This window comes from Vigna angularis, chromosome 10 (assembly GCF_016808095.1).
Source record: "Vigna angularis cultivar LongXiaoDou No.4 chromosome 10, ASM1680809v1, whole genome shotgun sequence".
In the NCBI taxonomy this organism is placed as follows: Eukaryota; Viridiplantae; Streptophyta; class Magnoliopsida; order Fabales; family Fabaceae; genus Vigna; species Vigna angularis.
Window position 1 is genome coordinate 25,676,479 of NC_068979.1, and position 143,481 is coordinate 25,819,959.

At 31.5% G+C, this 143,481-nt stretch overlaps 10 protein-coding genes across 26 annotated transcripts; 4 read left to right on the forward strand and 6 right to left on the reverse strand.

Annotated features, from left to right (window-relative positions):
- The first annotated feature begins 5,975 nt into the window (after nucleotides 1-5,975).
- On the forward strand, nucleotides 5,976-7,645 carry LOC108335222 (uncharacterized). 5 transcript variants are annotated; one of them, XR_008245803.1, is made up of 4 exons: nucleotides 5,976-6,343; nucleotides 6,471-6,711; nucleotides 7,313-7,405; nucleotides 7,508-7,645. XR_008245803.1 is itself a non-coding variant. In XM_052869862.1 (3 exons), exons 1-2 carry the CDS (start codon nucleotides 6,037-6,039, stop codon nucleotides 6,677-6,679), a joined length of 516 nt encoding a protein of 171 aa, XP_052725822.1. In that variant the 5' UTR covers nucleotides 5,976-6,036; the 3' UTR covers nucleotides 6,680-6,711; nucleotides 7,313-7,645. The 5 variants fall into 5 exon arrangements, 4 of the variants coding, with proteins under 4 accessions (XP_052725822.1, XP_052725823.1, XP_052725825.1 ...); XM_052869862.1 differs by having other exon boundaries at nucleotides 7,313-7,645; XM_052869863.1 differs by lacking the exon at nucleotides 7,313-7,405.
- An 8,527-nt stretch (nucleotides 7,646-16,172) lies between these two features.
- LOC108335065 (folate synthesis bifunctional protein, mitochondrial) lies at nucleotides 16,173-19,794 on the reverse strand. Its single transcript, XM_017570991.2, has 3 exons — nucleotides 19,493-19,794; nucleotides 18,937-19,003; nucleotides 16,173-18,256 (listed from the first exon to the last, which is right to left on the reverse strand). Exons 2-3 carry the CDS (start codon nucleotides 19,001-19,003, stop codon nucleotides 16,779-16,781), a joined length of 1,545 nt encoding a protein of 514 aa, XP_017426480.1. The 5' UTR covers nucleotides 19,493-19,794; the 3' UTR covers nucleotides 16,173-16,778.
- Nucleotides 19,795-28,028: 8,234 nt separating this feature from the next.
- LOC108335085 (fructokinase-like 2, chloroplastic) lies at nucleotides 28,029-31,579 on the forward strand. The gene is made up of 5 exons (XM_017571023.2): nucleotides 28,029-28,187; nucleotides 28,479-28,819; nucleotides 28,920-29,572; nucleotides 30,107-30,578; nucleotides 31,171-31,579. The coding sequence occupies exons 1-5, from the start codon at nucleotides 28,147-28,149 to the stop codon at nucleotides 31,398-31,400; spliced, it is 1,737 nt and encodes a 578-aa protein (XP_017426512.1). The 5' UTR covers nucleotides 28,029-28,146; the 3' UTR covers nucleotides 31,401-31,579.
- A 2,881-nt stretch (nucleotides 31,580-34,460) lies between these two features.
- LOC108335735 (probable 6-phosphogluconolactonase 2) lies at nucleotides 34,461-40,828 on the reverse strand. 4 transcript variants are annotated; one of them, XM_017571859.2, is made up of 4 exons: nucleotides 40,697-40,828; nucleotides 39,840-40,034; nucleotides 39,625-39,760; nucleotides 34,461-35,350 (listed from the first exon to the last, which is right to left on the reverse strand). In XM_017571859.2, exons 2-4 carry the CDS (start codon nucleotides 40,010-40,012, stop codon nucleotides 34,859-34,861), a joined length of 801 nt encoding a protein of 266 aa, XP_017427348.1. In that variant the 5' UTR covers nucleotides 40,013-40,034; nucleotides 40,697-40,828; the 3' UTR covers nucleotides 34,461-34,858. The 4 variants fall into 4 exon arrangements, with proteins under 4 accessions (XP_017427348.1, XP_017427349.1, XP_052725826.1 ...); XM_017571860.2 differs by lacking the exon at nucleotides 40,697-40,828 and adding an exon at nucleotides 40,634-40,652; XM_052869866.1 differs by lacking the exons at nucleotides 39,625-39,760; nucleotides 40,697-40,828 and adding an exon at nucleotides 40,530-40,612 and having other exon boundaries at nucleotides 34,461-35,298; nucleotides 39,865-40,034.
- A 6,850-nt stretch (nucleotides 40,829-47,678) lies between these two features.
- On the reverse strand, nucleotides 47,679-49,490 carry LOC108334928 (protein IWS1 homolog 1-like). Its single transcript, XM_017570849.1, has 6 exons — nucleotides 49,458-49,490; nucleotides 49,140-49,360; nucleotides 48,384-48,507; nucleotides 48,238-48,294; nucleotides 48,051-48,128; nucleotides 47,679-47,852 (listed from the first exon to the last, which is right to left on the reverse strand). Exons 1-6 carry the CDS (start codon nucleotides 49,488-49,490, stop codon nucleotides 47,679-47,681), a joined length of 687 nt encoding a protein of 228 aa, XP_017426338.1.
- A 4,335-nt stretch (nucleotides 49,491-53,825) lies between these two features.
- Nucleotides 53,826-59,428, reverse strand: LOC108335137 (uncharacterized). 2 transcript variants are annotated; one of them, XM_052869867.1, is made up of 7 exons: nucleotides 59,147-59,428; nucleotides 57,393-57,457; nucleotides 56,742-56,917; nucleotides 55,105-55,213; nucleotides 54,718-54,996; nucleotides 54,288-54,338; nucleotides 53,826-54,187 (listed from the first exon to the last, which is right to left on the reverse strand). In XM_052869867.1, exons 1-7 carry the CDS (start codon nucleotides 59,331-59,333, stop codon nucleotides 54,119-54,121), a joined length of 936 nt encoding a protein of 311 aa, XP_052725827.1. In that variant the 5' UTR covers nucleotides 59,334-59,428; the 3' UTR covers nucleotides 53,826-54,118. The 2 variants fall into 2 exon arrangements, with proteins under 2 accessions (XP_052725827.1, XP_017426566.2); XM_017571077.2 differs by lacking the exon at nucleotides 54,288-54,338 and having other exon boundaries at nucleotides 53,829-54,187.
- Nucleotides 59,429-76,179: 16,751 nt separating this feature from the next.
- Nucleotides 76,180-99,914, reverse strand: LOC108335651 (serine/threonine-protein kinase 1). Of its 9 annotated transcripts, none has more exons than XM_017571718.2 (18): nucleotides 99,064-99,912; nucleotides 98,845-98,933; nucleotides 98,647-98,754; nucleotides 98,211-98,318; nucleotides 97,925-98,015; nucleotides 97,231-97,283; nucleotides 96,254-96,316; nucleotides 88,278-88,322; nucleotides 87,484-87,519; nucleotides 85,361-85,416; nucleotides 84,507-84,588; nucleotides 79,491-79,619; nucleotides 79,013-79,154; nucleotides 78,009-78,132; nucleotides 77,599-77,812; nucleotides 77,118-77,318; nucleotides 76,940-77,028; nucleotides 76,180-76,710 (listed from the first exon to the last, which is right to left on the reverse strand). In XM_017571718.2, exons 1-18 carry the CDS (start codon nucleotides 99,836-99,838, stop codon nucleotides 76,611-76,613), a joined length of 2,505 nt encoding a protein of 834 aa, XP_017427207.1. In that variant the 5' UTR covers nucleotides 99,839-99,912; the 3' UTR covers nucleotides 76,180-76,610. The 9 variants fall into 9 exon arrangements, 6 of the variants coding, with proteins under 6 accessions (XP_017427207.1, XP_017427206.1, XP_017427205.1 ...); XM_017571717.2 differs by having other exon boundaries at nucleotides 76,940-77,025; nucleotides 78,009-78,168; XM_017571716.2 differs by having other exon boundaries at nucleotides 78,009-78,168.
- A 4,543-nt stretch (nucleotides 99,915-104,457) lies between these two features.
- On the forward strand, nucleotides 104,458-105,344 carry LOC108334929 (uncharacterized). The gene is given in 2 exon segments (XM_017570850.2): nucleotides 104,458-104,634; nucleotides 105,198-105,344. Coding segments are annotated over 2 exon segments (282 nt in total). The 5' UTR covers nucleotides 104,458-104,499.
- A 19,565-nt stretch (nucleotides 105,345-124,909) lies between these two features.
- On the reverse strand, nucleotides 124,910-127,107 carry LOC108335052 (cytochrome P450 78A5). Its single transcript, XM_017570972.2, has 2 exons — nucleotides 126,058-127,107; nucleotides 124,910-125,727 (listed from the first exon to the last, which is right to left on the reverse strand). The coding sequence occupies exons 1-2, from the start codon at nucleotides 127,003-127,005 to the stop codon at nucleotides 125,119-125,121; spliced, it is 1,557 nt and encodes a 518-aa protein (XP_017426461.2). The 5' UTR covers nucleotides 127,006-127,107; the 3' UTR covers nucleotides 124,910-125,118.
- A 9,395-nt stretch (nucleotides 127,108-136,502) lies between these two features.
- On the forward strand, nucleotides 136,503-139,030 carry LOC108334930 (scarecrow-like protein 14). Its single transcript, XM_017570851.1, has 2 exons — nucleotides 136,503-136,630; nucleotides 138,700-139,030. The coding sequence occupies exons 1-2, from the start codon at nucleotides 136,503-136,505 to the stop codon at nucleotides 139,028-139,030; spliced, it is 459 nt and encodes a 152-aa protein (XP_017426340.1).
- Nucleotides 139,031-143,481: the final 4,451 nt, after the last annotated feature.

A 143,481-nucleotide genomic window follows, 5' to 3' on the forward strand; every position in this document is an offset into this window, starting at 1 on the left:
AAAAGAATCTTGAACTCTCGAGTGATGAAGATAAGTGAAAAATGACCTCATCTAATCTGCTATTTATAGGAAAAGGTTAGTAACCGTTGGGTGTATCCTGGCCGTCTAGATTTAGCACGACCAACGCTCCGGATTTGGCGACGCTTCACCTTCCGTCAATAAGAGCGCGCCACGTGTTTTCCCGCCTAAAATCCAAATTCGAAAAGCCCACTGGATAAAGCCCAATTGCGGGTTCCTGAACCAAAGCGTGCCGTATCCAAAATCCTACGTTCACTACGCGCACTAGGACTTGGGGGGCTTGTGTACCAGGGAGAGTCGGGCGCCGCACGAAGGACGCCCATGGGGCGACGGGCGCCGCCCAAAGGACGCCCATGTCACACCCGCCATAGACAAATGTTCGACCGCCCAAGTCTTGGCCGCCCAAGTAGGTACGGATTGAACCTAGATGTGTACCAGGGAGAGCCGGGCGCCGTACGAAGGACGCCCATGAGGCGACGGGCGCCGCCCAAAGGATGCCCATGTCACACCCGCCATAGACAAATGTTCGACCGCCCAAGTCTTGGCCGCCCAAGTAGGTACGGATTGAACCTAGACTCCGCATAAACTCTCCTACACCAGCAAGTACCCGGCGTCGCACGTATGGACGCCCACTAATGAGGTCGTCCGACCATCTCGGTGCCTACGCCGACCACCTGGGTAGAACCTCTGTCTTTAAGAGAAACTTTGAAGAACTCACAAGGAATTCCATCACCATGAGACAGCGCCGCACTCTCCATGCTCACAAAAACTGTTCAAGAAAATGCAAACGTCTGGTATCACGAAATGCCGGGCGACCGCATAGGGGATCAGCCGCCCAACGAAGTGCCGGGCGATCGCGTAGAGGATCATCCGCCCAACGAAGTGCCGGGCGATCGCGTAGAGGATCGTCCGCCCAATTTAACGCCCGAGTCGTCCATAGGAAAGACGAACGCCCGTATCACTTGGGCGGACGCCCATATCACACTGACCGGCCAAATCACTAATCATTGTGGTCCAAGTAAATTGACCTGGTTTAGAGGTAAGTAGAAATTAGGAGCTATTGGGCTGATTGGGCCGTGATTAACTTTTCACTAATCCCAAGCCCATAGCGAAAACTATAAATACAGGTTCACGGTGAGTGGTAGATAGGTTAGATTGAATGCATATTTATTGCTATCCCTTGAGAAAAGCCATTGCTCTGAAACTGACTTTGGCATCGGATAATCTTTTGTAGGTCTCCACCCCTCCGGATCAAGAGGAAAGATAAAGTTCGAGAAGAGGATCCTCCACTGAAGCAAGATCGCAGGAAGACTGGGAGACTTGGAACAACACAGCCCTACACATCCGAAACAGTTTTGAATTGAAAAGAATGTTAATCTTTTATAAATTGAACTAACACTTCATTAATAATATATCACTTCAATAATCTTTTATAGAAAGATCCGAAAACAATATTTATAGTAATCGAAATGTTAGAATAAACTAATAATTAGGTTGTCTCCCACTGGTAGCTTCTTTTATCAAATCTATTGCAATGGTCCTTCTTTTAACCGAAGAGAAAAGTTTTAGGTTTTGTAAGATCATACGAATATGGCTAATTTCTTTTTTTATATTAAAAACTTTAAAAATGTTATCTGAGATTGTATTATTGTTGGCACTATTCCATCGACCTTTTCATAAACATTAAATGTGCTCTGAAACGGTGGGTCATGGCAAGGACAACTCTTGTTCACTCAAAATATCCAAATTTGTATGTTCACGGGGAGTGATTGAGACCAGACAGTAACAAGGGACAATTATAATTTCTTGCAACATTGCACATCCTCATCTATCTCTGTCGTGTTATCGTGCTCCTTCTTTTATGCATAAACAATGCTCTACACAAAAAATGGTAACAATTTTGAATCATATATATTATATAATTAAATATGTTGGAATAATTTCCTACTAATCTAATTAATATAAAATTATCATTAAGGTTATATGTATAAAAAATATAAAAGATTAATTACCTAGATATTATAATTAGTGTTTTTAATTTGATAAAAGATCAACTTAAAAACTAAAAATATTAAAAATTATTAATATAATTGTAAAAGTGATGTAAAAGGGTTATAATTTTTATTTGTAGAGACAAAATATATTTTTGTTTTCATTTTTATCAAAAGAGAAAGACAAAAGAGAATTTAAAATGTTTTACATTTTAAAAATTATATATCCATTATTAATTTCATCATTCTCATTATTCTTAATGACAAATTTAAATCTGTTTTCATATGTTATTTATGAATTAAAGAATGTAATTTTGATTGTATATAAAAAAATATATTCTAATAATTGGTATAAGAGCATATATGAACTTATGATTATTTATGAACATTTTCTAAATTATAGAAAATTTTTGGGAAACTCTAATTATTAATTTTAGGAATTTTAATTTACTTAACACCATTCAGTTTTCCGCATCCAAAGAAATTGTATTGGAATAAGGATTGGGTTTATCACATTAGGTAAGCATGTGGTTAAAATTTGAATTGCATTCTCGATTTTTTTTTTCCCATAAATGCATGCTGATCCAAATTAGTGACTCACGTATTGTATATGGTGTCGTATTGTTCATTTTATCATATATATATATATATATATATATATATATATATATATATATATATATATATATATATATATATATATATATATATATATATATATATATATATATATATATATATATATATATATATATATATATATAAATTTTGATAGTTTAGTATATAGGTCAATTGAATTAAGAATTCCACCAAGTGACTTTTTTTTAGTATATTGTTATTGATAAATGTTTAATGTTTGTGTTTATATTTATTCATGGAGTATTTAATTGGTCTAAAGAAATATTAATATTTAGTCAAATTGCATACACACCTATGATAATAAACGTGTGATAATTGTGAGGTTTTGTTTGTCAATGATAAATCAATCAAATGATATGTTTATTGTTGAACATGTTTTATTATCAATGTTTCATCAATATAACAAAATATCCTTAACAATTAATATTGTTATCCAAAGACTTAATATTAATGCTACATTAGATATCTTAAGATGAGTAATACTATTATTTGAATATATTGATGATGATGATTATTATTATTTTAATGATGTGAGCTTAATTATATTACTTGTCTCGTTTTAAATTCATTTACTATTACTTCAGTATCTATTAATCTAAATTTGGTTTCAGTTCTTATTGGAACAAATTTTTAGGATTGAAAAGAGAACATGAAAATTGTTCTTGGTTGCATGAATCTTAACCTTGCATTAAGGATTGAGAAATCCATTTCTCTTACTGACTCTAGTACCTCTGAAGGGAGGAATGATTATGAGAAGTGAGATCACTTAAATCACATGAGTCTTATGTCATTAAGCACGACATTCTTGAGGTCTTTAGGGATGTTATATTTGAAGAGATAACAAGTGTCAAAGATTTTCTTGCTGAAATTGAAAAGTGTTCTGTAGAGAGCGATAAGGCAGAAACAAGTGCTCTTCTTTAGAGCTTGATTTTCATGAAGTATTAGGACAAAGGAAATGTTAGAGAATACATTATGACAATGTCAAATATTTCTTCAAAAATTAAGGCACTAAAGCTTGAGTTCTCGAAAGACTTACTTATACATGTAGTATAAATTTCTCATCCCTTCACAGTTTGGTCAATTTAAGGTATCTTACAACTGTCAAAAGGAGAAATGGTCTCTTAATGAACTCATTTTATACTGTGTGCAAGAAGAATAGAGACTAAAACAAAATAGACAGAAAGTGCTTATTTTGTAAGTACCTCTAAAGACAAAGGCAAAAGAAAGAAAAATAAAGATTACAGGAATGAAACTGCTAAGGATCCATAACAAAAGAAACAAAATCAAGGGGATAATTGTTTCTTTTGAAATAAGGTTGGACATGTAAAGAAAAAATGTACCAAATATCATGCTGGCATGCAAAGAAAAGTACGTTTCTTACTTTGCTATGTTCTAAGGTCAATTTAGCTTCAGTACCTACAAACACCTGGTTGTTAGACTTTGGTGTCACTACTAACATTAGTGTTTCAATGTAAGGTTGCCTAAGCTACCAAAAGCCAATTGATTATGAAAGATGCATATATATTGGAGATGAAAATTGGTGGAGGTGGAAGTTGTAGGGAATTTTAGATTATTATTATTATTAAATATTGATTTTATTTGGGTTTGAAAGACACTTTTGTTGTACCGTCATTTAGACAAAATTTGGTTTTAGTTTCTTATTTGGACAAAATGGGTTATTTGGATTCCTGTAGCAAGCTATAATAGATTATGGGGAAGTGTTTGTACCAATGGCTAGAATAGAGACAATCAGGTTAGTAGTTTCCTTAGCAACACATTTCCATTGGTCATTGCATCAGCTAGATGTAAGATCTACGTTCTTGAATGGCAAACTAGAAGAAGTATATGTGGTTCAACCACAAGGTTTTCATAATATAGAGCATAAGCACAAGGTGTATAGGCTGAGAAAGGCTCTTTATGGACTTAAACAAGCTTCAAGGGCCTGGAAAGAGAATAAATGGCTTCATGAGCAGTATTGGGTTTCAAAATGTGTTTTGAGCATGTATTGTATGTGCAGTGTTGTCTGAATACTAATAAACCAAAAAATTGATAGTATGTTTGTAGGTTGATAACCTTCTCATCATAGGAAGCAATGAGGAATTGATTTCAACTTTTAAAGCTAAATTGTTGAATGAATTCGAAATGAGTAATTTGGGAAGCCTAAGATATTTTTTGGGAATTGAGTTTATTGAGATTGAGTGTGGAATTGTGATGCATTAGTCAAGGTATGCTTTGGATATATTGAAAAGGTTTGATATGCACAAAAGCAATGTTGTCAACACACCAACAAAGATAGGTTTGAGGCTGGAAAAGGAACCTGAGGAAGATGTTGTAGATCCTACAAATTATAGGACGATAGTTGGGAGTTTGATATATCTTTAAAACACCAAACTAGACCTAAGTTATAGTTTTTTGAGTAATATGTAGATACATGCAAAGTCTAAGGGTGTCACGTGAATGCAGCCAAACGAATTATTAGATACTTATAAAAGACACATGCCTATTAGATATTATTATCAGAGGAAAGAATGGAAATGGATTAAAGATTACTGTATATTCGGATGCAAATTGGTGTAGGAACAAATGGGATAGAAGAAAAGTAATCAATTTAAACAATAATTTTTTTATGACCAAAACTTTGATAATTAATGATAATAACTAATTTAAAATCTAATTAGTCACTTATTAGAATTTTTTATTCCAAGGCTATTGTTTCATGCACTTTAATAATTACTAATTGCACTACCATAATGACTACAGCCAACTCTTTTTATGCTATCAACTAGAGAGGAAAAAGAAAAGTGAAGGGTAAGAAAAAAAGAAAAAATGCCAAAAAAGAAATATAAAGGAAAACTCTTTTCGAAATGTATTATATATATTTCGAAAAGTTCTTTTTCAAAATACATCATATAAAAATGTTTCGAAAAGTTTATTCTAAAAAAGATACATTTCAAAAAAATTGTTCAGAGAATCTCATTTTGGAAAATTTATTCCAAAATACATTCCATGCATTCCCCAAAATTATGTTTGGAAAATCTCATTAAAAAAATCTCCTTTTGAAAAGTATGTTATGAAACTGTTGTTTTGAAAATCTTATTTTAAAATTTTTGAAAAAATTGTTTCAAAAAACTTCCCAAATATATAAACAAAGTCACTTTTTCAAAGAGTAAAAGGGTTAATTTTTAAAGATGATTAGGTGTACAAAGAAATTGTGGGGGGCAAGAAGTAAAACTCTGGTTCCAAATAACTGAGTCTGTGGAGGCCCAAACTTTCCGACAGCAGAAGAAGCCCAATTCACAGAGAAAACAGAAAACACGGTTTTAGTTGTTAGTGGCGACGCTAGGTCGTGGCGGTGGTGGTTGTGGTTTTTGAAGTGAGTGTAGTAGGAATGGCGATGACGCAAGGGGTGCAGAAAAACACGCTGTACGTGGGAGGGTTAGCGGAGGAGGTCAACGAGTCAATCCTCCACGCCGCCTTCATCCCCTTCGGCGACATCAAGGACGTCAAGACGCCACTTGACCAGGCCACGCAGAAGCACCGCTCATTCGGCTTCGTCACCTTCCTCGAACGCGAAGATGCCACCGCCGCCATGGACAACATGGACGGTGCTGAGCTCTATGGCCGCGTCCTCACCGTCAACTACGCCCTCCCCGAACGCATCAAAGGCGGTGAACAGGGCTGGGCCGCCCAACCTAGTAAAAACCCTAATCCTATACTTATTTTCACTCATGCTTAAACCCTAATTTCTGAATGTTCTAATTATATTCTTTGCCTTGTGTTCTCTGTGGGAGGTTGACTGTGCATATCTGTTTTGTGTTTCAGTTTGGGCGGATGCCGATACCTGGTTTGAGCGCCAGCAGCAGGAGGAGGAGATGCGGCGGATTGAGGCGGAGAATCGCGCGGCAATGCAGGCGGCGGAGGATTTGCACCGAAAACAAGTGGCTGAACAGCGAGAGGGAGAGAAGGAAGAGGAAATTGACATCAAGGGTGATCCTATGGCCAAGGCTGAAGCTGAGGTTCTAGGACAATAGATTACGGTGATCTGTCAAATCGGAGCAACTTGGTGAGTGGATATCTAATGTGATTTTGTAAGGATACAATCTAGAATATCAATAGGCTGACCTTGGTGGGTCATTTGTAATGTGAGATAAATCTTGTGTATGATTACTTATTTCTATAGATTATGAAACAGGATAGCGAGTGAAATGAAACCACCATTCTTTGGAAAAGAAGTTAAATTCCGTTGGGTATGAGTTTAATCTACATTGAATTTTAGATTCGTCTTGTGTATATAATTTATTTTTAGCATAAAAGGGAAGAGTGATTCTTAAAAGCTTGAGAAGTGCCTAAAGTGGACTGTACTGAGATTGAGAGCGATATAAAGAAACATTTTGCAGGGTTACATGAAAACCTAAGCATGAATACTAGAACATACTCATAGACCATGTGCTCTAAATTCCTTATGTTATTGTGTCTGTACTAAACTGTCTAAGCATTTGAATTGCTCTCTGTCAGCAGCTCGTATAAGCTCTCCGATAATTTTGTTTCTTTAGTTTATCTTTTTATCTAACTCTTAACCAACGATATAAACTCCCCTGGCTGAAATGCTTTTAGTTATCAACATGCCTTGTTGAATTATCGTCTATTTGTTGAATTCTCTGCAGACATGATTAATATTTTGAAGATCTCGAGTGTCCTATTAAGCAAACTTTATAGATATACCAAAATCAAAGGAAATTTCACCCCAGTTCACCAATGTATAGAAATCCACCAACACCTGTTGTCTCAGCTGTAAACACAAATAGTTAATGTTGCAGTACCTACCCTTTTGTAATCATTAGATTCCTTGTTATTGTCAGCTCAAAGGAAACTCCACTCTAGTTATGGAGGATGCATTCAATGAAGCCGTTGACCAGAAGTATGTCATATCTGCTAAAGTTGTACTACTTTATGATGGTATACATTCACACTGAATGACTCAATAGCATATTACCAAAGTCCTGACTCAGTAACAATAGATATATGGATAGATGGTTTTTGCTTAATCCAGTTTGACATTTTTATGGATAGATGGTTTTATCAAGGGCTATTGATTAGTACTATACCACAAACCCCTTACTCGGACAAGTTTGAACTATTCTAGTTTCTCAATGTTCAGCCAGTCCTTAAACAGAAAAGAATCCACTTTGGATTGCTTCTCCATAAAAAATAGAATTTTGTTTCTGCCATGCTCTTATGAAAAGAAGATTGTGCTTCAAATATTTGGTGGATTATAATTGAACCATAATCTATTTTTGCTCCTATTTGACGCCAAAGCACCTTAACTGTCTGGAAGATGTAATGATAAAAAGTTGTACTTGAGATACATTATTATCAGTTTTATGTGTAACAAAGTAAAAGGGAAAGCATTCGTTCTAAAAGTCATCCCTATTTTCTTCCTTCTAACTCTTTGAAGAAAGTGCTAAATGAGTAGGAGGATAAGCAATGGTTAGGGATAACAAAGTGTATTAAAATGATAATAGTATAAATGCAGGTAGGGAAGTATATAATTCAATTGACCCCCCCCCCCCCCCCCCCCCCCCCCATATTATTTATGTGTGTATGATCATGCATTTTCATATTTGTAGTTGTGACTTATATTTGAATGACTTCAATTTATGTTTTTAATTAATATTATGTTTAAACAATTCAATTCTAAACTTTCAAATGATTTACTATTTAATTTTTAAATTATGACCAATAGATAATTGTAGATAAGTAATCTTTTTTTACTTTTTATATATTTATACTTAAATAATTTATATTACTTTTTACTATATAATATTTATAGTTTTTTTCTTAGATTTTAGATGTGTTACATAGGTTGTTTTTTAACTTTTATGAATTATAAAATTTGATATATTTGTTATTATCTTTAGATACTACTCATTAATATTTTATCTTATAATAAAGATATCGATGTAAAAATAATTTAAAATGAAATTTCTAAATATAAATAAATAAGTTGTAATTTAAAAATTAAATTTGAACATATGAAAAATATCTTTTGAACTTTAAAACTAATTATATATATATATATATATATATATATATATATATATATATATATATATATAATTATATGAGTAATTAAGTTTTAAATGATGTTTGATAATAACATGTCCTTAAAAAACTCAAAATTATGCTAAGCTGTTTTAATTTTATGTTTGGATATGTTTAATTTACCTTAGATTGTTTAAGAGTTAACTTTAATTTTTCTAAAGATAAAGAATATTTTATTAAAATAAGATATGATATATAGGTATAGCATGTGATTAAATTTGTTCTAAAACAATACTACGTAAACAAACATTGAACTAAAGATATAATAAATAAAACAATCATTTGTTGAGTTTTATTCCAATAATAACATAAAGTTGTGTGTTTTATGGTTTTTTTTTTCACAAACTTATAAAAATATACACGTGGTAATGATTATCTGTCGTAATTGCTATTATATTAGAATTTGGACTCAATTGTAAATGTGTACAACAGAAAAATAACTGCATCTTCAAACTTATTAATGGAATTTTGTAGTATTTTTTTATTGGTTTATTAACTCTGCATATAAATAAAGTGTGTAGCCAGGTAGTTTAGTACAATATCCATTGTGTAAGAGAAAATGTAATTTGATTGATTTTCTCAGTTTTCTTCGTTTGCTTTCAATACGATAATACAAGGATTTGATGTCATATTACTCATTAAATAGCTTAACATAAGTATGATTAAATGAATTTTATAAAAGATGGGGGGATCTTTTTATATTTGTGGCTGATTTTCTTCATATAAAAATTTCTAAAAGATATATATAAAAAATGAAATGGACCTTTTTCAAAGTTAAAATTAGTTTATATACAAGTTAAAATTAAACTTGAAAAAATTATTTAAAACAATTTTTACAAATTGACTTATATATAAACCAAGGCTTAAATACTCGTTTCACCCAAATCTTGGTTAAAATGTTATGAGTAGACTTTTATTTATAGTTTTATTTCAATCAAATTCTAATATTTGAAGTCCTTTTTTGTAAGTAACGTATAAACCATGTTGGAAACAAGTAATGCGTCCATTCGAAGTTTCTTTTCTTTTTAAAAAATTTTTAATTGTTTTTCAAAAAATTTGTTGACGACCCAAGTCTACTTTCCTTTTAAATTTTTTTTAATTGTTTTTCAAAAATTTGTTGATGAGTCAAATCTCCTATATGTTATCTGACATTGTCATTATAATTTTTATATTTTTTATTTATTTTAATTTAGTCTTATTTTATTTAAAAAAATGAAATAATATTATTTTTCTCCTAAACATTTGCATAAATCTGTACTTTAACAAAAAAAAATTGAGAGATGAAGAGAGAAAGAGCGTCTCACCCTGCATCTTCAAACTTTTTTCTTACACCTCCAAAATATCGAAAATATCATGTTCTTCTTTTTATATATTTTGTATCTCCAAAGCATTGTGGGTTGTGAGTTTGAGAGGTACTGATGTTGTTTACCCGTGGAGAGGTTCTCCAAGGAAGAGATGGCACTGATGGTGATTCTCCTTAGGTTGATCGTGGGAGCAAATGCATGAAAACATTGTTGTAAGATTCGCAAACTTTTATTGAATTTTGAAATTTATTATTGAAAACTTGAATTTTAAAATCTAATAAAGACTTAAACAGATTTTAAAATTTATATGCTCTTTCATCAGATTTTGAAATTTGATTGAGTTTTTATTGAGTTTCAAAATTTGATTAGGACTATATCAGATTTTAAAATTTTATTGAGTCTTCGTCGAATTTCAAAATTTAATTAAAACTCAGTTAGATTTCAAAATTCGATGAAAAGTCAAACAAATTTCAAAATTTAGATAAAAAAGTATTCAATAAATTTCAAAATTCAATTGAAACTTCATGAGATTTTAAAATTTGATTAGATCTTCATTAAATTTTAAAATTTGATAAAAATTTAGTCAATTTCGAAATCTGAGACTTAATTAAATTTCAAACCGTTGAGTGTTTTTACCACGTGCCATAATAATAACCATTTAAACAAAAATTGAAGTTGCCGAATGAAAACTCTTGAAGATGCTGGATGAAACACCCACGTAGAAACTACAAGGGTACATGCAGAGCATACATATATACAATTATTTTGGGCCATGTTTCTCCAACGTGAAATGCCCGTGTGAGTAGCCTAAATTCATTTGCTAGTTTCAAATGACATTTTTATACTAAATTAATTTATCTCGTAATTGAGATTGAGCCAATTCTAATTTTGAAAAATAAAAAACTGTGTACTTTAATGTAAGTATTTGCTATATTATTATTCAAAATACAAAAATCTAAGTGTAATAACATTGATGTAAAAGTGCAATATTAAAGGAGAAATTACAATTACATGATTTTCTTTTATAACAAAACAAACGAAGTATGAAGAAAAGAGAGAAAAGTATAAATTAAATTAATTAATGTAATTAAACATAGTTAAAAATGATATAATATTTAATTGTGTAAACATTAGGTCATTATTCTATGGACAATGATACTTTAACAACAACATTTGACAACATTTTGACATTAACCACGTGTCAAAATGTGAGTGGTTCACGTGAAAAACAATATTTAAAAATGAGAATGACGTGGAAAGAGAATTGAGGGAAGAGTTTGAAAGTGAGGAGGTTCATTTTCTCTTTTCAGAATTTGAATCTGAGGCAAGGTGTGAGAGAGAACCCAAGCTTAGAGAGAGAAAACGAACCCTAGAGTGAGTCTCGCTCCCTCCCACCCAGCCAACCTACGTCTTCCCAAAACTGTGTCGGTGCAAGCGTAGTCCGCCAGAGTTCCACGTGAGGAAGTGGTGTCTGTTCTGGTGATCGGCGGTGTTGGAAGCTTTGATTGGAATCGCCACCGACAAAGGCGCGTTTTGAGCTACCGTCGTTTACGTCTACTCACCCACTCAGTCATTGTGGTTCGTCTTCCTCGTAGCGTCGCGGTCATTTGTCCGTCGGAGTACCGCCGTCGACGTTTACCCACCCACCCATCTTGCTCCGTGCCACCCACCGAGAGGCGTTGGTGTCCATTAAAGTGTGGTCGGACTGTCTTTGTTCATTAAAAGTTGGTTTAGTTTGTTTAAATTTGTTAGGGCATTTATGTGTTGTTGTGTTTTTTGGGTATTTTTCAAGGTATGGTTTAGTGTGGGTTGACGTTGTGTAGAAGATTTAGTGGTTGATGGCATTTTTGGGTGGAAAATATGAAATTATTTTCTAATTTTTTTGACCATTTACTGGTTTAGTTCTTTTGACACAATTATTATGTCATTTATATACAATTCCATTTTCAAAGAACCATTCTTTGTAAAACTCATGGTGCATAAACTGCAGTGGTAGCAACGACAAAATAAGTGGGGACTTTAGGAAAATGTTTTGCACAACCAGGTCAACTACGTTGCAGGTACCACACTTGCACACTCCAAGCCAACCAAACTTGTAAGTCTTTTTAATGTTTATTTCTACAAATAAAAAAATTTATTGTTTCATTGATATGTTAAATAACATTATTTGTATGTTTGACTTTGTTTGATTTAGATATGATTGTGGAGTTATTGTTTTGAAATTTATGGAGTTGTGGGATGGCGTTGAGAAATACGAAGGCAACACAATGCCCACATACGTAACTGTAAATTATAAAAATTTTCATTTTTGAGAGCTTTGATAAAAGATGTTGCATTTTATTGATATTTTGTGCATTTATCTCTTTGCAGGAGGAATTGCAACAGGTTAGGGAGAACTATGTTTGTGATTGGATTTTGGATGTGGACAATATGCAGAAGGATGAAGTGTTGCAAGATTTAGGCCTTATGTAGATGTTGTTGAATATGGATTTTTGCAATGTGATTGATGTTTTGTTTACAACTTTTTGAATATGTATTGATGAGGTCTAAATGTACATATTTTTTGTTATAAATGTTCAAAAAAATGTATTGGTTACATTTATTGATAATCAAATTTGAAGATGAGCATGATCATTGTTTACGATGTATGTACTGCAGTTCCCACGAAATTTGGATGTCATTATTTAGGAAATCTTGTATGTACAGGGTTCTATGTAAAATAAATGATGAAAGTGCAACATATTTGGCTTAAGTCTCAATGAATGTGTCAACATGACTTGTAAGTCCATTAAGTATGAACAAAAGAATTGTGCACTTTAAAATGAATGTCATTTTCATAGTTGACCTGATTGTGCAAAACCTTTGTCTGAAATCCCCACTTATTTTGTTTTTGCTACCAAAGCAGTTTCTGCACCATGAGTTTTACCAATATTATTTCCTTGAACATGAAATTGTATATAAATTTCATAACAATTGTCTGGACATAACTTTTATGTTCAAATATTGTTAAGGAAGAAATTGAAAATTCAAAATGAATGTCATTTTCATAGTTGATATGACTTTGCAAACATTTGTCTGAAGTCCCCACTTATTTTGACTTTGCTACCAAAACTGTTTCTGCATCATGAGTTTTACACGCATTGTTTCCTTGGACATGGAATTATATATAAATGGCATAATAAAGGTCTCAACATCACTTTTATGCTAAAATATTATTAAGGAAGAAATTGAAACTTGAAAATGAATATCATTTTCATAGTTGACATCGCTGTGCACAAAACCTTTGCTTGAAGTCCCCACTTATTTTGCTTTTGCTACCAAAGTTGTTTCTACACATGAGTTTTACAAATATTGTTTCCTTGGACATAGAATTGTATATAAATGTCATAACAATGGTCTCAACAACACTTTTATGTTAAAATATTGTTAAGGAAAAAAATTGAAACTTGAAAATGAATGTCATTGTCATAGTTGACCTTGCTGTGCAAAACATTTGCCTGAAGTCCCCAGTTATTTTACCTTTGCTACCAAAGTTGTTTATGCACATGAGTATTACAAATATTGTTTCTTTGGACATTGAATTGTATATAAATGTCATAATAATGGTCTCAACAACACTTTTATGTTCAAATATTGTTAAGGAAGAAATTGAAACTTCAAAATGAATGTCATTGTCATAGTTGACCTCGTTGTGCAAAACCTTTGCCTGAAGTCCCCACTTATTTTGCTTTTGCTACCAAAGCTGTTTCTGCACCATGAGTTTATAAATATTGTTTCCTTTGCACAATTCTTTTGTTCATACTTAATGGACATACAAGTCATGTTGACGCATTCATTGAGACTTAAGCCACATATTTTGCACATTTCATCATTTATTCTTCATATAACCCTATACATACAAGATTTCTTAAATAATGACATCCAAATTTCGTGGGAATTACAGTACATACATCGTAAACAATGATCATTTTCATCTTTAAATTTGATTATCAATAAATGTAACCAATAAATTTATTTGAACATTTCTAACAAAAAAATATGTACATTCAGACCTCATCAATACATATTCAAAAAGTTGTAAATAAAACATAAATCACATTGCAAAAATCCCTATTCAACAACATCTACATAAGGCCTAAATCTTGCAACACTTCATCCCTCCGAACATTGTCCATATCCAATATCCAATCACAATCATACTTCTCCCTAACCTGTTGCAGTTCCTCCTACAAAGAGATAAATGCACAAAAATATCAATAAAATGCAACATCTTCTATCAAAGCTCACAAATAATGTTATTTAACATATCAATGAAACAATAAAATTTTTTATTTGCAGAAATAATCATTAAAAAAACTTACAAGTTTAGTTGGCTTGGAGTGTGCAAGTGTGGTACCTGCAACGTAGTTGACTTGGTTGTGCAAAACATTTGTCTGAAGTCCCCACTTATTTTGTCGTTGCTACCATTGCAGTTTCTGCACCATGAGTTTTACAAAGAATGGTTCTTTGGACGTGGAATTGTATATAAATGACATAATAATTGTGTTGAAAGAATTAAACCAGTAAATGGTCAAAAAAATTAGAAAAGAATTTCATACTTTCCACCCAAAAATGCCATCAACCACTAAATCTTCTACTCAACGTCAACCCACACTAAACCATATCTTGAAAAATACCCAAAAAACACAACAACACATAAATGCCCTAACAAATTTAAACAAACTAAACTAACTTTTAATGAACAAAGACAGTCCGACCACACTTTAATGAACACCAACGCCTCTCGGTGGGTGGCACAGAGCAAGATGGGTGGGTAGGTAAACGTCGACGACGAAACTCCGGCGGACAAAGGACCGCGACGCTCCGAGGAAGACAAACCACAATGACTGGGTGGGTGAGTAGATGTAAACGGTGATAGCTCAAAACGCGCCTTTGTCGGTGGCGGTTCCAATCAAAGCTTCCAACGCCGCCAATCACCAGAACGGACACCACTTCCTCACGCGAAATTTCGGCGAACCAGGCTTGTACCGACACGTTTCTGAGAAGAGGCAGGTTGGCTGGGTGGGAGGGAGCGAGACTCACTCTAGGGTTCGTTTTCTCTCTCTAAGCTTGAGTTCTCTCTCACACCTTGTCTCAGATTCAAATTTTGAAGAGAGAAAATAAACCTCCTCACTTTAAACACTTCCCCCAATTCTCTTTCCACGTCATTCTCATTTTTAAATATTATTTTACACGTAAACCACGCACATTTTGACACGTGTCAAAATGTTGTCAAATATTATTGTTAAAATATCATTGTCCAATTTATTGTATAATGAAGTTGAAACCATTTGTGTACTATATCAATAGCCTAAGAGGCCTGATCCAAATTCGTTCTTTATGAATTATGATTAATGTATTTCTTAACGGAAGCAAATAAACTAATTGAAACTTGCACACAAAATCGAAATGCGAAGTGCGAATACAAAATCTGAAGACTTTCATGATATATTAAATTACTTAGTTATTCTTAAAATGTCATTGAACAAATAATTTATGGTTTATACATTTGTTTATATATTTATCTAATACATAAACATCCAGATAAGATAAGAGTATTTTATATATTTACCCTTTTCATTCCTGGCCCTTTTACCTTTTACCCTGACAGACAGCTTTTTTTTTTCTTTTTATCTATTCCTTGTCCTTTACGTCCCCCAAAAGAAGGGTTAAGTTAATTGAAGTATCTCGCTTCTTTAAGATTATGCATAAGGGAGATATATTATTTTCAGCAGCAAAGATTATATTAGAAAACTTAACATCACTTTTTGAGTGTTTGAAATGTAAAAATAGTGAAAACAGGATCATTGGACTCTCCAACACACTCTCCTGCATATAGTAAATTTATTGAGTTTGAACTTTTATCCTCCTGCAAACTACTTCAAATCTTTATACTAAGCCGATTGTAATAGGTTTTTATACAACACTTTTCAATGCATTTTCTTATAGGCTAAAATTTATGTGGACCTCACTAGTTTGACAATGGGGCAACCAAATGGGATGTGATTCATATATTTAGTGGGACTAACATAAATTTCAAGCAATAGGAAAGTAATTGTGACAAAATGTGATACTAGTATTTCTTTGAAATAAAACTACTTTATGGAGGAATCATCAATTGTTGAATAAGACAAAATCTGAGAATCAACATGTTACAAATGAAGGGTTGAATAAAATCAGTGAATCAAATACATGTTAAGGAATGAGATAAACAATGTCTGAATGGGCTGGGATAGACTCTGTCTGCAGAACAAATTTTGTGAGAGTTGCCTAATGTCTCAGCCGCACATGTTGAAGATTTATGACATCAAAGGGTCAAGCATTTTTAGAGGTGTTGTGTCCTTAGCTACTGCTAGACTTAGTCTGTAACCTTTACGTAGTTTGGCTTTAAACTTATCATCTTTATTTGACTTTTACCTCTATTAGATGGTCATTTTGCAAAAAGGAATGGGATAAACACGAGACAAAATTTCGAATTGAACAATGGTCTGCTGATTATTAAATGCTACATTGTACTCGATACTTCTCTGTTCTGGCTTTGGCAGCATCATGGTGTTCTACGGAAAACCTTGCAGTAGGAGTGACATAGCAAAGAACAACACCCAGAGTTCTTGCTGCATAAATCCAAATAATCAGGTAGCTTGGCAATTAACACTGGCAGCAGATATGCTGTAGAAAGACAAACTCAAAGTCGAGAATTCATGTGAGAACTTTTCTGTCTTAGAATTGCATCACATAGCTTCACGGCATCTAGATTAGCTTTGACATTATGCACCCTAACAATATTAGCCCCTCCTAAAACACCAGCTGTGACAGCAGCGATTGTAGCAGGATCCCTCTCGGCCGCAGGACGAGGGCAAATTTCACCTAAAAATCTCTTTCTGGAGGGTCCAATTAGCATGGGAGCATGAGATATGGACAAACTTCTTGTGCCAATCTCTTTTCTGATATCAGGTAGTCCAAAGAGGATTTCCAAATTGTGTTCGGTTTTCTTTGAGAATCCAATGCCAGGGTCAATGATAATCCTCCACGCTGGTATTCCTGAAATCTCTGCCTCTCTGACCCGTGAGTATAATTCTGATGATATTTCTTTACAGACATTATCATACTTCAGGTTTTCACTATTTTGCATTGTAGATGGGTCCCCCCTCATGTGCATTGCAACATAAGGAACATCAAGATCTGCCATTACCTTAAACATGTTACTATCTAACTGCCCCGCAGATACATCATTTATAAGATGAGCCCCTTTACTCACTGCTTCTAAAGCAACTTCAGAGTAGAAAGTATCCACAGATATGAGCTTTCCTTCAGCCTCAGGCATTGACACTACAGCTTCTAGGATTGGTATTAATCTACCTAATTCTTCTTCAACAGAGATCCTACTAGCCATTGGCCGAGTAGACTGTGCCCCAATATCAATCATATCTGCTCCTTCTGAAATCATTAACCGAACCTGAGAAACAGCTGACTCCACAGACAGGAAATTTCCCCCATCACTGAAACTATCTGGAGTCACATTAAGGATCCCCATGACAGAAGTTCTCCGTGAGCAATCAAGTAACCCATTTGCAACAGGAATTACCCTATACATACCTTCCTTTCCAATAAGGGACTCACTGCCTAAATCTTCCCATAATCCAGAGAGTCCACCAGAATGGCCTGAAAATGAATGCCAGGCAGCAACTGCATCACTGTCAATAGCTGATCCCAATAAATCCATCAAGGGGGCCATAACAAATGGCCTTTCCCAAATTCTTTCATGAGGTATAGTGAGGATATCAGAACTGACTTTATATTTACCATAGAATAAAATGTCTAAGTCAATTGGCCTTGGACCATACCTTATGCCATCTGTTCGGCCCAAGTCCTTCTCAATTCTTTTTAGCGTGGACAATAATTCATGTGGACCAAGTTTAGTAACAGCTCTAACTGCTGAATTGATAAATCGAGGTTGATCAGTGACATATGCCGGGGCTGTCTCATACAGGCAAGCATGTCTTGTGATGTTAATGCCTGAGTTTCTCATCAACTTCAAGGCTTCCTTAAAGTTGTGCAGCCTGTCACCAACATTACTTCCCAAAGCAATCACTACTTCCTCTTCTTGTGAGTGAAGTTCCACAGAGGAATTTGGAGCTGTGTGGAAAGAGGAAAAACCGAGTACTGCAATGAAAAAAAAAACAATATGGTAACTAGGTTTAATTCACTATCCAAAAATAACGAATTACATTCCTTCCTTTCACACACAAACAATGATACGTTGATGCTTCAAAATTCTGTATAAAAGCTTGACTGCATAATGTATATTTTTTTCTTTAAAAAATAAAAGGATCACAATCAGAACTTAGAATGAATGTTCTTATTTAACTTTGATTACTGTTGTGCTTTTATAACAAATTTTTCAAGAGATTAAAGGCCTATCGCCAAGGAGAATGAGCGACGCAAATACGAACCCAATTGCCAAAATGGAATGACAAATCCATAACGGAATGACGAACTAGAACGAACAACAAACCCAAAATAGACGAGAAACCCAAACACGTGAGAAAAGGGCGAAGAAGAAACCCTTACCGTGAATCTGTTTGGGAGAACTGCTGAAATAATTTATTTCTGCATTACTAAAATGTATAATATTCTAGGGGGAAACCCATTAACATTCTACATTTCCATCCAAGTATCAATTGATGGTGATCTTTGGGTTTAACAATCTTCATCTAACGAAAAACCAATTCACTGAAATGGGCATATAATAGTTTACTACAACAACAGTTTCATCATGTGCTGCTTTCAGCATAAGATGATACGAAATTTAGTTTGTATGAGCTGAATTAGTTTAAATTTACCTTTAAGATACTTTCTTGCAGCAAAAACCTTATGCCTGGCCGTCTCCAGATACTTCAAAATACTCATCTGAGGATAGACAAAGTGTATATTATATGCAGTACCCGGCCATTAATCACAACGGGACAAAAATACCATAAAGAGTGCACATTCTGCTAGAAAATCAAACATCCAGAGAAATTTCATAAACAGCAGTTAATATAAAATATAAAAAAATACCATAAAGTGTGCACATTCTGCTAGAAAATCAAACATCCAGAGAAATTTCATAAACAGGAGTTAATATAAAATATAAAAAAATACCAACAAAAATACCGTGTGCACATTCTGCTAGAAAATCAAACATCCAGAGAAATTTCATAAACAGCAGTTAATATAAAATATAAAAAAATACCAACATAATGAATCACTAAATGCAACCAAGAAACATCTAAGTCATTAAAATTTCATGGCTTATTTCCCTTAAGATCTAACATCGGAAAACAAGATCCAAAAGTCTTTGAGACATATCATCAAACACCTTTCATAAAACAAGCAAAAAGTGATAACCATGCCTACCTTGTAAATACCCTAATGAAGCTCTAAGGTCTGTTGCTATGAAATATAACCGATGTGATCCCAGTCTCCAAAAAGCTTTAGATTAATGTTGCTGGGTGTGATTTAGAACCGTTAGCATACAAAAACTGTTTCTGTAAGATACTGATTAGATGGTTATTTTGTGACTCTTGTGTCTGTGAATTGAGTTGGAAGAGTTAGAACACACTCTAACACAAAGGCAGTAGCAGGAAGAGAAACAAGACTAACAACAACACTTATGAATTTGGATAGCTTTGAGACAGTGTGGGTTGTATCGTGGATTGGAGGAGAAAGGGTTTTTTTAAAAAACATAATAATATTAATAATAATTTATATACAGGGTACCAAATTCTTTTAAATAATTTTTAAAAAAAGTTACTGGTAATAACGAGCATTATAACATCCTTTTTCAATTAATAAAGAGTATTAATAAATTTGAACAATAAATAAGAAAACAATCATTTTAATTTCAAACATGATAAAATATTGAGTGATCTTTTATGAATTATGAGAATTGGTCAGAAGTCGTTGCTGTAGAAAACGACAGTAAAATCAACGTCATGCAATCCACACAGTAAATCGATTTTGTAATTTGGAGATGTAAAATAACTAAAAATAATTTAACAATTAAGTGAGTATATTTTTGTTTTTAATTTAAGTTTGAGATATTAGTACCAATTGGTTAAATAATGTAATTTCATCCTATTTTTTTAAGAAAATATTAAATAAGTTTTTTTATCTCAATTTAGTTTTTAATTTAAAAATTTAATGTAAGTAATTTTTGTTAATAATGTACTAACAACGATAAAAAAGGTGTTACATGTTTTTTTTTTAATTTTAATTTTTTAAAAATAAATAAAAAACTTGTTACATAATGTCATATTACATGATAATCACAGTATAACGTGATAGTAACATTATTTTATATGTTTTATCAGGGTGATTCTTTTAGTCCCAATTTAAATATTATATTTTTATTTTGTCTTAATTTAATTTTAATTTTTTTTTAAATTGATTAATTTCTTCATTTTTCAATTTTAAATCAATTTTAATTTTTATGTAATTGTTATATAAATGTTTTATTAAAATTGATATTTTATTACAAAAATTAACAAAGATTATGTTTATTTAAATTTATACATTATATTGAATTTTATTTAAAATTATTTTAAAGTTCTTAATGGAAAATAATAATAGAAAAAAATACAAAATAATTGCATTTTATAAAATAAAATTAATTTATCAACATTTTGAATTCTTTTAAAATTTATATTTCACATTAAATTTTATTTACATTTATATATTTGAATTTATATTTCAAATGATTTCATATATTTTAAATGTGTAAAATTCAATCATTTTTATATAAATAATTGAGTTGGTTTAAACAAAATTATAAATTCAAATGTAGAATTTTAGAATAATTTAAAAACATTCTGTAATAATTTAAAGTAAATAAATTAAAAATTTTAAAACAATTTTAAATAAAGTTTAATAAAAATTATTTAAATAATATTTATATAAAAATTAAATTTGGTTCAATTTATAAGGAAAAAATACAAAATTTTAAAAGAAATTTGAACTAAATTAAAACAAAATAAAATATAGAAATCAAATTTGTACTAAAACAATGATACATGCATGTGACAATATCACTCATCACACTGTCATTGTCATATGACACGACATCAGTTTGACATGTGAAAATTTTTTATTTTTTCAAAAAGAAATTTTAAAAATTTTAAAAAATCAAATAAACCAAGAATTGACATGTGACACTTCTTTAACATTGTTAGTACAATACTAACGGAAAAGGTTTGATTGAATCGAATTTCTCAAAATAAAGATAAAACTGAAACGTATAAAAAAAAGACCTATTCGAGATTTCTCTAAAAAAATTAGGACATGATTTAATTGTAACAATTTATATTAGGATGGGGGGACATGTACAACTTTGGTGTTTCTTATTCTTATTTTTGAAGTAAAAATTAATATTTATCATCATTTTGTAAAATGGTGACAAAAAACACAAACAAAATTTCTCGATGTGTATGGATCCATTTTTCTTAAGGATTTATCCGCGGTGTGTTGCGCAAGTCCTCCAAGATATAACAGAAACTTTTCATAAATTTCTAAGGATATTAGAACTAGCAAAGAACTCTAAAAGTAATAAAATGATAAACCAAGGATATTATAAGAAAGAAAGAAGAAAATAAGAGGAAAAGGAGAATGAGAGAAGTGTGTGTCTTTTGGAGGTGAGCATAAGCCTCTATTTATAGAGTTTGTGAACCATCTTACAACCCAAGATTAGAGGAAGAATCATGCATGAGGATTTGGTAAAAAACAGTTTCAACAAACAAAAAAAGAATGTTGGGAGCAAACTCCTTGACTTACGGAAGAACCTTGTAGTTTATGTCCACACCTTGTGGTTTTGTTCAAAACGTTCACACAAAGTCCATATATGATCCTTGTGGGCAAGGATTTGACTCAAGGTGGTATAATGTTCATAAAGCAATGTTCTTTCGTAATATTCGAAAGTAGCCTTTTGCAATATAAGGCATAGGTTTTACAACAATTCCCCACATATTGAAAAAGAGAAGAAAAAAGGATTGTATGAAAGAAAGAATAATCATGGGTTTTATAAAATATATTGCATCAAAATTAATATAGCAAGATATATGAACCAAGGATACTTAACATTTGTTAGAGGTCTTTCAATCACAATACACCCGCACAATCCTTGTTGTTATATGTTGCGCTTACTAGGCCATGTGTGTGCCTGATATTCATGAGTGCTCTAGAAATCATGCCAAGATATCATGCAAGTGGCCACGCTTGACACTCATATAGGTGATTTCATGAAGTATATGTTGCAAATCCTATACCACCCGTAAAGGATATGAAAATCATTAAAACCTTTGTTTAAATTAAAATTCTTTCACCATATAAAATTTTAATTAGAAAGTTTAACCTCTCAATAATACAATCTCTATCCATTTAGCACACACCATGGGAATAGACATAATTGATTAAATCAATTTAGTGTTATCAAGACTAATAAGTGACTTGTTTTTACTCATATAAACCTTATTCACGTGATCTTCAATCACAAAGGTTGGGTTACCATCACTTATTTGTTTGCAAATGGCTTAAGTCTCATTCTCCTCGATATTTCTAAGATCATATTTCTTCCTAAGGGTTTAGTTAGAGGATCTACTAGATTCTGTTCTGACTTCACATAATCAATGGAAATAGCTCTACTCTTTAGCAGCCGCTGTAATAAATTGTGTCTCAATTGTATATGTTTGTTCTTTTTTCATTGTAATTTTTGTTTTTAGCTATAACTATTATCGATTGGCAATCATAGTGTATTGACTTTGATGGGGTTAGTTTCATTCATAGTGAAATGTTCGCTAAGAAGTTTTTCAACTATTTAGCCCTATTATCATTCATCTCAAGAGCAACAAACTCAAATTTCATTGTTGATCTTGCAAAAATTGTTTGCCTAACGGATCTCCATGTAATCACACCACCCTCAAGTGTGAATACATAACCACTAGTGAATTTTGTCTCATTTGAATCAGATATCTAGTTAGCATCATTGCACCCTTCTAGTACAACGAGAAATCCACTATATTCAATGGCATAATCCATTGAACTTCTTAAGTATCTCATAAGCCTTGCAAGTGCATCCCAATGTTCCTGATTTGGACATTGAGTGTACCTACTCAGCCTACCTACTGCATATTCAATATCAGGTATGGAAAAGCTTATCAAATGTAGTAAACTTTAAATTATCTAGGCATACTGAGCTTGAGATATAGATTCTCCTCTATTTTTCATTAATTTAGAATTATCATCATAAGGGATACTCACGTGTTTGAAGTCAAAATACTCAAACTTCTTAAGAAGTTTTTTAATGTATTGTTCTTGGGATAATAATATATCATCTCCCTTCCTTATAATTCTAACACCTAAAATTACATTGGCTTCACCCATGTCTTTCATTTCAAAGTTAGATTCTAGAAACAATTTAGTTATAGTGACAATCTCATTACATGTACCAAAAATTAACATGTCATCCACATATAAGCATATAATGACACAATCACCATTTTCAGATTTAGAGTACATGCATTTACCAGCATCATTAGGTGAAAAGCTATCACATAACAATACATTATCAAGTTTTTCATGCCACTGTTTTGGTGTTTGTTTCAACCCATATAAAGATTTTAAAATTTTACATACTTTCTTCTCTTGACGAGGTACAACACACCCTTTAAGTTGAGTCATATAAATTTTCTCCTCCCAATCACCATTCAGAGAGGTAGTTTTAACATCTATTTGTTGTATCACTAGCTTATGGATAACTGTTAAGGCTAACAACACTGGAATAGAGAAAATCCTAGTCATAGGGACAAAGGTGTCAAAATAATCCATGTTGGGTTTTTAAGTAAAGCGCTTTGCTACTAATCTTGCCTTATATTTCTCTATAGATCCATTATGATGATACTTTTTCTTAAAGATCCACTTACAATTAATGGATTTTGCTTCTTTAGGCAAATCTACTAAGGTCCAAGAAATATTTTTTTGAATTGATTCAATTTTAGTCATAATGACCTTATCCCACTGTTTTGCATCTGGAGCATTAATAACTTCTACAAAGCTACTTGGATCATTATTAACTAGATAGGTATAGAAATCATTACCAAAAGAATTTTCCTTCCTTTGTCTTTTACTTTTTAAATCCTCACACAAGACATTACTATTATTATTATTATTATCAACATGTTAATATGTCTCACTAACCTTTAAGAGAAGTACAAGTTCAAAAAACTCAGCATTTTTCGTCTCCACTATAGAATTACTCTCAAGCATATCACTTTTAAGAACAAAAAATCTATAGACAACACTATATTCAGCATAGCCTAATAACATGCAATCAGAGGTTTTAGAGTCTATTTTCCTTTTCTTAGGATCGAGTAACATCACATTAGCTAGGCACCCCCACATTCTTAGATATTTAAGGTTAGGTTGATAACCTTTCCATAACTCATAGGGAGTTTTACCAGTTTTCTTATGAGGTATTCTATTTTATAAAAAAAAAAATGCAGTAAGTAGGGCTTCTCCCCAAAGGTTTTCAGGTTCACTAGAACTAATAAACATGTCATTCATCATTTCCTTAAGAGTTTTACTCTTTTTCTTGGTTACTCCATTAGACTCAGGTGAATATGGTGTGGTTACTTCATGGATAATACCTTCTCTAACATAAAATTCATTAAACAGTACATATTCACCACCTCTATATGATCTAATCTTCTTAGTTTTTTTATTTAGTTGATTTTCTATTTCTGCTTTATAGGTTAAAAACACAGCAAAGACTTCATCTTTATGTTTGATTAAGTATACTTTGGTGTATCTATAATAAGTTATAAAATAGTTTTTACCACCTTTAGATATTGTTTGTTTTAAATCAACTAGATCAATATGAATTAACCCTAACAACTCCATTTGACGATTTACAGCATAACAAGTTTTCTTGGTTATTTTAGATTCTACACATATATCATATTTAGTACTTTGTTTATTATGCATATTAATTAATCCTAGTCATTATAATTTCATAACATATGAGGGATTCACATGTCCTAATCTAGCATGCCACATATTATATGAATCAATAATATAAGCAAAAGAACAAGATTCATTCATATTTTCAAAATGTTGAGTACAAAGAGACCTTGATCACAATATCCCTTCCAAAAAAAACATTATTTTTTTTCATTACAATCTTGTTAGACTCAAATGACAATCTAACCCCCACTTTTTTCCAGTAATTCTATAAAGATTAAATTAACTCTGATTGATGACACATGTAGCACATCACTCAAGGCCAGAGTCTTTCCATATGTGAGCTTGAGCCTTTTTCTCAAAATAGGAGTTGCCTTCGAATCATTGAGGTAAACATGTTCTTCTTGATGGAGGACCATCTAGAGGACACATTAGACCTCTCACTAGAGTAATGGCAAAGAGGATGAAAGAGGAAGATGGATCTCAAAGAACTCTCCTTCTTTGGAGGATTACTTATTAGTCTTTTCCTTTCTCTTAAAACTCTTTATAAAACTTGTACATATATTTCTTTTAAGCCTTGTATTTGAGCCAAGAACGTTGTTTAGTATTGATTACATTAATAAATTATATTAGCGCAACATTAAGAGGATTAACGCTAGCTTTTGGGCTTGGAGCATCATTAACACCATCTTTAGGCTTGCTTTGGGCCTAGGAGAGTCATATGGACTTAGGAGAATGAAGGTACATCCCCCTTGGCTGGTCATCAAAGGGAGAGGCTCCCATGCATTCCCTTTGAACGGTGGGTGAAGGAAAAGGTTCTCATTCACTCCCCTTGGACAAAGTAAGCTTCTAGGACCTTTTGAAGTTCAAAGCATCTCTTGTAGATACATGTAGTTTTTTTCTTTTCTAGAGGGTTCTCCTTCTCCTATAAAAGGGTAGCTCCTCCTATTGTAAATTCATCTTTGAAATTAATGATAGTGAAACCTTGCCAAATTGCAATTTCACTTTCTCTAAGATCAAGTAGTTTGTCTTCTTCTAAGACTCTTCTTAGCAAGGTTGGTCGAATCTCCTTCAAGAACTCTTCCCAAACCATTCTTCATCAATCACTTCCTTCGTCAATTCAAGTCTTTCACAAACTACTCTAGGACTTCTCATCAAGCTCTTTGAAGAGGGTTACATCACTTCTCCATCCCCTACATTGGTGTAGGAGGTAAAGGTATATATACGTTCTTGCCAGTGCCATAAAGTCTGACCAAAGAAGACCACGATTTTTGATACATCTGGGGAAGGGTTTGTGAAGACCGTCTGAGTTCTGGAAATAATGTTCTGATTCTCCAGGATTGGGTTATTGATGTTAGTTATAAGTTCTTAAGATTGTTGTAAAATGCTAATAAAAAAACGCACAAAATTTCCCGAGGAATGTAGATCCACTGTCCTTAAGAACTTATCTGCGGTGTGTTGCACAAGCCCCCTATGATACAATAAGAACTTCCTAGAAATTTCTGAGGATATCATAATTAACAAGTGTTAAGACAAGATTGTTTATAAGACAAGACCGTCTAACACTTTCATATTTTGAAGTTTAACAAACAATGATAAACCCGAAATTGGTATTTGACAAAGTATAATCCTTGTAAAAATAATACCGTTGAATTAAAGATATCACATGAAACAAGTGTTACAACTTCTGAATGAACAAAGCATGTAGACGCACTATTAAACGATGTATTACTATGTGAAGGTCAATGCACGATAATTCAGTAAACACGCTATCAAATGATGTTTTAGTAAACGCGTTATCATGACAAGAGACGCATCATTAAACAATATCTTTGCTACACACACTCCTTTTGTATCTTGGCAAACAATACAACATGTACTACATAATGTTTTTGGTAAACACGCTAAAGTTGTAAACAACGCTCCAAAAACAATATGTTGAATAACGCTTTCCTAAATACGCTCTCGTACCAAACACAGATCACTAAACGAAACATTATTAAGTAAACGTCTGGTAAAGGCTAAACGATACCTTGATACAAAATGTCATTTTCATCCAACGATGAAATCCTTATGAATCAATATTCGGTATCTGGTCCAAAAATGCTTATGAATCAATACATTATCATGTTTTTCATGTCATTATTTCGGTACTTGTTTCAATCCATACAAAATTTTTAAAAATATACATACTTTATTTTCTTGACCAAATACAACATATCGAGTGAGCATGCAAGTCATATATTATAGTGACAAGTCAGTGTAACCAAAATCTACATCAAAATACTATTTTGAACCTTTAAATCGTACATTTAATGAATTTCACTTTGGTAAACCATTTTGTATAAGTGGATGAGACATTTTTATATGACAAATACAAAGTAACCTTATCACATTTGTTGTGGTTGAAGGTGAGATGATTGAAACTTGATTTTTCTCCGTAAAAACATAAGAAGGTGTGTCACACCTTAGGATGAATTGTGCCTAATTTCATACCACCATTAGTCTATCCATGCAATCTTTTTATTGCCATATTCTTTCTTCTTATATCAAACCTTCTTTGTTAATAAAGAAATAAGATATATGAATTTAGAAATAAATAAGAAACACTAAAGATAATAAGAAGATCTATTAAATTATCTTGAATCTTTTATTTTTTATTAAATTTAATATATAGATATATAATAAAATTACACCAACTTAATTATTTTTATCAAATATTATACTATTAAATATTTTTTTATTATATATAAAAATGAATAGATAAATAAGTATTTAAAGTGATTCCATATTTTAAGTTTTAACATTTAAACAAACTCTACTAAAAAACATTAATGATAAGATGAATGTAACAGAAAAATAGTTAAGGATTAAAATTACAAATTACTCATAAAAATGTTAAAACGACATGAGTTTGAAGTGTGACACGCACTACCAGTTTGAAAAGGTTGTAGTTCTTAAACCCTTCCATCCACAATCTCAGTGCTAACTGAACTAAACCTTACCTTAGCTACTAGCAGGGTGTCATGCCTGTCGGAAGAACTACGCACTGACTCTTTCCAATGGCGTGCCTTTCTTTTCCGCAGTTTCTCTCACTTCCTAGGTTCTCTCTCCACTGATACCCTCTGTTTGTTGTCTCATACACGGCCCCTTTATTTTCAATCCTCAATTTTCATATTTGTGTTATTATCAAAAAATGGGTTTCAAGGAAAACTTTGGAATTTAGCAAATTATTTGAAACAAATTGATTCCTCTACTTCTTTGCTCATGATTTGGATAAAGATATAATTTTTCCCAAAAAACGATAAACGCTTCTTCAATTTTGCTCTTTTGTGTGTGTTGGGTTGTGGTGGCTGAATCTGAGTTTGTAAATCTTGTCTCTGCAATGGTGCAGGTGCCACTTGACTTGGTCCTATTGTTGTACTTCTTTTAATACAGTGCAACTTGGGGAACTCAGGTCTGGGTGTAAATGGGGGCATGTGGCAACGGCTAGGAAAAAGGCTTCTCTAGACTCTGCCATAGAAGAACCCAGTGACAATGAATCTGTGGTTGAAAAGAAGACAACTAGGTCATCAAAAACTAAGAGCCCGGTCGGGAGGACAAGGAAGAAAGCAAAAGATGAGTCTCCTGAAGTAAATGATGGTTTGTTGGTAGATAGAGATGATGCCTCCATTGGAGAAAGTTCATCTGCCTCTATTGATACTTCCAAGAAAACTCGAAGGACTCGGAAAAAGGGTAATCTCTCGATCTTTGTCTCAAATCTCAATGCTGGGATTTTATGCATTGTATAGTGGTTTGGTTGTAAGTGCTGGCTAAGTCCTGCTATCGTTTACAGATGCATCTAGTTCTGCTGGCTTGGAAGAAAAGAAGGAAGTCAAGGAAGAGAAAAAGGTTAGAAGGCGAAGGAAAACTGAGGAGGTGAACTTAATTGTAGAGGATAAAGTTATTGAAGCTGGAATCAGTGACCAAGATGAGTCTTCATTTATTGAAAATGTGGAGGATGAGAGTGACATTGATTTGGCACTGATAAAAGATGTTGGAGATGACATTAGCTTTACTTATGGATGGCCTCCTCTTGTTTGTTGTTTTGGGGCTGCGCAGCATGCTTTTGTGCCTTCTGGGAGGCCAGCAAATAGGCTTATAAATCATGAAATTCATGAAAGCATGAAGGATGCCTTATGGAGCCCTGAAATATTTTTTAGGGCTCCAGGCTCCTCTGCTGGTAGTGTTGCTATTGCTCTTGCTACCTTGGGTGGCAAGGTGGCACTCATGGGAAAACTTGCAGATGATATTTATGGTGAAGCTATGCTGTACTATATGAATGCAAATAAAGTCCAGACCCGGTCAGTTCGAATTGATAATAAAAGGGCAACAGCTGTATCATTGATGAAGATTGGTAAAAGGAATCATCTTAAAATGAGTTGTGTGAAACCCTGTGCTGAAGATAGTTTGACGAAGACAGAGCTAAATATCGATGTGCTGAAAGAGGTATGAAACTTGAAAACTGTTAAAGAAATAGATCTAAAATAAGTAAATAGAATTCTCTGTAGCCTGTAGACTCCAGCCTGATCATTGTTGATATGGCAAGTATTTTGTTATCAGCTGAATTCAGTGTTAGTAGCAAATTGAAAGATATGATATTTAATGGAAATATTCATGCCAGTAGAATGTTGATGTGGATGTGCAGTAGTGTCATGTTAACATTTTTTTAAATATTGGATGTCAAATAGATAGACCAAAATTGCACAACTAATTTTAGGAGGCTAAATTTGTGGAAAGAAATGGGGGAGACCCAGTTTGCAAAATTGATAGTAAGAAGATCAAAATTGCATTAGGGCAATTAACCTAAATTATTTTATCACCTGTTTTGTTGGTAGACCATATTAGTTACAGCCATGTGCACATTTGAATAAAGCATGTGTTTGCTTTTTCCTTCTATTTTATTGGTTTTAGCTGCTTTGGAGGTTAGATTGCTACCAAATGCTATTCAGTACTTTAAGAGTTTAAATACATGTCATGCAGGCAAAAGTGTTCTACTTCAATACACATTCTCTGCTTGATCGTAATATGAGGTCAACTACATTGCAAGCCATTAAGATTTCAAAGCATTTTGGAGGGTTTGTTTTCTACGATCTAAACCTTCCTATGCCACTGTGGCACTCTAGGGAGGAAACTATTTTGTACATTCAGCAATTCTGGAATCTTGCAGACATTATTGAGGTCACTAAGCAAGAACTAGAGTTCTTATGTGGGATAACACCATCTGAAGAATTTGACACCAAAAACAATGATAGTTTGAAGTTTATCCATTATGAACCCGAAGTGGTTGCTCCACTTTGGCATGAAAATCTTAAGGTTTTATTTGTGACTAATGGAACTTCCAAGATACATTATTACACAAAAGAACACGATGGTGCTGTTCTTGGAATGGAGGATGCCCCAATTACCCCATTCACTTGTGACATGTCAGCAACTGGAGATGGCATCGTTGCAGGTACATTACAGTAAATTTACATTTCAATTGAATCCTTCATTTGTGTTTCCATAGGAAGGCATAGTCCATTTGAAAAATAAGAAAGGAAACCTCTTTTCAATGTCTGACACTATCAAGAAAATAATAATTTGGTGGGAGATGTAAAATTTCATAGACTTTGGACAATCCTTCTGTCTTATCGCACTGAAAATCCAGTAATGAATTTGTTCTTGAGGAATTAATTTTGATTAAACTCATTCATTTAAACAATATCGAGGTAACTAATTGCATATTGTATTCAGCACAGAGCAACGACATATGTAAAAGATAAAACTAAAGTTCCTTTGACCTTGATTTTAGGAGGTAAAAACCACATTTGACTTTACTCAATGAATTCTGTAACAAAAACATATGTAATCTGGCATTTTTAAAGATGAAACATTATCCAAGCATGCTTTTGGAAACATGTTTAGAACCCATTAGACCATGTCCACTTTATAAAATGTTGTGACCAATACCTTCTGGAAAGACTTGCATATGGCATAAGTAAAGATAGGAGCAGACATGCTGTGAAACTAAGTCTCACTTCTACTTTCTCTTAATGTTTTTGCAGCCCTATTGCGGAAGTTGTCAGTTCAACTTGATTTAATAACTGATAAAGGATATCTGGAACATTCCATCAAGTATGCAATCAATTGTGGGGTTATAGATCAATGGATACAAGGCCGAGTTAGGGGCTTTCCTCCTCGTGAAGATATGGACGACGTAATTCCTGATTCAAATGGAATCAAGTCAATTTCAGAAAGAGAATACAGGACAGTAGGAGGACCTTCTGATGAGTAATATCAGTTTTGTAGCCTATGTTTCTCACAGGGACCATTCACCCTTTGTATAGAAAACTGAGAATTATTTGTTTCTTTCTGTGTTTTCTACTTTTAAAATCATATTATCCAATGTTGTTGTATTTCCCATTCTTTTTTGTTCTATCAATGGCATTATGATCAAAGCTTCTCTTTGGCAAAGTTATGTATTTTGCTTTGTCTTTCTGACTTTTGATATTATACTCCTATCATTCGTCGGTTTGTAGTAGAATGTTCTGATGTTTGCAATTTTTCTTTAGCATCACTCTTTTCATTAACAAATTTGTCCAATTTTGTCCAATCATAAAGTGGTAATTCACTTAGTTGAATAGTGTGTGGATAGTTTTAAATATCTTCTTGTGTTCAATTAATTTCTATGAATATTCACTTAGTTGAATTGTGTGTGAATAGTTTTAAATATTTCAATTAATTTCTATGAATCAAAGAATCATAAAGGATTATAATAATAATATCGCAACCTCTGAAACTGTGATAATGCTTACAAACGGAGTCCCTAATTAGGAATTATTTGGCAGACATTCACATATTGGTGCATTCATAGATTGGAACTGTCGGATGATTCGGACTAGTTAATGCTGTGAGTGTGGTAGAGTTGAGTCCTGCAAAGAATTGGGTTTATCCACATTTACGAATTTATTATTAACATTTCATGAACATGAAAAAAAAAAGTGTATTTTTTTTTATTTTAATTCAACTTTATAACATACATATTTTATCCTTAGAGTCTTCGTTTGCTATCCAAGACTGTTTCGCATGTTATTTCAGTTGATTTTTTAACTTATTTTTTTTCAGGAGTTGAAAAACTCATGGCCCTATTGCTTAAAGTTAATAAGATTCTTTTTAACTAACTTGTAATGTTTTCTTGAAACTCTAGTTTCAAACTATTTTTTAATATTTATTAGTATTTTGTCCTTAAAATATTTATTAGGTTTTCTTTTTACTTATTTTATAGAAAAAAATTCACTTGAGAAAACATTGTTACAAAGCTTTGAAATTCCAACTAGCCGGTTAAGCTATTTTTCTACATAAGAAAATGATAGAAATTAAGTTTATGATTGTTGTTGTAATTTATTTTAACTATTATATCATTTATACTATTTATTTTATAATTTCATAATTATACCTCAATATATTAATTGAAGTTATTGGCATATTATACCAATTGTTAATAATTCGTATCTTTAATAAGAAAAATACAAGATTTTCATATTAATTGTTCTTTTATGGTCTAATAGACATATTAAAGATCACGACCAAATAAAGCTCTTCAAGTCTCTTTATATGAAGTAGTCCAAATCTATGTTTATTTGAACCGTATTCACATATTGTAATTAAATATCGACAGTTTGGTGTGATGATTATTATTTATCATTTTATTATTATTTAGTACATTGTTATTATATGTTTCAGGTAAGTATTATTCCAATATGAATATAGGCCCACAACCTACGTTGATCCTATAAATATAACTAAGGAATATACATTTCATAAACACTCATACTCATTCTATTCATAAAGATTGTCACTCCTTAACTGACTTGAGTATTAGAGAGTTTTTTCCAGGCGGATCTCTCCCATCTCCGCTAGGATCTTGTTATATGTTCGCAAATTTGCACTCAAGATCCCGATAAGATCATTTAGCATCCATCGTGGGCCGATAATGGAACATTCGGTCCTTTAAGCCTTTCACTAGGGAAGACCAGTCATTCCCCTTAGACCATGAATGGGGGCTTATGTTCCTACCACACCTAATAGTCCCACATTGCTTAAGAGTCGAGGTCAAGCACATTTTAAATACTCCTTCCTCCTTCTACCAAAGTGAACAATACCTCAGATGCATAGTGATTGACCCTAATATTTGATCAAGCACATTTTAAATACAACGTGGTTTAAGCTCCACAATACTAACACACATCTAGCATTCATGCACAATAATTACCAAGGTTTTAGGTAATCAAAATAAACTTCGTGCTTTTTTAAGTTTTTGAGGACTTAGACACACTTTTTTTTTAATACGTAGAGAAGATGACTAACATGCTTTTATTTCCTTAATAATCCCTTTTTTTTCTATTTCATATTTTTTCTAGATCCCTAAGTTAAAGACTGAACTCAGATGAAGTATTGTGATTGTCATTGATTCAACAAGTTTCACAAACTTCCTTTAATAAATGAAAACAAACTAAGTAGAATTCATAGTAATTATTAAGAAAAATAATTAAAATTATATCCAAATATCAATACTAATACCTATATTGAGGATAACAAAGATGCAAAATTTTGTCGATACCCAATTTTTATAATTCATTTTTTTCTCAAACTAGATAGCATATCGAGATTTTTGAAGATAAAGGCTGGCTTTCAGTGGAAACAAAGATGTCTTTAAAAAGTTATACAGCATTAGATTGATTTCAAAAACCAAACTTAAAAATAAGTCATTAGAAAACATCTTTTCCAGAATTTAAAAATAACTGCTTTTAAAAAGTTCCGACTGTAAAAGCATTTTCTTTATAAAGTTTAAGGAAGTGGGTCCTAAAACTGTTCAATAGAATTCCATTAACTTCTATTCATCCATTACCAATACAAATAAAAAAATATATGATATCAAGATTCTATTAAGAATATATATTCTATTGTTTTCCAAAGCTTGAATGCCCTAGCCCTGGATGTTTTCCAAACTGATAGAAAAATATAAGTAATCACCTTAGTTTTATTAAATTATTACATTCCTTAAAAAGTCATCTTTTCCATTTTCCAACTCTCCAAACTTAGTAAATATGAACATATGCCCAAAATGGATATATGTACTTAATGACAAATATATTCAACTGTCTTTTCCATCATCTCACAAGCACTAAATTTGGCCCCACATAATCATGTGAATCATTGATGGTGCAGGTTGCATCCATCAATAACCAGAAAAACTCCAAAAGAAGAATAAATAAATAGATATTTGATGCCATGTACCATCCTCTCTCAATAGCCAGAGAAATCCTCAAATATAATAACATTTAACACGGGGCACTCAAAGTAGAAACTATTATATATATTGAAATTGAATTGAAATAGATAAGTAAGAAACTGGGAGGGTGTGGGAAAGTGAACTCTTAGAATTACATGAACCCGATTTTTCTTTCTAAATTGCAAACAAGTGGCCATCATCATAGCCAATAACCCAAATGAGGAATCAGAAGGAAAGAAGGGTGTTGGAACATGGAATGATGCTCTCCACCACTTTTATTGGCCGCTTACAAAAACTATACCACACTTCCCTCAAAAACCTCCCAAGAGAAAGCAAGAAAAGGAGAAAAAAAAAGAAGCAAAGATTTCTATCCAAGAGAAGAGAGATAGGCAGAGACAGGATCTGATGATAATCAACAACTGCCAAATCCCTTAACACTACATACAAACTTACAACAATTCCTACTTGTTTAAATTGGATTCTTCAAGTTTTGAGGCAGCCAGTTTATCCAAAAACCACGCCAACTTCCCCATAGCTGGTTGGACCATTCTGGCTGGTATTAATGGGCAGTCAGGTCCAAGATCATCTATTGCCAAGTGCACAGATTCTGCTTTGCTGTCACCAGTGACAACTACTGCAACATTTGATGCAGAATTGATGACAGGCATGGTGAATGTGATTCTCTCAGGTGGGGGTTTGGGAGAGTCAGTAATGAAAGTTACCCATTCTTCCCTTTCATTCAGTGCTGAGTGGTTGGGAAACAATGAGGCAATGTGGCCGTCTGGACCCAATCCCAGCAGAATGAGATCAAACTTTGGACAGTCACTAATCTCTGAGACACTGACAACACGTGTTTTCACGAACTGTCGAATCACAAACTCATAATCTTCAGCAGCTTCTTCTGCTGACACAGAATCGTTAATAGAATGCACATGACTGGGGACAATAGGAACCTGCTAATGTAATAATTATATCAGCAGAGAAATATAAAGGGATGTCAAGTAATCTCATGGAATATTAAAGAGATAGAATACAGAGACAGAAAAGGAGATTTTTTTCACATTAAGCTAAAGATCTATATCGGATTCTCTACTGAGTTTTAGTGCTGTCTCTCTGCCGTGGCTTCAAAGTATTGATGTTTTAAAATATATTAAAACCTTTTATAATACATCGGTGTATTTTGAAAACTCAGCAGAGAAACAATACCAAAAAACCCGCAGAGAAACAATACCAAAAAACCCGCAGAGAATATGGACTCCTATATCATAGGTTCACATGCTGCATTTGTTGAACTCAATATTTAAATAGAAAGAAAGCAAGCAAATCCTGAATTATATATTTTCCTGTCAAGGAATTTATCAACAAGCTTGTCACGTGTTTCACAGAAGAAGAAAATGCAATTCAGGAACATTTATATTTTCTTAATTAACACCTTGGAATTATAGCAACTACAACACAGGAAAACATTTAAGAAATTAAATGCACGGAAGGACAATAGTGAAGACATAAACCTAACGCCTGAATATTCAATGTTGTAGATCCCAGAATATGGAAATATAGAAATATTCCAACTTCAAGAATTCATTCCTACATTCCTCATCATTCTTTAATATCCATGTAACTCCCAGAAAATACCCATGGATCATGGAAAATAGACATGTAGATCAAGATGCCCTTTTGCATGGCAATCCTGCAGATAGCACCATACACTTGCTGTACAGGATTTATTTCAAATTCACCCTTACATATTGCTGTCATTAAGAAATCATTACTAAAGCATAATAACTCATTCTAAGTATAATAATGCCATAACGTTCAAGAATAACTGTTGGTCCTCAGCATTTGAGACCTTTATCCTGAAAAACAAACCTGACAACTAACTTCCCATACATGGAAGGAAAATAGAAAAGTCGGAGGCACATGCAACCGACAGGCAATGTACTACCTCTTTGTAGAAAGAAAATAACAAACTTTCAGGTGCAATATTCTTCCAATTTGAAAGATTTCTTATGTGTTTCTTGTATTCCTCTTTCTTATAATGATATGATCAATCCTCTTAGGACTGTAAAAATCCCCACCATTGTCATTGGTATTTGGTAACGCGCATAGTTTAATAACCCAGTACATGAAACGTAAACGATCATCCAAGAAAGAGCTATTTGGTCTCCTCCACCTTGGAGGATAGGTTATAAAAAGCCCAATACTAAATGAGTGTTACTGTAAAATGTTTCGAAATCAAGTGATAACTCTTTAGAACTTTCTGCTTCTACTTCTCATATTGTCAATATATAAAAAAAAAAAAGTTCATTTGCATCCAAAAGCTCGTGCTGAAGAAATTGTGTTTACTGATGATATTGTCTGCTGGAGAATCAATAAATTCTGAAAGTATCACCAGTTATGGTTTCTGAGGTAGTATACGAGAGATTTCCTTTCACATATTTGGCATTAGCAAGTTTTATGAACTGCAACTCCACTTAAGCCAATGAACTTTTTTAACACATTGGCTACATGAATGTAAACTGACTCGATAAGAAAATGTGCCGAATTTGATTCAGAATCTTCTCCTGAGCCTCGCAACATATCCAGAGATTCACTTTGAGCACGTATTAGGGACCCAAAGCTCTCTCTTTCAAAATATGGATCCATCTTAAAATATTATCAAGGTCATTGGCTTCCATTTCCGGAAAATCATGAGTCCTTCAAAGCCATCAATGAAGTAATTTCAAAGCAAAATTGAGAATGAAACAGAATGGGGTACTTAATCTCTGCAGGATGCAGATGTCAGGAGGGGAAAGATTTTGCTTCACAGACTCGAATGAATCACATTACACAGCAGTTGCAATTAGAAAATTAGATGTTGGGAACACGCACAACATGCCATCAAGCAGTTAAAATGCTCAAACACGAAAGTATTATACCTTGAAGGTATGTAATGAAACTGAAGACACAAAAGTGGAAAATTAAACAATAGGTGCAATAATGAAGAGAAACTTTAATATTTCAGCTGATAGTTTAGATAAAGTTAATGAGAAAGCGTCCACCGTAGGACTACTAATTAACTGGAAGTATTATTTTCTAGTGATAATATGCATCTCTCAGTCAATACCTTCATAACTCATGTAGTTTCCACATGCAACCAGTAGCTCTTACTCAAATGCATGAAGATCCTTTGTGATATCTGATCATGATTTTCAGCAAACATTTTAGTCCTCTATCAACATAGATCCAATAAATCCATCAGGTATTGCTAAAACTCCTCATTTCCCTCACAAACAAGGATTCAACTTCTGGGGCTAAACATGTAAAAATTTCTGATTTCCAACCTATTATTTCAGACTAACATGTTTTCAGCAAGCACAGTCCCCGAGACAGACCAAGACAGATTTTAGTTTTTCAGTCAACAACAGGAATAGGACAACTCCCGTCACATCTATCTTGCTTCAACCCGAGGTTGTCCAAAAGAATTCTCCTGGAGCAATTGGCGAGTTTGGATTCTTGAGCATCTTCCATTAAGTTCAAAACAATTCAAAAAATTGAAGTAAAGTGCAGATCTGGTTTGCAATTGATAATTTAATAATGAATCCGAGGATATGCAAGAATGCCAGAGAATCAACAGGGAAAACCAATGACTGCCAAATCAAATTATCAAGTTGGGGTCTCACACCGTAAATTTTAAACCAGATCCCTCAAGATATGGGACTCAATTAATTTATATTTCTGAAACAGCTAACGCACGATGAACAAAGATTGGTGTAGCAAATGACCTACCTCTTTTCCATCAGGATTTTCCAAAGATCTAGTCTCACAACTAGCTGGAACCCTCAACATTTTGCTGATGTATCCACCAGGCATCCTGTTGTTGTAACAATGCCACAAATACTCCAAACCAGGTTAACTACAGTCAACCTAAATTCCATGAAATTTTGGAAACCTTTACAATGATATCAGTCCCTTGGACACACCAGACCATATCAACTACATTATATCTCAACTAAAATGATCTTTCAAGAGAACTAACTGGTGAATCTCAGTTCATCTTGGCAGTTTGCCCAACCCATAACATAACTCACCATTACTAAATACAGGGTAGTAGTGTAAGTGATCTCCTGGATCGATTTGGAGGCCCATTTGGGTTTGCCAGCTATCTTATGTTTATCAGCACCAGGTGCTACCATAATTAATCTTTTCAAGAAATAAGTCTCAGTCCTAACTTGTGCAAGAAGAGACTGAGTAAAACCAGGGCACTTCTTCCTGGCCTCTCCAGGTGTGGTCAGTAATAAGTAGTCCTACTCTGAGATATATTTTCCAGTCACTGACTTTGTTGCTGGAGTTTCTATGGCAGATCCAACCATGGACATGACTCAAGAAATCACTGGAGAATTCATCCCCTCAATTTGGACTATCTCAGTGGAACATACTAGTACAAACATTTAAACAAAAAGGTGCATGAGTAATCATATAAACTTCTGATCAAGGATTTAACATGTAAAAGAAATTTAAAAAACCATAACATTCATCTATATAGACAGAATATTCAGGAAAGACTCCTCTACGATTTGTAAAAGAATGACTTTATGCCCCTGTCAAACTGTCTTAGTGCATAAACTAGGAATATTCACCATCACAATCTTTCAGAACAAGCACAATCCATTCCTCAACTAAAGACCAATTTGGATAGTAGCCTTTTGAGAATTTAAACTTATGTGGATATATGTATATGCCTTCTGTTCCACCCTTCAAAAAAGAAAGAGAATGCAGAAGAAATTTGTAGTAAACTACAACGTATGCATGTTAATCCAGTCAATTATAAAGGGTAAACTACTACCTTACTAAGGTTCAACTTCCACGTCAGAACAAATGCTAAATCTCATAAATAGTAAAATAAAATCCAAACTACTAAAAGAGGCATCTCTCTATTGACTACACACATTCAAAAATAGGCACCTTGAAGCAAAAATATAATGCTTCATGTGACCAAGAGAATTTTACGAAGCTTTATCTGTGCACTCAAATTAAAACAGCTATTAAATTTTCTCAGTAAACTGTCAAGACCAGAAGACCAGAAGAAACCAAAGCTCTCCTTGTTAGATGATATCACTGCTTTACTTTGTTAGAGTTTCCTTTTTAAGAAGCAATCAGCAGGAGAAGGTACAGTTTAAACTGTTATGAGAGTAAACCATTTTGTTACTTAAAACTGGATAAAGCAGTGAGAAACATGGGGCACAACCTTGGACAAAAGGCCATCTTTAGCAAGCTTATAATTGCTATCAGCATGGTTTTTTGCCACAACACGCTCATCAGCCCAGAAAATATACCACTTGGACCAGTCCACGGTCTTGTTATACGGAGCTTCGCAGAGTTTTCTGTAACCAAACTTAAGTTTTAAATCAACAATAAATCATAAAAGCAAAGAAAGATATGAAAAAGATAAGATACAGATACCCCATTAAGCCAATGAGAGAACCACCAGATAAAGCAATGGCAAAGACTCCTCGCTCTTTAACTGATGCCTCTGATAACTCAGCAACATAGTCTGCCAAATCGGTCATTAGCTCGTCCAAACTCTCATGAATCCTCAATTCTCCTCTATTCTTCTGACCATCAGAAAGAGCCATGGTTCCGGAGGGTCCAATAGCTCTATTTTGTAACCACAAAAGACAAAAAAAGCATCAAAATCATCTCATGTAGAAATAATAAAGTTAGTGAAACTCAAAACACAAACAGCTTTAACATTTAGTTTTCCTAAACCTAAAACACAAAGGAAATTTCTAAGTAGTTCAAGATCCAGCTTCATATCTAGAAAACAAATTTCTGGACAAGCGATACAGAAAATAAGAATATAGACAAGCGATTACTTCAATTTTTACTTTTTGTTTGACTACAAGACTTATATGCCTATACATATTATAAAGCTAAAGTATTTTCTAAAAATAATCTATAAGCTACGACGGCTAACCCGCATGAATTCAATTTGCAAGTGGATTCTCTAATTGTCAAAAAAAGAAAACAATTGAACAAAAAGGTATCATCGCCACAACCTAAATTTCCAGAGATCTAGACCGAGAAATGAAAAAGGCTCAAAACAAGTGCACTCTAGCAGAAAAAGAAAACTACAAAAGAAGAAACACATGCCCCAGATCATAAAACATGTTAAATTGACACCCTCTACTGCTGCAGAAACTAATAAAAGAACAAAGCATGATGGTCAATCATAGTCTCATGCAGTTTAACATAACCTGAAACTGCATCACACACAAAATCCACACATTTCACACAAAATAATGAAAGAAAACACTTACAAAGAAAAATATAAAAATAGAGAGAAGATGGTTCGCAGAAGAAGCTGCCGAATGAAGATGGTATATATATATATATATATATATATATATATATATATATATTATTTTTATTTTTACTTGTGTGAAGATTTGGATTGTCTACCATTCCAAAGAATTCAATCATAAAAATTTCTATACTATTATTATTATTATTACAAAATTATAAAATACAATAGTAAAAAAAGCATATATCAAACCAATCAGAATTGATAGATGCATAATACAAGTCACCTAGTACAATTAATTTTTTGAACTGCACATGCACATGATCATAGACAAAATATATGCAAGTCTGGTATTTAATCACTGATTATGATGTACCTTTTTAAGAATACACATAACTAGGTTTATGAGTAAGATATATTTCTTAAAGAAAATCCTAATCCTATTATATTTCTTTTTTTCATTTTGCAAGGAACTGATATTTTCATTCTTGCATAAAGAATGACAGTAAATAAATTATTTAAAAAATAGATTTATATAGATGTGATGTCATTGCTATTGATGTAATCTTTTAATGTAAATGCATGCTCAGTTTTATGAAAGGATGGGATAAAAAAATTATGTTTTCCAAAAACATAATTTAACACTAACCAAGAAAAGGTTTACTCTTCAGAAAATTATTACTAAGACTAGTAATTATGTTAAGTTGGGTATAAATATTTAAAGAAGCCTTTATCAAGAATTTGGTAGGAAATGTTAAGAGGATAATGGTATTAATGAAGAATTTATACCTTGATGGATATTAGTGCATCAAATGATGTTGACAGAACACACAACACTGTGTTTCTGTCCACTGATAAGATAATCTATGTTAAATCTCAGTATGTTAAAACAATAATCTATGTTAAGAGCAGATAAGATAATAATGAGAAATCTCAGTATCCTAAATCTCCTCTCATAAACAGAAGCTAAAAGAGAAATAAAAACATAACTAAGAATTGCTCAAGTAAATTTCATTGGATGGTTTTAAGAAATAAGGTTTTTTTTTTTTAATTTTTGTTAACAAATAATTTTTCTTTTGAACTATTTCTCTTTATAAAAAAATATTTTTAGTGGATAAAATATATTTATAGCAATTAAAAATGGAATTAAATTGTTATAAATTCTTTAATTTTTTTTAATCATTAGAGTTTGTATGTTTTTTTAGTCTTATATTTAAAAATTAGTCATTTATGTCTATTATTATAAAAAGTGCACACATAGTGCACAAATGTTATGTATGTCTACTGGTCATTATAAAAATTGTCGTTTTAATTAGTTTATTTAAAGCTCAATAAATGCATAAAACTTTAATAACATAAACTAAAAGTGTATTAAATAAGATTTTTTATGAGATGTTATACTAAATTAAGTTTAAATTACTTATAATTATAAAATAACTTTTGTTCAGTTACAATTATTTAATAATCTTGATGGAAATACAACCAAGCTAGTGTTAAATTTAAATTCTTCACTTATAAAGTTGTATAACTCGAGCTCAACGCTTAATATAATGTTTAACTTTGTTACCTACTACTATAAAAAAACATCTAATGCTGTCAAACAATAGAAAATGTAATAAAAATAGAAATAATTATATGATATTTTTAATTCGTATTTTATCTATGTAAACACTTGTTTTAAAAAAATAAATCAATTCTTTTATTTGATATTTGTAAATTGGATATAAGGTTTTCGTTTTCATATTTGGAATTTTTGTCTTATAATCTTTATTTTGCAATTAGGGTCGAATTAGAATTTAAAGTTGAGTTCTGTTTTTGGGAATTTTTTGTGTTTTTTTTTTCTTTTTCGTTTTGAAGTTTTTTCTTTCTGCGTTTAAATTCGTGATTGGGGTACATTTTGTGAGTTCTTTCCTATTGATTGATGGCGCGATTTTTGGGGTCTGAGTTGTTTCGTAGAGAGATGTTCCTTTTCTTGTTGCGGTAAAAGTTCACAATGGTCACCAACGACGTGGTATGTGGACTTTGGGTTGGTGTAGTTTAGATCTATTTTGGCTTGTAGGTCCAGAGTTGGATTTTGGTTGGATATTGAATATGCAATGGGTGAGACAAAAAAATAATAAGAATAAGAATAAGACAAGAAAAATTCAAAATAAAACCTATATCGCTAAAATTAAAATAATTGGAAATAAAATTAATTAAAAATGAAATTAAAAATAAAAATTAGTTGGGTTTAAAAAGGAAAATAATGAGGTTATAATGATTAATTAGATTAATAAATGGTTTATTTTTTTTGGTTTGATATTGAATGATATTTATTTATTTGCTTTATAATCTATTGTTTGAGTGGAACCCATGAGGAGTCCATATTGAGCACATTGGATTTTGAACGAGACTTTAGATAATGATGAATGAATAATGTTAGACATGAAATAAGGATAGTTGTTGGGTTTAGGTATATGATGAACTTTGTTTGATGTTGGAATAAGTGAGTGTTAGAGTTGTACTAGAACGTGTGGTTGACTGATGAGCATGAGACATGGGGGAATGTGTCTACTTGTTAAACCTAGTAATCTTGAGACTATATGTCGTATGTTACAGGATAATGACCCTTTTTGGCCTTGTGTGCGAAAAGAGGGGATGTTCGCGTGCTGAACCTTCTTTGTATGGGGACGATGTTTCGCCTAGTCCTTGTGTGGCAGGGAAATATATCATTAGACATGATGCCGGGACGACTCAAGCAAGCATGTAGGGGACGCTACTGGTATGGTGAGGTAGGGTACAAGAGTGTGACTGATTCTTTTGTGATGAGGTTCATCGATTAGTAATGCTCATGATGAGGATGGGGATAGTCTTGATGGAAGTACATATATTGATGATTTATGATAACAATGTGTTTGGAGACACTATTGATAAGGATAACATTGATGGTATAATTATGGTATGAATGATGAGGATGTTGGCATTGATCATCATGTAGGAATGATTAAGTTAGTAAGGATAACATTGTAAATAACTATTCATTATTAAGTTGTGTTTGCTTGTTTATGTATATATTATATTGTTATTGATCGTGTTATGGCAACTTACTCATATTTGTTTGTGTTGTGATTATGTGTGTATTTTGCGATGATCGTATAACCCTTAATTTTACAAAAGCAGGGGATATGGTAGATGCTCCTAAGGCATGATAGAGACGAGAGAGTGGGAAGCAACTTTGGTGTATTTAATATTTTTTAGTTATTCATTTTAGAAATAATGTAAATGAACTAATTTTATTTCTTGGTTATTTTAGTAATTTCAGAAGTTTGTCATTGGATTATACTTTTTTGGTAATGTTAGGACTTTGTTTTAATTTCACACATTTAAAATGTCGAAATTTTAATTAATATCGTTTTTCACAATAAGAGAATTTTGAAATATTTTACTTTAAATATGATTCGAGACACCCTAAAACTGAGGCATTACATGAGGCAGTTTTGGTCGAGCCAGAATTATTAAAGCAGACTACCGATAAGATGAGGATGATACAAGAGAGGATGAAAGCATCTCAAAGTCAACAAAAGTCTTGTGCCGATTAGAGGAGGAAACCTTTGGAGTTTACAGTAAGGGAGCATGTATTTTTTAGAGTAACTCCGACCACTGATGTGGGAAGGGCTATTCATTCGAGGAAACTATCTCCTAAGTTCATTGGTTCATATATGATTTTGAGAAGGATTAGATTGGTAGCTTATGACATTGTTTTGCCTCCTCAAATAGCTAATCTTCATCCGGATTTCCATGTATCTTAGTTGAGAAAGTATATTCCTAGTTCATCTCACGTATTGGAAGTTGAGAATTTGCAAGTTGAGGAAGACCTTTCGTTGGAGGTGTTGCATGTTAGTGTTGTGGATTGCCAAATGAAACCGCTTAGAGGAAAATCAATCAGTTTAGTCACGGTAGTCTAGGATGGGAGAACAAGTGACTCTACTGGGGAGTTAAAGGAGGATATGACTTTCATATCCACACCTATTTCCTAGTAAGTTCAATTATTGAGGTTAAAAAATTTTGTTTTTGTGGAGAATGTAAGACCCTCAAAAATTGAGTATTAGATATGATAAAGTGTTTTAAATAATGATACTCCATTATTTTATTTCAAAAATATCAATAGTATAAATAGAATTTTGTAATATGGAGTTTCATTATCTAAGAAGTTTTATCTCTTTAAAACTTCCTTCTTTAAAATTTCATCTACCTTCTCTCTAGAAATTTTAACTCCCTACTCATCTATCAAAAGATCAAAGACCGCCTGAGGGTTCCTTGAGGTGAGATCTTCATTTCCAACCGATTGATTTCAGTTATAAAGAGCAAATAGAGATCTTGGAGCCGTAGGAGGATTTTTGGAGTTCTTAGAATCATCAGAGTGTCAATCCGGTAAGGAAAGCTAGTTTATTTGGTTTGGATTTTGTATGGATGTGATATTTAATGTTTGTAGGATGATGTGATGATTGATTTGTGAACTTTAATTAAATCATGAAATTTGGTATGTTAGGTGCTTGAAAAGGATGGTGTGTTGAATTGAAAACTTATGCATGCTGGTGTATAGTTGGTTTGCTGATGTCAAAAGTTGTTTACTAATGAATTTGTGAATGTACATTTAGTGAATCTAAGTTGATGTATTTTACAAAACTTTGGTTTGGAATAAATTAGAAGAATGGTGAGTTTTGGGAATAAAATTAGGGTTTTTACAGATAAAATTCTAAGATCATGGTTTTGGGAAAAGTCTATAGTTTTGGGACTTGTCTTGGGGCCATTTAGGATTTATTTGTCCTCTTAGTGTACTAAAAATCTGGTGATAATCATTTGGTCGATCATCTTGTAAGTAGTTGTCTGGTGGTAAGTGTCTGGTAGATCGTTTGGTAAGGAGTTGTCTGGTAGGAAGTGTCTGGTACATCATCTAGTAAGGAGTTGTCCGATGATAATTGTCTTGTAAGGAGTTGTCTAGTCGTAAGCGTCTAGTAAATAATCTAGTAAGGAGTTTTTTGTGGGAAGCATCTGGTACATCGTCTAGTAAGGAGTTGTATGGTGATAATCGTCTGGTAAGGAGTTGTCTGGTGGTAAGCATATAGTAGATCGTTAGGTAAGGAGTTGTTTGGTGAAAAAGCGTCTAGTAGATCGTTTGGTAAGGAGTTGTCCGATGATAATCATCTGACAGAGCATCTGATAAGGAGTTGTCTAGTAGTAAGCGTCTAGTAGAGCGTCTGGTAGATCGTCTAATGGTACGAGTTTTCTAGCAATAACAAAGTTGTGGGAACCTCGAATTTAGGGTTCTGGACATCAGTTTTGGATGTTCTTTAGGTCGCTTTGGGGATTTTTGGACCCTTTCCAAGCTGTTGTGAGGGTATCCAAGCTGTTTTTCCCTACCTAATGGGTGTGCTGAGTTGCTGTAAAGAAAGTTATGTTATTGTGTGGTTTGGTTTACGATGCATATGTTTTGATAATTATTGATGATTTTGAAATAGTATGAGTTTGTTGTGAGAATGAAAGATGGATGTTGTGAAAAGAAACTCAAGAAGAGATTCTATGTTCAAGTAAGTTGTGGTGAATGCTTGATAGTGAGACTTTGGAGAGAAGGTATCATAATATTCTATCAACCATTCAACTCATGTCGAGATGAATGAGGTGGTGGAGAGAATGACATGAGGTCTTTACCTTGGCCATTTGGGTCGTACAAGGGAAGATTAACCTCATGGGGAAGTAGGTCGAGTTACCCTTGTTTATGACTCTATAAAGTATAAATACTACCATGGGTACAAACTTTCAACGAAGTCTATGTAAGCATCGGATCTGAATAATTTAGTGGAAAGGTTAAATTATAATATGATCATGTGTTTGATGGGTTGTTGTGACTGTTGATATATGACTTGTTATATTAAATTATAATATGTTAATTTATTTGTATATTAGCTTATCCTTGCATTTGTGTTGTTTGTTTCTATGTGCTATAATCTTTTTGACAATCATCACCATTTGGTGTGAGCAAAATATGCTATAGTGATAGTTTGCCTTTGATGAAACCATAAAATTTCGTCGATATATATATATATATATATATATATATATATATATATATATATATATATATATATATATATATATATATATATATATATATATATATATATATATATATATGGATATATCCATGTATGTTTTGAATAACAATTTAACTCATTTGAAATATTCTCTGTTTAAAAAGCTTTGTAAATATGTTTTTATTGATATAGTTATTACTTTGGATAACTGTAAGAGTAAATTATATGTTTTCTTACCTATGATATTTTGTTTAATAGATTACTCGAATGTTAAAAAAATACGTTTAATAAAATACGTTTAATTACCCAGTATTTTTTTTAAATGTTATATTAATTTTATAGTTTTTTTAATATCAATTTGATTCTGATTTATAAAAACAAATGTAATTAGTTTAAAAACATTTTTAAAATTTAATATATACTTAAAAATATTTGTTGAATTAAAATACATATTTAAAATTACATTTAATTGTCCTCCTTCTTAATTTTACGTGTTTAAAATTAAATATAGAGATTAAATCGTAGTACACTAGATATATGTGTTTTTTGGGGACAACATTTTTCATATAAAAAGTTAGATTCAAGGTTTAATTAATATTATATTCTTTGAAGAATGTTTTTAAATTATATATTAGATATTAAAATTCAACTTCATTGTCTTCGTATATTTCTCTTCATTTCTGGTTTCGTTATCTATCATCTTTTCTATTATTATTTTTCTTCCACTATATATCACGATTCTTTTTTCAAGACCAATGTTTCAATTACAAAAATCTTAATATTGATGTGTAAACGTACTTTTAAAAAAATTAAAAATAAAAGAAATCAAAATAAATTATTTAAATATATTTTGTCATCATTCATGTATTTAAATTTTAAAACTAGTTACAAAAAGATCAATATAATTTTTTTAATATGATAACAATATTAAGTATTATTTATCCTGAGTCTTGCATGTTGAAACTGCTCCTTTCTAGATGTCTTTAACTTCTGCCATTTAGTATTTATGCGTTGCTGAATTGAGAGACCATTCTTCACTTGTGTTCTAATTTCTGATCTTTTAAACGAAGTTGTATTTTTGTTATGATATAAGGATCGACACTGCAAGTAAGAGAGAGGATTTACATAAACATAACTTTTCTTGTGAAGAAAGAAACAATTAAATAAAAGAAAGAGATTAATTATGAAAAAAAAGTTAGGGCTTCCAGAATTTGTCATTTTTAATAAAAGGATAAATAAATAAATAAACATATATATAAAGTGTACGATGAAGTAAAAATTCAATATTGTATTACTTACCCACTTGTAAATGAGTTCATTGGCTAGTTTTCTGTTTGCAATAATTTCTTCATCGGATTGTGATAAAAACATGACTGCCTGTGAACACCAAAAAATGTTCAAATTATGAATAGATTACAAATATTTTATCGTATATTTTAGGCTCTATAAAGAAAACAAATTAGTCATAAGATTAAAGAAATCATACATTTCCAATGCCACTATTCTTTAGATGTTTCCTTCTATCATGGTGCTCTAGGTCTATCTGCACAACCACAAAAATAAAATGAGATTCTAAATAATCCTGACAAAAATAATGACCTAAAATATTATACTGCTACAAATTCAATATACATCATTCAAAATCTTCAAAATTTTTGTGCGTAAAGTTAGATTTGGCAAGCTTCCATCGGGAAGTGGTTCAAGCCAATTCTTTAATACAGTTAGCAATCCATGATCTAAAAACTCTTGTTGTTTCCTGCAAAATAATGGGTGAAAAGTTATTAGAATTATTTCTACCAACTTCAATAAATATATGGGTTAAATATGTTTTTCATCCCTTAACTTTTTATGAAAATTGGAATTAGTCATTTTTCAAAACTTTGGACTAATTTAGTCTCCAAACTTTTAGAAATGTGTGAATTTAGTCCTTTTAACCAAATTTTGTTAACTTTATTTGATATTTTAAACGCATTTCTCAGTTAACATTGAAACAAAAATGTGTCAAATGGTATAAACAACTCAAATGCTATCATGAAACGCATTTCAAACATCAAATAAACCTAACAAAATTTAGTTAAAAGGACTAAATTCACACATTTTTAAAGTTTGAGAACTAAATTAGGCCAAAGTTTTAAAAAGACACTAATTTCAAATTTCACTAAAAATTAAGGAATAAAAAACATATTTAATCCTAAATATATTAAAAAGTATGGTTTAATGTGGAAAATTAAATTTCTTTATTATAGAACAACTCAAACCTACGTTTATAATTTTCATAGTCACTCTATTTATAAAAGTTATAAACTTTTTTTAATGAAGAGTCTTTTACATGCTCAAGGATCCCTAATAAATTAAATATTAAAAATTAAAAATTAATTAATCACATACTCTAAAAGGACGTTGGTAGAAAAATATAACTTCTTAAGCTTCTTAATGGCAGGTTTTCCCTGTCTATTAAGATCAGCATCTTCCTGAGCAGCAACTTTAAACTCAATCATGACGTTCATGACTGATAAAGGTATTTCAGCAGGGTTTTTCTCATTTTTTTTCCTTTTTTTTCCTATTTGGAAAAGATCCTTGATTTCTTTATCCTTTTCATCTTGTTTCCCCTAAAAATTTCATTTAACATACAAAAATGCATAAGAACAACTTTTAAAGAAACACTAATCCTAAAATCAATTCCAAATCAAATCAACGATAAAATACTTCATAATTGCTTCTAGTAATTATATCCGTCATCTCCATGCAAGAAGAAATGTATGAACAAAAATTGAAAGCAAAGCTTTTTATTGAAGTGAAAGAAATTTTTATTATAGTGAAACTTTTGTAAGCCAGATAGCTTATTATATAAGATTTTTAAAGCTAAAAGATTTAATAATATATCCTAATTATCTTTAAATAATGTAATCATAATAAATCAAAATAAAATGTACTTTTTAAGCTTAATATGGTATAATAATTTTGAGAAAATATTAAAATTTATCAATATAAAAATATTTAAATATTCATGTTTAAATAAATAAGATAATTTTAAAAAGATATTAATTTTTTCTTAATATTAAAATATTTGTGCGATAAGACAATTTTAAAAGATTTGAAAGATAAGGTAAGTTTGAAAATAAAAGATGATATTAAAAATATATCAATATCATGTTCTAATAGATAAATTAAAATATATTAGTTGTATACAAATGCAAAAAAATAAAATTGTATAGATATGTCATTCTCAGTTTTTCACTTATTGTTAATAGAAAAATCGATAAGAAAATATTATATATATATATATATATAAATAATATGGTTTATTAATAAAAAATTAAAATTATACTAAATTGTATATTATATTAAATATAAGATAATTTTAAAAAATAACATTATATTAAATCAATATTTTGTTTGAATAGTTAAATTAAAATTAAAAAGACGTTTAATTACTCAGTTTTTTTTTTTTAATGTTACGTTGATTTTCTAGTTTTTTTTTTAATATCAATTTGACTCTGATTTATAAAAATTAATGTAACTAGTTTAATTTGTTTTTAATTTAAATATATATTTAAATTATATATACTTAGATATATTTAAAAATATTTGCTGAATTCAAATACATATTTAAAATTACATTTTTTTGTCCTCCTTCTTAATCTTACGTGTTTAAAATTAAATATAGAGTTTAAATCGTAGTATCCAGCCAAAATATGTGTTTTTTGGGAGAACATCTTTCATATAAAAAGTTAGATTCAAGGTTTAATAATATTATATTCTTTGAAGAATGTTTTAAAATTATATATTAGATATTAAAATTCAACCTCATTTTCTTCTTATATTTCTCTTCATGTCAGATCTCATTATCTATCAGCTTTTCTAATACTTTTTTCTTCCACTATTATATTTATATATATATATATATATATATAATATATATATATATATATATATATATATATATATATATATGGATTTGCTAATATATATATATAAGCTCTTTTTTTCAGTTGGTACAGTATATCGAGTTTTAGTAGACAAAAATATCCTTATATATTATGGATTCTAAGTTTTAAGATCAGAAATATTTAAATAATTTTCATTCTCAAAATCAAATAAAAGCAAGAAACCCTGAACTTTTATTCATCCCTCGTTCCTCTCAATCTTTTCTGTTTTATTTCTTTTACTCTAATATTCTCTTTATTAGTAGGGAAAAGATATAACACAACCCTCCAATAAAAAATCAATATCAACATTACTAATTATTTTTTTATTAAAATAGAAAACAAAAATGAACGAACAAAATTTATATATATATATATATATATATATATATATATATATATATGTTAGATCAAATTGATTTTGAATTTAGAATTTAAAAACTTCTTAAATTAATATAATTATGATACTTAATACATAACTATCATATTTTTTGTTATTTATTTGAAAATTTTAAAATCATGTATAGATTATACCTTATACAGACGGTAAATATATTTTTAATATTTAAACTTGTATCCAAAAATTAGAATTTGTTTCTGACTCAAACTTTGTCATGTTTTGGTTTCAAACTTTAAATTGAGTGAATATTTTTCTTTTTAATCCAACTATCTTATATTTTTTTAATATGTCGAACACATTTTAAAGTAAAGTTTGAGGCCAACTTATAATATTGTTTAACAAATAAAAAAAAAGTAATGTTATTATGTTAAAGGAACTATTCATTATTTTTATTTAATTTTTCAAAATAAAATTCAATAACTATTCTTCTGTCGGAAATTTTTTTCCTCTAATCATATCCTTATTATAATATATAGAATTTTTTTTAGTTAATAAATATTATATATAAGATAACATATCTAATTATACATATATCTAAATAGTTTTAATATATAAAAATACGAATTTTTTAAATAAACTTTAATTACGATTTATATATATATATATATCAATTCATCATCTCTCACTTTTCCTATCTCAAATTACTGAGATTAATTGTTAATTTTTTAATGATATATAAAATCAAAGCTATTATACTTGTAAGTTGTTGAATATTTAATAAAATAAAAACATAAAAGACTACGCGATAAAGATAAAAGTTATGTTACAAGTAAATAAAAGAATAATGATAAATATATTAAAATACGAACAAAATATTGGTCTTATTTATACTTATATAAGAAAAAGTTTTTAAATCTATATTTACATTACAAACCCTAAAAATCCATATATATATATATATATATATATATATATATATATATATATATATATATATGTTTATTAATTTATTTATTTATTTAATGATATTAGATAAAAATTGATTAAGTTTAAAGATATTAAATAAAAATATTTATATTGAAAAAATAATTTTATTGGATAAAGGCATTTAGGAGGCTAGAGGTTAAAGGACAACTCCAAAATCTGAGCCTATTGACAAGAAATTGCAGCAATTAAAGTTATCAAAAAGAGAAATAAGCAAGTAACATTGTTTAATTAACATTAAAAATTAAATATATGACTGATGACAAAATATACTCAAAGAATTTATTTTGATTTATATTATTTTTAATTTTTAAAAAATACGTCTACACAAATTAATATTTTAAATTAAATATTAATTCTCAATTTTAGAACTTTATTCTATTACATGAAAAAAAAAAGAGTGTAAAGATTAAAAAATTTGATAGTTTAAAAGATAGAATTGTACGAGAGAAAACATATAACACCAACACAAATAAAACATATTAACCAAAAAGATATATAATTATATATATTTTTAGCATGATTGATTCCCATGGAGTAATATAATATTTTTCACGGCTACATTCCTTTGATATAACCCATTGATGCAAACCCTATTGTTCTTAATAAATGGTTGTCCCTCTCACATTTCCATCACATGCACCTTTTTTTTCTTGCTCTATAATTGGTATAAAGATGTCAGTTTAAACCAAACAGAAAATAAATCAACCATTGATGTGACATGCTATAAATCTAAGAAAAAGAAAACAAGTAGTAGTCAAGTACTAGGCATGAGAACAAACGTCATAATACAACTTTGCCTTCACAATCATGAAAAACTACACTCAAGTTTAACGTTGTCCTCTCATTTCAATGTTGTGGGGTGCATGAACTTCCATCTCAGGCCAATTATAGATATCCTGTTTTTCCTCACTGTTGACAAGTTTTTTACCGTGAAGGATGTACATGTTGATGCATTTGTGGTATCATAAAAATTTAGTGCTTGTTTGATAATGTTGTTCTTTTAATTGTTTATTTTTCAAAAGATAGTTAGAAAGTTATATAAAATATATAGACATGAATAATGAGAAAGAAATATGAAATAATTGGCCTTATGCATCTAGTGACTGATTGTGATAATATGATACCTAAATCATTACAATTCATTATAACAATGTTATGCCTTCCCATAAACAAGGTGATAAGCCGGTTCCCCAGCCTCCATACAAATTTGAAGAGTTGTAATATGAAATCAAACAATGTTCAGTTTTATCATGAAGTCCATAATCATCTGGATATTGATTTGTTTGAATAGTCAAATTTAGATGAAGGGTTTCATTTGAAACATTGAAATTATACAAGCACATCATGTCAAATGTCTAATATGGATCTTCTGAAAGTGTTTCTAAAGCTTTGATTTTTAATTTTCCTGAATGAAGGATTTCATCTAGTTGATGAGACTTTCTTGTCGTTCTAAGAGTTGAAATTACTCATGTAATGAAAATCTAAACCAAACCTTCAAATATGCTTCATTCTTTACAAATGTCCACTTCAAGTTTTACTCATTACACGAGTCACAAACATAGTTCCACACTCAAGAATTCAAAATAATGACATTACGAGAGTGAAAAGAAAAAGACAGCAAGCACTAGGAATGTGGTCCTGCAGCTTGCACCCCATTACTTATAATCTATTCATTACTATCCAAAACAAAGGACCACTACTATGCCAAGGGAAATAACACAACCAACAAACTCCTCCATGGCGAGTGATGGTATCATGACACGATTATAATATGCACTCCATCATGCAGAAGAAATAAAAGCATTGTTTGATTACTTTACAATGATCAAGACGTAATTCACTAACTTATTTTTTTAAGTGACGACAGAGATAGCCATAAAATGGTAACGAAAGACAAGAAAATGAAAAGTTGCGAGTAATCATAGAATGCATTAAGAATAATACAAGTTAGTATCAAGCAGAATTTTTGTTTCTTCTCATGGAATGTCTCCTGCCCATAATGTTGGGAGTGAAGGCAATTAGTTGAGACGGTTATAATGTTTGGTAGAAGGGGTGAGTGAGAGCTCTTCTAAGCCAGTATACTTAACACAATTCAACTAACTATCATGTCCCAGCTAACCCCTTCTGCTAAGTATCATAACTGACCCAACTGATAGTCCTAACTCATATAAGTTGTTGCGGGCCTTTCCACATAAAGAGATAAGAAGAAATGAATTCTAGTCAAGCCTAAGCATAGAAAGCCACAATTATGAATTTTATTAGAAATGCTTGAAAAATACTGACGCGAAAAAGGATGCACTGTTGTTTTAGACTACACGTGATCCCAGTCCCAGACTTCAAACCAAGCAAAAAAAGAAAATGTTTTAAGAACAGAATGATATAATTAAAAATTAAAATGAAAAGCCATTTTTGGACAACAAAGTGAAAGAGTATAATCATAATGAAGGAATGAACATCTAAATAAAGCCAGATAACGGAGGTGGGTTGCACTAGTCTTCAGCAGCAAACATTAAAACTCCTCGATATTACACATGGTACCGAGCCCACTACTAAAACTAAAAAAGAACTTTTCTTTTGTCAAACTACTTCTGCATACCATATGCAAGGAAAATATAGATAGACAAAAAGGGAATGGAGGAGGGAGAGAAAACAATTCCATGCTTTTGAATCAGAACAAATTTATACTTCATAATTATGCAAGGTACAGACTAACCATTCTATGCAAGTTGAATGGAAGTTTCAATCTCCAATCCTTCTGTTTACGATTTAAAGTTCTGCCTTTTCTAAGGGGGTCTCTATTCTCTTTAACGTCTGCCAACTTCCACACACACATCTCTGAGTCTTTTTCTATAAAATCTAACAAGAAAATCCCCTCCCTTTCTGGGCAATTGGACTCTAGATTTTCAGTGTAACAGACTCTCATAGGCATGTCTTTGAATCTACCAATATCATCTGGCACTTTCAGTAGCCTCTCAGCACCTGGGGATGAAACCTTCAAAGAAAAAATTATGCTTTAAGTACCAAATACACTTCAAAGGAACAGCCGTATACGAAATAAAATCCCACTGGAACAAGAGTATAGGACATGGCTCCTTGATACCTCTAAAGCCAAATCATCGGGTATCTCTCCAAGTGCTCCAACTTCATCTAATCTTTCTTTGTATTTTTTATTGTAGCATTCAAGCTCTTCCATGCTTGGACACCCATATCTGAAAAAAAAGTTGGAAAAGTTAATACAATTAAGGTACTCCTATCTTTAGCAGCCAATCTGAATTGGTCAAATGAACAGTTTGACATTAAGAAAGAATCCTTGGATGGAGAAATTGAAGTGTCTATGACAATACCAGAAGAATGAAAAAAACGAACTAGCCAAACACAAAAAACCTCCATATGGTTTCAAACAGTCACCAAGAGCATGGTCTGATAGATTTGAAAATGTTTTCAAGCGTCTAGGGTATTACTAACAAGGTCAGCTAGGTACCATGTTCTTCAACAATCATCAAGTATATGTCACTGACATATGGTCCTCACTGCAAATAATACAGTCAAGATAGAAAGATTGAAAAAGGTTCCTTGCAGCTAAATTTGAATTGAAAGACATTGGACAGATTTGATAGTTTTGGAGATAGAAGTTGCTAGATCAAAAAGAGAGACAAGTGTTTCTCAATGGAAGAGCATGATCGATATCCTATAATCCTATTCTAATCAAGACAGGTAGTTTGACATGCTTGCACGTAAACCAAATGACAGACTAAGAAATTAGTTAACGTAGTTGGAATACTACAGAAATTGGATCAGAAAACTCTAAAGGAAAGGAACTCTAAGATGGAAAAATGAGAATCCTGTATAGAACTAGCAATATATAAAAGTTTACAGATAGATAAAATCACTGACACTTCGAGGGTCCAAGAATCTCCCACTAATAGTACTATTTTCTGTGTCCCCTCACGACCCAAAAAAAAACACACACACACACACACATATATACATAGCTTCCCCACACAACACCTATACAACCACTAACAGATTTCTCAGCTGCTTGAATTTAATCAATTAGCTGTATTTCTTTCTCCCTTATTTCTTCCTTCATAGACCTTCGTAATAGGAGGTTGTATCCTAACAGAATATCAATGAGTTAGTTACTTCAGTGTTAGTTAAACATAAATAGGAGAAGAAGGAGAGGAGAGAGAAGGATGCCAATTTTGTAATTTAAGCATTAGGCCTTTGTGAAGGGCTAGAGGAGAGAGTGCTCTCCTCTTTCTTGTTCTTTTCATTCTATTCAATAAAAATATTTCTTTTCTTTCTCTTTTCAATTCTTGGTTCATAACAAAGTTGTCCAAGCTGGAAATGGAGGGAGCACAAATTTGGGCCATGGGAAAGCTGCCAGCATTGGTGAGAGCAGATCCAATTGGTTGGATTGCAAAGACTGAAATTTTTTGAGGTCCAAGAAATCCATTCATTCATTAAATCCTAAATCACATTTTATCCTAGATTTACTGTTGGATCACCTGCTTTGTCATGATGCAGTCACATAGCCCTTAATATGAGGAAATGACTGGAAATACGCCTTAATTGTGATCTTCTAGCCACCTTAATCATAGTCTACATATACCAAATAGAACTTATAGTCTTTGACAGTTTCACAGGGTTGACATACCTATAACTCAAATTCTAAAGACAAAACCTAAATAAAACATGTTATCTAGATTTTGTATATGATACATGTTGAAGCCTTACTCATCAGTTAATTTGTCCAATCTCACATAAACATATCCACGAGGAGTTGTTTTGAAAGCAAAAAGTTTGATGTCCTCACTGAACTGCATAAGCACCTCCTCAGCGATAGAGAGAGTTCGCTGGCCCCAAGGGACATTTTGCAAGGCAACTCCACCACCATCACCTCCATCACCAATCTACACAAATAGGCAACATCAAATTTACGAAAAGGTTTAATTATATCCATTTTATAATTGAACTGGAGATCTTTAATTGAAACCTCTGGACTAAAAACTGGACGGAATTGGTCAAAAGACCAAAGAAATCACAACTGATTAGAAGAAGATCAGCTCAAAAAAGGAATAAACTAGTTCAATTAAAAAAATAATAATAATAAGCTACTTTAACTTTTTTCTTAAAAAGTAAATATTGATGAATGTTGTTCAAATTTTAATTTAAAGATGATAACACATTTTATTTTATTTTTTATAAGTGCTTTAAATGTTAAAATTATGACTTTTTTTAATATTATTTTATGTAATATTCAATTATTATAATAGTTTCATTGATTGGGATTTGAGCACAGTTGAACAATTGAACCTTAAATCAGTTTATTGACAAGTTTAGTTTTGAAAACATAGATTGAAACCCTAGGAGTTGAATACACAGTACCTTAGGTTCAGTCTCATCTTCCTCTTCCCATCCGTCAGTGGTAGCACCTTCATCACTTGTCTCTTCTGCAAATTCCACATACTTGAATTTATCAAGATAATAGCTATAAAAGACTCCTAAAAATGAGAACTATAACTTCACATAGCCACTTTTGATAGGGGAATCTATCGATGCACTAGAGGAAAAAAATAATACACCTTATAAAGATATCAGATTTTGGGAAACAAAACAAAAGCAATCAACAATGCAAAAAAAGAAGGTAGATTGGGGTTTTTTCTCTTCCCGTTTACTTCATGCAATAAAAGGAAGCAGATTGAGGTTTTTTCAAACCAACTCATGTGACCCCACCAGTTTTGAAGTGACACTCGAATTTTGTTTCACCCATGATTTTGGCTTTGATAGTTGTTAGAATTGCAATTCATGCAATTTCAAATCCGATACTAACGATAGAACACATTTAGGCACGATACGTACCACAATGATATCAGCATTTGAGCACGAAATGCCTCTAGATTTCTTGTTGCGTCAAAACCATGTGGTGGGGCGGGATTGGTTCATTTATCATGTCCTGGGTACAAGGTTGAAATTGTCATTGGTTCTAAGTCATTTCAGATCCCAACCTCCTGCAAATGTGAAATCTAGGTTTTGAGAACTTGTCACAAATCCTAATTTTTGCATTGAAGTTGTTCATGGGCCCTCAAAGCTTCTTCTAGACAAAGCCAGGACTCATCCGCTTCCTTGAAGAGTACATATTGTGCTTGTTGAGCTGCCCCCACCCTTTGTTTTGTTTCTTCATTCTATTGTCTCATGTTATTCAACACACACATGACCTGCTACAAGGTGGGAGTCTCGCCATCATGCACCAATTGGGTGGAATTTCATTGACTCCTAGTTGTTTGAATTTGTGAAATTGTGTCAAAAATGTTCTAAATCAAAGTCGACAGGGGACTCTAAACCAGAGCATTCAAAATGCATCACATTAAGATTCTCAATATACTAAATGGAGGACTCTTAACAATGTCACCTATTTTTAAAATCAAACATCCACGACGACTTCACCCAATCAATGTTGGCCTGACGGTAGCCATTTTCCATTACATTGACATCTTCACTACATTGCAAATTGATCCACAGCCAAGTGGCCCAATGATAGTCCTTTCCATGACTGACCGAACAGTCAATGAGACAACAAATGCAAATGACTTAAGCACAAGAGCAAAGGTTAACTTAGAAAACTAATCTATTATATCGGAGACCCTCATGCCTTAAATGTCACATTATGTTTATCATTCCACCTAGGACTCGTAATAGAAGCCATATAAAAAGAACTCATATTCCACGTTTTTTTATCAGCAACAAACAAACATATTATTAATGGCACAAGGCGGTGCCTCCATTAACTTACAATCTTATATTCTACCAAAATATGTTTCTCAACCCTCCAAGCCCTTCCCTATACAGGTTTTGATTTTACATTCCCAATCTGTTTACACATCACTATGGAAACCACGTATATTTAAAATAAGCACGTAACTCCCATTCCACATAAGATATATAAGCACGTAAGAAAAAAAAATCTATTGAAATCAATAGCATTAAACCCCAGGCAAGCAATAGAAAGCACAAAAGACCATATCAAAGTATTTCTTCCAAGCTTCAAAATCAACTACTTCACTGAAACCAACCCATCATTAAAAGGCCAATAAAGATTATTTTACGGTAAAAAGATGAAGGAAGAGAGAGAAAGAAAGAACCTGGAAAATGGTGAGAGAAGGATCTAAGGAAAGTAGAGGAGAAGGAAGAAAGGTGGGATTTGAATGGAGGGAGAGAATCGTTACAACAGTGGAAGAAGTGTGAATGAGATGGTGTTGTTGGAGGACGTATCAGAACAGCACCAACCCTAATACTCATCCTCTTAATTATACCTCTTGCCACAGCCATTTCTGATGCTTTGGGTTTACTTTGCTACGGTCAAACATCTCACAAGTTCACAAACAATCCCATGACTTTTGTGACAGCGTTTTGCCCCTTTCTCGAATACTCTACAAAGGCGCAATGCTTTTGTAGGGATGAGAAATTAATTTTGATATTTCGAAATATTTTAAATTTATTAATATATAAAATTATATTAATAATAACACGTATTCTCTTTCTTTACTATAAAATTAATAAACTTATTATGGTTATAATTATAAAATAAATATTAATTTTCGTAATTTTATTATACATATTTTTTAATTGTTTTATATATAAATTTTGATAAAATAATTATTTTAATTTAAAAAATTATTATTTGAACGGAAGAATTATAAAAAGAAATATGAAAAAAAAGAAAAATATTATATATAATGGTATAAATATGTTTTTATTATTATTATTATTATTATTATTATTATTTTCATTTGTATTTACAAATTTTATTAAATTATAGTTACATCATTATTATTATATTAATATATATATATATATATATATATATATATATATATATATATATATAATATGGTACAAAATTGAATTAAATAGAGTTTATATTAAGTAGTGAAGTTAATTTGGTGGTATATTAATTAAACTTTTCATTAATAAAATAAAATTTATATAAACATATATTATATTTTTTATGTTTTAGATTTATAGAGGTATTTATTATAATAAAGAGAACGATGTTTATTATGTTTTTTTCACATTATCTTCAAATATTATGAGAAATCAATATGAAAAAACTTATAGATTTTGAATTCGGAATAGGAAAGTTTGGTTTAAAAGAGTTTGGCTCAGCGGAAGGTCAACTTCAGAAAACTCGTCTAAAAGAGTTTGGTTTAGAAAAACTTAGTCTGGATAGCTTGACTTTGAGAGTTCGGTTAAAGGAGTTTAGCTTAGACAATTTGACTTAAAGAAGTTTGACCAAAAGGAGTTTGATCTAACGGGAGCTTAATCCTAGGAAGCTCGTCTTGAAGAAGGTTGTCCTTAAGAGAACTCAACCTAAAAAAGCTTAATCTAGAAAAACTCGATTGATGAAATTTGGTCGAACGAGCATATAATACAATTATTTTAATAATAACAATTACAAAAAAACAACCTAATGTTTATAATATCTCATTACATAATAATTTCATTACTTTATTGTTTTTATATAAAAAACAATGAAAACAATTATTACAAATAAAAAAAATGTTGTGCGTATGCATGAGTCACTTGACTAGTTTAGTATAATAAAGATAACCGTGTTTATTATATGTTAGGTTTCTTTACACTAATTATTTTTGGTCTTCATTATCAAATATCGATATGAAAAACCTCATGAATTTTGAACATTCATATATCTTTATATATATATATATATATATATATATATATATATATAAAGAAAAATCTAATATAATTATAAATAATATAATTAGAACAATCACAAAAAACAATTTTTTAAAACTCAACCAAAAACAAACAATTAAAAATTCAAAACTTAACTAAAGAAGGAAAAAAAATGTAGCTCTTTTATTTTGCACATGGCTTCATATAATGTGGGCACGTGGCCAACAAGAAGTATAAACGAGGCTTTTGTTCCTGTCCGGCCAAGTTCTTCACTTTGACCCAAACATTAGTCGTGGATGTAAGACTCGAAAAAAATGTAGAAGTTAGAAATAATATTGTAACGAGACTTGAGTATGTTTTGATGGAAATTGTATGTTTTCACAAGGTGTTATGTAACTTAGTTGATGAGAGCTCTTTGATGAGTTAAGTGGTCATGTGTTCAAGTCTTGCTTAGAACATAAAATTTATTTATTTATTTAATTTTGTTTTGTTAAGTGTAACACATGTTAAAGGAAAATCTTTGATTTTTACTTATATTTTTGCTTAAGGGTAAGAGTATCTTTTCCCCTTTATCAATTTAGGTGTAGAAATTAGAAATAGAGGTATAAGAAGAAAAAACATGCATTCTAAATAATATAAAGTAAAAAATAAAGAGATTTAAACGTGAGAAGAGAAGGAAATAGAATCCACATCAGTTTTTAATTTAAAAATATGTTACTCTAAAGTGAGGAAATATAGGAACATGATCTAGGTGGTTTTCAAAGGGTGAAAACAAATTAGGGAGAGGATTTGAAGAGTTGGAAAATAATTGTTGTTTTTTAAAGTTGAGCATTTACCCTTTGTTCACTTGAATGGATTTGGGGGGAGTGATTGAGTGGATTTGAAGATAAATTTTGTTGTTGTTTATTTGAGTGAATTTGGAGGTAAGTGAGAGTGAATTTGGAAGCAACGTTTGTGAGAATTAGTGTAGGATTTGATTTATATGACAGATTAAAAAACTTTACTTCTAAATCTACTCTCACTTACCTCTAAATTCACTCAAATAAACAACAACATTTATCTTTAAATCCTCTTAAATTCACTCAATCACTCTCCCCCAAGTTCATTCAAGTGAACAAAGCCTTAATGACATTTAATGCTTGTTCAGAACAACAAAGTGTTTTTTCGATTTTCTACTATAGAGATTGGTATCGCGCGAACGTTTAGAGAGCGTGAAAACGGTCAATAACCAAGAGGAGAGGGGTGAATTGGTTCTTTTAAAAATTATGATTTTCTTTCAGTAATTTTATCAAACAGTTTGTAAGCAAAAAGTATAAGGATCACACAAAATGATTTTTATCCTGGTTCAAATCAATAGATTATACGTCCAGTCGTTAATCACTATAAAGAGTAATTAACCTTTTCACTATAACTCAGTTTCATATAACAATTGTATAGTAGGATTAAAGATATTTATTGGATAAAATATTTGATTAAAGATATTTTAAGCAGTTAAGATATTTACGAGTAACTAACCAGATTTCCAGGTAAGGTTGTTTTTATTTAGCTTATGAAACACTTATAAATACAATGACAGGACCAAAGGCCAGGTACGTTCCACTTACGTCCTATTGACACTAGATAATATTCTATAGTGATAATAAAATCGCTTTATTGAAAGTTGAGGCTCCATAACTCACGCCTGACTTGAGCGTCGGAGTATCTTCGCAGGTACCTCCCCCCTCCGTTGGTGAAAGTGGATGAGTGGTACGAGTTGAAGGAGCGCGAGCGACTTCCAGAAAGGTGAGCGAACGACAATAGTTGAGGAGAAGCGAGCGTCCCGAACATCTAGAAGCAACAAAGATACATCAACAAGGTACGTCTTTCGGTCCCGCAAAATATTTACCGAAACAACAATCAAAGTAATACGGAGATTAGGAACAGAAAACACTTTCCTTCGACACACGATGGAAAGAAACCAGCTCAATCAACTTGAAGAGAACCGCTTGAACCTTAGACACACTAAACACAATCTTCTCATTTTTAGAAGACTTGATTGAACTCACTTAAACTCAACGAACCTCCTGAGAATTGATCTATGCAGGTAACCTCTTAAAGGTTTAGAAGAGTTGTACATATAGGCCATGGGTCAGAAAATGAAAAGTCTGCTCCCAACTGCCAATGATAATCGATTACCATAAGTAATAATCGATTATTTCAAGTAGTTATAGGGTTTTAGAAAACATGATAATTGATTATCCTTAGTGATAATCGATTATTGTCGAACCCTAGACAATATCAAAACTAGCAATGATAATCAATTATCCTCTATGATAATCGATTATTGTCGTAAAGAATTACTAGTAAATGAAACTTTTAAGTGCTTCACAAATGCAACATGATTCCTATACAATGATTTCTACAATATATGCTTTTAACATTTACAATATAGATTATTCAAGTCTTTCAAGTGTATCATCATCAAAATGGTCCTAATTGGTAACATCTACTATTGAGGTAGCATTTTTCAATAAATACTTTTTTAAGATACCAAGCGTTGAGATGAAACTTCATCGTTGGACTTTTGCTTATGGTATGGTCTAGGCTGATGTAATCTCTCTTTGAAATATTGCCTTTTAGAGCTAGAGCGTTTAGTATGTTTCTCCTTTTATAAGTTTCCAAAATTTTTTAAGGCTTTTAATATTTATTGAATTATCTTTAATTTTTATACAGTTTAATTTATAAAACGTTTATTTTCAATAATTATCAAATATTTTATTTGTATTTATATTTTTTATTGATTTTTTATACTTTAATATTTTTTAGTTTTATTTTTGTTTATTATTATTTATTTTAATATTAAAAATACATTGAATCAATATAACACTTTTAATATTTATTATACTATGTTTATTTTTTATATTATTCAATTTATAAAAAAATGATTTCTAATAATTAATGTATATTTTATTATGTAAAAACTATATATCCTCGAAAAATTATTGTAAAAGAATTTAGTGAAATAGTAGTTTAATTTGAAAAATTATAAAAAATAAAAATTATTGATAAATTAGATAGTCTCTTAATACACATTATTTGAGTTTATTTATTCACTAATCAGACAAGTCTTATAATACATATTATACAACTTTATTCAAACACCGATTAGATGAGTCTAGCAATATTTATTAGACGAGTATGTTCATACATTTGAGTAAACAAGTTTAACTATGTGTATTAGATGAATCTAACAATATATATTAGATGAATTTGTCCATACATAAATTATACTAGTTTATTAATACACATCACAAGAGTTTACTATTCACTGACTAAATGGGTCTTTTAATATACATTATACGATTTTGTCCATACATTAATTAGATAAGACTAACAATATTTATTAGATGACTTTGTCAATATAGTGATTAAATAAGTCCAACAATACACATAAAATGATTATATTTATTCATTGATTAAGATTGTTGCAATACACATTAGAAGGGTTTGTCCATACATTAAATATACAAGTTTAATATATATTAGACGAGTTTATCTATCCTTTAATTAGACAAGTTTTGCATTATATATTGAATGAGTTTGTCCACTAAAAATACAATGAATCTATGTCCAGACTTAAATTCATTGATTAGATACGACTTTGCATACACAGTAAACAAATATTTGTCCGTAGGAATCTTAGTTTTTCAAATTTACATTGAAAATGGTGTTCTTTTTCTTCCTCTTCCAACTTATTTTACCCATCTCTTCCAACTTATTTTACCCATCTGTTATATATCAGTTTAAAATACAATCTATTTAGTCATGCTTAATTGGATGAAAGTCACGTAAGAGGTGTCATATAAACCAAATGTTAAATCTGTCAACGTTTGACAAGAAAATATTGAACAAGATTCCTTCCAACATTTTTAAAATAAACATAAATTTAATTAAAATAGTAAAAAGAATTTTTTTTCTTTTGTCCTTAAAACTTCTTATTTTGTTAATAATTAATCTAATGAATAAAATCCTAAGTCTAAATATTGCTTGGTTGTGTCCGAAAAAGAGAAGCCATGAAATGGAAATTTCATGGACGAGTTTGCCAAAACGGAAGTTGTTGATGTCGCAAACGAAGAAATTGCCTCAAAACATCGGTGTCAAAGACAGTTTTGGGACAGAGTGCGTTTGCATGGAACAAGGAAAATCAAATAGCAGATTCAAAAGTAAAAGCAATTAAGGGCAAAATAAGAGCAAATAGAGAAAATTCAAATAGCAGATTCAAAAGTGAAAGCAATTTAGGGTAAGATAAGCGTGAAACAAGGAAATTGAAACAACAGATTCAAAAGTAAAAGCAATTAAGGGAAAATACGAGCAAGGTATTAGATATTACAGTGATAAAGGGCCTGAAAGATCACATAAAAATCAAATTCAGACGAGTGACACTGCAGAATTTTATTTTGCAAGCTTATAAACAAAATTGAATGGAACGTAGCGTTATCAAGATCCACTCAAGAAGCTGAACTTGCTCTTCACCAATTTTGAAATTTTGAAAAACAAACTAAAGCTAGGAAAAGAGAAGAATTGCGCAAGATGCAGACACAGGGATGAAAAAATTATGTGGTGGTTATAAAGGCGTTCTCGCTAGGGTTTGTGTTTATATGGGCCCAATTAATCGACTGAAAGCCCAATTATTATCTTAGTTATGATTTTGATTTGAACATGCTCTCTGTAATATAAAATTGCACATTTCTCGCTTGTTTAATAAAAAATACATATCACTATAGTTAAAGAGAAATTCTAAAATTAATTCCCATTATGCCAAAATTGAAAGTTCTTCCCTTCGTAGTAATAGCAGATTGTGTTAGTTCCACGTCTTTTATTTAAATTTTCTCAACATAATTCCAATTTAGTTGCATAAAAAATATTGTTATTTTTATTTACGAAAATGGATCCTAGTGTTTTAAAATTTCACCTAAAATTAATATGAGTAATCAAAATGTAAGACTATCTCCATCATTACACCACCCTATCGTTGCAACTTTCGTCATCGTCATTATTGCTTTATATTTTCATTACAGAGGAAGAAAAAAGTAGAGAAAACATTACAGAGAAAGAAGAAGAAATAAAATGTGAAAAATACTTGTTCAAGAAAATTCTTTCCAAAACACATTTCATATACTTTTGATGACCACAACATCACACAATATTACAGTGTCAAATGCATGTCTTGTTAAGGACGAAAACATTGACAATGTCAATCACCTTAGCTCTACGAATTCATTGTCTTTTTTTTTTTTGGCATGCATTGTCAAGGAGTGTAAGCCAAAATGGATTGGATAACATGCAAATTTTTATTAAGGTAACATCTCTTTCCCATAACCAAGTTACTTTCTCTGGAGTTGTGAAGTAATGCATCAGTTTATGTAACCAAGACCCTATTGCTACCATTTCAGCGTCCTTACATAGGAAAGTCCTACTACATTCACAATTTAGACAAGATATTGGAGTTGGATTGTGTTATTATTGAACACTATAACCATATTTTCCCATATAACATAGTATTTGAACAAGTCTTGTAACAATTATGTTTAAATTAACTTATGTATTATTTGTCTGTCTTCACTTAGGTTGCTTCATTCAATCCCAATGGCAGAACCCACTACCTCAACATAATAGTTCAGAATATAGTGAATGTAAAAGGTTTGAAGCCTTTGAAGTAAAACAAATACACTACTTGGAGGACTAATCCACACTCTTTGTTACCATCACGTAATTGTCGTCCATGTGTAGGTCTTCAAAGTTAACATTTGTCCTCCATTGAGGAGCTAGTTAAGGCAACCTCAAAACCTGTCATTCAACCCCCTTTGTGTATAGACCCAAAAATTGATGAAATCCTCTACAAATTGGTTGATCCATCCCAACAACCATCTTCATCCAAACAACTAGAGAACTCCATACATGCTAACTCTCCTAACAACATCCAATTACTTTACAAAATTATGCAATATCTAGGATTTTGTCATGGTTAGTTTAATATTTTTATGGATTATTGTAATGTAGTATTATTGTATCGAACATTTTGAATGAACAATGTCTTGTTTCAAGCAACATCTGATTTCGTTGCTAACAATTCACCCTAAAATAGATTAAAACTCTTCTGATAATCGATTACCATCACCCTGTAATTGATTACCAAAACACATATTTGGAGGCCCAATTGATACATGGGGGGCCACATCGTAGGTTTTGAACAACCCACCTCCATAACAACTAATTAGGAATTTAGATCCAAATTTGGATGATAATCATACAGTAAACACCACCAATGATGACAATAGTCACTCACCCTAGGCAAGAATGGAAAAAATCACCTAGAAAAATAGTCTTAACAACCCTGGGAAGCTCAGTTCTTATACCTAGAGAGCCACGTTAAATGTCCTTGTAATCGATTACCACTATTTTGTAATCGATTATTAAAGGACATCTTAGGGAGCCCTATTTAAACACTTAGGGAGCCATGTTCAAGGTTGTGAACAACCCACTTCCACACTAACTACGCAGGATTTTAGGTCCAGATTTTCATCATATTCATACAGTAAAGACCACCAATGATGTCAAAAGTCAGTCATCGTAGGCAAGAGTTGAAAGAATCACCCAAAAACATAGTTCGAACAACCTGGGGAGTCCAATTCTTATATCTAGGGAGCCACGTTCAACATTCTATACACCTCATCAAAACTCCTCTAGTAATCGATGTAATCAATGTAATCGGTTACCATCTCATGAAACAAGAGTAATAGGGGTTGGTAATCAGTTACCATCCTCTTGTAATCGATTATTACAGGACATCTTAGGGATCCCGTTTCATATACCTAGGGAGCCACGTTGAAGGTTTTGAACAAACCATTTTCACACGAGCTACGTAATCCTTTAAGTCCAGAATTTGATGTTATTCATACAGTAAAGACCACAATGATGTTAAAAGTCAGTCACCCTAGGCAAGGATGAAAAAGATCATCCAAAAATACAGTTTGGACAACTCTAGGTAGCCAAATTCTTATATTTGAGGATTCACGTTCAATATTTTGTACACCTCATCAAAACGCCTCTAATAATCAATTACATGTATGGTGTAATCGATTATTATCCTCTTGTAATTGATTACCAAGGATATCTTGGGGAGCCCAATTCATATACCAAAAGAGCCATATTCAAGGTTTTGAATAAACTATTTCCGCACCAGCTACGCAGTCTTTTAGGTCCAAAATTTGATGTTCTTCATACAGTAAAGACCACCAATGATGCCAAAAGTCAGTCACTCAAGGCAAGGATGGAAAAAATCAGCCAAAAATATAGTTCGGACAACTAGGGAGAGCCCAATTCTTATATTTGGGGAGTCACGTTCAACTTTTTGTACACCCCCATCAAAACTCCTTTAATAATCGATTACATGCATGGTGTAATCGATTACCATCTCATGAAACAAGTAATAAGAACTGGTAATCGATTGCCAACCTTTTATAGTCGATTATTAGAGGACATATTAGGGAGCCTAGTCTATATACATGGAGAGCCACGCTTAAGGTTTTGAATAACCCATTTTCGCACTAACTACGTAGTCCTTTAGGTCCAAAACTTAAATGAATTGGATGCCTTTTCATATATATTTGGGGTGAAGGTTTTGGACAATCATTACCACACCAACTTTTTTGGATTTTAGGTCTAAAATCTAAAGGACTTGAATGTTATTCATACCCTAAACCCCACCCAAGGCAACAACTAAAAGAGTCACCAAAAAACATAGTTCATATATTTTGTTAACCATTTTCAAAGTTTAACTACTATAGATAATAATTTAATTATATGTGCTGGAACAACATTAGAAGAAAAAATATGATAATGGACGAAAATTGAATTTCATTCATATTATGTCTCATCTATAATCATACATTTTGTATATAAAACCTACTGAATAAATTATTAACAATTGTACAAGCCTCATACAATTTGACTTATAAGATAATTGTACAACGTACAAATGAAAACCTACAATAATCCTAACTCTTGACAAAACAAGCATACTCAATTACACTCCAACATGTCCCTTGAAAAAATATAATAAAGTGCATTACATAACCGATGCATTACCTGAATTGAAGGTCAAATCGAATGACGGTCCGGTATAACTTGTTCCCATCTCCGAGGGTGCTATCAAACCTACTACAACATCGGCCCGTAGTCTGCATAAGAAAATAAAATACTTGTATTTTGTGTATATTGATTACTTTCCTTTTGAACTTTTGAATGGACGATTCAAATTCTTGTATGAGTGGAAAAAAATTCATTGAATATGCTAAAATCTCAAGAACTTATCATGCATGGTAAATTACAAATATGAATGTGATAAAAATGTTAGATTATTAATTTATTATTAAACTCTTCAAAATCTTTGCTTAATGTTGTGAATTATTTAAAGTTTTTCAATTTCTAGGATATTCAAGGTTTTATCACAAGAAATAAAAAAAAAAGTGGCCAGATCTATATACCCATAAGTCAAGACCTATGTTGGAAGACCAAACTATTGAACGTGTATTTTAAAGTGAAAGAGTCTAACTCGGCCTGTATTTTGTGGACCAGGTACGAAGTGGGCCTATTCATAATATTTGATCCTCTAACTTTTTCACTTTTAAGGGGATATTCTCTAACTTGGATATGGGGTTTTCACCCTACACTTCCAAAGGCGTCATCGTGCACTTCCAAAATTTTCTACCCTTCATTAAGACGTAATTAATTTTTAATAAAAGCAGAAGAATCTTTTGACCATATTATTTTTTGACCAGATTCCCGTTCCTCATTAAAATATTTGGTTTCTCTTGGATCTCAAGCTCTCTCTTCTTTGCACCAAGCTTTCTCCCATCTTCTTCGTTTTCTCCATCTTTCTCCATAGATCACGTTGTGCTTGTTCGAGATTAACTTCTTCTTCTTATTGGAGATCACGTTCTAGTTGTTGGGTGTTGCTGCATCTGTTCAACTTCTTCTTCGTTGATCTGCGTTACTGTATTAGGATTTGTATGTAGAAGGTTTGGACGAGAGAAATTAGAGGGATTTATATATATAGTGAATCAAATATGGAAAAGCGAGCAAACATGAATCAAATTTCGAAAACCGATTCGGCCTTCATCAGATTTTGACATCCGATGTACATGTTTTCAGATTTTGATATCCGATCGGATTTCGATATCCGAGGGATAAGCGTCGGATTGCCAAATTCGATTAAGACCCAGAGCTTTCAAATAGACCCATGCACCTGTTTGACGCGAAAAACTTCAAAAAAAATCACTCTCCTAGCTTCAATGTGAACCACGAAAACAACAACACTACAACAACACCTCCACCACACTTCTCCAACAAAAATCTCTCTCAAAACTCTTTTACTGCAACAAGAATGGAAGACAAAGAGGTGAAGGGGTGCAAGAACAAGTAACTATAAAACTTGGTAAGGTTATTAAATAAGTTGGTCAACCACTTCATTTAACTTCATTTAATTTTCACCCAACCTTATTAATGAGAGGACACATATGAAATTTGGAGGTGTAGGGTGAAAACCCCGTATCTTTGATTTTGCCCTCTCCTAGCTACTTTTTTCCTCCAATAATTTCTTCTTCAAAAGTTCAATGCTTCCATAACTGATGTATAACTAAACACTGTTAGGTCATGTCTCTTTTTTACTTCATTTTCAAAATCTTCATTGTAGATGACAGACTACAAGTTGCCAAGTGTACCATCTTCATTACCAGAGCTTTCTTCTCTGATTCATGAATATTAAAAAGATTAAAATATAGATAAATTATTAAAAAGATTGTGTTAGTGATGTACTTAATTGATTTTGAAATACGTAACTACCTTGAAACACATATTTTCGTTTCTTTAAGGCTACGCAAATAGTGAATAGGCAAATAGCAAGAGCAGTTGCTAGTACTACACCTATCCATGCCCACCTTTATTTTACTTGCATAGAAGGTTTACAAAAGTAATAATTAATATTTTTTATTATAATCTTTCAACAACCAAAGCAATGATTGTTTTCTGTTAGCATAAATATGTTAGGAAAATGATATTTGAACAACATGCTTTGACAACATTTAGACACTGGACACGTGTCTAAATTTCATTGGTGCACATGAAAAATGATTTTATAATAATAGAATGACGTGACAATGAGAGAATTGGGGGCAGATTCAAAATTGAGGTTCATTTTGAAAATTTTAGATTTGCAACATTTGAGAGAGAGAAGCTCGAGAACATTTCAGAGAAAGTCGTCTTCCTTCCACCCAGCCACCATTGCCGCCGGAGTGCCGCCGTACCTAGACGGTGTTGTCTTCCCTCCACCCAGCCACCCATTGTCGCCCCGGTGCCGCCGTAGTGCCGGCGTTTGAAGGGAAAATCTAAACGGTGTCATCTTCTGTCTTCCCAGCCACCCTACCACCGCAGTGCCACCATAATGCCAGCGTTCGAAGGCAAAACCTAGACGGTGTCGTCTTCCCTCCTCCCAACCACCCAGTGCCGCCAGAGTGCCGCCGCAGTGCCTCCCAACCTCATGGTGCAGGAACAGAAATGGTACCATAGGCAAAATAAGTGGGTACTTCATTTCAACTTTTTTGCACACGAAGGTCACCTACATACACCAAACTCATTTTGGAGTGCCTGATTTTTTGTTTCATCATTTTCTCCACTTATAAGTAATTTGAGAACATTTATTAACCAATTTATTAACAAATTCGTGCCAAAAAAACCATAATTAGTTATACTCATGGTGCAGTAACAGACCTGGTACCATAGGTAAAAGAAGTGGGTACTTCTGTTGAACTTTTTGCACAAGGAGGACAACTACGTACTTTTTGGTGACAAATTTTATTTTTTGTAGTTGTTTGTCCCAATTATCCATGACGGTCATTGGTGGTGCTACGTTGTGAAGATTCTATCACTACAAATGTTTGCACTGGACTCTTTTGGGCACAAAAGAAAAGAACGACAAAAGATTGACAATGTCATTATATGTGTAGTAATTGATGTTTACTTTAAATTTATAAGGGGACTATGTTGTTTTCCAGGCACATAATCTTGCATTGCTTTTTGGACATTTGTTGAATTGTTCCGAAGACAACAAACCATCATTGGAGGTACAACACTTGCAGACTCCAATCCAACCAAACAAGTATGTTTGTAATGTTTATTTTTGTAAATATAATATTTTATTGTATCATTGATATGTTAAATATCATTATTTTGTTGTTGGACTTTATTTGTTGTAGATTTGATTGTGGAGTATTTGTTTTGAAAATTATGGAGTTGTGGGATGACATTGAGAAATAAGAAGGAAACACAATGCTCACTTACACAATTGTAAGCTGTAAAAATTTTCATGTTGTTGAACTTTCATACAAATGTTGCATTTTATTGATATGTTGTCCATTATTGTCTTTGTAGGAAGAACTGCAACAAGTTAGGGAGCAATATCTTTGTGAATGGATTTTGGATGTGGACAATGTGTAGAGGAATTAAGTGTTGCAAGACTTAGGCATTTTGTAGAATGTTGGGGAATAGTGATGAAAGAACAGTAGTTGTTACATTTTCAACTTGTATATATTGTTTGCAAATGACTTTTTATTTGAAAAATTGTTGACAAATATATTTGGCACTCGAAACTGAGTTTGAAGTACATAGTTGACTTTCCTATGCAAAAAGCTGAACTTAAGTACCCACTTATATCGTCATTGGTACCATTTATGCTCTTGCACCATGACTCTTACTAAATATGGTTTGTTTGCCACGATTTTGTTAATAAACTGTATAATAATTGTTTCCAAATTACATATAAGTGGAAAAAAGGATGACAAAGAAATCAGACACTCCAAAATGAGTGTCATGTACATAGCTGACCTTCCTGTGCAAAAAGTTGAACAAAAGTACCCACTTATTTTGCCTATAGTACCAGTTCTATTCCTACACCATGAGTCTTACTAATTATGGTTTTTTTGGCACGAATTTGTGAATAAATTGTTTAATAATTGTTTCCAAATTACTTATAAGTGGACAAAATGATGAAAATAAAAAAGGCACTCCAAAATGAGTTTGGTGTACGTAGTTGACCTTCCTATGCAAAAAGTTGAACAGAAGTACCCACTTATTTTGCCTATGGTATCAGTTCTGTTCCTACACCATGAGTCTAACTAATTATGATTTTTTTGGCACGACTTTGTTAATAAATTGTTTAATAATTATTCTGAAATTTCTTATAAGTGAAGAAAATGATGAAAAAAAAATCAGGCACTAGAAAATGAGTTTGGTGTACGTAGTTGAGCTCCCTGTGCAAAAAGTTCAACTGAAGTACCCACATATTTTGCCTATGGTACCAGGTTTGTTACTGCACCATGAGTATAACTAATTATGATTTTTTTGGCATGAATTTGTTAATAAATTGGTTAATAAATGTTCTCAAATTACTTATAAGTGGAGAAAATGATGAAAAAAAAAATCAGGCACTCCAAAATGAGTTTGGTGTACGTAGGTGACCTTCGTGTGCAAAAAGTTGAAATGAAGTACCCACTTATTTTGCCTATGGTACCATTTCTGTTCCTGCACCATGAGGTTGGGAGGCACTACGACGGCACTGCGACGACACTGAGTGGTTGGGAGGAGGGAAGACGACAGCGTCTAGGTTTTGCCTTCGAACGTCGGCACTACGACGGCACTACGGCGGTAGGGTGGCTAGGAGGACGGAAGACGACACCGTCTAGGTTTTGCCTTCGAACGTCGGCACTACGGCAGCAATGGGTGACTGGGTGGAGGGAAGACAACACCGTCTAAGTACGGCGACACTCCGACGACAGTGGTGGCTGGGTGGAAGGAAGACGACTTTCTCTGAAATGTTCTCGAGCTTCTCTCTCTCAAATGTTGGAAATCTGAAATTTTCGAAATGAACCTCAATTTTGAATCTGCCTCCAATTCTCTCATTGCCACATCATTCTATTATTATAAAATCATTTTCCACGTGCACCAATAAAATTTAGACATGTGTCCAGTGTCTAAATATTGTCAAAACATGTTCAAATATCATTTTCCAAATTTTTAATACAACACATTTACCTACATTATTTTGACCTTGTTGTTTAATGGAATCTATAACTGTCAAATGAAACACTATACAAAAGATAAGTCTAAATAACCCAACAACAACCACAAACCCAAAAATTTGAAACTTTGCACCCAAAAATCACGAGAACCCCAAAATGATCAACAAAAGTTCAAACCACAGTTAATGGTACCACAGTAAACACAAAAACCCCTAAATGGTAAAAAAAATTAAAAACAACTCAAACCCACCGAACAAGAACAAGGATTACCGAAAGGAACAACGAGAAGCTTCAAAAACCACATCCAATGGTGGTTTCGCCCTTTGTTGGTAGTTCAGAACGGTGGACGACGACAGAGAAGGCTCCGGTCCGATGAATGGTGAAAAGTTGGGCAACGACCAATTATGCTCAGATGACCCTTGTGGCTGGGAAGACGCTCTCTCTATGGTTTTATAACGAGAACGAGATTTCTAATTTTTGAAATCCCAAAATGAAACCCGCGCAATCAAAACCCCTTAACCCCATCTGACTTCCATTTTCATGTCATTTTCAATTTTTAAAATCTCTTCCACATGGAGCAATCAGAGCGCGACACATGGCTATGTCAAAATGTTGTCAAAAATTGTTGTTAAAATATCATTCTCCATAGACAAACACATGTTAAGGCCATATTACAAGAGAAACTACCTATTATTATAATCCCTTTTTCATTTTAGTATGACAATGTAAACAAAACATTGACTTTAATACAAGCATAATCGAAAGCGAAAAAATGAAAGAAAGTTCGATGGAAATGATATCTTAACATAAACCCACCCAGTAATCATTTAACACCTATATTTTGAATTACATATTTCAACTATGTTTTACATAATTTGTTGTTCAATAAGCGAAAACAAAATCCAAAACAATACCTCACACTTAAGTTGTTTTATATGAAACACAGGAAAAACTTAAAAAAGAAGTTTTAATAGAGTTTTTAAAACTTTTTGGAAGTAGTGTTTAAACTCTTTTGGAGAGATTAGATTATTTGTAATAAGCATTAAACACTCAAATAATTTGAATAACGTTTAGAAAAACCTTTGAAAATTAAAGTAATAAAACAAACTTATTTATATACAGATTCACTCCTAACTAAGCTATATCAAGTTCTTTAAATAAACACTTTTAAAGTATTTTACTAATTTTAAAAGATTACAAATGAATTTACAATTAACCCAATTAATTAGAACAAATATCACCCTGCTATACACTAGTCACTTACAAGTATTTAAATTCATTTTATGAATATGAAAACAATAAAATATTTTTAAAGATACAATATCAGAAAATAACTCTTATAGAGAGAATATAAAATTGATACAAAAAGATTTTAAAAACTTGTAAAAATTTTTTTTTTCAAAGAATAAACATTACACAATTTAAGCTAAGAGAAAACAATAGTATGAAAGGATACAAAGAATAATTCTTGATCATCTTCTCTTCAATGCAATCTTATTTATATAAAATAAGCTTCTTCAAGAAAAACTCCATTACTCAAAACTTTGACTTTCACATAAGGATATTTTTGTATGAAGTCAAAAACTATGTTATGTCTTGAGATGATCTGTATAGGACAAAAAAGACATAACATTTAGATATTATATTACAACGTACATACATTAAAATATTAAATGATACTCAACATTTATATATTATATGAGAATAAGCTTGTTTGAATAACACAAAATTTAGGATAAATTATAGATATAACGCCTAGCACTTTATGATTTCATCCTAAACTATTTACATTTAACCATTTTGTTAAACTTCAAAATAAGATTTATTTTAATAATTTTTTCTTAATATATAACGTTAGATGATCTTATCTTAATACTTTAATAGATCATAAATCATTCTAAATTCTTCTGGAATAGCATTTATTGCAAAACTTATAATCCAATAATAGATAATAAATAATAAATTACAAAAAAGTATACTTGAAACTAATGAGAACATTTTAAAAAAAGGATTAGTAAATTTCAACACCTATCTGAAAACACATTGATTATTTTCATTCTCTTTCTACAAAACCAGCTGAAAGTGAGAAATTTCAACTGTTCTAAACAATTGTCATCATAGACCGACCTTCTGGATTTTAGATTATATTGTATATTAATAATATTCCGAGACCTCTGAATGTCTTTAAGAAGTGTAAATGGCTTTAACACGACTTCATTAAGAAGAAAAGCTTAAAAAGGTCAAAGGTTCTCTTAAGAGAAGATTATCAATAAGCTTACAAAAGTTTTAGGCTTTTTTTTTTTTTAACAAATCCCTATTCATCTGAAAAATAAAAGGTCCGCATGTAAATATGAAACAATACGTAACCACTGAATGAAACTAATTCATCCATCCATTCATATTATAATTCAAATATGGTTCAGAAAATTCTTACATTCCTTTAAAACTCCCACTAATGACTACAACGTGAACAAATGCAACAGTGTTAGTTGAAAGTCATGCATACACTATTTACATACAAATATGTGGCAGCTTACAAAAACCTATTATTCTAGGGTTTACTTAACAAAACTAAGAAAAAGGGTGAAAGAAACCGGCAAAACTTTAGGGGTACTAGTTACACAATCATACACCTAAAAAATATGTATAATAAATAAAAGGCAGCTGCGGCTTATCTGCCACTGATTAGCATATATATATATATAAATGATACGACAAAAGAGAATGATTCTGTGATCTTTGAGGCCAGTAAGGTTTGGGGACTAAAATAGTCGTAAGAAGATATCCTACCTACCTACAACCGAAGTATGGTTCGAAGTGTGTCAGAGAGATTTTGAATAGTTCGCTGCTCCTGGGTCGCTTGCAGCTCTTGCAGTGGCATATCCTCGTAACACCTAACAACAAGCAAAACAATTAGGCACAGAATATCAACATGAACATAGGAGGAGCTGAAAGGAATCACTGCATCAGGATATCCCGAGTCCTAAAATTGTTTGCTTAATTGACACGCCCATTGGTGAAATCTGGTACAGCTCTCCTATTTACGCATTTGAATAGATTAATGTTATTTTGTTCACGTCGAAATGGTAAAAGTTTTGCTGATCAAAAGTTTAAGAGACATACATCTTATGGTAAGCTAAAGCCTGTGCCAAATTCATAAGTGTTGAACTTGATGTCAACCTTTGGTAAATGCTTGGAGGAAGAGGCATCTGCTGCATCAATTGGAAAACAAACATAAATGGCCATAACAAGTGTAGTACACGTATACATACATGGGCAAATTCGCACCACACACAGTTACCTCATTTAGCGCTCTGCGGCCCTTCTTGGACTGTCCATCACCACTGAAAAGCTCTTGCAGTGCTTCCACTGTTCCGGTTCCACCAGTATCCTGTTGTAGGCCACCAAGTACGTTGTCTGACAAGAGAGCAATAGGTGATATATCTGTTGCCCTTAAGAATGGGATAGGCACAGTATTACCAGCAGCATAAATGGACCAGAGCTACATTGGCACAGAAATTGAATTAAAAAGGTAAGTCAGACACTGCAATCACACAAGACATTCATGACGGACAATATATATACATAATTAATGGGACAATTAATTCAAGAAACGAAAAGGGATAGAAATCTGCCAAACAAAGGATTCAGGAAGATATACTTTTTGAAAAGCTAGAGGTAACAACTCTAATAACTAAAAACATCAAATTTTGCTCAAACAGGGTGATATCCCTTACAGAAAGGGTTTGACATCCGATGCGCAAATCAAATCACAAAAATACCTTATCTTGTAAAGCAAATGCTTTACGGCTGCCGGTTTCCCCCCTGAATATATCACTACCCATTCCAGCTGGTGCTCGATAACTACCTTTGATTCTGAGGCTCTGCTCAGTTGAATCACTAGCATAAGGTATAGATGATTGAATAGTATTGGTAGTAGCACTAGATCCTCTTAAAGAGGTGGTCTTCGTCAAGTCAACTTTCTGATTCTCAATCCTAAAAGATTATCCCAAAAGAAAGCAGACTGCGGTAAGACATGCAAAATGAAAAGGAAAAGAGAGGGACAGACTATAATATGAAAATGAAGTACAATTCACAAATTTGCAAAGCTAATACAGTTTGAATATCAGACCGAGAGAATAAAAGAAAACTGCCTTCTTAAAAAATATAGGTAGTGAAGACAGGTAAGTACCCAGAGTCAGCCAATCTGCCTCCTGTGCCACTTGGTACAGCAGAGTCGGAAACTGCAGAATCTGTATATTGTGTAGTCTTCTGATGTAACTCATCAGCATGGACTATAACAGTGCCAAAGTTGCCTGCCAATAATCCACATAAATCATAATATTCAACTCCTACATAAAACAAAAACAAGGTCTTCAACTCCTACATAAAACAAAAACAAGGTCTTCCATTATCCAAAATTTAAGAACTGTGTATTTTAGAAAAGAAATAAATTATAAGTCTAACCGTTTATATGGATTAAAGGAAGAAAATGGTAGGCGAATTTAGAAACAAAGATAAAATTGTGAACTCTTTGTTTCTACAGTTTTCTCTCACCATACCATACCATACCTTTTCTTTTCATTTTATCTTTTCAACCGAAGAGAAAATTAAAAACCATTTCCAATTTTCCCTCCCAATCAATATGCCAAGCAATATGAGACAGATGGAGGATTAGGGAACTTATGTACAGGGTTTACCCTAGTAATCCCCAACCACATTGGTTTGCATGTCTGGAGTCTTTAACTCGGGAATAACCAGAAAATTCTTTTAAATACGACATAGATTATTCAGTAACATTTCAGAAAAATCAGTGCTTGAACAATGAATAAAACAATGATTAGAAAAAAAAAATAGGGCTTAATACAACCCCAAAAGCTAGGTAAAAAGGAAGGACAGTCCCAGCCTTATATGCAGTATTTTGCCTATATTATTTGTCAATGCATGAAATCTTAACAATCAAGACCAAAATTATAAACCATAATAAGCAAAACATCCAAGGAAAAACTGTAAACAATTGTTCAGTTGGAAGAGGTACTATACAAGAAGATAAACATTTTATATTATATAATAGTTGACTTCCAAGATATTCTCATACATACACAAAAGCATGCACAGCAAACATTCTAACATTAGGCGATAATCAAAATTGAGAAAAAATTGCCAATCCACAGACAAGATGCAAGAATCACATACCTTCACTCATGTCTACATCTTCCACCTCACGTAGCTTCCTCACAGTGCCACGTGATGACAAATTAGCAGCCCCTTCAACGCCAATGTTATGAGGTCTTGATGGAACAGTGTCTCCATATTCATCATTTGGTTTTGAAACTAGCTGGAAAAAAACGAAAACAAGAACATGTTAGTTATTTTAGGAAATATTCCATAACAGATTGTATCCCCTAAATCAAGGATATTTTCTAGTGCTTTTTTCTCTGATATGAAACCCGCAAGTTATGGGCCTCTAGTATATATATATATATATATATATAATGCATGTATTATCAGAAAAAGAATAATTCATCAACCTCTTGAGACTAAAATGGGCTACTTCAGATTAAGAACTTGTGTTTTACATGGAAATTACTTTCTTTATTGAGTTTTACAATGTAGAAGGTAGATGGAACAAGATGCATGGATGTGCGTAAGAGGGAGGGAGTTTTTATCATACCTGATCTTCTGATGCTGCTGGAGCAAGTGTTTGCACCTGCAAAGCCATTGAAGCCCTGATTTCCCTTGCCTTCTCTAATTTTGGCAACATTGCAGCAGATCCAGTTTTCCACTTTTCAAAGAATTTGTGCTACACAGCAATAGAAAATAACTTTCACTTGATGCAAAATACATCATTGAAAAAAGTTTAAATATGTCATTGCAAACCAGATAGTAGCAAATCAAGGCATATATGTCTGGAGTTTTCTAGTCACCAATTATTATAAGTGTTGAATATAGTGAAAAACTATGTGTGGGATTAATCTCCCTTGTGTTGAATACACACATAGAATTCTCTATTTATAATAGAAGAAATATAGACTAAGCCCAAAATACAAATAAGAAATAATAACAAACTAACTAAAGATAAAAGATAAATATAAAATAAAGATAAATATCTAACACTTTCCCTCAAGCTAGTGCATACAAATCGTATGTACCAAGCTTGATACTAATATAATCTATAAAGACTTAACGAAAATATCTCCTTCTGCACTCGAGTGATACCAAATTGCTAATGATTTGCAAAGGCGACATAGAAGACAAAATACCAACCCAGAAGACTTCCCTTGAGCAACAAATGTGGAAGGTTGTTCCATGTAAATCTCTTCTTGCAAATCGCCATTGAGGAATGCATTGTTGACATCCAATGGATAAAGAGGTCATTGTTGAAGAGTCACCACAACTATAAATAAACTAACAAAAGCCATCTTTGCCACAAGAGAAAAAACATATATAAACGGGTCAAATGCAATGGTGACAGAAGAGAAGTTAGAAGAGACAACAGCAAAAGAAAGTCATTGATGAATAGGAGAGAGAAACCTTAAAAATCCAAGATTCTCCAATCAAGGCACCTGAAAAAGGAAAAAGAACGACCTCGACGCTCTGAACAGTTGCTTGAGAGGAGACGGGATATGCAACCATGCACAATAAACCTCAAAAAGGAAAAAGAACGACATTGATGCTCTAAATTGTTGCCTAAGAGGAGACGAGACGTGCCATATGCACGACGGAAAAGGGCACAGATTCACAACTTCAGAAGGTGTTGAAAGCGCGTAGGAGCTTCGATGAAGGCGTTGTTGACGACACGGTGGTCACCTGACCGAGACTATCAAAACTGTGTGATCGTTGGTTGAAACTGGAACTCCGGTAGTGGCAGCGGTAGATGACGACGATAGACAATGGCACCGCCGGTAGTGCTAGAAGGCGCCGCCGGTAGCGCTAGAAGGCGCTGCCACCGGCAGTGGTGGGTGTAGTGGCAGAGACAGCATAATTTTTTTCCTCAAAAGAACCAGACTCTAGATACCATGCTGAATATAGTGAAAAACCATATGTGGGATTACTCTCCCTTGTGTTGAATACACACATAGGGTTCTCTATTTATAATAGAATAAATATGGGATAAGCCCAAAATACAAATAAAAAATAATAACAAACTAACTAAAGATAAAAGAAAAATATAAAATAAAGATAATATATCTAACAATAAGCAACTGCCAAAAATAAAGCTCATGCTTAATCAGCTAAAGATAAAGGAACCATTCAGGTCTCTGGGTACTGTGATGTAGATTGGGTAGGTTCGCCTATTGATAGATGGTCTACTACCGGATATTGTGTTTTCCTGGGAGAAAACATATTTCATGGAAAAGTAAAAACAGAATGTAGTAGCTTGATCAATAGTTGAAGTCGGGGCAATGGCGTTACTAACATTTGAACTTATATATGGGTGAAGCAATTCCTTCAAGAGCTTAACTTCTGTGACATCCAGACTATGAAGATGTATTGTGATAATCAAGCTGCTCTCCACATTGCATCAAATCCAATGTTTCACGAAAGGACTAAACATATAGAAATTGATTGTCATTTTGTTCGTGAAAAGTTATTGACAAAAGAAATATGTACTGAGTTTGTTGGTTCAAATGACCAACTTGCAGATGTATTGACTAAGTCATTAAGGGGTTCTCGGATTGAGTTTATTTGTTCCATGTTTGGTACATACAATTTGTATGCTCCAGCTTGAGGGAAAGTGTTAGAATAATTGCATCTATGTATCATCATTAAGCCTACTTAAGGGTAGTGTGCTAGTCTTTATGTGTAGTATCTATAGTAGTATGTAGGTTTGCACCTAGGTGTCTATGGCAGAGCCTTAATCTTCCATATACTTTTGTATCAGAGCTTTATTATAAATAGATAAAAGTGAGAGGGATCAATTAAGTCCTCTAGAAATATATTTTCTAGTTTCAATCTCAAGTTTCTTTATGTCCCTACATGCCTATTAGATTTCTTTATAGAAGAAACTAACAAAAATGTATTCGGTCTTGAAGATACACTGAATATCCCTAATATTATTGATCTTAGGCAACAAACATAGGCAAAAACAATCCAGGGACAATGTTCCCTCCTACACAGGATAGTAATGATCCAAAAAACATCCCCTCACAACAGGGCCCCCTTTCACCGAAAGTCCCTCACCTAACAACCCAACCAACAACCTTATTTTTTATATGTTTCCTCCTAACATATGCATTCATTATTCTATCAGTATCCCCTTCAATTTATTGTTTGCTACCCAACTAACCCAATCCCATGATATTATTTTCACTTTCAATAACAATAATATTAACTTGCAAGATCAAATTGCAAGTCATACAATTAGCATCGGATAAGAGTCACATGACCTTAACTATCTCTCCATCAGCATCGGTATGTGCATCTTTGCTCTCTCTAATGATGATTCATGCACAGATATTTCATCTCAGGTTGACAAAATTGCAAAAGATGGTTCCAAGTCTAAAATATTTGTCTACTTTTGAATTGAGTCATGACAGTTAGAAAAGGATATTCACCGGTCATTTCCTAGCAGTCTCAATAAACAAGTTTCATATCTTTTTTGTTTGGTTTACTCTGATATTTGAGGTCTTTACCATTCTATTACCCCACCAATATTTTATTATCTTAATGATTATTCTAGGTGTAGTTTTATTTGGTTAATGAAAAATCAACTAGAAGTGCTTTCTATATTTCAAACCTTTTTAATGAAACCAAAAACACGATTAGGTATATCCATGTTTTTCGTAATGATGATGCTTGTGAACATTTTTCTCATTAATTCCAGCAGTTTGTGGCATCTAGTGGTACTTTTCACCCAACTTTGTGTCCACATACTGCTCAACAAAATGGAGTACCCAAATGCAATAACAAACATTGTTGTTGAAGTATAGTGTCTTTATTATTATTAATATTTATGTTAGGGCTTTGTTAGGGGCTTCCCGCCCTTTCATTTTTCAGAACTACTGTCTCCTATAAATACAGTAGTAAGTTGTATTAGGCTCATTAAGTGAAAAATATAAGACCTTTCATCTTCTCTCAACTCTTCAAGTATTGTATTGTAACTATCAAACACTTCTTCAAAGTCAACTTTCTCACCATTTCTGGGAGGATGTTGTCCTTACAACATGTTATCATTAATTGGATGCCACCATTTCTCCTTAGTGATCAGGTTCCACACTATACCCTTTTTCACAATCTCCTCCGTACTTCCTAGACATGTTTTATACATAACCTCACATATGCTCGGGATAAACTTTCTCCTCGGTAGCTCAAATGTGTCTTTGTGGGATATCATCATTCTCTGAAAGGGTAATGACGTTTCTCTCCTAATCTTCATAGGTATTGTTTCTGCTACTGTCTCCTTTTATTGAGTATGTTTCATACTATACACATGTTCCTTCTAATGACAAGATATGTAATCAGTTTCCCACCAATGCCAATCTTCCTTCATCACCATCAGATGACTATGCCATAACTCATGATGTTTCTCCAGCACCTCTTCAGGTACACTAGCGTCATTCACGGATTGAAATTCATGACGAGACCCATCTTCAACAGATAACAATATAGTGGAGGTCATGTCCGAATCCTTCCCCTACACTATCTCTCGTACTAGATCTGGTCTCATACCAGATCTGGTCTTTCAAAGCAGTGGTACTTGGAAATTGGCTCCTCTTCCAGCTAGCAAATAAATTGCTGGGTCTTATACACTTAAAACAAAACCTGATAGTAACATTGATTGCTATAAATCTTGGCTGGTTTCCATAGGAAACACAAATCTATGGTGAAGATTATACTAACACTTTATCTCCTATTGCCAAAATGACATTTATTTGACCTGTATTTTGCCTTGCAACTAATCACTACCAGACTCCGTTTCAGCCTAACAACAAAATATGCATTTATTTCATGGTGGTCTTTCTACAATAGTCTATACGAGCAACCTCCTACTATTTTAAGAAAAGATTGTGAACTAATTCAAATCTTTAGACATCCCCGTCAGTGCCTAATTCATCAAGCTTGTGAAAAGTTTCCAAAAGGTCTTGAAAGCGAAACACCCTCCTCTTTCTAGAGATAGCAATTTATTTCAAGTAAATTTTTGAACTCTCTTTGTCAAGACCATTGAATGCAGTCGCAGAGATGCCGAAGTATATTAATATTAAGAATGATTCTGGAAAAGGCCTTGTTTATGAAGATAAAGGAACTACTCAAATTATTGGGTATTCTGACAAAATGGTAGGTCCACTCAATGTATTGTTTTCTTGGAGGTAATTTAATATTGTGGAAAAGTAAGCCACAAAATGTTATGGCAAAATTAAGAGCAGAAACAAAATATTGGGTAATGACAATAGTCATTCGTGAGCTCATATGGCTAAAACAACTTCTCAAAGAACTTAAATTTGAAGAAAGCTCCTAACTGCACCTTACATGTGACAACTAGGAAGAAATATTACACATTGTCTCTAATCCAACCTTTCATACAGAACCAAATATATTGAGATGTGACAAGTGGATGTCATCTCGTCTTTGTCTGTCTCTCGTTATATTTTCCTTCAAATATTTAACATATAAGGATAACTTCAAACAAAACTTACGACTCCCCATAATAGTAATTAAATTTGATTAGAAACAATATTACTAAGCATACCTTCAACATCTCAGATGCAGTAGGACGGAGCCGAGGCTCTTTGGTTAGGCACTTTGCAACAAAATCATGGAAATACAGAGACCTAAAGAGAAATTCAAATTCAAATCACTGTCACATAAAGGTATCATCACTAATTAGAGACACTATCACATACACCAAGATATCACATTGGCAAATATAATCAGGGTAGTTTATGTTGCATTTATTACCATTAGCCAATGAAAAGCACCAATCAAGCACTATTTTTTCTGGGTTAAGAAAATAAATCTCACTAAGATCAAGCGAGGAGATCACAACGAATTTTTGGTACATCAAGTCCCTTCTCCTTAAATGCACCAACCTTTGTATTCTTAAACTTCAATACGACAGTGAATCACCATTTGAATGGATGTGCTATATTCATGAACTAGGAAGTGGGAAGGAGCAAAGAATGTATGAAATTTTGTTTGTGTAGGATAATAGATGAGTTTCTAGCCGATACATGACTTTATAACATGTAGAATAGATATACAACTAATAGGAGATAGCACCTACCTAACAACACAATTCAAGATAAAAAGTTATGCTTTCAAATTTACAAGTGGTTTCCATTCAACATCATCTCAATATAAATAAAGTATCAAAGGCAAAAATTGTATAGTAGAAGAATTGCAGCATGCAGTTACACCCTACTGGCTTTACAAAAATATAAAATGAGCACAACATAAAACATAATATATAGCACATGGAAAAAGATCATTAGAATTATCTAAACTAGAATTCATTCTAGATCATCAAATGATGACTCTTCAAGCTCACTTATTAAAAAATGAGAAAATGTACAGCTTGGATGACAACAGACTATAGAAACAAACCATTTTTCTTTATCCTCAAGCATCGGAGCTGGTTCAATTGATATCATGAATAAAACCTACAATTATAGAAGAAATAAAAAAAATTATTATACACTGAATCCCCTCAAAGAAAAGAGAGAAAAACAAACATGCCTTCATAAATGCCAAATAAACGATAAAATAACCAAGAGTTTATTATTAAATAATAAAGTAGGGAGTAAGATACTCATTCTAAAAAGAGTAACCCTGGTTATTATTAATCACTAAGCTTGTTAATTACAAGTTTTTGCTTTATTGCTTTATTGTCAAGGCAGAAGAAAGTCAGAGGATCGTCATGCTTAATGGAGGAACCTCCAACACAAGCTTTGCCATGACAATAGTAAATCAATGAGTAAGTCCGGTGGATCATGTACCATTTCCATAAGAGGTAAGAGTTCATTGAATATGGTTGTCCATGTGTCCCAAGGTGTTTGGATTCTTGATTCAAGAACAATTGATCACATGATTCCATTTCCTATGCTTTCAACTTATATGTCAAAATGAATACAAAACAACTCATTATAGTGGAAAATTGTGATAGTATACCCATATGTCGTTCTTCTCGGAATATAATGTTAGAATCATCTATTGAATTAGAAAAGACTTTAGTAACATTTCCTATTTAGTAAAAGACTTTAGTAACATTTCCTATTTAGTAAAAGACTTTAGTAACATTTCCTATTTAGTAACATTTTTCTCGTCTTATTGTGTCTTCCAGGACCTTCTACAAGGAAGATGATATCAACTGCTAAGAAGCAAAGTGGGTTTTATGTCCAAACAACACAAGGGGGTCATAAGCCAACAAAGCAACAATAGAAACATGCACAAATTCCCAACAAGGCTTTCATCATAGAAGACTATCCCATCCAAATAAACAGAGTAATTTTTCTTTTGATTTAATTCACTTTGATGTTTGGGATCCTGTTTTAGGGCAATATAGTTTGTTACTTTTATTGATGATTGCACCCATGTTGCATGGACATATGTTATGAAAAGTCTGAGGTATTTCAAAACTTGCTGACTTTATTTGTCTTATCAAAAGTCAATTTAGAAAAAAATATAAAATTAGGTCCAATAAAGGTACTAAATATGTAGATCATGAATGCTCCAAATTTTTGCTCCTTAATGGTATTGTTCCAATATTTTCATCAGGGGTCACGGATATTTTCCGCCATCCAATATCAATAAAATGAATTTTATCTAATTTATTATGTTTTTTCCCATCAACTTCACCATCATCTCGGTAATTAACTTCATTACTATGTTCTTATTATTGATGGTGATTATGTATATAAAACAAGACATTATTTCTCAAGAATTTCTTCGATCTTTTTATGTTTGCAGGACTTGAAGATTTAGAGTTGCTGAAAATGCTTGACTGGATGATTTCGCTCAGCAGCAATATGCATATATAGATTAGCAAAAAGAGCATACAAAAAGGTTCATAGGACAAGTTCAGGCTAGTAGAATCTGTAACTACATAAAGATTGTTCAGCTTCATAGAAAACAGCTTCGGAAAGCTTAGCCAGATTACTTTTCCGATAGCAGTTACAACTAGTCTTTTCTCAGTATTATTTCACGTACAGCAGATACAACCAGTCTCTAAACAGAGAGCATTTATGGTGGTATAAATTGTTTAGTTGCATTCTAATATTTAATATAGCAGCCTCCCCTACTACTGTCCTGACAAAGCATTTTAGAGTTCACCGCTACATGCTGCTATACGAGAACTTTTCAGCCTTGTTCTGAATTCTAATACAACTAAAATCTAGATTCTCTTTCATGACTAATCAATACTTCAAACTGTCACCATAAAGCTATCCAATATTACAATATCCATAAACTCACCTATTCAATTACTCTTCTATTTATCTCAGTTAATCTTATGTTTCTCCTTCCTAATTCACCCATTCAAATATTAAAATTTATCCTAACTAACTGAAAACATGAAACAATAGATGAAACAACAAATAATCCAAACATTTTAAGAACATCAAGATATATTACCAGTTGAATATTACTTATGAGAAGGAGGCAGGGGGAAAATAGATCATATGTTATCAATAAAACAACAGTCAATAACAAATATGTATGAAGTTACTAACCCTCATTGGATGTACGTCAGATCTTGGAGGAACACCCTGAAAATTGAGGTAACAGACTTCAAGCATCACTAAGAATGACAATGAGTTATTTTTCTAATGCAACATCAGATTATCCAGAAACATTGTTTATCCAGAACATTGTTTATCCCGAAGAGTGCTTGGGCTTAAACTTCGCCTGCTGGAAAAGCCACCTTAATTAAAGTCACCCCTCACCTGCCTTAGTTGTGACCTCTTTGGAGGTTGCCTTAATTGCATTCTCCAGGTGGTGGTTTAGTCTCAGTCTCAAATCATCTAGTGATATGGCTAAAATAGAAAATAGAAGTGGGATGCAAACCCAAAAATCTAAGATAGTACAAAGCCCATCCTAGATCCATTGTTGGGTCACCTGCATTTGCCGTGCTCCAGGCTTAAAGTCCTGGACATGAAGGGGACTGTTGGAAAGCCACCTTAATTGCAGTCAGCCCAAGCCCACCTTAGTTAGAGCCACTTTAAGGGTGGCCTAAGCGGCAATCTCTAGGGTTGTGGTTTAGTCTCAAATCTACTAGTGATAAGGCTAAAAATATTGAGTGGAGTGAAAACTTCCCCTTACAAGATAGCTTTATGGGGTTGGGTCAAGACCAAACCCAGAAAATCTAAGACCACCTTATAGGCTATAATCACCTTTAAAAGTGTTAAATTGGCAATACCTTGCACAAGGTGGAAGCATAAAAAGCGAAAGAAAAAGGTAACCCACATTGGATTAATTACCAATCTACTTGGAAGATCTAGAATAAAAACACAAGCACTGGATATACCTCAGCCATTTCAATAGCAGACACACCAAGAGCCCAAACATCAACCTGAAAATCATATTTAAATAAATGTAACCACATCAAAATATGGATGACTCCAATAATTTAATCATATAATGTAAAACATTATCATTGGCAATATGCATTTGTCTAGACTCTGATTAACAACATATTGGGAACAGTGCTGGAACAAAATATTTCTGTAAAATAACATAATGGTCCTCGTTTTTTCTTAATTAAATTTTTTAAAACGTATACTAGATAAATCACAGTCAATTATACTAAAATTTTTTATGTTAAGCTCTTGAACTTAATTCTTCCCATTAACTTTATATTCAACTTGAGCAAATAAACAGTTCACATTCCTTGAAACTCTTTGTTATGGCCATGAAACATTTCTTGTTCGGTATGTTAATGAGATGCAAGGTTTGGTATCTCCTTTACTGAATTATAATGAAGACTACTTTGGCTAATATTGTTGCAGTGATGATGGTATCGTGTGATGGGTTTCACTAATTGCGGTGTCTCTAGTGGTTAGGTCACTCATTGTGCTTCCAGTTCAGGCCGTGATTGTGGTGGTGGTAAATTTGTTAATTCTCAATGTTAGATCTGCCTTAAGTTTGGCCACACAGCAAATGACTGTCATTTTAGATATGATATTTCTTATCAGCCTCATAAGTCAATGTATTTCATTGATCCAGCTACACAACAATATATTCCTTATTCTGCTACATCCTATAAAATCTCAAATACTTGGGTTAATCCTAATATTTAGTCTCCAAACACTGCCCAGCCAAGAGCGTGCAATGTTAACAAACTCAAATTCTCAAGAAAGCGGAAATGCTTCTTGGATACCAGATTCTAGTGCAAGCTTTCATGTGACTGGTGAACCACAACATATCAAACAACTTATTCATTTTGATGGTCTGGATCAAATATTCATAGGCAATGGTGAAAGTTAAAGTATTTATGGTGTTGGTTTCTCTTTATTTGTGTCACCTCATGATTCACGCATCACCTCTAAACTAAACAAATTGTTACATGTTCCTTCTATTCCTAAAAACTTGTTAAAGTGTTCGCCAATTTGCCAAAGATGATTTAGTTTTGCTAGAATTTAATCCTGAAAAGTGTCTTGTCAAATATCAAGGGAAAAATAAAGTTCTTTTTCAAGGAATTATTGGTGTTAATGGACTTCATTCCTTTCATAATCGTAAGCTTCTTATTTCAGCAATGGACGGTGTACACTTTTTGCTTTCAGTAACTGAAACAATTGGTGCATAATTAGACAAAAGTCCTTCAAGAATTGCATCAACATATTCTTTATTACAGACCAGAACTCCAACACCAGCTAGCTAATCAACAAACTCTTAATGTTGAAGATAATTGTTAGAGATTCCATATCAACTTGATATATGACCAAATTATAGTATCCAACTGGGTGTGAGTTTCACCTTACAAGACAATTTTGTGAGGTTAAATACTTTTAAGACCATATAGAACATATCGAGGACCTATCCTAGCAAGCTTAGTTGGGCTTATTGTAACACCCACTACTGAACCACCTATAAACATTTAGTCCTACATTCAAGATGTCCAATCCTCAAGATGAGCAGTGTGTAAAAAATCTCACATCAACTAATGATATGGTCAATGTAGTACATAATTGGGTGCTAACAAGTTGATTTTGTTAAGTTGAGCTAAGTTTAAAGTCTATTTTCTAAGAATACTCTTCCACTGATTTGGAAACAAGCAAAATGTACGCATCACAGTATGCATGGAAGCATGTGAGATTTTATTTAAAGACCAAAATATTCATGAACTTCTCCCAAAGCCCATAGGAGTGACTCGACCCAAGAACTTGACACAACTGACTTAGAGAAAATAGATTGAAGTCAAACAAGTAACATTTGGTCTTCAACTCCCCTTGCTTCATACTTCAGATTAATTAGATCAAGGGTACAATCATCTTCAATGAGATAATGTGGTGGAACTGCGTGATTCACGACAAATCACTATAGCTTATGCAATTTTATTACCGGTTCAACATGTTATTTGTAATGGAGAAATTTCAAGTCATCAAGCTTTCACAAATGGAGCTTGGAAATGACTGCGAAGCAAATGCCATGGAAACAAAACAAGACGTTGCAAAGAAGACACTGCCAAGAGAAGTCGACATGAAAATAAACTTGCAATGAGGAACTTGCTAAGAGGAACCCTAGAACTTGAGAAGAGGAACGTCAAAATATTGCTCTAGATACCATGTGAAAGGAACTTAATGATTTTATAACAAATTGAATTGTATTCAATCTTTATACTGAAATAAGAAGCTTACAAAAGTATTTGTAGGTAACCGCTTGCAACATAAGATATAGCTATTAGTAATAGCTTATAGATCTCTAACAAATTATGTACAAAATATAACTAAGTATACACTCTAACATGCTTAAACTAACTTTTTCTTTTTTCATATTATTATCTTCACACTAAACACATACTTATACAATAATGAAAAACAGTAATCAACAATAAACAGTAAACAGTAGGCTCCTACAGAGCCTATATCTAAAAACATATTACATTTCAACACTCCCCCTCAAGCTGGAGCATATAAGTCATATGCCCCAAGCTTGGAACATATGAATTGAATTCTAGGTCCCCTTAGAGATTTGGTCAACATGTCTCCGAGTTGTTCATTAGAATTGACAAATTCAGTAACCAGTTCCTTTGACAACAACTTCTCTCTAATAAAATGACAGTCAATTTCTATGTGTTTCGTCCTCTCATGAAACACAGGATTGGAGGAAATGTGTAGAGCTGCTTGATTGTCACAGTACAGTTTCATTTGCTCATTTGCACAAAACTTCAATTCTTGAAGAAGTTGTTTAATCCACACAAGTTCACATGTAGTCAGAGCCATAGATCGGTATTCAGCTTCAGCACTAGATCGAGCAACAACGTTTTGTTTCTTACTTTTCCAAGATACAAGATTCCCACCAAGTAAAACACAATATCCTGTAGTAGATCTTCGATCAATTGGACTACCAGCCCAATCTGCATCACAATATCCTTCGATTCGAGTGTTTCCCTTGTTCTCATACAATAGTCCCTGTCCTGGACTTCCTTTTATGTATCTGAGAATGCGAAGTACTGCATTCCAATGATCAACATGTGGATTTTGCATAAATTGACTCACAACTCCAACTGGATAAGAAAGATCAGGTCTTGTTATGGTAAGATAAATGAGTTTTCCAACTAGTCTTCTATATCTCTCTGGGTCTGAGAAAGGTTCACCCTGATCTGTCATTAACTTTTGATTTGGGTCCATGGGATTGTCAATGGGCTTGCAATTTGTCAGACCTGTTTCCTCTAAAATGTCAAGAGCATATTTCCTTTGTGAAATGATGACACCTTCTTTTGACTGTGCCACTTCAATACCAAGAAAATATTTTAGACGACCCAGATCTTTAGTTTGAAAGTGATTGAACAGATGATTCTTTAACTGATTAATTCTAGTGATGTCATTCCCTGTAATAACAATATCATCAACATACAACATGAGATAAACACATTTGTCAGGAGAATAGTGACCATAAAACACTGAATGATCCGCCTCACAACGTTTCAGTCCAAATTTTTGCACCACCTGACTAAATTTACCAAACCAAGCTCGAGGTGATTGCTTTAAGCCATAAAGGGAACGACGCAACTTACAAACTAATCCAGACTCCCCCTGAGCAACAAATCCAGGAGGTTGCTCCATGTATATCTCCTCTTCCAGATCACCATGAAGGAAGGCATTTTTAATGTCTAACTGATAAAGAGGCCAATGACGAATGGCAGCCATAGCAAGAAAAATACGAACGGTACTGGTTTTAGCCACTGGAGAAAAAGTATCACAATAGTCTTGGCCATAAACTTGAGTATAGCCCTTAGCTACCAGTCGAGCTTTAAGGCGATCAATTTTACCAGTAGGACCAACTTTAACAGTATAAATCCATCTACAACCAACAGGTTTCTTATCAAGAGGAAGAGGGACAAGATCCCAAGTGCCATTGTGTTCAAGTGCCTTCATCTCATCAACCATGGCTTGTCGCCATCCAGAATGAACAAGTGCCTCATGAATATTATTAGGAACCTTAGTCGATGATAATGAGGAAACAAAGGAGAAATATGTAGGAGACAAGTTATGATAACTCACAAAATTATAAATAGGATATGGATTGCGAGTAGAACGAATACCTTTACGGAGGGCAATGGGCCAGTTATCATCTGAATCGGTAGAAGGTGAAGATGATGAAGGATCCATGGTCTGAGGATCTGATGCAGAAGGAGCTGAGTCTCGAGGATCGTCAGTGTTAGGAGTTCGAGATTGGGTTCGACGTTGATATGTGATAAGAGGTGGAGGAACAATGTTATTTGGATTTTGATTTTGAGGTACAGAATCAGGAATAATTAGAGGATCACATGTTGGTAAAGGAAACATTTGTTGAACAGAGGAACGATCCTCCATGGAGGAAGAAAAAAAAGGTGTATCCTCAAAGAATGTGACATCAGCTGACATATAATATCTCTTTGTGGAGGGAGAATAACATCTATACCCTTTCTGAAGACGAGAGTATCCTAAGAAAACACACTTGATAGCTTTTGCTGAGAGCTTATCAAGACCTGGAGAAACATTATGAACAAAACACATACACCCAAATACACGTGGGGAAACATGGTATAAAGTGTCGTTGGGAAAAATGACAGAGTGAGGAATTTTATTATTAAGAGAGGAAGAAGGCATCCTATTGATAAGAAAACAGGCAGTGAGGACTGCATCGCCCCAATGATGTACAGGAACATTAGTATTCAACATTAAGGAACGTGCAGTTTCAATGAGATGTCTATTCTTTCTTTCTGCAATGCCATTTTGTTGTGGAGTGTGAGGACAGGTTGACTGGTGTAAAATTCCTTGGGAAGATAAGAATGAAGAAAATGCTAGAGAGAAGTATTCCTTAGCATTATCACTTCGAAGAATTTTAATTGTCTTCCCAAATTGGTTCTTAATTTCAATAAAAAAGGACTTGAATATGGACAAAAGTTCAGATCTCTCTTTCATTAAATAAACCCAAGTACATCGAGAGAATTCATCAATAAAGGTTACAAAATAATTAAAACCAAATGAAGTAACACGACTTGGTCCCCAAATATCTGAATGAATTATTGAAAAAGGAAAATCACACTGTGTCTCAGATCTTTTAGGATAGGAAGATCTAACATGTTTTCCTAATTGACAAGATTCACAATCTAAGACTTGGATGTTTTTGAGACTTGGAACCATCATCTTCAACTTGAACAAACTTGGATGGCCTAGACGATCATGCAGAAGTTTGGGGGATGAAGTGGTAAAGCAGGAAACTGAGGAATGAGGTTTTAAGAAATAAAGTCCTTGAGACTCATGTCCTTCTCCAATCAGACGACCTGTCCCATGTTCCTGTATAACAAAAGAATTGGCCGTAAAGGTTATGGAACAATTTAAGGTACGAGTCAACTGACTCAAAGAGATTAAATTGTATGGACAATTGGGAACATATAACACAGAATTTAAACTTAGTGAAGGAGATAAGGAAACTGTTCCAATTCCCTGAGATTTCACTTTTGATCCATTGGCAACGGTAATGAGATGAGGAATTCTTGGAGAAGACAATGAAGAAAATGAAGCAATGTTACCAGAGATATGGTCTGAGGCACCTGAGTCCAGAATCCATGGATTATGACCTTCCACAGATTGAGATAGGCTGGCTGTAGGCACACTAGTCATGACAGAGGATTGGCCAGGATTAGACGGTTTTCCAGACTTGTAACGTAAAAATTCTTCATATTCTTCATTTGAAATTCTGGATTCTAGATCACCAGATTTAGACACATGAGCAACTTTGTCTGGATATCCATGTAGAACATAACATTTGTCTCGAGTATGGCCTAGTTTCTTACAGTATGTGCATTGAGGAGGAGGACGTATGCTACGACCACCACGTCCTCGGTTGCTTCTGCCTCCTCCTCTTCCTTGTGGCACTCCTCTTCCTTGTGGCATTATCATAGCTGATGTTCCAATAACATCGATTGAATTCTCATCTTTCACCAATGGAGGTACTCGAAGAAGTCGAGTAACCAAACCATCCATTGAAGGGATTTGATCACCAGCTAAAACTTGATCACGTACATGATCATAATCGGAGTGTAAGCTTCTCAGAATTAGGACCATGTAAAACTTGTCAAGCTTTTTATTGATCCCTTCTAATGAATCAGCTACAAAGAAGTTCTTTAATTCTTCTACAGCAGCCCGAGCCTTTGCTATATGAGAAACCATGTCATGGTTGACTTGTTTTAGAGAAGCTACTCTTTGGGTTGCATCAAAAAGACGTTGTACATCATTAGCAAAAATATCTTCTGCCCTTTTCCAGAATGATGAACATGTTTTATAGGGTCTCAAGATATCTAAAACCTCTTGCTCCACTGACTGCCACAAAATTGCGCATAATTGAAAATCCAATTTTTGCCATTGAGATTTTTCTTCATCTGGAACCATAGAGATATCTTGTTCTAGATGATCATGGTGTCCTTGACCAAGAAACCATAATTCCACTGTAGAAGACCAAGATAAATAATTTTTCCAGTTGAGTTTTGCAGATGTGATGATAGGAGTTGCAGATAGAGAGGAATTAATTGCAGTAGATGCCATTACAGATCGGAAAATGAACCAGACTTGGAGAGATATTCAACTATTGGGAGAGAGAAAACCCTAGGTATCAATTACACCCACTGAAACAGGGAAGTAAGGTAAGATATAGGCTCAGGAGAGTGAGGCGAGCGGAACCCTAGATGCGCGGTGAAATTCCGACCAGCGTAGGGCGGCGCGTGAACAGTACGCGCGCGAGATCTGGCGGACTGCGGCGGCGCGTGACGGCGCGTGAGGGAGATGCAGGGACGGCGACCACCAGGGTTGGGTCGCGCTCACGGAGGCGCACAAAACCCCTAAATTTTCCTGAGAAAATGGGGTACCGGCGACGGCGGCGGCGACGGTGAAAACGGCGGCGGAGGCGACGGCGGCGGCTGGTGGTTGATGGCGTCTACAGAAGAGAGCCCCGGTGCTTGGCTCTTGATACCATTTTGGAGAATTAAGAGAAAGAAACTCTCTTTTTTCATATTATTATCTTCACACTAAACACATACTTATACAATAATGAAAAACAGTAATCAACAATAAACAGTAAACAGTAGGCTCCTACAGAGCCTATATCTAAAAACATATTACATTTCAACACTAACATCGTCATTATCATCTTTCAATTCATTGGGCATCATCAACTAGGCTTTAATCAGCTTTTTTCATTATTTATCACTGCTTAATCTTTCAAAGAGATTTGTTCTCAAGTATATCACTAGACTGCCACACTACAATTAGCAATATTTTGAAAAAGTTTATAAGGCAAATACTTTAAATCAATGATGAACTCCAACTATTATATTCATATATAATAATTACTTCCTATACTTCAACATCACTTACCTCCAATAAAAACTTTATGTATTACTGTTTCTGATTATTTGAACCACTAACATATGAAAAATATTGTAGTTTCCAGTTCAAAAAAATTCCTTCATCCACTTCATTCAATGATTATCAAGCAAACAAAACATAAAGGTCGAACTTTCACATTTTGAAGGAGGTCCATGACGTAGCATGGAAGAAGAATTTTGAAACCCACTAGTATCAAATTAATTTTTATTTGTCCAAATTTAAATATACATATTTAAATACTGTTTTCTGGCAGTATAGTGTGCAACTTTTTCTCCTAACTCCTTAACCTAAGAACAATCTACAGAAGAAAAGGAAGGGCAGATGGAAATAAAGCATGGAGGAGATGCAGTACAGTGAAAAAAAAAAATTATGCAACCAAGTAAACAAGGTTCACAATTTTAGAAAAACACAATACCTTTCCATCATAGCGACTTTCCTGAATAACTTCTGGAGCCATCCAATGAGGAGTTCCAATGAACTATAAGCACATTAAATAGAAATAAAAAAAAAATCTTATAAGATAAAAGGAATGAATGACATGTCCATTTAAAAAGCAGGAGGCCTTAGTCTAAATCAACTTCTTTAGAATATGAGAGCATGTCATTTTCAAGAATTCTCAAGGACATGTACAAGGTAAACAACAACTCACTGAAGCCAAAGTTTTCGGCCAAATACTTTTGGATATAATTATAAGCTCATATTACTCTCAAGTAACTACAGTGGGACTAAAAACAACTGTGTGTGTAGCCACAACAGGTGGCAGGCGGGGATTTGAATATGTCCCACAAGGTTAATCAGAAACAAGTGCCCCAAAAATCTGAGTAAAGAAATGATAGAACAAATTAAATTCAAAATATGTGTACTTGTATTCAAAGCCAATCCCACTAGAAGGATATTCATGCAATGCACATAATACAACCATCTCCAACTCCTTTTAGGATGCAATTTGATAGAAATAACATACTTAATAAACAACTTAATGGCACCCACCTATTTAACATGGTTCCAAAACTGAAATAATGTGATGTAAATCAAAATACTTGATTCATGACCCCTTTCTATTTATTAAAAAAATAATAATCTTGCATCTAGCGATAACCCCAGCATGTAAGGATTCAAAACCATGTTCTTAGTCCTACTCTTCCCTTCATTAATCAGACATAATAACATTCTGATAGCTGCTTTTATTATGAATTGCTTGAAAGGAAAAACTATCAGCCCACTTTATTTAAATACATAACATGCAAATCAAGATTCCCTACATCATAGGGACTGAAATCAGTAACAATTAGCATTTCTATTCTATATGGGGAAAAAATTAAAATAATCAAGTAATAATAACAAAAGAATACAAATCATAATAAATAAAAATAATGTTATCGCATCAACTACCGTATTCCGCTTTGACATGGTCCTTGTAAGCTGTGCAGCAACACCAAAATCCCCTGCTCAAGAAACCTAGAGTTAAAATATAATTGAACAAAAACCCTAGAGGTGAAAATGTAAAATGTATTTCCAAAAATCTGATTACAAACAAAAAGGATTCCAGCCATTGATCGTGTATTTGCACACTGAAAAGAAATATGCTCAATTTGAACACACTTTTTTTCGATACTGGGGCAATCAACTGTTACTAGGAGGTAACTATTTTAGAGATCCTAATGTAATGTTATGAAAATTGAGTTTGAAGAATCTCTGTTGCAGAGATGTTTGTTTGAGGCAAATATTGAGATCATCAATCCTTATAAGTTGTCGCATCCTCTTTCTCTTGTCACTGTTTTTTTGGGTGACCGATTCTTTCAGTTAAGAATCTTCAGTACACCATGGGAAGAGATAGAATATCCCATCTCAAGCTACAATCGACTTCATTCAAGGTTTTTCTGTTGCTTCACTACTCAGTTAATTGTAGCTACTTGCTAGCTAAGCATTCAAGGCAAAAATTATTACACAAATTTAATGAATGAATGACATTTCTTTGAGAGGGGAGGGTAACAAAGAATATTCAACTCCTCTAAGGCATATTGCTATTATAGTTCTCATTTGCAAAGAAACAATATGACAATCATCATATAACTTTTGTACTCACCTAGCTTGACATCCCCTTGCTCAGTTAATAAGATATTCCCACCTTTGATGTCTCTATGGACTTTAAAAATTGAGTGCAGATAATCAAGACCCTACACATGATTAGGTAAACTATTAGGGGCTAAACTAAACAAAAGTAGCATACAGACACAGCAGAAACCTTGGTTCAAACAAATCTATTGAAGTACTTTGCTCTCTAAATTCTATCAAAATCAATTAATTATTCTTAAAATTGAAAACTTGGTAGAAGTCAAACAATCAGTGTTAACGAAGCCCATCAGCTATACCTTCAGTGCTTCTCTACAGATATATGCTATTTGACCTTCATCCAGTGACTCGTCAGTCACACCCATTAAATCAGCAACACTACCACCACCACAGTATTCCATCACTATCTGCCAAAAACTTAATCAGAATTCAGATAACACATTTTAACAGGCAAAATCAAACTCGTAACTAGAATCAAGCAAATTTGTACAAAAGCATAGAGAAAGACAATTGATAAGAATTAAGAAGGGAGTCCTAGTGAAAGAACCAAGAGCAAACAAAAGCCAAAAGAACAATCTTGCCAATCTAGAGTAAAATTTAGCCAATCACCACCACAGCCCCAAGGAAGCCCAAACAAACAAAAATATGTCACCATTAAACCAAAGTCACAAGAATACTCTAAATATAAAGAGTTTCACAAAGTCAGTGTTACATAACAAGCTAAGGAACTCTTACCCAAAGATACTCTTCTCCTTGATAGCTTCCAAGATAACGGACAACATTAGGATGATTACATTGTTGTAACATTTCAATCTCACCACGGATTTCCTCATACCCCTCCTCCTTAATAACCATACAAAAAGTCATTCTCAACAGTTCAAACTTAGTCTAATAAAAACACCATAACACAGACATCAAGCAACCTAAACTCACCCCTTCGGATAACGATATCACTTTGATGGCAACCATCTCCGAGGTTTTCAAATCCCTTGCTTTGTAAACAGCTCCATAGGACCCCTTCCCTGCATTCCATCATCCCAACACAAACACCACAATAATTCTCAATGCGAGAAAAGCATAACACGAATGAAAAATTAAAAGAATGGACTCGGCAAAGTAAGAAATTGAACGAATGAACTCGAATGGCTCTACCAAGTTCATTGAGCAATTCGTATTTAATCGTTGGGTCCTCTCTGGTAATACTTTCAGGAATCGAACTCGTCGAAACCTTCGTCGTTATCGAGTGATGCCTCCCCTCATCGTTCTGCGAAGATCCACTTCCCTTTCTCTGCTTTCCGAATCCAAAATCTCCCATCCCCTGCATGCTCGCCACCGCTCTCTCCATCGTCGAACCGACACCGCCGCTGCCCCCGGAGGACCGTCGTACAACTGTTCCGCTTACCGACTCTCTCTCGCCAGACTTCACCGTCGAACGAACGACGAATGTCGAGAATCCGCCACTATCGTCCTCCTCATCACCGTCGTCTTCCCCTTCGCCGAATCTATTCATAGGACTCGCCTGAGACGAACTCCGAGACTTCCACGGCGGCGAAGCCAAGCTGGAAGAAGGGCGATCGTTATGCCGTCTACGGTCGCTCTTCACAATCATGGTGCCGAAGTCGCCAGCGTCGTCGTCATCGTCGTCATCGTAGTCCAGCGGCGCTCCGCCGCCGAAGTCCTTGGGGAGGTGCTTGAGAAGCGGAGGGAGAGAGGAGTATTCGTCGTCGTCGTCGTCGCGGCCGTTGTCTTTGTACACCATGGTCGCGTAAGGATCTTCATGCGGCTGCGCGCCGCCGGATTTCCGCCGGCGATTAGTCTCTACGCCGTCGTCGTCATCGCCTTCGTCATCGTGAACCACGAAGGTTGAGTATATGTCGGGTTTAGAACGGGATTTTCGCATTCCCGACCGGAAAGAGCTCCGATCCATTTTTCCACTCCGAGCAGGTATAACAGAGTGAAAAAAAGGAATCAATCCTTTTCACTCAACTTGCCGTCACCGTGACGGAGAATGCCTACGATGTTTACTGGCTTTTTGTTGGGCCTGCTCTATTTGGGCTCTATCTGTTTAATTTTTACTTACACCATCTCCATTACTTTTTTTCATTCATGCACCTTTTACGGAAAAAAATTTTAATTGTGCCTTTACATCGTAAATATTGTAATTGTAATATGTAATATAATGAGAAACAGTTTACATCGATTGTTTCGTAATATTTTTAAATTGTTTAGTCCAGTATAACATTATAAATCAATTCACCCAAAACTTAAAAAATTGTGTTATATTTTAGATTATATAATCGGATAACCTAAAAAAAAGGCTTCTAAATTGTATATTTAATAATTATAATCCGATCATTTGAGAAATACTTTTAAATTGTATATTTAATAATTTTTATTTTATTTATGATTTCATATAATATGAAATATATATTTTTAAATTGTACAATTTAGAATACATTTTAAACCTTTTTATTATACTTTATTTCGAACATATGATTAGATTATGTAAAATTTTTGACAATATGTTTTGTTGTGATAGTGAATGTAATGTTATGATTTTGTTTCAGAAATTTGCCATGGTATAAATTTGAAAACTTCTAAAGCAAGATGATTTTGGCTTATTTCTGAATTATACGTGTATTGTTGTGTTGTATTACTAGCTTTTTTAGCTTCTTCCCTTTTGAGATATACAAATTTAAATTTTTCTTTGTTACTCTATGTTCTATCTAACTAAGTGACTTGTCTTAAAGAAAAAAAAAATCATTAGCACGGATAGATTGCGCTCACAAGTAAACCAAATTGGAAAGTAAAATTTTGGCAATTAAAGTTAAATATAAAATTCTAAATAAGTCAATTTCAAAGCATGTTATAGATCCATAATTAAGTAAAATTATAATTTTGAATTACATAATTCAAAATTCTTCTAATGGATGTTTATTCTAGATTATGCAATCCACAATTTAATTTATTGTAACTATGAATATACAATTTGGAATGTAAACATGAATCTTTCAAATTAATGAAAATCATCCAAGGAGCTTGATGGAGATTCATCCAAGAAGTTACAACTTGAACGATGGCTAGGAAAATGGGAGAAGAAGAAGAAGGATTTCAAGGACTTCTATTCCTATGAAAGATGGTGTTTTCAAGCTAGTTGTTTCCTTCTCTTAAGCCTTGTAAATATGTACATAAGTCTTTTCTTTAGACCTTGTATTTTGGTCAAATTCTCGTGTCATTTAGGCTTGTTTTTGGTCATTTCTTTGGATTTGCTTCTGAAATAATCGATTATTTCACTTGATAATTATTCTAGAGAGTTTTTAGGTAAAAAGGAACTTTTTATTGAAATAATTGATTATCTCCAATCAATTTCTTATAGCATGCTAGTTTTGAAACCTTTTGAACTTCCCTCTTGAGTGGGATACGATCAAACATGTGTTGGGCTTGCTTGGGCCTTGAGGAACCTTCTAAAACTTGTTTTAAATGAAGATTCTCACATGCATTACATCTACCCTTGAGGAAGGTTCAAGAAGCTTACAAGTTCAATGTACATTTGACATATACAATGTTTTCATCTTCAAATGGGTTCACTCCTTTATCTTATAAATAGGAGTGACCAAACATTATACTTTTAACTTGGAAGTAATGAAAATAACCTTTGTCAAAATTTGCAGCCTCTTTCTTTCTTTAAGTTCATTAGGATTGTCTTCAACTTGACTTCTCCTAACCCTTTTCGGTTGATGGTTGATCAAACCTCCTTCAAGATGAACTTCCATACCACTCTTCACATCTCATATCCTTCATCATCATATGTTTCTACTTTCAAAGTTGTTTCTTCATGGAATCTCCTCCAAGTTGCTTGAAGAAGGTTTTCGTCACAAATTGTATATAAGTAACTACATTGAACAATTTATTTATTCTAAATTGTTCAATTTACAGAAGTTTCAAATTATATAATTTCTCAAAGGCTATATGATGCAACAACAAGAGCATTTTACCAGTGTGATAATTATGCAGTTAAGATTGCTTTCTTCTCATCATGCGGTCTTCTTTATATAGGAAACTTCAAGAAAGATCTGTTATAAAAAACATTGTTTTGATGTACGAGGTCAGATGCTACGTTGTTTTTGTAGAGACAATTGTTCTGCTTGTACTGATTAAAAAGACAGAAAGCATTGATGAAACATTCTCATAATGTCTTTGTATCTCTTAATGTTCTTCCGAATCAATGCAAGACTTTTGAATAAAACATTTGTGTTTTATCCAACTGAATTATCACAATTGTCCCAAACTATCACAACTTGATCCATTTGTTGTTTTTAGAGTAATTCTTGATTCAATTTGGTTTTTTGTTTTAGTTATAACCAGTTTGCATACAGATATTATGTTTTACTAACCTATTTTTGAATTAGATTTTTGTTTTCACCACAATCATGATGAAACACATGGTCATTTACATTCTAAGAATAAAATGTAGGAGAAGATACTAAAAATCAAAGGAATGATACTTATCAAAGAAAAGCATCTAAGAGAGGTCTTTACTTCCAACATTTTAAGGTACCCATAAAGTTAATTTTAAGTAATTAATGCATTATTACTTGGCAAACTATCTTAAATTCATTTTTGGGGTGATTTTACGATATATTATGCATGCTTTGATATAATTTAAAGGAGCTTGATAAGAGTGTGGAAGTTATGTGATAAGACTTTTTATGTGTAAATTTCATGTGATACTATTGTTTGGAGAATTGTAACATACCTATGTATCAAGAAAAATGTGATACAACTTAGAAAAACCGTGCATTTGAAAAAGGAAGGAGTTTGCATAATGGGGGATCTATCAGTGTGCATGACCATGATTTTCGTTTGGTATAATATCTTTGTATATTTTCTATTCATTTATGATGTAATAACAATGATTTACTTTATAAATATTTTTGTTTCGAGGAGCTTGGTTGTTGAGTTCATGTTGATGAAATCTTTCAACAAACACATATATGAAAGGCTATAGAGGATTTTGTCAATGAATGATCTAGGTGAACACATGTTAGTTTCTACTAAGTTTATTATAGTTTTACACTTTCAATTATTTACTATTTTAACACAAACACTTCTTATTTGAACAGGAAAAATTTCAAATTTGATTTTCTAAAGCATTATCTGAGACTTCAACTATTGGTGTCTCATGATAATTGTGTTGACAATTACTTACAACAGACATAAGCATCTTCTAGTCAACAAGTAAATCCAGAGGAGATTACTCAACTAAGAATGCGACTAGCAACTAGTAAGGAGAAAATTTGTCAAATGTATTCTCAATTTCAAATGAAATTTGAAACGATATAGAGTTTTATTGGTGTGATCATCCAATATCTTTCGACTCTGGTAACAACGACTACACAAAATATTTTCCAACAATCAAATACTGAATAATGGAATCAGATCAGGACAATCAACAACTGCAACAAAGTGATGAAGAACCCCCTAATCCATCTCGTCCTAATTGTGATTAATGTGTTAGGGAACATTGGACTTTATTAATGTTAGGAAATGTTGCTTATATATTATCACATTATTAGATGTTTATGTATTCAAATACTTGTATTCGAATTTTTGACATTGTTAAACTTAGATATGAATATTATATGTTTGAATTATTTGTTTTAACAACTTTTCATATATTATAAATTTTCTAAAATGATCAACTTCAATATCCAAGTATATATAAATTCTTAGATATTAAGTGTACTAGGAAAAAACATTAAAGTTGACAAACATATTACATATAGATGTATCCGTAAATAATTACATATGGATAAATCCGTAGATACGTGAGCTATGACTATTTTTTCTGAAAATAATCCATAAGTAAAATTGCATAACTTACGGATTTTATGAATTAACTTGTAGGTAATATGTTTTTTCTTATAATGATTGTTATTAACATTACCTGTTTCAATAAGTACAATTGAAATATCTTTTTCAATTATAAAAATTGTGAAAAATAAACTCAAACAAAATAAAAGATGAATTTCTAACTGATTGTTTAATTACATATGGTGAGAGAAAGATTACTAAGAAGTTTGATACAAATTCTATCGTTGATAAATTTTGTTATATGAAAAACGATGTGTACAACTTAAATAAGAAGTGTCATGTCTTTATTTTTTGTAATTTATTTTTTATTAAATTTTATTTTCTTTTGAACTCTTTTTTAAATTTATGATTCCATATAATTATTATTATTATATATATTATATCTCTCTTTTCTCTTCTTAAGTAGGTTGATTCCTTTTTTGAATATTGTAGGGAGAAAAATATAATTATTTCCTTATTATCGAAAATTTAGCCAAGACTAACCAAGTATATCGGCAAGCTTGAGAACAAACAGGCATCGTTTGAGACCCACAAAGGTATAACAACCTAAAAATTTGCAATACTCACACGTGTCAATCTATAATGCACAACTTTATTTGGCATGTATGAATCCTTAGTAATAATAATGTTGGGAGTTATTTCTTTCTCTTCTCTTCTTCCCCTTCCCACAATTATTACATAACCACCATTGCTTGAAAGCTAGCCAAAATAAAAATGGCAACCCAACCTCAAAATTCAGATCTTACATTCCCACCCGCGGATGTTGCTGGAGAACTTCATCCTGAGACAAACACAAACGTTCAGATTGACCCGACATCTTCTGAGGTTGCAGCCTACAAGGAAACGAAGGTACATTTCATCATTTTCATATACAAGAGATCATCACCAACGACCAACATGCTATTGGGATATTATTTTTTTTCTTTTTAGTTAAATATGTCATTTATTTCTAAATTATTAAAAAAAACTATATTTAATCCATGTATTTTATGAAATTCAAGTCATCATTTCCAAAAAAAAAAACATATGAAGTATTTTTTGTTGGGTCTATAAGGGGAGGTTCACTAGGAAGACACAATAACAAATGAAATCTGAGTCTAACCATATAAAGGATTAGCACCACTCTTTACTTAAAACCTTAAGATAATGGGTCTTTCACCTTTATACAATGCTTTGCTTTTGACTTAGACTTACACTTGGAATCCCAACATTTTTCACGTCAAAAAGGAAGTTTTATATAATGATGTTATTTTTTTAAGAATGATATTTTCATTGACTGAAGCATGAATTAAATATTTTATAATTTAGTTTAAAAATTAAACTTAATTTTATATAATAGTTTGAAGACGAAAAATATATTTAACATTTTTTTTTCATTTTCTTAATTATATAATATCTTTAATTGATTTCAGGCACAAAATGAGGCCAAACAAGAGAAAGATGAAAGAGAAAAGAAGGATGCATTGCAAACAATAAAATCAGCAATTGTAATTTGAGGTATAGTTGTGGCTTTGGCAGGAGCTGCATTTGCTATAGCCAAGAAATTAAGAGAGAAATGACCCCACCTTTCTCAAGCGATATAGAACATTTAAAGAGATTTAATCAGTTTTAGGATTTATTTTTAGGTCTTCCCATTCTTTCCTTTTTTTTTATATGAATTAGTTCCTTTAATTTTTCTGATTTTTGGGTTCAAATAAGTCACACACCCTATAATCCTACTCATAACATGATATCACATATATGTTTTCACAATGTATCCTCAGGATTGACATCTAAGTTCAAGTTATAAAAGCTTACATTCTTTTTCTATTTCTTATTCTTCCTTTCTTTTCGTTATATTTGAGTGAATGTAATATTGAATCATCAAATTTGTCCTACACTACAAGATTAGCATATAATTAAAAGTGACAAAACGAGTTGCGTGCAAACTTTCCAACTTATTAAAATTTGGTGGATTGAGTTAAAATTTTAACTTGTGAGTCTGTTTTGTTTCATCCTATTTAACCCCCTAAATTAGTATATCAGAATGAACTAATATATCTTTTTTAATTAAAAACTAAAATAAAAAGTTTAAGAGATTAATTTTTTATATTATATTACTTTCATAATGAAGTATGTAGTAGTATTATAATTTAGATTAATTTTTTATATTATATTACTTTAATGATGAAGTATGTAGTAGTATTATAATTTAAATTAGGCTTAAATACGTTTTTGGTTTCTTAATTTAAATGAAAATTAAAATTAGTTTTTCTTCAAAGACTAATTTAATTTTTTATTTTTAGAACTACATGAATTTAATCGTTTTAATCAAATTTTATTAAGTATATTTGAGGTTTCAAAAGCATTTTTCAACTATCATGGAAGAAAAAATACATTAAATAATATAAACAATTCAAATACAACTAGCATTGAAGAAAACATGTCAAACAGTAAACAACTCAATAGCTGTCATGAAATATGTTTAAAACATCAAATAAACTTAACAAAATTTGATTAAAATAACTAAATCGATATAGTTCTAAAAATTAGTAACTAAATTAGTCCAAAGTTTAGAAAATAAATTAATTTTAATTTTCACTAGAAGTTAAAGATCAAAAAAGATATATAACTCTTTAAATTATTAACACTTATAAATTAAGTTTTAATTATTAATTATAATATAATTATTTAACACACCCAACTAAAACTAAGAGATGGTAACATAAAAGTGTCACGTATGTACAACTTAAATATGAATATATTTGACATAAACTAAATATGAAAAAATAAATAAAAATAAAGACCTACTTACAACTATTCAGAATGAGAAAGTAAGCAAACAATATAATAAATAAAAGAACAACAGGAAAGTTTCTTCTAATCATATTGCATAACCTCCTTCAGGGTGTTTTACCATTCTCTTTAGCATGTACCTCCCCACATTCGATTATATCAAGTAATACAATAATATATCATCCAATCATATCAAATAATAAATAAAACTTAACTAAATAATATATTAATAATATATCAATATCTAAGCAAATATTATAACATATACTCTAAATTAGTTGTAATTTCATGATTTTATTAATCACTAACACATATCTGCGTAATAACAAATTTAATCGTGAACATTCCGGAAACAATGATATATTTTATTTATTTTTAACATGTATCTGACTAATCCGAAGAGTCTATAATTTATAAAGAGTATTCACTCAATTTCTTGCATATATATACCTTTTTATACACATATTTTGAGAAATAATATAATTAACAACAAAATTTAACACTTGCACATAGCTGATGTGACAACTTTTAAATAAATTTATAATTTTTTTTCAAGTCGCTAACCTGGAAAATGTTACATTGAAAAACAAAAATTGGAGAAATTGAATAGTGCGAGTTCTTCTTTCATTCTTCGTTGTGACTTGAGATTGAAAGTTGCTTTTTCATTTTACTAGTTTCATTGAGACCCATCATTTTTGTGTTTCTTTATTGTTGTTTTTGGTGTGTTTGTTCCATTGAAACTCATCATTCTCATATTTCTCCATTATTTTGTTATGTCTTCAATTAAATGAAGCAGAGGAAAACACCTATGATTTCTTTGTGTAAACTGAAACATCTTTTGTGAATTACTCGTTTAATCGACATTCTTGCTTGTCACTGACACACGTTCAGTCTATGGTGACGATTTGGTAGACATTGTAGTGTGTTGGTTGAATAGAGTGAGTATTTTGGAAAAACAATTGTCAAACCAAACATGAAACATATGTGGGTCGCAATAAACAAATAAGTGGGGAGCAGTGTATGAGTTTTTATACATGTTTATGAATCTCTGTTCCAATCAAGGTTTTATGAACAACCAATATGTCGTATTTCATGTCTACCACGAAGGTCATCACAGCTAACAAATATGAACTCAAACTAATTGAATCAGGTGACTATTTTGCAAAAAAAAAAATGGCCAAACCTAAAATGAAAAATAAGTAATTCACAATGAACAAATAAATGAGAAGTAGTGTATGACTTTCTATATAGTTTACGAAGTTGTAGTACAATCAATGTTTTATGAACAACCAATTGGTTCTACATCCGTAAATACGCGGCACAACTAACCTAGTGACCCATATGAAAGCCTATATAATCCAGTGTCAACTACTTCAGTTGCTTTAAGTATATAGAGCACGGAGAGAACAAGACCCTCAAACATTTCATAGAAAGATTCACTACAGCAACAACCATGATCTTGGACCTCACTTTGTTTGTGTTCACTCTTTGATTTACGATCTTCAACAAAAACCTTTATCTGAATCTCTTTTCATATAGAGGCCAAAAATTATGCATGATCTCAGGGAGTAAGCAACCAAGTACATGACTATTAAAGAAAATAGGTCAAAGAGAGTAAAGAAGCCCAACACCCCAACAATGGGGAAGAACAAGAATGAAATCACAGGAAAACACTAAAGGGGGTGAATAATTTTTTTGAAAACTTTTCACAAATAAGCATATAATGGTTTATAAAAGATATATTGATGGAGATTGCTTTGAGGAGGCTTATTAAATAATAGATGATCTTTCAAATGGGTTGATGAAGCTTCTTTAAAGAGGTGGACTCCATGAACAAAGATGAATGAAGCGAAGGCATAAGATGAAGAGATGTTGATGTTGATGGCTTAGAATTTTGGATAGATGTCCCTCTAGGAAGTTAGGACAACCTTGAAGAAGAAAACATGAAGAGGTCTAGAAAAAGACATTTCATAGGTGAGAACTCAAGAAGAGAAGTCTAGCAATTTTGGCAAAATGAATTTACATTCAATCAAGTTATAAAGAAACATACAAGTGTGTGTTTCCTTTTATAGGTAAAGGACTAGGCTAGGACTCAATGCACTTAAAAAGAACTAGAAGCTTCCTATGGCAAGGTGGGAGGAACGAGAGTCTTCCCCCTTAACTATCGTCCACATACAATGTAAGGGAGCCTCCCTTGATGTTGACATCCTTCACACTCTTCTAAACTCTTCCAAGACCCATTTTAGGCGCTATTACTCTTAAACATGTCCTAGGATGCGTTAATCTCCCTTTTTAAGTTACCAAGTCTTCTAAACAAGGACTAAACAAAATGTCTTGGCCAAATACAAGGCCTAAAGAAACTATTTTACATATTTACAAAAGATATTAGGGATAAAAGAATAAGTCTAATAGGTGGTCCTCCACAAAAGTAGTGTTCTTAAAGCTCCTTCTTTTCTTCTATCATTTTGACCATGCTTCTTGTAAATGGTCCAAGATGTCTTCTAGATGGTCCTACGTTATATACTTTGTATGAGATGTTTAGATGTTGATTTTTATAGAATGCGTAAATGGAAAACGTTTCAAAGAACAAAGCAGTAAAACATAGATTTTATATTAGTTCACTCAACTTGAGCTACATTCAGTTCTTCTTTAATTTGGGTGATATATATTTCCATTTTGCATAGTCCATAATTATTCATTTTTAAGTGTTGTTTGATATTCTGAATTACTAAATTTTAATTTATTTTTTCACTTCTGGATTGGTTAATGAGTAATTTTTTCCTCTCGGAATTAAATAATATGAAACTTTGTCTTTTATAAAGAAATTGTAATGCAGAAGATGTTTTGCATTTGTGGTTTGTTGGAAGATCAAAACCTGCGAAATTATTATGTGTGTTGCTTTTTCTTACACTTTTGTCACACTAACATTTTCTCTAAACTCAAAATATGCGAAATTATTATGTGTGTTGCTTCTTCTTACATTTTTGTCACACTAACATTTTCTCTAAACTCAAAATAGGTAAGGAAAGACAAAGTTCCAATTGCCTAATCTGAATTGGAAAAGATTAGTTTTGGACTAACCAATCTCAAATTGAAAGAGTTACTCTGAATTGGATAATCCATAATGTTAATCAACATAGAAAATAAATAATTCTAGATTGTAAGGTAGAATACTAATAGCTAAAATTTTAAGTTTAAAATTATGTAGTTTAAAATTTTAGATCATATAATCTAGAAAAAAAATTCTAAATTTACATATTTTTTAATGAATTGCTTAATCCGGAAAGTTTCAATTGCAAAATTTGAAAAGATTTTACAAAGAGTAAAATGAGAAATTTCAAAATAAGTAAGTGTAGGAAGAAGTTATATGGGTGCAGAAAAAAATACTCAAGAAACTATTGCGAGGGAAACTTTTGGGTTAGACTTTAGAGAATTATCCTTTTAGTTTTAAAACACTTCTTGAAGGATCTCTTTTTGCACACCCAATGCTTTCCTTTTACAACCCCACAAATATTAAAACTTTGTTTTGTCTTTTTAGTTTAGAGTTTTTTTTTAATGTACAACCTTGATACTTTTTGAACTATATAATGTAAAAGTAAAAAATGTCTTTTCATTATAAAATTTGAAAACTTTTTTCTATACAAAAGGGTGAATTACAGATTTTACAATTCAAAATAGACTTTTAAATTCTAAAGTATTTTTAAAATTGCACAATCTTAGTATTTTTTTTACTTGATAAAAACTTTTCGACGGTGTAATTCATAAGGCAATTTTATCTATTGAATTGCACTTGGAAGTCAATTTTTGTATAAATAAAAGTTTTCATATTTCAAAATATTGAAGACATATTTTTATGAAAGAGAAAAACTTTTGGATTGTGTAAATGAGAGTGTCTTGTGAACTAGGAGTTAGTTCTTCTGCATCATCAAAAGAAGAAGAGAAAAGACTACGTATAACATAGGAGATGACAAAGACTAAGTGCATTTTCATCTTTTTACATACCCTCACACCATTGACTACAAAAAGAAATTCCCAAATTATACTTAGTTTTACTTGTGTCCACTGTTTAACGAGAGCTTCTCCCTACATCACCACCCTCTTCTCCCTACAACTCCCCAAATTCTTTTATTTTCAAAGATAGTCTTAGTTAAATTTTTTTTACTTTTACCATTTAGATTTTATATTTTTATTTTAAACCCTAATTCTACCCTATCTTATTTGTGCAGCCACTACACCCCATCCCCGCTTCTCTCTCTCACCGATCTCTTCCCCATTTTCGTTTTCTGGCTTCTTCTTCCTCCCCTTTCACTTTTGATTTCCGTTTTCATTTGTCATTCTCATTTCTTCTTCCTTTGCATTTCTGTTTCACTGCTTCCATTGGCCGTTGAGTGGTGGGGTGGAGGAGCATCCAGAAGCAACGTCCAAGAGCACCATCGAGGAGCAGCATGGAGTAGAGCAGAGTTCTTCGCTTCGGCATCCAGGTTGGTTTTCTTCACCATTGTTGATGACTTGGGCTCAAGCCCATCAATAAGCCAAGAAACCATTTACTTGAAGAATTACAAAGAAGGCTACCAACACCTCTTTGCACACTTGGAAGGAAGCTCCAAAAGCAAGACGACCAGGATGGATGGCGCTCCAACGCCTACACGCCAAGGGCGCCTAAGCGTACACTGGACAGCAGCCTCTAGGAGCTCAAGCACACGTTGCAGGAACCAGGAATCCTCTTCGCACGTTGGAGCGTCAGTCATGGGGCGCTCAAGCGCGGGTTTCCTCCAGCCAGCTTACTTAGCATGTGGACCACGTGACTGTGATGACCCAAGACCAAATTTGCTTCCCTCCACGTGGCATTCGATCCATAGAATAAGGATGATGATCAACTGTGTATTCCTTCGTGCACAAAGGGGTGAATCATCTATAAATTCACCCACCTCACATTGTAATCTCACTTTTGGAATGAATATGAGTTTATTATGCTGAAGCATTTCCAGCACCCCAAACTCTGCCCCAAAGGTCACTCTACTTGAGCTTTCCCACCTCCAACTAGCTTTCTTCCAGTGAAGGCCGTCTGAGCTAGATAATTCACCATCTAAACAGCTCTTCATCCACCATCAACATCCATACCTCATTCTGCTGCTTCATATAATCCATTAGCTGGGACGTAACCTATCAACTGTTTTGTATCTTTGTTTGTATGATAGGTAGTTTAATTTGCTTTGAAGTCGTGTTGTGGTTGTTGTGTATGCTATTTGTCCGTTGTGTCGTGCCGCTGTAAACAGGGAACCCGAAGGCCTAAACGGATATGGGATATCCGTTTGGTCTTCAACGGATACTGACATCCGTCGACGTATATGGGTATCCGTTGAAGCTGCTACCTCTGGACCACCGAACCACCTTCTTCCACCCCTTCTAAGAAGCTGCTACCTCCAAACAAAGATCCACCAGCACCAACAAAATGCACGAACAACACAATACGAGTGAAGGAGAAATAACACAGTGAAGAAAAGGAAATGTGATTTCTGTGTGGGGTGTAAATGATTTTATAGTGGGGACCACTTTTAATGGATTGCTGGAGGTTGGTGAAAAGAAATTTTTTTACCAACCATTTTTAACTCTGGTAAATGCAGGATTAAATGAAGAATGTGGTGGTGTAGGAAGAAGAGCGTGGTAGTGTAGGGAGAAGCCCTCCTATTTACCTCTCAATAAGGAATTTCTTCCTGTACCCCATATTTTCTTCTTACACCCATACCTTTTAAAATTTCAATCTTACTCTTACTAAAATTAATAGAAAAAAGATATTACGGATTGTATAATTTATAAATATTTAAGATTATAATATTATGTAATGCAAATATAAAATATGTAATATAAATTTAGAAGGTAATTAGAAATGTAAATTACATTATTAATTATACAATATATAATACAAATTTATATTTTGGATTGTATAATTTATAATACAAATTTGGAAAAAAAATTCGAAATATGAATTATACTCTAGAATGTATAATCTAGAATGAAAAATTTGCATTCTAAAATGTAAATAATTTGAAAGATAATTCATAATGTATATTATATTTTGAATTGTATAATCTATAATACATATTTATATTTCGGATTTACAATTCATAATAATGTAAATTTGGAAAATATTCAGAATACAAATTGTATTTTAAATTGTATAATTTATAATACAAATTTATATTTCAAATTAAAAAAAAAATCTGTAATACAAATTTAAAAAATAATCTAAAATATAAATTACATTTTAAATTTTACAATCCAACAAATTTACATTTCAAATTATACAATCTGTAATATAAATTTGAAACTCAACTTACATACTTTTTAATTTAATAAAGAGAAATTAATCATTTTACATCCTCTTCTCCATGCCAAATAAATAAATATCAAGTCCAGAGAAAATATATCCTTAAGCTCTGAACCGAAACCAAATTCATTTTTCTTATTTTACTTCAATACATATAAAATTATTAATATTTTATAGTTAAACTCTTGTTTTAGAACAATATAAGAAAACCTTTTTATTATATAAATCAAATAGAATAATTAAATTTCATAAACACATTTGAAATGAAAATGATCAAGATGTTGTAAACAATATAATTATTATAGATTATTTGAGGGTTAAATTAATCTATAGATTTCCGTGATTTTGTATTCAGTTTGAAATTTATTCCTGGAAGATTAAAATCTCAAAACAAAGTCTTTATAATTTTGGCCATTCGACATGTCTTAATCATAACAATATGAAGGAGACTTAGAAATTACTTTGAGTTAGTTAGTTTTGTATAACTTTATTTTCTACAAAATAATAAATATATATTCAGTTGTAGTCTTTTATAATTATGTCTACTAATTTTTAAAAGTAATTTAGTAATATTTTAACTTTGTATACTAATTTTTAAAAAGTAATTTTAGTAATATTTTAACTCTGTATACTAATTTTTAAAAAGTAATTTAGTAATATTTTAACCATTCCGGTGTTAGTCTTATTATTAATTATTATTTTTTAAATGACGAAGTGACTGTAAATCAAGAACTAACCAAAGAAATTATTAGGTAAACTAAAATAAAAATGGATTGTTTCGTAAGAATAATATAAATTGCTATAATACCACCAAAAATAGACTAAGGTAAAAAATTAAATATTATAGAAACTAATTTTATAAATAAAACAAACAATTAAAAATATAATTACGTGTATCACAAAATAAGAACATACTTAATTTAAAGAGAAATCAAAATATTTCTTTTCTATTTAATTATTTCTTATATTATATATGTATCGATTGATACATACCGATCAAACACTCAAATCAATTAGAATTAGCTAATCATCCAACTAACATAAATAGGTGAATAATCAGATTCAACATAATTAAACTATAATTAGAGTTGATTCTAATTAGAAATTTAGTGAAAAATCTATGAATAAAATCAAAAAATATAATTCTTGAGACATTTACAAAACCTTCATCATTACAGTATCAATTGTTTAATCTATCAAATATGAACTTACTTAACCATCAAAGTATCTTTAATAGATACACTTACTCCGTTAGAATATCTAAACAAGAAAGCAAGAAACTGAAGATTAAAAAGAAAACTATTTTAAATGAACATTCGGTCCATAAACACTTCCAGTCTATTAATTTTCTTATAGTTTCATTTTTTTAAAAAAATAGATAGTAACGTAAAATATAAAGTGGAATTACATCTATATTAAAATAAGCTCGCAGCACAATGTTTGTGCAAGCAATGTTCGGTCTTGGAAAATATTCCCTTCCAAATCAATCTCTTACTGGTCAAATTTCTAATTATTAAGAGAATTATGCAAAAGAAATATTCTTGGTAAAATGGTTAAATGCACAGAAGAAACAGAAAAATATTTATGTCCATGGAATCATTAGATATGAGAATCAATAAAAATAAAAATAAAAATTAAGGATAGCAAGTTGCAGTTGGGACAAATAAAAGAAATGTCCTGTTTGGATATACAAATCCTAAATGCATCTCCTTTGCATGAAAAAAAAAGCTGGGAAGCTTTTGAAAGGCTCTGTGAGTCATGAGCAGGACATGTTCTTTAATGAAAGAATATGAATCAAAGAAAGAGAACTGAACCATTTACAATATGTCCATACATAAATTGTTTATCTCTCTGCTGGGTTCTTATTCTTCAATCATTTGAAACTTCCACCATGACCTGCCATTCTCATATCATTAAAGTTCTTAGATCAAGATTCTATTTCAAGTTTCATAAATCTACAACCACTATCTAGGAATCTTTTCTTTTTCAATATTTTCATTAGCCTCCAAGCACATTACAAAGATAAGCTACTCATAAAGTATAGATTAAGATACTAACTAGATATTTTTTAAAGTGCACATTATATCTAATGAGATGACATTTGGTAAAAAAAATTTAAGAGTTAGATATAAATTTAAATTATATGCTGGTTCTGTTAGTATTATTTTTCTTCTATAATATTCAAAATACACTAATGTTAACATATATTAAAAAAATTAGTATATTTTAAAATAACAAAATCATTTTCTATCAATATATTTTAAAAGCAAACATAATAATCTTAATAGACTTTAGTCTAGAATAGACCTGACTCCGATATTATATTAAAAACTGAACTTTAAATCTAACTCAACTCCCACAAAATCAATTTGGAAGATAAGGTTTACACTTATAAAAACTTTAAATTGATTTTATCTCTAATTAATGTGGAATTTTTACTAATAAAAACTATTTATGAAGATTCTTATGTTAATCTTATCTTAATGAGATGAATTAAGACACAAACTTTAACTCTGTATTTCCATTAACAATGAAAAGACTGAACAATTGGAGAAAAAATATCTCCAAGTTGTGTTTGGTGAATTCCACAAAATTCGTGTTATTTTCTATTTTCTGGTGAACTATGATGCAAGTGGAGAGGGTCTGGATTTTTTTAAAAATGGCATCTTATTTATTTATATTAATCCCAGGAATCAATCTTAATATTCTACTTACTAGTTGCGTCAGTTTTTTTATGCATTGTGAATATAAATAAAAGCTAAATGCAGATTAGCATCAAGCCAACATACATTTAATGAAACTGCTATTATTGTTCCTATGTTAAACAAATATGGGTATAATAAGTGTACTTGAATTGAAAGAAGAAAGAAACATCGGTTCAAATTACAATCAGTAAAGAATATTTTATTTCCTTGATAATATAAAGTATAAAACAAAAAGTTATACGTATTTAAAACTTTTTATGAATATTTTAAAATTACTTTAATCAGTAAAGTATTATTTTAATACTAAATACTAAACGTACAACATTAATTGAGAATATTTGAGTTTCCAAAAACACCAGGAAAATTAAAAAAATATTATTATTTCAACCAAACATTGTTAATTTAATGTAATAAAAGAATTCGAGATATGTAAATAAAGTAAGAGATATGACTGTTATTTACATTTTTCTTTCATAGATTTTCTAATTTAGGTCCTTCATATGCTAATAAAGGTAAAGTTCTTAATGATTTTCAATTGTAATAAAATTAAAATTCAACTGTTTAATTTCTTCCTAGAAGGCCCTAAAAAAATATAACCAAATAATTTTTCATCTAATTCGTTAGAGAAATGGATTAAGTGTAGTCAAACATAGACAAGTGGAGAAAGGCTATTGGTTGTCAAATGATGAGGATGAACAGATCTCAAACAAAACAGAACATGATACTAAATCTTTATCATTTACTGAATTATTTAATGAAAAACAAAAACAAAAGCATTTGTTCAAGATTTTAAGGGGGGAAAATCTTACTTTTAGCTTTAGTCAATTCTAGTGTAAAACAATAATATATGATTGATACTTGGAAGATTTGTGGTAATGGTGTTAGTTCATTCAAATGGCATGCATATATATATATATATATATATATATATATATATATATATATATATATATATATATATATATATATATATATATATATGTATGTATATGTATATGTAAAAGTAATATGCAAATGAAAACAAAAAAGAATAAAGGTAGATGGGCCATGGGTAAGTGATGGGTGTTTGTGTATGACCAAATTTGTTGCATGAAAGTTGTATTGAATTTGGTTCTTTTTTAAGCAAAAAGAAAAGTGGGTTTGTTGAAAGTGGAGAAAGAACAAACCAAAGAGAAAAAGTGTGCTCACTTCACTATCATCTTCCTCATTCCTAAAGAGGGTAATTATAAGGAATCAATAAAAGAAGTTTAGGAGAGAAACAAAAGTATGTTAGTACAAACCCACACAAATACATTAACAAATGAGTCATGACAAAACTTAAAATACACATGTTTCTATTGGAACCGTATGAAATCGACTTTTCTGGCTTTACGTACTCATCCAATAATATACTTAAAATAAATTCATACATTTTTTTATTATTGTATATGCACAAAAGTTAAATTATGCATTTAGATTGAGCTCAATGTTTATTTTAAAAAGAAGTAGATACTTGTTTGTAAGAAAGTAAAATCTACGTCTTTTTGTAACTCTCAATTTTATTAACAAATACACTAATGTTATGCATTGAGAAATATCTTCGTATTAGTGAGTAAATTTTACATTTGTTTACGTAATAAGTATTTTATTTCTTAAATTTTTATTTTCATTAATTAATAATTTTATAAACACCTCCAGAAATTCAACTCACGTTTCTCAAATAAAGTTTCATATTCAAATTGTGTAGAGAAGAAAAGCATATCTAAGATAGAAAAATTATTAAAGATGATGCATACATGTATTCATAGAAACGAAATCATGAATTAACATTTTTTTATTGGTTTTTTTATATTTGTAGCAATTATTCAATTCTTTTAATAATTTTTTTAATAGTTTTAATAAGAGTTAATGAAGTATCTTTCGTCATATCAATGTTATCCTGGTTAAAAATAATTTTCGTATTACAAATTTTTAAGATGTTTTTGTTGTGTTTGGATAAGACATTTAAGAAAATAATTTATTTATTGGATAATTTAAGAATTTTTAAAATAAAATGACTTGTTTTGATGAGGAAATTGAAATTGAAAAATTTTAAGAAAGTATTTTAAATAACTAAATTAATAGAATTTAAAATTCATTAAAAAAAAAAGAAGGAAATTGAAATTTCACAAGTTATGAAATTTTAAATTGGTTCAGATGAAAAAAGTTCGTAAGTTAAAAAATTCAACTCATATCAATCTTGAACTCAAATTGAATAATCTTGACAACTAGTTTGAGTGGACTCGATTTGACTATGAGTCCAGACTTACTTGACTCAACCTTTTGTGAAAGCCCCAAATTAAGTCACATAAGTTGAAGGTTGAGTCATGTTAGTTTGTGTTGATTTGGCATAAATCGAAAGTTGAGTCAACTCAGCATAAATGGAAGGTCAAGCCGATTTGGCATAAAACGGAGATCGAGTTAGTCGGGGCTGAAGGAAAGCCAAGTCAGTCGGAGCTGAAGATCAACTCGAGTTAGTTAGGGTCAAAGGTCAACTTTAGTCAATTCAGGTCATAAGTTAAGTTGAGTCAGTCCGGACTAAAGGACAAATAGAGCTTGTTTGGGCTGAAGGTCGAGTCGAGTCGACCTGACTGAATGTCAAGCCTAGTCAATCCTGGTCGAAGGTTGAGCCATGTCTGTCAGGACAAAAGGTGAGATGAGTCCATCTAGGCAAAAGTTGAGATGAGTCATCCCAGATTGAAGGTTGAGCTAACTAACTCGGGTCGAAGAATAGAGTTGTGTTTAGCTTAAAATAAAAAATAAATTGTTTTGTCCAAAAAAAAAGTCAAAATCTAAAATATTTTAATTGCTCAATCCAAACAATTTATTTTATAAATAGAAAAAAATTCAATAATATTTAATTTTTTAAATTGTTAAAATTTCATCATTCAAAAAACATGCTTAAGATATTGATTAATATTTTTCTTGATAATTTTTAATATTGTACAAATTATAAGTATTATCTCACAATGTAACTCGAAATATTATTTTAAATAAATAATCACCTTTTTTGTAATGATGTGTTTTTTTAAATTAATGATTAATCTTAATAAAACACAAAATTTTAATTATTTGAAGTATTCTTATTAAATAAAAATAAAGTAAAGAACACACATATATATAACATGTAAGTTATTACAATCAACCAACACACTCATAATTCAATTATCAATATTTTACACTCACACCTAATGTATTATTTTGGAAGATTAATATTAATTTGAAAAATATCAACACTTGATCCATGAAGATTATATTAAAAACTTATTCTCAGCTCCTACTTTATGATGATACATTGCACTTATTATATTATAGCCCAATGCAAGATTATTTTCCAGTTCTCATCATCTTATTGTTTTAATGATTTAATTTATATGATCAATTTTATTCTACAGGATCAAATTATCAAAAAAGTTAAAATATTTCCTTTATATAACAAGTCTGATCTTTAATCTCTAATCCTTAAAGATTACGAATTTTTCTTCAGTATTCTTTACAACAATGTAAAAAAAAAACATCACTAAAGAATCATACAATTAAGATATATTATTACATATTTATACACTTATATTTTTCACGAACATATTTTCTTTCATATTATATACCACATGTTAATTAAATAACATCTTTAAATATTTTTATTTATTTATACAAATATAAACATAATGCTTCATCAACTTTAAAACATATCAATCTTATTATATAAAAATCCAACTTAATGATACAATTTTCATTTGAACCAAATTCAACAAAAGAACTTTAAATTTAAGCAAGAATAATCAACTAATTAAATGAGAATTCATAAAAAGAAATTACATATATCTTTATTTCTTTTTCATTTAAGTAAGAATATATTGCTTATTTGAAAAAAAAAATACATTTTATAACAACTCAAAACATCACAAAACCTATTTTATCATGTCTAATTTCTTTAATAAGTTTAAAATAACATTTTACACCACACTTATGCTTCTAAACTTGTATAACATTAGCCTAACTCAATTTGACTACTCAAAAAAATAAGATACACAATATAGCCATAGGACAAACACTATGCAAAGATTAGCTATATTCATATAATATAATGAAAACTCATTTTAACTAAATCAATCAAATATGATTATTTCAAACATACAATTCATAATCAATAACCAATATTAAAAATTAGTGCTGTACTCTTCAACAAAACTTTTCATTTTTCCAATCTTTATTTCAAATTATCGTAAAACTTATTTCAACTCAAAAATTTAATTACAAGTCAATATCTAAATAGGTTTATATGAAGTAAATTTGTCAATTTTGTTAAAAAGTAGACTTTTATAGTATATAAATGGGTGCAAAACCTCATATTACAAACCATTTTTGTGGGGTTGAGTTAGACTTAAAGTCCACTTCTTAACATGATATTAAAGCCAGATTAGACCCTATCCTAGCGAGATTTGTGTTGACATAGTTTCACCCGCTATCGGACCACCCATTAATGTTTAGTCTCACGTTCGAGATATACATACCTTGCTATGAGGGAATTGTGTTGGAAGTCTCACGTCGAATAGAGATAAAACCAATTTATTGTATATAAGTGAGTGCAAATCTCACCTTACAAGCTAGTTTTATAAAATTGAGTTAGCTTTAAAGTTTATTTTTTAACAAAATTTATTTATATTTATTAATGTGTTCGTATAAGGAAAGATAAAAATGTAAAGCAAAATTTAAAAAAATTCTAAACTTTCTTATCAAGAACCTAATTCATAAACAAAATATATTACTACAAACTCATATATTAGTCTATTTAACTCAGATGTTAACTTCATATAGAAAAAAATATACGTACAAACTATAACATAGAAAAAAATGTGAATGAATAATATATATATATATATATATATATATATATATATATATATATATAACAATTTAATTTTTAATAATATGTAATTCTAAAAATTTATTTGCAATTAATTGACTTTTTTATAGACAAATTTAAGTGCATTATTATAAGTCGTTTGTTATAATTTAATCAAACTTAAGTGTAATACTAACGTATTTTTTTTAACATTTAAATCACTTTATTAACAAATGTTTCATGAATGGTAAAGGTTGAATAAAGATACTGACATTAATGCAACTTTAGAATAGATATTTAACTTTTTTTCAACAGAAAGAAGAAAATGAATATCATATAATATTAGAGACAAAACAGTCATTTCCAATTACGAGGACTAAAAAATTTTCTTTTTTAAAATCTACATTTTATTGATACTAAAATCATATATATATATATATATATATATATATATATATATATATATATATATATATATATATATATATATATATTGGTGTATTTAAATTAATATTTTTATAAGAAAATTGTTTATCATTATCTAATTCATAAGTAGGAAGGTAAGTAAAATCTAACTAATAATTATTTTTGGCAAAGATTAAACTCAAACGACAGAAATTAAAACGAAAATATAAAAGTGTTTTTAAGTAGTTTAAATATAAAATAAAATAAATAAACATATGCAACTTAAAAATTGAACAAAAACTGCAAAATCTTCATAATTTAAAGATCAAACTTGCAGAAAGAATATAAAACCATCAATAAATTATTAAGTAACAAACATGTAAAAATCAAGTAATTAAACATATTCAAATTGAAAAGGGAACGAAAACGGTAGATTTTTAATATTTGTATCATTTATTTAATGTAATTATTTAATTTTTTTCTCAAAATAAATACTTATTTTATTTAAAAAATTCAATGTGATTTCTTTGGTGAAATTGTTGTTAATATAATTTCAAATGTGACAAGTCATTATCTTGTTTTTTTCCTGAGTTTTTCTGGATTTTTTTTCTTCATTGCACATTCACTCATTGTCTTATCTAAATATCAGTACTGCAAATGGAATGTTGTGGTTGGTGGTAGATGATACTCGGGCAAACTCCCAAATTTTTAAAATTTTGTTTATGTATAAGGTGAATTTATAAAAATTAAATTATATCATTTTTTATTTTTTATTAAAATGCGTCATTTGATATTAATAAATAGTAAAAAATAAAATGAAATATAATAAATAATAAAATAACTTATTAAAGTATTTTTTTTATTTTCTCTTTATTTACTTCTTGAGTTACTTATTAGTCTTCATCTCAATTTTTATATGTTCTCTTTTTTTTTAAAAAAAAAAAAGCTAAACACAATCATTATTTATGCTCTATTTTTTTTAAGAGTTTCATTTCATTCTTAAAAGAAAAAATTTGTACTTACATAATCAAAAATAAAATCAAAACTTGATTACTATTGTATTTATAAACATATTTTAATATTTGTAGGTCTTTACCTAAAAGGGGTTGGGTATGCCTAGTGGCCCAATGTTTTGTTTACCTAAATCGATGGTTATCTAAATCTGGCTAAGTTATGTAGCATAGGGTTCGTTAATATCTTCGAGAGTCGATAAGTGGTATATGGTACTTGTAAAAAGTATGGTGCTCTTCGCACATGGTAATAAGGTACCTGTAGGCCGCACCAGACTCTAGTAGATAATGCACATTGATAGTCGGCATTCGGTATTTGTATACAACATTGGATCTTTGGGAGGGTATTCACAACATTCGACACTCGACATCAGGTACTAGACCTTCACAGGAAGTACGTAGGGGGTATTAAGTAGGCGGTACTTGGTAGGAGGTGCTCAGTAGGCAATATTTGGTGTGCAAAACCTATCCTTCAGGTAGATGTTGGTCTGTGAAGAACTATTACCTTTGCTAGACTTGGTTCTTGGTAATCGATATGTAGGATGTGTTGTACATCTAATTGTCGTTAGAGGTTATTACTAATAAGGCTGAAGGGTCTTCAGTCATATATTATAAATCAGTCTCCAAGTCTTTCCATATCCTAAAGGCATGCAAAGAGTTTTAGTAGATGAGTAATACTCGAAGTTTTTAGTTGAGTTGTGGGATTATGATGTTAATACATGGCAGTCGCACTACACAGTTTTACAAATAATTTGCAAAAAAAATTTGTATTATATTTGATTGTAACCTTACAAGTAATTTTTGTGAAATATTATTTTCATAGTGTACTATTTTTTCTGTCTCATGAGTCTTTTGTATGATATTGTTTTATAAATATAAAAGGAAAAATTATATTATTTTTCATAATCTATTTAAATTGTAACTTGACTATCATATAATTTTTCTTTTAATAATGATATCCCTCCATATTTAATTTGATTATGATAATTCATTTTTTTATGTCAATTTTTGGTAAGAATATGGAAGTTAAGGACATTTTACTTGTTTGATAACTTAATTCATCTTCTTTTTTTAGTTTTTCCAATTTCTACAAGTACAAGATAATTTTCTACCATAAAAATTATCAAAATAGGGTTGCAAAAATAAAATGGAAAATAAATTTCTTACAAATAACAATTATTTACATTGAAAAAGAAATAACTAAAATTTATAGCTTTAATTTAATGATTGATGAATAATACAAAAATATAAAGGAATGAAGAACAAGTTTAAACATGTATGATTTTTTTTATAGTTATAAATTAACTAAATTATGTTTTCATTTGTAGTATTAGTAACAATGATTAAATACATAAACTTTTCGTCTCCAAAATTATTGGTAGGGTCAATCTCTGTCTCTAATATAACAAGTGAAAGCAAATATGCTCCTTCTTAAACCTCATCGTCAAATTCAACGTCAATTCCACTTTCCTTCCTATTATATATCCTTCAAAACTTACCAGTGACCTTCTAAATAATATTAGTACTCATTTAACATATTATATCATGTTAAAATTCTTTTAAATAAAATAAAATTAAAAAAAATAAAAATCCCATTAGTCCACAAATATTAAACAAATGTTAGAACCAAAATACTAATTAAATAAAAAAATAGAAAACAAAAATATTAAATAAGGATAAATTAAAATTACAATTTAACTAAGTGCACACCAACTAATCAAGTTCAAGTTCTAATACTAAAAGAAAAAAAGATGAACTCTAATAGTTGAATAATTGAAAACGAAAAACGCATGTCAATTTCCCAGCCATAAAAGATGCATATAATTGGGTAAAAATCTGGCAAATCACTTTTTGATAGAATCTCACGACCCAAAAACTCTATTCATAGAATCAACTTTCAAAGAATAAACTATCTCACATGTCGGCCATTGTAGAGTTAAGTGCAGGTTGCACTCGAACAATTGTTGAACCAGAATAATCATTACAGTTCTTTTCCCTTTGGATTTAACATTACAAACACAATCTTATATTGTGTACAACAACATTTAAATTCAAATTTTGTAATCAGTCTAATACTTATATAGGTTTTAAGTAGGTTCAAATTAACTAAAGTAATGTTTGTATTTCAGAATCTTTACATATCTCACTATGTACTTCCTTTCTCCTTTCAACCTATTTTTTTGGTACAAAATCAATAGTGTTTTCTTTTATTCAAAAGCATACATTGCTAATATTCATTATAGATAGTACAAAATTTATGTCAAATACAACCTTGAATCTCATCTTGATCATTCAACATTTATCATCAAAACCAGTATCAAATCGGATGATGCTAACTTAACCTATCACAAGTTGAACTATCCCAATAATGAATACTCCTCAACAAAATCTACACAAATTATTACATAACACTCATAGCTTGTGTCACCAGAAATTCCCAAACCTTCACTTTTAAACATGATTTAAGATATACATTTTTTATTCCTCAAATCATATAATATAATATATCATAAAGGTTTTTAAGATTTATTTTGAAATTTCTTTCAATACACAAATTTTAGAAAATACTTGTTTTTCTAAGTTTTTATTTAGAGTTTAATTCTTACAACTGAAAACTTACAAAAATTGAACAAATATATTTCTTTTTTTGTTCTTATACCTTTAATACCAAATAAAGATCTCCAACAATCAACTTTATACCTTTTATAACTTACAAATCTCATTTGAAATGGAATCATTTACAAATCCCAAACGTTTAAGAGAGAATTAAAATCCAACTCCTTCTGACTACTTCATTGGGTGTTTTATATACTACCACATATCTAAAACCAAATTGAATAGTTCGAAATATTCTTATACTAAGTGTTTATTTATACAATTTTAATAGAGTGAAAAACTTTGATTAAAATCACTAAATTACCACACGAAAAAAAATATTTTATTTAGTATCATTTTTATTAGAGTGAAAAAACTTTTAATTAAAATATTACCTTACTACCATGAAAATAAAGAAGCTCAAGTCCATATACAAAACCACACATAGAAAACAACATTCATTCAATTAGAAAGTTTTACTGACAAAACCACCAACTTCTCAACCTCTCCAACAATTAACAACCTCCAAAACCTACTATTAAACCCTAGGAACAAAGACAACAGAACATCACATAAAAGACATTAACTAAACCCTATTTCATTACTACTAAATAAAAACAATACAAGAACACAGCAAACTTTCTAATGAAGTACTTAAACAGCAACCCTAGGCACAACTTTGCAAGACAGTGGCTTCTTCATCTCCATGGAAAGCTTGAGTCGCTCTTCCAAATCCACAGCACCATCATCAGAAGCAACCCATTCAAAACTCTGAAGGAGCTGAGCAAGCCAGAGATGAACAGAGGCCAAGCCCATGGCCTTCCCAGGACACACTCTTCTCCCAGACCCAAATGGAGCCAACCTCAAATCATTTCCCATTATGCTCACATCCTCCTCAATGAACCGCTCCGGTTTGAACTTCTCCGGTTCAGCCCACACCCTCTCGTCGTGCGTGATTGCCCACATGTTCACCATCGCCGTCGTGCCCTTTGGAATGTGCTTGTCTCCCACAGTCACATCATGCACCGCCAAACGAGCCCACGACAGCAAAGGGCCCGGTGGGTGCACCCTTAGAGCCTCCTTCACAATGCACTGAAGGTATTGCAGGTTCGGAATGTCTGCATCAGAAACCAGTCTTGAGGATCCGCACACACTGTCTATTTCGCTTTGAGCCTTTGCTTGTATCTCAGGGTGGAGAACCATCCTCGCCAAAATCCACTCCAGTAGAATTGCCACTGTGTCTGTTCCCCTGAAAATCATTTCCTGAGATCCACTCCCAAGTTAGAACACCATAGAATAATCAAAATAATACTTAAATCTAAATGTACTAATATGTCTTTAATTAGAAAATAAATCTCAATCTTCATGTTTATTTCGAAAAATCTTCTGTTTCTTATTCTTTTCTCAGATCTTTTTGATTCTCTTGATAAAAATACATTGATAACTGACATGCAAACATAAATATAAACAAATCAAAGCTTCATTTCAAATTTACTGTGACAATTCATCAACATGCAAAACGAGAACAAACAAGTCCTCTAGAAAACCATTACTATGACGTGACATCAAAAGGAAAGATGATAAATCACTTACCCAAAGCACTGCAATCATATCAGCCTGGCTGAGTTTGTTTTCGTTTTCCAAATCAAGCAACACATCAACGAAATCAGACATCGCTTCATCTTTCACATACTCACCCTTCTCCCTCTTCACCCTATGTTCCTCAATGATCTTCCCAACAAAAGTATTAACCTTTTCAACCAAATTCCTGCACCTCTTCCTCACACCCTGCAAATCCAACCACCCCAGCAACGGAAAATGGTCGCTCCAGTTAAACACACCCAAAAGCTCATACCCTTCACTCACCAACGCCTCAAGCTCAGTCCCCTCACCCTCATAAAACCCATAACACTTCCCAAAAACGGTCATTATTACATTGTTCAACGACCCCAAATGAAGTACCTTTCTAACCTCCACGTGTCTGTTCTCACTCATAACCTTTTTCAGTTCTTCTACTATTTTCAACCCCACCTCACATCGGAACCCTTGGAATCCGGCTATTCTCTTTGGAGAAAAGAGGTGGAGAGCGGATATTCTCCTCAGGTTCCTCCAGTACTCTCCGTATGGTGCGAACCCCATAGCACGATAAAACAGAAGCTCGTAAGCAGATTCCTTCACCGGTCTATCAGCAAAACCAGTACTCCCCAGAATCTCCTTAGCAGTTTCTGGTTCGCTGGAAATAACAAACCGGGTTAAGCCGATGGAGAAAGCCATGAGCTTCTCCGCACTGTGGGAGCGAGCCAGTTTGGCCAACTCCCGGTGAGGAGTTAAACCGGTAAAGACTCCGAGCAGGGCCGTTACTGGACCAGGGATAATGGTTCGGGCCGATGACTTGGACAGAGCCCAGGCAAGGCCCCCAGGAGTAAGGAAAATGGTGAAAAGGAAAGTGAAGAGGATAACACACAGAACTGCTTGAACAGAGAGAACGGGAAGTTGAACAAGTTCAGGAAAGAACAAAAGGTGATGAAAATCTGGTGACATTTTTTGGTTGTGGTGTTGTGGATGTGAAAAGAAAATGATAGAGAAAAAAAGGACAGAGATGCAAGAGAGATGAAGAGAAAGTTATGCTGGAAGGAAGGAGTCCTGAATGGTATGAAAGGTTACTGGGTTACTAGTTATATAGAAGGTGGATGAGTGGTGTGGTTAAAACATTCATTAACCATGGTTAAACAGAATAACAAGACCACATATAAAGTGTCTGGGAAATCATGTTATAAAAAAAATACTAACCCAACTTTCATCTTTATATTCATTTTTTAAAATTATTTTAAAACTTAATTAATTTATTATAAATAATTATAAATAATTTGTGATTATATTACTTTTATTTATTTTCTTAAAAAATAATGATAGACAAATAAAGAAATACTAGAGGTTTCATGTATTCATAAATACAATATTTCTCTTATAATTTGAACATCTGATTTTGATTGATAAATGAATGCAAATTTGTAGTATTCATTATGTATTATATTTTAATTTAATGCTAATTTATAATAAAAAAAATAGTGCATTATAAATTTGATAAATTATTAATAAGATTATGATTATTATTTTTAATTTTTGTAAGTATTTATTAATATTAATTTTTAATTAAATTCATAATCTAAGAGAAATGTATCCTGCTATATTTTTGTTTTCTTAATTATTAGACTATAGTACGATGAAAAATAATTTAAAATACTTTAAGACTCAATTGAAAATATCAAGAATTAAATCAATAGTTTAAATTGGCAGAAAAATTCATTCTCATTTTGAATTTAATTTAAAGTAAAATAAGACAATATATATATATATATATATATATATATATATATATATATATATATATATATATATATATATAATTATGGACTTGTGGTTATGTTAACTTCTATTTCGATTTACTCCACCCAAATCGTTATAATTTTGATTTTAAATTTTTTCTGTTTTTTTATTGCTTTTCATGTTTCTCATATTTTTTAAACAAAATTATACATTGACAAGAAAGGAGTTTTAAATAACTTTTGATGTGATTGTTTTAATAAAAGAAAATGTATATAGTAAAAATAAATTCGTATTAAATGATATAAAACATTATTAAAATAATAGTGTTGAAAGTTGTCATATAAGCATGAGGAGAAAGAAGGTTGGGGGATGTATCATGTGTTTTATTCTTTCTTTCATTTGGTAATCATACATGTTTCGTGATAATAGTCAATTCGGTTATTCAATTTTTTTTCTTGCACATGAGATTATTATATATATTTAAATACAAGTAATTTTAGTTTTATAGTTAAGTAAATATAATTAAAATCATAATTTTTTTAAAATGGTCTATTATATCCTATTGTTATTAATATTAAATATTCAATCTGCTTTATATTTTAAAATATTGAGTATGAGAGTTAATTTTTATTTACTGTATTCTTACTAAGATTTTAAGAATTTATAAAACATATAAGCTTATGTTTTGTAATGATAATTATATTGTTAATCATTTGTAAAAAAAAGTACTTATACATGAATCATATGCTTAAATAATCATATTTAAGTAACTTTTGGTATAATTGTATTGGTAAGATGTGTATGTACAATCTTGATTTATAAGAAATTAACTTTTTAAATTGGAATAAGTTCAATTCAACCTAATATATCATTTAATTATCAAAATTTATTAACATGTTGTCGAAAATATTTATTAAATAATAATATATTAACTAAATAATCAATTAATAAAATCTATCGTTTTACATTCTCAAAAAATCGTATATTGGATAATTATATAATATTGTTAATATCCAAAAAATTAATTTGGTGTTGAGTGATGCCCGAGACTATCTTGCAATAATAATGACTTTCTCGTTTTCAAACTCAGGACATCATTTTGGGCTATTCATTTCTTATTAAACAAATTTTGTCCAACTACAAAATTAAATTTATAATTTAACCATTTAAGATAATTTATTTACTTCTTTTAACAGCAGAAAACATGAAATAATATTCATAAAATAATATAGCACAATAATAAGACAAGACAATTTTATTAAGTGCATGAAAGATTAACCTAATTTGTAAGATAATTATTCCTTAATTTTTATTATTTAGAAGAGAATAATGTTAAATTTTAATATTTAATTACAAGAAAAATAAATAAACAAGCATTTTTGGATATTCACATATTATAAATTGGTATCTTTAATTAATTATTTTTGTACAAACATTTATTCTCTCACATTAAAGTTTAAGTTTATAATGATTTTGAATATTTTTAATTAAGTTTTTATTGAAATATATAACTTACTAAGTATTTAAAAATTTTATATGATATAATTAAGTTGATATTGTCAATTTTTTAATTAACTAGGTAATATTAAATGTAATCTTGTCTTGATAAGTGATTTTTATTGACATTTATTATTTTTATTGAAAACATACATGTTAATGATATCTTTATGTAATATGAATTATAATATCTGATTTAATTTGTCTTATTTAATTAATGGATTTAAGAATTGAAGGTGGGATGATTCATAACCTATCAATAATAACATTTTATTAGTTTCTTTTATATTTATTTTAAAAGATTTGTATTAAAATGATTTATTTATTCAAATTACGTAAATTGATAATTTAAAAAAATACTATAATATTATCTAATAATATTGAAATAATTTGAATGTTTAATTTATTTGTTTGTTAAATTATATAGATTGAGACTTTAATTTTAATTATTATTTTAATAATAATGTTTGTTAAAATACATAAACACTTTGATTATATTGTTAAAAAATAACAAGTCAAATTAATTCATTTTAGTATATTTAAAATAAAAATATAAAATAAATTAGAATAACAAAGTATTTTCAAGTGAAGCAAAACAACTAATTTACTAACTTCTCATGGGTGTCAAGTTGCAAAATATTTAATTAATAAAAAATGAGTTATATTGAATTGACTAAATAATAAAATATTTTTATTCGAATAAAACTTATGGAAATAACTAGAATTTCAAAATTAAAATTAGCAATGTGAAAAGAAAATATTATTGCTTGCTAACTGTTTATCAGTCTTTGTACCTCTAATATTACTGAATTATAAAACTGTAATGAGATTTATTCACTAGTTTACTATGTGTTCTTATTCTATACTAATTAATATTTTCTTAGTATGATGAACTTCAATTTTTAAGTATACGATCTTAAATTCAATCATTGCTTTAAACTTTAGAATTTAAAGTAAGAATTTAAAAATATTTTTTCAAAATTCTCTTTTCAACCACAAAAAGATATCTTAACTTCAACTTTAATAGTACGTTTATAAAAGAAATATTATTTAGAGTAATGTTGGCATCAGTGTTCACAAACTGCAACCATAAAAAAAATGGATTTTATGCAAAAACAGTTGAGTGATCAGATAATTCATGTTTATTAAAAATGAGTTTTTTACTATTAAGTAGACCCGAGGACAATGACTCTTAATCATAAGCATATAATATAAGTTAATGTCATTAATGTAAATAACCTTCTTTTTATTTGATAACATTGTCATACTTCCAAAGCTTATATCACTTTAATTTGACTTGTACATAAAAAATATATTATAACTACATTTATATAATCTACCATCAAAATAATTTTCATAATATAATCGCACACAGAGGTATGATTGTGATTAGTTACAGCAAAATCTCATCTTTAAGAAATGGTACAGAAAAAAGTCAATTAATTATGTATTTATATTTAATATTTAATATTTACTTGTGTCCCTTTCCACAAAGAGAAATTGCTATTGAATGTTTCACAAATGGAAAACCATCACTGTCAATGATTTGTCTTCTTTTGCATTTCTATTCTTTTCACATTAAAACCTCTGTCTTATGCTCTCTTTTTTATGGTTATCATTATAAATTATTCATTAATATTGTTAATTAGTTCATTGGTATTCCTATAATTTTAGAGTATACAGTTAAACTAATTATGCAAAAAGGCAACTAGAACCATACAGGAATATTCCACCAACATGATAAAGAAGTTATAAGTAATGGCTAAATTAAGTAGCTTAAAAGTAAATAATTGCTTTTTAATTTTGTAGAGGATTAAATTATTCCAACATGTCATACATACTATATTCACTTTTGGTTAGGATAAAATTATTTTTAAAGAACATAATTTGAGTCGTATCAAAAAGTTGTCAGCATTATTGAGTAAAAATGTGTTTAGTAGTTTAGATTATAAAGAAAAAAATAATCCTAATAAAAAACAACAGTATAAATTCCCTTTCTTATTTAATATATATAATCAATAATTAATTACTATCAATATTCAATTATTTTTATTGAAGGTTTTTCTAGGGCAAAGATTAATTATGTTTATGATATATCACCAATGAAAAAAAAAACTTTTAATGTATGTTATTTTGGGTTTTTAACGTTTGATTCCTCCTCGACGTTATATTGGGAAATGTTAAATTGACGTCGGATTACATGTGGCCAAATGTTGCAATAGACGTTAGTCCTCGATGTATCCGACGTTTAGCGCGCTGAGCGCGTTTTTGCCAAGCTCAACGAGAAAATCCAGAGATTTGACTCTCTAATGAAATAAACGTCGGATGAACACTGATAGACGTCATTTAGATGTCAGATGTGCACTAATCAACATCCAAGTTGTGTTTTTTTTCCTAAAAATAAATTTATTTTTACAATAAAATCACACCTGAAAAACAAAAAAATGATTTCGGCACATGAAAATATTATATATTCTATTCATTTCAAATGAACAAGGTACTAAACAATCTAAAAAACAATCCAAAACTTAAACTATCAAAACTTAAACTTAAGCTAATTAATGTTCAACAACAACAAAAGTCTTCCTAAAGGCATGAGCATGAGTCCTAAATCCATCTCTGCAGAAGATAAGTTGTTCATTCTTGTCTTATCTTCTTAATTGTGTCCTCTGATATAGGAGATGTATTCTTGAAGCGCCGTAAAATCAAAACGAATTCATTATGTTTGCATATGTTCAAAGCTAAATTTCATTTGTAATGTATGGAAGGTAAGTATCATTACCTCAATCCAGTCATATGTAATGTTAGCTCAAATGATGGTTTTCATCCAAGACATGACATAGTAGCCACATTTTCATGAATCTAGTTGCTTGTTACACTAAAATGACAAATTAAATAGTCACATATGTAAATCATACAATAACATATAAAATGAATAAGAACTATAAATGAATTACCACCTTTGGATACGGGATTTGAACTAACTGACCTCTGGGTTTACCCATACCTCTATTTACATTAAAAACATAGGGTAATATTAATATAACTATATTCATCATAAAAATTTAAGTTCAACTTGGATTTAAAACATTTGAAACATAAAAAGAAAAACACTTACCTTGTAGTATGTTTTTCAAGTCATTTTTCATCCTCTTATGCAGGGAACAAAACCATAAAATTTTGCATTGTCTTGGAATGATGACCATCAATTGCCAATGAGACCTATCATAAATCACAAATAGTACTAATTAAGTAAACTTTAATCGAATTTTACATTTTATAACGCATACCCATCAATGTATGGCACAAGGTATATGTTTCTATTTGACTCAATTATCCATTTTTTTCATACTCATCAATCATTATGCATACTCAATCATACACATCAATGATTATGCATACTCAATAAACAATGTTTAACACAAAAACTAAAAATGACGTCACCAATAACCAATATCCATTGAATAAAATTCATATATTCAAATTCCAATTACATATCAAAACTAAAATTAACATATAAAATAACAAATAACTCATAACCAATATGCAATATCATATTCTATAACTAAAACAAATAATCAACCAAAATACTAACCTTTGAAAAACGGTTGAAAATGGAAATCACCGAATGAAAATGGGAACAAGAGAAGTAGAATGGGCACAAGCAAACAATGGAGAGGGAAAGCGTCACCACAGAGGCTTGCGAAATCGCGCACAAGAACTACACCAAAAGGCCAACGAAAACAAATTTTAATCGGTATATATGATTTTAAATGTAATATAATCGATGGAAAATAATTTTAATTGGTGAAAAGTGAAAACAAACTTACCTTCACACATTAATGACGAGAGGAGCGGTGAGAGGAAGAAGATGAAAGGTACGTGAGTGAAATCACGAAATTGCTGATGTGGAAAAGGGTAGATGACGTGGCAACTCTCTTTATATCCCAAAATATAATTCTTAAAATTGCCCTGAAAATAATAATGAAAATAATAAAGCTCAGATAATTCAAATTAATTAAAATATAAATTTTTGGTCAAATTAAGTCCAAATAGAAAAACTATGAAAATATTGGACAGTTAAACATAATTCACTAATTAAATTCGGTGCGGAAAGCTAAGTGAATAAGACAAAATAATGATTCATCAAAATAAATCACTCTTAGTGTTTTGCACTCTTAAGCAAAATCAAGACGCAGATTAAAAAATAATTCGGAAGACATCAAGATAGTGAAACAACAGAAGGACACAAAAACAAAAAGACACACAAGTAAACAAATAACTTTACACAATCCTCATATTCGTGGAAATGATCCAAGCCTTTTAAGACAAGGCAAAATAATCAATAAGCTCAATAGGTGAATCAAAAGCAACAGAACCTTGCAAAGATGCACTATCACTATATCTCTCAAGTGTCTAGGGTAAATAATTTCAACTCAATGTACGCAAGAAAGCAAACAACAAATAGACTTGACAAACTTCTAATATCAACACTCAAAACATATGCATGTTCAAATTAAAATGTCTTTTCATGGTTGTAAAAGGGCCAAGGACAAGGGAGGATAAAATATATATGAGAAGCTATAAACCAAAAGGAATAGAGGATCAACCACTCATTCATGATCATATTCATCAACCATAAATATGCGTATACACATCTCAATTAATCACTTTATAACAATCATCATTAACATCACATACTCAAGGTATTTCAGGTATAAAATTATTTACAATATTCTCGAAACCACAACCACACCACAACATAATTTTCTTCATATTAGCTCGGTACACACATTGGGCATGGAAAACAATTTGGAAACCCTCACCAACAGCTCCGTAAGGGTTTAAAATCCCCCAAAATGACCTAAACAATGTTTAAAACTACCATCCCGAACCCTGAATTCGATATCACAAACCACATAGTCATTGTCAGACAACTCGTATCCCCAAACGACTCATTCCCAGACGATTAAAAATCAATCGATTAAAAATGAAGATATCGCATCAATGGACCCTCAAACAGTCTCTCATCTTTCGATATATGAGTAGGGACTTAAAATTTCTATAGAGAAGGAAGATAAAGTTTTAAAGAAAAAACTTTTAAAGAGGTTAAACTCCTTAGATAATGAAACTCCTAATTAAAAATTCTATTTATACAGTTGATATTTTTGAAAATAAAATAAAAGAGTATCATTATTTAAAAGACTTATGCTACATCTAATACTCTATTTTGAAGGGTGGGATATAGTTCTTGTAATATAAAAAATTTAAATTCTTTAATTTTATAAAATCAAGTAACTCTCGTGAATTTTTATAATTTCAATTTCTTTAAAATTATATAAAAGATATTCTTCTTATAAACTATTTTAGATTTTTTGTAAAAGTAAACTACTCAAAGAATTTTCCATCTAAAACTTTTTGTGGTGAAAAAAAAAAGAGAGAATTTAAAACAGAAAAAATGAACAAAAAATTAAAAGTAAAATAAAAGCTAAAAGTTCTGACTTAAGTTAATTTCAAAAATATAATAAGAACTGAAATAGATTTTAAATTAAAACATAAAATATTAATATATAAATTACAAATCTTAATTAAAATGTAAATATTCACACATTGTTAAAGCGCGCTGAAATTTAACTTTCTCCATCTCTCTTTCCCTTTTGTATATAAAAAACACAGCTCTTTATTGTTCTTTGGAAATCACAGTATTCGCACCTTTACCTAAAAACAAGTGTTTATTTTCTCGGTTTTCCATGCTTTCACGATGGTAAACGTTAGGCACACTTGAAGCAAGCAACAGTATCAATCATAACTGCATGCACGCTACCTACAAGAGTGTGATCGATGAGTTTTAATGTTATTTTTAAATCTTTTATTGGAATTTTTATCTTAATATCAAAGAAGTTTTATAAAACTATATTTTAATTAAAATTAACGTTTGGTTTATATGTATAACCAAATCTTATTTAAAATCTATATCTTAAATATTGATGTTAATGGAAGCATGAGCTAAGTGGTGAATTTCTCAACATAGGAATGTCCGTCTAATGGAGAATTATGTTTTCTATGTGTATTGGGATTATATTGCACACGTGAATGCTTCATTATGATGACATGACAAGCATAAGAAAACTGAAAAAGAGAAAGCATAGAAAATAGCTTGCCAAGGAACAGTGAAGAAGGAAACGCCGGCAAGTGGCAACCATGCATTGTGATGACACAGGAAATAAGCAAAACCCCAGAAAAAAATTAATAATAGAGACCACGCCTCAAACAAAACCCCAGCCATTGGTTTTTGTTTTACTGTCATACTTTCTGGTGTTTTCTTAATAAAAATTATATTTGAGATTATACATTTTCAAAAGTTATATTATTAGTGTTATTTAGTTATTTTTATTATTAGTTATGTTTTCTTGTTATAACTTCAGAGAAAAAAAGGAATAATTATGAAATGTGATTAATGACTTAAACAAAGAAATAAAATTATAATTATTATGATTTTATCTTATATATTGTTATTTCCTATTTTTATTCCTTACTGATTAATTATGCAATTAGTTTTTTTGGTTTATGTTATTCTCTAACAACTACATAATCTCTTTTTTTTTGTTATTTTTGACAACCTTAAGTAATATTATTTTAATTTAAAATCTCAATATATTATTATATTAATAAAATGGGCTATAAAAGAGTAATATTTTTAAGAGTGTGAAAATATATTTTTTGGTTTATTTCATTCTAACATGTGCTATTTAGTGCAGAAAAAGAATATTGAGTAATACTTTTCAATCAAACAACTTAGTTTGTTTTATTTTAAATACTTTCCATGGGAAACTAAGGTGAGATTGTTTAACTGATCTGTTTTCTCATAATAGTTTAGTTATAATTTAAAATAAATGAAAATTGTGTAAAACTTTCAGAATTTTGTTGCAAGGTTAACATTTCATTTGAATTCAACGGATATCATAATTTAAAATCTATTTTCATATGAAAACAAATCCTTGATAATCATGGTGAAAAAGATGCCCCACACCGACTGTCAAATCAGTTCATTATAATAAAAAAACAAATAAAGGTTAACGTTAAGAAAACATCGGTAACTAGCATAGAAAATGTGTTTTATTATTTATCAGCGAAGACCTGTTACTATTGGTACAGGAACATCGACATCAACAACGTGAAGATGAGGTGTTGGTATGATAACTAATAAAGTAGACATGAGATATGATATGATACTATGGTACAATGTGGTACAGTATGAACAGGTAATGATTCGTGAGCCCGAGAAACACCAAGGAGGTGATAACGGCGCCGTCCATAAAACCCAGCCTGTGAGTCCAACCACGTAACCTGTTTCTTCACTCTCTACCTAAGACCTATGTCTATGTGGTCCATTCTTTCGACTCCCCAGTTACACGTATAGGTCAGTTTTCACTTTCACCTTGTTCACTGTGCAACGTGCACGGTCATGCGCAACAGTAAAATATCGAATAGTATGTCACACTCACAACGGGTTACACTGTGTTCTTCCTGCACCTTGTTTCAACATGCACTTCTCAGAGTTATACTCCTCATTTAATAAAATCTGAAAAGATGTAAGGAATGATTTAATGATTTTTCATCTACCAACAACTCTTATTTTAGTATTAGTACCGTAACCCTTGCATGTACTCATCTCATTTCTCCACTGTTAAGTTTCTGCATGTACTTCCAATATTCCTTTCTTTTTTGTTAACTTTTTGTTACTAAATTATTTTGTATTTATTGTATATATTTTTTAAGTGTTAATTATTTTAACTTTTAATTTAATTTATAAGATGTATCTATTTATATAATGTTATATGCTATTTTTAAATTTAGTTTTATGTTGTTTTAGTTCTATGCTGGTTTAGTTTTATGCTTTTATTTAAGTGTTTTAGTTTTATGCTGTATTTTAGTTAATAAATAATACTTAGATAACTACAAATTATAACAACAACATTAAAAATTAAAAAATAAATTAAATAACAAAATAATAAATCAAAAATTAAAAATTAAAAATTTATGCATAATAAATATTATTTAAATAAATAAATAATTTAAAAAACATTAAAGATTAACCAACAAATATAAATTTCAAATGAATTATATTATAAATAATATTTAAATAAATATCAAATACAATAAAAATTAAAAATTAAAAAAATGTTAACAAATCAATAAAAAAAGTTTAAAAAACCACAAAACCACAACAAATTAAATTTAAATTAATAAACGAATAAAAACTAAAAAAATATACAACAAATAATTAAATAATAATTCATATTGAAAAATAAAATATCAATAAATAATTATAGATTAAAAAATTAACAAACAAATTTAAATTTTCGAAATTAAGAAAAATTAATTACATTAAAAATAAAATTTAAATAAATATCAAATATAAAAATAAAGCACAAATTATAAAATATTAACCGTAAAATATTTAATATTTAAATAAACTAATAGAAAAAATATAAAAAACAAATCAAATTCATAAAATAATTAAATATAATAAAGCAAATCAAAAGAAAAGAAGGAAAAGCTTGCCAGTAGTTTAAGCTGCAACAAAGTGTGAAACCGCACTTCCAAGGTAGACGCATTTCCAATTACGACGCGATATGAACAGCACTTCCAACTGTGACTAGATCACATTTCAAACTGCGACGAGCTCCCACGGAGAACTCTACAACCCCTCTTTCACTTCCAAATGTAGAGAGTTCTACAACTTCTCTTCCAACGCTGGCGTACTCTCAATCAGTGCGATTACTGAATCGACCTTCATCCCATCCAATCCAGAAATGCATGTATGCGGCAACAAGTGAGGGACGAGGGGAGGATGGGAAGAGCACTGCATGCGATAAGAGAGAAAAAAGGGGTGTATGCGGTAGAGAAGTAAGGTTTTGACATGAACACAGTTGAAATAATAAAGAAATAGGAAGGTGTAGGGTGATACTGGTGAGATGCAGGAAGAATCACTCCACGTTATAGTGAAATATAAATTACACTTGTTTTTTTATGGTTTAATACCCAATTTTGTCCTCAGTTTGGTTTGAAAATCTCAATTTAGTCCCTCATTAGAAAAATAATTGTAATCGATCCTTACTTATAAATTTGTGAGTCAAGTTAGTCCCTTCCGTTAAATATAAGCAAACGGAGTTAATGGGATGATGATGTGGCACTAGTTAGTGGTTAGGTGTCAAAACGCAATTGTGTGCGTGCTTACGTGTTGTTGAATTAGAGAAGTTTGGATTTTATTAGAAATTGGGTTTATTTTAATTGGGGATAAATTGGCAACAATTAGGATTTTTAATTAATTTATCGTCTATCAAAACGACTTGGGGGACCTCCCAAGCTGCGGATAACAGGGATAGAACTCCCACAACCTGGTTTCAGACCAGCAGAGATAGTCCAGCAGACGGGACGTCGCCTTGCAAGATACTATGATCGGTTTAAAGTTCCATTCGAGTTCAATGCCATTGCACAGAAATGGGAAACCATCAGAGTTGAGGAGTTGAAGATAAAGGAAAATGAACTTCTTGTAGTGAATACTATGTTTAGATTTCAGAATCTACTTGATGAGACAGTTGTGTTGAATAGTCCCCGGGATGCTGTTTTAAGTTTAGTAAGGAAGGCAAATCCCACTATCTTTATACATGGTACTGTCAATGGGAGCTACAATGCTCCATTCTTTGTAACATGGTTCCGGGAGGCCCTTTTCCATTAAATCTGAGTGTCTGTCCCAGCCAAACGTGCTTCAAGAGCATTTGCAAAGCAATGGGTCAGCCTCTGAGTCCCCTCACCCAGCGGAGAAGTATGTTGCCTTATCTGCTTCAGCAATTCATTAGCAGACACACGATCATCAGAAGAAACAGCTTGTGCACATAGAATCAACAATGTCCTCAGATCCAAAACTCCTTTTGTGTTGCCTTGCTTCTTAACACGGCTCTTCCCACCACCAGACTTGTTTGTTTCTTCTAATTTCTCCTGTGCACTCGAGGATGCCCTAACTCTGCCAATTTATCCAAAACCCTAACTCTGCCAATTTATCCCCAATTAAAATAAATCGAATTTCTAATAAAACCCAAACTTCTCTAATTCAACAACACGTAAGCACACACACAATTGCGTTTTGACACCTAACCACTAAGTACTGCCAAATCATCATTCCATTAACTCCGTTTGCTTATATTTAACGGAAGGGACTAACTTGACTCACAAATTTACAAGTAAGGATCCATTACAATTATTTTTTTAACGAGAGACTAAATTGAGATTTCCGAACCAAACTAGGGACAAAATTGGATATCAAACCTTTTTTTATTTTCAATAATATTTATTTTTTTATATTATATAATCGTAACAAACAAATATCATAACCTTAAACATCCATAATTTTATCTTTTATTATATGTAATATTTGAGTATGTCATAACTTTAAGAAGTAATGACAAATAAATAAGATAAACAGAAAATGAATTAAATATTTTATTTTGTAAAATGTAAAAGAAAATAATATAAATAGATAGATATAATTACAAGAGTTTGTTTTTGCATTATTATTTTGTGTTTCAATATTATTAGTTAGCATTTTTTTTATTATATTATAGATGTGATAAAGAAGAAGATGTTTCGAGAGAGAAAAATATTATAGATTTATCTATTCAAGACTCTAATATTATAAATTGACAAGTGATTAAAAACTTATTTGTTCGCCTTTTTTAAATGTTTTTAGATTACGCTTGGATCGTATGATACTTTTTTTAATTGTCTTTGGAGTTTAACATCATTTTAGTGCGACGTTTATTTAGATTTGAATTAAAAAAAATTATAATTTTTTTATTTTAAAAAAAACTTATAATCAAAATGACGCAATAAGTCAACCCGTTTAACCCACCAACCCGTGGTGGGTCGGGTCAGGTTCGAATTTTTTCAGCTCGCTAATAAGTGAGTCGGGTTGGGTTGGCCACTAAGTGACCAACCCATGGTGAGCCGGGCCGGATCGAGCCGTGTTACCCATTTTGATAGCTCTACCAACATCTATTTATGCCTACCAAAGACATTGATGAATCGCTTAACTTAGCCAAAACTGGCTACACACCACCAGAAGTAAAATGGTTATTGGGCCAATGGGTGAATAGGCCCATATCCTAACCCATTCAGGAAAGGACCCACGGTTTGTAAAATATTCCTATAAATATAATTTTAATATTCGAGTTTTGACTTTACTTTTTACTTTAATCACATTTTAACCAAATCTCTAACTCATGAAGAAAAAGTTGGAACACTTATTAGATGAGTGCTTACAGTAGACGACCTAATTAGAAGGTTGATTTGATGAGTAAAGAGTCAAAGTAATAAACGAACATCAGGTTGATAAAATGCTGATTATAGAAGCAAAGGATAATTGAAGATATATTTGAAGAAAATATAGAAAGCTGATTGTATAAATGTTTATCAATATAATGAAGTAATTTTGAATTCCTCCCTGATTGATTACTCTAAATATTGTCATATGAATATTAACTAATCATGAGACAAGAAAAGGACTTTATAGATTGAAGACTGTGAAAGTATATTCAGATGATTGAAGCGACAACGTCATAATGTTTGAAGTTCAATTTGTTGAACAATTGAAAATAAAAGAAAAACCGATAATGTAAAGGAAGTAATACACAACGATCAAATGACATAGCGTAGCTATATATATCAAGACCTAGATGAAGAAAATACACAAAAAGAGAGAGAAAAACAAAAAGAATCGAAGTGTTGAAATCTGTCAAATCCATTTTTGAAAAGAAAAAAGAAAAAAGAAAGAAAAAAAATACTTTATGAGCTTATACTGTCATATACATTTTGTTAAAGAGTGAGATTGAATGAAACCATTGTAAATCTTTCACTTTGAAAAGTGAATCCTGTGAGCGTTATTATAATTCTCATGCATAAGAAATCATTTAATTATTATAATTGTGAGTTTTTAATCTTTTTAGGAGATTGAAATAAGATACCCATAGAGGTTAAACTCATTGTAACATGAACATATTTATATTTGTGTTACTAGTGTACGACCCAAGGAAATGTAGTGTTGGGAGTGATGATGTAACATGGTTTGTGTTTGTAAGATATAGAAGAGAACCAATCATACACTAGTACAAAAACGACGTATAACGTCATGTGTTCAACGTCTAACCATTGAATATCTAACATTAAAAATGACTGGTGACATTTTTGTAAATAAATACAATTATTAAACGTCGCTTAGAATTGTAATTCAACGTAAAAGGATATAAAACGTCAGATGTCCAAGCGTTATGTTACCAATAAGGAGTATTGGTAAATCTTGAAGAAATTTGTTTTGATGATGCTACAAGAAGTTTTTAGTTGAAGAAGATATTAGAATTAGTTAAAAGCAATTTGTAGAAATTAAATGTAGTAGGAAATTCTTGTAAACCTTGTAAACTTGCATTTTTAACTGCAATAATCGATTATGATTAAGCAATAATCGATTATCACAAGTCATACTTGAATAATCGATTATCACTTCATATAATCGATTATCACATTTTTGAAAACCTGTAACGGACTTGAATAATCGATTATCACTTACAATAATCGATTATTCATGGAAGTTGGGAGCTGATCTTTGGCACTCAGTGTACTTGGCTATATATTTTGTTTTGGAGAAATTAGAATACAACGTTGTTGAACAGAAGCTCTTGCAGAATACTGTTTGTCAGAGGAAGTTCTCAGAAGCTATAGTTAAAGTTCCCTTGCTTGGTCTCGTGAACAGGAGAGGCTCGTGTGTCGTATATCGATAGTCGGAGCAAGCTCTCTTCGAGTTAGCAAGGTGCTCTGCCTGGTCTCGTGAATAGGAGAAGCTCGCGTTTCGTTTGTCGATAATCGGAGCGGTTCTCTTCGAGTTGGCAGAGTGTTCTTCTTCCGGTTCGTTCGTCGAAGGAAGGTTTATCTATTTGCTTTACTCACTATTTGTTGTAATCTGTGAAACATCTTTTTAGTGGAATTGTTAATCACTTTTTATAGTGATTAACGACTGGACGTAGATTCTGTTGAATCGAACCAGTATAAAAATTACTCGTGTGATTTTCTATTCCCTACACTCTTTATCTTTTACGCATATCAACTGTTTGATTAATTTTCTGAAAGAAAATTATTTTTACTAAAAGGACCAAATTAAGTTTAATTGTGATCGAATACGCTTTCCGCTCTCTGAGTTTTAATTCCGCTGCGCTATACTCTTCGAAAAATACCCCCTCCGATACCATCACGTTAGACATAAAAAAGTTAGTGAATTCAATAAAAATTTGAGCTGGAGATTGAAAATTCATTTACTTTATCTTAGCACGCGAGACCCTCTTCTCTTCTCAGACTTTTCTCGAACGAAGTTTGACGACTATCACATGTAATTTTTCTTTCATTTGATACAAATGCATTTTATGTATGATTTTCGTTTGTTTTGACCGATTATTTTCGTGCTTTTATTCTTCATAGGCGCATTATGCTTACTCTGTCACCGGTGACGACACTTTATTCCGAGAAAAGGTTAGTTTTCGTTTTTGTTTTGAAGAACTTATTTGTTGAACTTGTTTGTTGTTTTTTTGTTGAACTTGTTTGATTGAACTTGTTTATTGTTGTTTGGTTGAACTTGTTTGTTGTTGTTGTTTGATTGGACTTATTTGTTATTGGTTATTGTTCTTTGTTGTTGATACTACGTTCATAGTTCTTGCTTTATAAAATACCAAAAACTGAAATTTGTTGTTTTTTTTGCTTTTCAGGTCTTGCAGAGTTGTAAAAAGGGATCACAATTAATTAAAAAAATTGATTAACGTCGTATATTAACAAAAATTGACGTTAAGTTAACGTCGTATATTGACGAAATTCGACGTTAATTTAACGTCGAATTTTTTAAATTCGGCGTCAATTTAACATCTCTTAATATGACGTCGTTCGCGAATTGGTCGTTCAAAGCCTAAAATATTCGACGTTGTACGTGATTTTTGTACTGGTGATAGCTCTAAACATTGTTTGATTAACCTCAGTTTATTTATCTAAATAGCAAAAGGTAGTCATAGGCGTGTTTGCCTCCTTTACCGTTTCCATTCCAAATTTCTTAAGTATCTCTCTGCAATACTTAGTTTGAGAGATGAAGATACCACCTTC

What these genes read in the sequence shown, in the direction of transcription:
- LOC108335222 (XM_052869862.1), top strand. Translation starts at nt 6,037, where the DNA reads ATGGCGATGACGCAAGGGGTGCAGAAAAACACGCTGTACGTGGGAGGG. An exon ending in GGGCTGGGCCGCCCAACCTA is followed by an intron (nt 6,344 to 6,470) that starts GTAAAAACCCTA and finishes TTTGTGTTTCAG; the next exon opens with TTTGGGCGGATGCCGATACC.
- LOC108335065 (XM_017570991.2), bottom strand. Translation starts at nt 19,003, where the DNA reads ATGAGTATTTTGAAGTATCTGGAGACGGCCAGGCATAAGGTTTTTGCT. An exon ending in TGCAAGAAAGTATCTTAAAG is followed by an intron (nt 18,257 to 18,936) that starts GTAAATTTAAAC and finishes TTTTCATTGCAG; the next exon opens with TACTCGGTTTTTCCTCTTTC.
- LOC108335085 (XM_017571023.2), top strand. Translation starts at nt 28,147, where the DNA reads ATGGCGTGCCTTTCTTTTCCGCAGTTTCTCTCACTTCCTAG. An exon ending in ATATCGATGTGCTGAAAGAG is followed by an intron (nt 29,573 to 30,106) that starts GTATGAAACTTG and finishes CATGTCATGCAG; the next exon opens with GCAAAAGTGTTCTACTTCAA. An exon ending in TGGAGATGGCATCGTTGCAG is followed by an intron (nt 30,579 to 31,170) that starts GTACATTACAGT and finishes ATGTTTTTGCAG; the next exon opens with CCCTATTGCGGAAGTTGTCA.
- LOC108335735 (XM_017571859.2), bottom strand. Translation starts at nt 40,012, where the DNA reads ATGGCTCTTTCTGATGGTCAGAAGAATAGAGGAGAATTGAGGATTCAT. An exon ending in TCTCTCATTGGCTTAATGGG is followed by an intron (nt 39,761 to 39,839) that starts GTATCTGTATCT and finishes GTTTGGTTACAG; the next exon opens with AAAACTCTGCGAAGCTCCGT. An exon ending in AAGATGGCCTTTTGTCCAAG is followed by an intron (nt 35,351 to 39,624) that starts GTTGTGCCCCAT and finishes TTACATTAGCAG; the next exon opens with GTTCCTATTGTCCCCAGTCA.
- LOC108334928 (XM_017570849.1), bottom strand. Translation starts at nt 49,490, where the DNA reads ATGACGGATATAATTACTAGAAGCAATTATGAA. An exon ending in TTACTAGAAGCAATTATGAA is followed by an intron (nt 49,361 to 49,457) that starts GTATTTTATCGT and finishes TGAAATTTTTAG; the next exon opens with GGGAAACAAGATGAAAAGGA. An exon ending in TTTTGAAGATTTTGAATGAT is followed by an intron (nt 48,295 to 48,383) that starts GTATATTGAATT and finishes GTGGTTGTGCAG; the next exon opens with ATAGACCTAGAGCACCATGA.
- LOC108335137 (XM_052869867.1), bottom strand. Translation starts at nt 59,333, where the DNA reads ATGGCTGTGGCAAGAGGTATAATTAAGAGGATGAGTATTAGGGTTGGT. An exon ending in TTGGACAAATTAACTGATGA is followed by an intron (nt 55,214 to 56,741) that starts GTAAGGCTTCAA and finishes CTTTTTTTTCAG; the next exon opens with ATATGGGTGTCCAAGCATGG. An exon ending in CATTCAACTTGCATAGAATG is followed by an intron (nt 54,339 to 54,717) that starts GTTAGTCTGTAC and finishes CTTGGTTTGAAG; the next exon opens with TCTGGGACTGGGATCACGTG.
- LOC108335651 (XM_017571716.2), bottom strand. Translation starts at nt 99,838, where the DNA reads ATGGATCGGAGCTCTTTCCGGTCGGGAATGCGAAAATCCCGTTCTAAA. An exon ending in CGAATTGCTCAATGAACTTG is followed by an intron (nt 98,934 to 99,063) that starts GTAGAGCCATTC and finishes GATGGAATGCAG; the next exon opens with GGAAGGGGTCCTATGGAGCT. An exon ending in CATTTGCTTTACAAGATAAG is followed by an intron (nt 77,319 to 77,598) that starts GTATTTTTGTGA and finishes GTGCCAATGTAG; the next exon opens with CTCTGGTCCATTTATGCTGC.
- LOC108335052 (XM_017570972.2), bottom strand. Translation starts at nt 127,005, where the DNA reads ATGTCACCAGATTTTCATCACCTTTTGTTCTTTCCTGAACTTGTTCAA. An exon ending in ATATGATTGCAGTGCTTTGG is followed by an intron (nt 125,728 to 126,057) that starts GTAAGTGATTTA and finishes AGTGGATCTCAG; the next exon opens with GAAATGATTTTCAGGGGAAC.
- LOC108334930 (XM_017570851.1), top strand. Translation starts at nt 136,503, where the DNA reads ATGAGATATGATATGATACTATGGTACAATGTGGTACAGTATGAACAG. An exon ending in CAGCCTGTGAGTCCAACCAC is followed by an intron (nt 136,631 to 138,699) that starts GTAACCTGTTTC and finishes ACCTGGTTTCAG; the next exon opens with ACCAGCAGAGATAGTCCAGC.